The sequence below is a fragment of the Lepisma saccharinum genome, chromosome 15 (genome assembly GCF_977018435.1).
Source record: "Lepisma saccharinum chromosome 15, izLepSacc3.1, whole genome shotgun sequence".
Taxonomy (NCBI): Eukaryota; Metazoa; Arthropoda; class Insecta; order Zygentoma; family Lepismatidae; genus Lepisma; species Lepisma saccharinum.
In genome coordinates this window covers 41,571,174-41,699,108 of record NC_139243.1, presented here as the reverse complement: position 1 = coordinate 41,699,108, position 127,935 = coordinate 41,571,174, and the positions used below count along the sequence as shown (strand labels likewise).

Genomic DNA, 127,935 nt, shown 5'->3' with positions numbered 1-127,935 from the left:
AACTTCGCCCTCTTCGCCATAGGTATCGGATAAGGGTGCGTATAGACTGGTTCACCAGATCCTAACACAATTTTACATTCGTAATGTTTTGCAAGTCCAGGCCTATCCGAGAAAATAAGACGATAACTCAAGAGTAATTAGAACAACCTTTCCTTCTCTTCTTGCCTTAATATTTCGGGTTTATAGGCCTTCATTCTTAAAGTCTCCTCAGAAGCTATGCAATTATCGTCCACTGTATTTTTCTCACAATCTATACTATTGACCACTTTAAGTCCTTTCTCCGTCAAATCAGATTCTGAAGTGTTCTTTGGAATGAGCCCCTCTTCAACAACTTGTCCATTTACAGTAAGATATAATTTATCAGATCCCGCATCTAAATTAGCTTTATATTTTTTAAAAAATGGGTATCCGAAAAGTAACTCAGCCTCTAAATTCCTAATGACATAGACTAAATCTTCAAAGGTAACTCCAGCTATTTGAAAGTGAATCCTTCGACAACCCACAACTCTGGATCTTTCAATTGCGGCAAAGTCTCTCAACTTTACTCCTGGACACTTTTGAAGTCTCAAACCTGGGAGCTTTTCTCTTAATTTTAGCCACATTCGATAACTCATAACGGTACACTCGCCGCCGGTGTCTAAAATACAGTTAATTTTTTATTAGAATAATCAAATTCTTCCAAAGCTGTCAATCGAACAAAGTGCCAGTCACTAGGAGCAGCATCTATTTCTAAAAACAAAACCTCTAAAATTTCTTCTGTAAATAATCTATTCTCGCTCCCATAAACTCCACTATCTTCATGGGTTACCGTTGTGAATGAGAGAGCTTCATTCACAACGGACGAGGGTTTAAACTCATTTTACTACTTGAAGGAACGTCCCATGGGGATGAAGGAACGTCCCATGGGGATGCTCTAACATTAAGCTCACTGGGCGTTGCTTCTCGAAAACGTCAGTCTGAATTCCAAATTCCTTGGTAACAGTATTACTTCTATAAACAGTCCATCCTCTTTGATAAAACGGGTTCTTTCTCCGATTCCAAAATGTTCTCCCTCCTCTCTGAGCGTTTTTGTACCGTGGTTTCCTATTAAAGTGGTCTTTAGTAGAACTATCATTAGGTTCAGACATTCCCTGAGAGCGGGACTGGTCTCTCGAATACTTCAATTGACGGACCCTAGCTTGTTGTGGTCTCCTGTTCTCTACTCTGGGATTGTCTGCTCTCCAGCCCTCCAGTTGTCCCGAGGCTTCATATCTCCCCAAGAAACTAGTGAGTTGGTCGAAGTTTTGTGGATCACGTGTAAGTACCAACTGACGCACTCGCTGTGGTAGTTGACTAATAACCAAATTCAGCCCCTCTGTTTGGTCAACGTTATCAACAAGATTACAATACGAGCCTATGTGTCCCAGCAATATTCTTCAAGTGAGAGGTCACAGCTTCTCGAATACCGTTTGTTTCTCAGAGTCTGCATTTCCCTTTGTTTGGCATCAGCAGAGGCATATTGTTTTCTAAAGGCAGCACAAAAGTGTTCTAAAGCCTTCCACTTCTTCTCATTTGCAACAAACCACGCCTTAGCCTTTCCTACCATAAGAGAGGGCAATAACTTCAATCTAAAAATCATAGGGACATTCATTAGATCCAGGTATGTTATTAGCTCTTTTAAATACCTCTCAGCAGAGACAGTATTAATCTCTCCAGCAAACTTTGAAAGAGCGTTAACATCAGACATGCGAAAAGATTTGTAGGAACTATTCTTATAGGCATTGTCACGAGATATCTCATCCTGTCCCCATCTCTCAGACTTTCCATTATTATGTCTCTTCCTGGGCTTTGTAATTTTCCTAGTTTCAGTTTCCTCAGAACTAGAAACTGCAGAGCAAGAACTTGACGAGTAACGATTTCTTTTCCTCATCTTCCCCTTGGAATCACCTCTCGTTGTTGAACCGTTCATTCCCGGTTGAAATACAGCTTCACCATTTTGAGAAGGTTCTAGAACCCGACAGCCTGCCATTAACATCTGTAGTTGATCGACCTGCCTATCTACAGATGCGACTTTCTCCGTAACTTCTTCAAGTTTCTTTTCTTGCCTTCTCTGATTTAGCTGTAAATTATCAAGTAATTCTGAGGAACCCTGTGTTGCTTCTGGCCTTGCAATTATTTCAACACTCTCTATTCGTCCCCTCAATTTCTCAATTGCATTTTCCATTTCCTTTCCTTTAGCTTCTCTGGATGTTTTCTCCTGTGTCAAGTCTAAGTTTTACTTGTCATAATCCTCCTTTTGTTTTTCTTCCAGCTTTAGAATTAATTCAGCTTCTTGCTGCCTCTCACACGCAATTTCCTTCCTCAGAGTCTCCTTAATTTCTCTACATTCCTTTCGCCCCTCTTCTATTCTAAATAATAATTCTTCCTTATCTTGACTGAGCAGCTTCATCAATTCTCCTCTTTCTTCATTCCTTTTTCTTTCTTGTTCATTTCTTATCCTTTCCTGTTCCTCTTTATCTTCTCTTCTGATTCTTTCTTGTTCATTTCTTATCCTTTCCTGTTCCTCTTTATCTTCTCTTCTGATTATTTCTTGTTCATTTCTTATCCTTTCCTGTTCCTCTTTATCTTCTCTTCTGATTCTTTCTTGTTCATTTCTTATCCTTTCCTGTTCCTCTTTATCTTCTCTTCTGATACTTTCTTGTTCATTTATTATCCTTTCCTGTTCTTCTTTATGTTCTCTTCTGATTCTTCCCTGTTCCTCTTTATCTTAATTTCTTTTTCTATCTTGTTCATTTCTTATCCTTTCCTGTTCCTCTTTATCTTCTTTTCTTATCCTTTCCTGTTCCTCTTTATCTTCTTTTCTTATCTTTTCCTGTTCCTCTTTATCTTCTTTTCTTATCCTTTCCTGTTCCTCTTTATCTTCTTTTCTTCCCATTTCCATTTTCTCCATCAGGGTTTGAAACAACTGTTCCAAACAAGGACTTCCTTTGTTACCCTTCTCTTTACAAATTAGACATTTCAATTCTTCCCCTTATACTGCGATTTTGGCGAAGGATAACCAGCACAACGTAAGTGGAAGCTTCTTTTACAATCGTTGCACTCGACCTCTTCATCATCAGCTTTCCCTTTATCGGAACAGCAACTTAAAGTATCCATTTTTAACTTACGACGATCACTTCTTAAATTACGCTTCTGCATACCCTACTCAAACACATTTATTGAGTCCCGCGTTGCGGCGCCAAAAAGTTTACACCTCCTACGTTCCAAAGATTATTTTCAATGGAACTACTTACGTTTATTCCTCAACGGCAAGCCTGAGACTTATCAGCCTACTATGAAGCCCTCAGGTTGTGGGAAATCAGATAAGGATATGCTTACGTAAACTTTACTAACTCTCGCACACAAAAATATATTTAGAAGTCAGTTAATGTTAATATATTACACTAGAACTCACAATTAAACTTCTTATTACAAACAAAAGTGTATTTAGATCATAATACTTCTTTACTACACAAATTAAAACATTCACATTTCCAAAATCACTTCCATTATTCCAGCAACATCCATAATATCTCTCACCTCACAACCCACAATCAAATGTTTTAAGGTTAGTTCATAACCATAAAAGACTACCCAATTGAACAAAACAAATTACGTCAAATTAGCATTGTCTCGGAGTAGCTGATTGGGGATTTTGGAAAAAGTCTGAGCAAAGTAGAAGCAGTCCATGCCTCTGTTCCGACCCTGAGTAAAAAAATTGCGAATTTCGTTCTCGTTCTCCAGGATCACATCGTCAAAAACCACCACCGAATTTTCGAGACAGCAGTCTAGTGGTATCACTTCAGAAGCAAATATAGTTATGCCTAGTCCCTCGTACAGTTTCGACAGCTGGTGATACTTCGATTGCTCCAAACTTTTGGAGAAAACATACAGGTGCCTGTTCTTCCAGTTTAACCAGTTGGGTGCAAGAAGAAAATTATCAATAAGTAACGTTGTTTTTCCACATCCAGAAGGTCCAACGATGAGGCAGCGAATGTTGTCAGGTAGAAGCTCACCATTTTTCCTATCCTGACGTTCCGATGGAAAATCTGGCAGTCGCCGTACCACATCCCAAGCACCCGTTACACAATCACCTCGTTTGCGTCTATCCAACTTTTTTCCTCGAGTCCCAGCGATTTCACCAACAGTTTGTCACCTTTTCTACGTAATACTTTTTCAATAAGATACGTGTCGGGGTTTTTAGAAAGTTCCTCTTCGTAAAATCTTCTTTTCAGAATTTCCTCGCGATTATCTTTTATTATATACGTGTGACGGTTTCCGGGTAAGACTCGAACTACGGTGAAAAGTTCCGTACTCAAATTTTTAGTGAAGCCTTTTTCAAACGCACCCTTAAATTTACTGATTCTCACCTGATCTCCAATTTTGTATTTCGGTTTCTTGCTTGTAAATTTGTACTTTGGACAATAAACCGTAGAAATTAAACGCTGCTCGTCAGATTTGTTGACGTCAGCTGGTTTCATGTTTATCGTGCGATGCAAACTGTGATTATAGCTGTTAACAAGTTCCGGAAGCATGTCATGCCACTTGTAATTCTCCTGAAGCGTGAATTGTTTCCACATGCGTGTTTTGAGAGTTCGGTTCAAACGTTCCACTACGTTGGCTTTGATGTGACTAAAGGTGGAGTAATGTTGAATATTTTGTTTTTGAATAAATTGCCGAAAGACAGAGTTGTAGAATTCTTTTCCGTTATCCGTTTGAAGAAATCGAGGTCGCCTGTCACTTTCATTGAAAATAGTTTTGAATACTTCCACTACACAGATTCCTGTTTTTGCCTTGAGGGGTAAAGCCCAAGCAAATTTTGAAAATGTGTCTATAACGGTGAGAAGAGGTGTTGAGGTGTTGATTTTATGTAAATTTTTTAAGTTGCCACTGCTCATTTCCACAAGGTCAGCTTGCCACAGGTCGTCTATGCCTTTGGTTACTACCGCCAATCGTTTATAATTTCGTCGTGCAGGTTTGTGCAGCTCGTTCACAATAGCCTGCCTAGACATTGCGCGAGAATAAAAATATAGCTTGCATGGGATTTCTGGCTGCAGACAATGCCGGGTTTTCTATGTACAACTTGTCACCTATTTCTATGTCGATAATTTGAGTGGCATCTTCGGCATAGACAGTCTCGCGAGTTTCGGAGTGGGTGAAATCGACCAACTCCACTCCTCTTATTTTAGGCTCGTCACCGATGTTCGTCACGGTCATGGTTGGGTAGTGGGTTGCGTGAGGCAAAGACCAGTATAAAATCTTGACGAACTGAAGTGTGCCAGCGAGGAAAAATTGGTGATAGGTTTTGCAGGAGTCAACATGTAGAGTTTGGAACCTGGATTGAAGGGCGAGGAAGATTCCCTCTTTGGAATGCTGTACAGTTCGATGACAACAGTGGACTTAAGATTGTCGATGCTGGCGTTCAGGGTGTTTACATTGGTTCGAACCTCGCTCTCCACATCTTCCAATCTACCGTTCACCGATTCCAGATGCTCCTCGATAGCATGAACAACAGTGTCGTAATCGGGCTTGATCTTCACATTGAAAATAAGCCTCTTGAATTTTTCGTTTAACTCATGTAGTTGAGTACTGAAATTGGCTATGACCGATTCCTGGCTTGCCTCGATACTACCAATTTGCTCTTTCACGCTGGCGATAATCTGCTGTAGACTTTCCACGAGTGTCAACTTGGAGTTTTGGGTTGCGAGGTCGTGGACCTGGGTTCTAATTTCCGCAAACAAGCCATGTAGTTCGCTGATGTTCTGGTTTGTAGGCAAGGTTGCAACAGACTCCCGAAGCAATTCAATTTCGGTTTGGATGTTTTTGATGTCGTCGGATTAGAGTATTCGGTTGAGAGCCCTCTTCACGCTTTTCAATTCCTGCGTGGTAGGCAGGGTGGCCACCGTGTTTTGGAGCGACTCCAAAGCTTTTTTCATCGCGTCCAACTCTGAGGCAGCAGCAGCAGCGCGTATGCCTTCTTGTAATTGTGTTATGTCGTCCTGGGTGGGGGTGGATTGTTGCAAAGTTTCCAACTTAGTCTGTATGTCGACTATCAAGTAATGAAAATGCGAAAACTCTGATTCGGTGTTTAGATTTTCCAACTTGGTGATCTGCTGTTGGAGTATCCCTGATGCCAGGCAGTTTGGATTCCAGTGCTTCGTGTACGTTTGCCAGATCATTGTTGATGACAGCAAGAGCATCCTCAATATGGGCTATATGTGCCTTGCAGCTTCCCGAAATCCTCGTAGGTCTCAAGTTGGAGTTTGATGTTGGCCACGCTACGGGGAATAGCATTCAGCTCGCTGGACGAAGGTAGATTGTCAATAAAATCCTCAAGCGTTTGGAGTTTAGTTTTAACTTCGTTGATGGCCGCATGCAAAGCGTCCGTTTGAAGCTCAGCCTTGATGCTTTCCAACGTAGGAATTTCGAACGATTGAAACTGTTCGTGCAATTTGGCAATACTCGCATTCACGCGATCGTAGTCATCTTGAGTTTTTATACTCTGGATAATGTTTTGCAGTTCAGTCTGGATGGTGCTAATTTGGTCTTGCAAGTGTCGCTTCAGCTGTTCCACATCGGAGGTCTGCGTTTGCTGCAGCTTCACAAGTTCGTTTTGGAGCTTGCCTACACTCAATGCCAGGTTATCGAAGTTGTCTATTGACGCGAGGTCGGTGTACTTTTGCAGCAGCGATTTAAGCTCGGCGTAAATTTTGAGTACGGGGTCCAGGCACTGAGACTGTAGGCTAGCTATCTCTGACTGGAGGCTGGAGTTGAGCGTGGACTGCTGGGCCTGCAGGTCGCTTCGCAACCTCTTGACCTTGACGTCAAGCATGAGAAGCTCGTCGCCGTGGTCGTCGAGTTTCGTGTGGCCAAAAATATCGTTAGGCATTGTTACCACTGTGAATATTTATTATAGGGTAGGTGAAAAATTTCTATGAAAAGAGGGATGAGTTTGTCGTAGTCGTACAGGCGATCGCCAGCAGATACATCGTACGTAGTGGTACTGTCCATCCTATCATGCTTGATGCGATAGATGTTCTTGCCAGAGGAAACCTTGACCTCCCCTTTGTTCTCGGGATTCATGTTGAACTTAAGTTTGCCAGAGATGGGGAACTGGTAATAATTCAAGTTGTTGTTTAATACATAGAAAGTTTTGCCCACATCCTCGTCGTACTGGGTCAGAATGCTATTCAAGTGCATAATTAACAGACTGTTAAGTTTAGATAGCATGGAAGGCAGGAGTTCGTTGAAGCTCGACGACGACGTAGGCTGGACGGGCACTTCCATAGCTTGCTTCCTCATGGTTATTTTATATGCTTGTGTTGATAGAAATATTGCCAGCCGTAAGGTTTTTTTTTAAGTGCATTGTATGCATTTCTTACTACTATCTAAACGATAGTGCCCCCAAGGCAACGTGTGGATCCCACAAGACAAAATACATCTTTTATCATCATGCGGATCTAATGCTACTTTCCTAACTTTGTTTGTTGTTATCACATGGTCTACACTTTGAATTCTTTTTTCTCATCGTAGTTGCGGCTGCAATTTTTTCAGACAATCAAGACAGTCTTGAAATGAAAGTTTGTTTTGTACAGTATTTTTACCAACACCTTTAGCTTTCTTCGTGATGCTGCTCTCGGTTCTGAATGTATACATTTTGGAACGCAAACTGGCAAACTCGAGAATCATGTCACCGTTACACTCGTCTTTTAATTTACCTAGAACTTTTTGTTACTAAATGGAATTCCAAATCTGTTCGGTTGATGATAGGAAGAAGTATCATAATAATCAAGCAAGGACGGATTTTTTACATCTTCATATAGTTTGGATGTTTTAATGCTATAAATAAAACTGTCGGTGTCCATGTAAAGTAATGAAATGCTATCGTTGTAGAAAGGATGCATAACATTGTAGTGAAATTGAAACATGTGAAGTTTCGATAAATCTAAAACTGTTGCTCCCCCATAAATTGGTTTTCGGAATTTTATCACTTTTATATCTAGATTGAAAAGTGACAGATTCTCGTTGTAAATTTTTCGTGATTTAAATCTAGGATCAGCCACCCATTTACTGCACTTATTTTCATCTGAAACCAATCTCACGTCCACGTGATTCTCACGTTCTCCATTGTCTTGCCATTAACAGCATTGTTCATCAATTTGAAAAAATCTTTGTCTGAATCGGAAGTGGCAACTGTTCTATGTTGTGTGCTTGTTTCAATGTATATTTTGAGCCACTCGGAATGTTTAAACCTGAATACTCTTCTAATATCCAATATCTTAACACCCATCGCAATGAAAAACTGTAGACTTTTGTAATAGAGAACATATCTTTTTTTCTCCAAAGTTAATAAAAGCTTGCGTTGATTAGAATTAGGTGGACATTTAAGTTCGGGTGCCGGTGGTAAATCGGAAAAAAATATCATGCAAATTGTCTGGAAATTCAATATCCACTTCTGCAAAGAAACCAAATTCACAATCGTCAAAATCAATAATATTTATGGAAGTTGGTTCTATCAATTCGAACCCTCCATGAGGAAGTTTCTGTGCCATAGCATATCCATAGAGATTATTAACGTCGATGTAAAAAATGTAATTCGATGGTTTATTTGCATCATATTTTTCTTCCATGTGCATGTTGTTGGCTTCTGTATGTCTCTGTACACATTTGTACCATCCCACCTTGAATCCCTCTCTCGATGAAAAGTAACATGTCTACATCTGATAATAATTCTAACCTAATTTTGTTTGCAACAACATTGCAGACCACGCTAATCCCGGGAGGCTGAAGAAATGCGCAGGGTCCAACTTGTAAATAGACCTTGACGTTTTCCTGAATGCTTGAAAAACATCCGCAAGTATTGTTACGTCTAATTTCAAGTATGCGTTGTGATAATCTCCGAAAGTTTTACATTCTAGTTTATCCCACATCAGTTGTGCATGTTCGTATTCTTTGTCCGTAATTCCTGCTTTTCTCAGTTGACTGAAGAATTCTTTTTGAGGAGGGAGAGTGTCGTCATTAAATTTAGATTTATTGTTTACATATTCATACGGATAAATCCCTTTACTTCTAATCAGTTTTATATCTATGTTGGGAAAACTAGCTTTCGTAATTTTGAATTGTTCGTCACAGAGTTTACTTGCTAGAGCGTCCAAACTTGCAGAGAGAAATCTGAACGAGTCAAGAAATCTCATCTCTATGGTTTTGTTTGTCCCCGAAATCTTAACTTTCTTACTTATAGAAATTTATCGTTCTTCATTTTGAGCAAGAATATCTATTTTTTGTGTGTCATATCCAAGTTTCCGAATTAAGAGATGAAAATCGTAATTCGATCCATTATGAAAAAATATGGGGAAAAATTTGGGCCTATGAAACGACCGTCTGTGTGCGAATGGTGAAACACTTTACGATTCTCGTTTGTGAAGTATTGATTGCACACTTGACACTCGACAGTTTCATCAAATATTTTTTGTTCCTCTGTTGTCAACAAATTCATCGGTTTGGTTATTTGCAAAAAGCTGCCAATTTTCTCAACCTCCTCTTCCATCTTTTCAAAAAAGTGTTCGATAACATTCGGTCCACGGTATACATATGGTTTATTTATTTCATCTTGTCGTATGACAATGTAACCAAAACTATTTGGTTCATGAAGCTGGTATGTCGTTGTGGAGGAAATTTTTGGATTTGGTTTGCAGGAGGACAGTGGCTTCAGAAATGATTCAAAATGTGCGACGATAATGGCTGGATGTTCAAACAAAGCCTTGTACATTTTGAATTCTTTGACTTCGTTCTTTTTGGGCATCAACATTCGAGCTGGTTTGTTGTCACCGCTATATATTTCATGTTCGACACGTTTTTCAATAGCAATTTGCCGTGCGGTATATATTTGGTGATTGAATTTTCTTCGATCATTAAACGTGGTCAAACACCTTGGACAAACCTCGATGTGATTTGCATACTTCATTGCTTGACTTCTGATTAGTCGTGATAGTGAACGAATAAGGCAGTAATGGTGAATATTGTTGTTTGAAATTATAAGAAGATTAATTATATGAGCATTATTTTCGTTGATATCATTTATCCTGATGGGATGCACAAGATGTGTTTCTGCCGTATAAGAATATACATTAATAGCAATGAGTTTGCCATCAGAATCTCGTGCGCGCGACTCGAACTTTGATATGTCTGACAATGCCACGGGGTATTCAATGCTAGACATTACATTTTCAAACTCTGTCTCGTACTGCTTGTAATGATAAACTTGCTCTGGATTATTTTTCCAATAAACAGGATACAGAGCTGCCAAGATGCACCAAAGAAAGCATTTTGAGTCATTATTTTGAATATTTAACACTGCTTTCTTGCTTTGAATGTTCGGTGGTAGAGGGACGTAACTCGATGCAGAAAAAGGCATGAATTTGTTCACGTAAATGGTTAATGTATGAGGACTACCACATAAAGACCATCCCGACCCCTTAGCCTCGAAAGTGTCATGTTTCATAATCAACTCATTTGACAGATTAGAGTAAAACTCGTCCAAATTTTCAACATCTGCCAAATAAAGAGCCTGGTTTTTGGTACGATGATAAAAAACTTTTGTTGTACCATCGACTTTCTCATATTCGGAACATAAATCAACGTATACTTTTATGGAATTATTTTCAAGATTTCTTTTCAAAGTATTCAGTACAAAAGTTTTCGCTTCACGCAAGAAACTAGGAATGTCACGGCCTGCGTCCGACGTAAATGATAAATCCTGAAGTCGACCATTAAATGCAGAGCTAACAGGTTTATATTTATTATTTAATTTAATTTGTTTTGGAGCAAAAGCTTCAGCTTCAGAATAATCAATTTTTCTTTTCAATGTTCCTTCTCCGGTCCATGGTTTGCAAATTTTCAAATGTCTACTTAGATTTCGAATGCTATTTTCTTTCCACATTGAGCACAAGCTTTAGAAGGTAACAAACGATTTGCTCCGTTACACCTTGTCTTATGTATTGATAAATTATTTTTTGAAATTAGTTTTCCACAAGTGACACACTCGATCTTATCATTCTTACGAGTAAAACAGGTAGGTGATTCCATTTTTTATATGCTTTAAAACATGAACAAACAAACGATAGAAATTTCAGATATGTTATTTATATAAAATTTAATGGGATATCACCAACTTAAAATTCAACCTGATTTTCCCTATGAAAAACTCTATGACCTTACTTGGGTTTTTCCGCCAAATTATATGCTTCTAGTCTCCTATACTTTGGTGGAGCCCGTTCAGGTTTTATCCCCCGCGATGTGGGTTCCTCTGCCGATCCAGCAAAGGTGAGAAATCAGCACTGTGCTCTGACTTATATAGATTTATAGAGCCAATAGAAATCTTGCTTACTTAAACCAATCAGAAAACACCACGTATAAATTATTAGCCAATCAAAATCTCTGTTTTTTAGCTATCATATAAAAAAATGCAAAATATCCCAGTTTCAATTCGATCCATCTGTCTGAATCGAAGAAACCGACAATTTGTATATTCTCATATCACTGTATGCTTGCCCCCTATTAGCACCTCTTTTTGCTGTTGTTGCTCAATTAATTTTCACTAATTGGCAATTTTCTTGTAGAGGTCTAATAGAACAAGATACAGCGGTATGAGAAATATGCAAATTTAAAGATATTTTAGCGAATTACGCCTGCATAAGCTAAGTTCGTATTGCTAGAAGGCCTTCGTCGTTGCAAGTCACCTAACCCATTCACTGGCAAAAAGAGTTAAAAAATGTTGACGTACTGAAAAAAAAATGACTTGTTCCCCTCAAGCATTCATCGAATTCCAACATTTGCACATAGATGGCTCTGTTATTGCAAATGAAATAACTGACTGAATTTTATTGTCCAATTCACTTACCATGAGGTCTACAGTGGAGGTGTGTGAATGGAGTGCTAAAGAAGCTTTGCGAAGGTAAAAAATCAGTATGGTAATAGGAATGTTGGTGAGTTGGAGTTTAAATTTTGTACATGTGCACAGGGGAAACTTTACTTTTTTTATCTGTGAAGGTTCTAAGGTGGGTGAACATGTTGGAAAAGCACTAGTATATACATAGACCAAAGTTACATGGTTCTAGCTCCCATAGGAGTCGAGATACTCAACGTCTTATAAAAATGTCTTAAGACAAATATCTTAATCTTTAAGAAAGTCGACTTCCGGTCTGTCAAGATGTTACTTCCGGTCTGTCAAGATGTTACTTCTGGTCTGTCAAGAAAATTTTCTTAAGACAAATATCTTAAGACGTTTTCTAAGAAATTAATTTTCTTGGCTCCTAATTGAGCTAGGATGATAATTATAGGTTTGTTGGATAGAGTTTGACGAAAACTTTTCGACTAGCAAACAAAATTAATTCCATCCCCTCAAGTTTCGGAAATATATACATTTTTTAATTTTTTAAGAAACTTAATTTGCTGTATTAGTTTTGACCCTAATTCGAAAATTTTAATAGCATTCGATAAAAGTTAGAAGTACTCTACAACCTATTAGACAGATGATGATTAGTGCTTGCTGGTTCCGAGTTATTTTACATTAAAATTTCAAGATGTAATTTCTAAGATGTTTTGTAATTCATAAACTATGGGCTGTAGAAAACAATTCTTGCTTTATCTGCTATTGCTCGACGAGTTCTATAACTGCGAGCCCCCCCCCCCACTGTGGCCCCTCCAAAAGTAGTGGAGGGCATTTAACCAATTCCACGACATACATCGTGAAAAAAAAGGGTTCACACATCATAAAAAAATACATCGTAGCCATTTACGCTGAGGGCCCCCCACCTACTTAAAAAAAAAAAAAATAAGGCCTCCAAATACATCGTAGGCGTTTACGTTGATGGCCCACCACCTACAAAAAGGTCCCAAAATAAGATTGAGCAAAAAAATAGGGCTAGAACATCGTCAAATGCTATAAAATCCATAAAAAAATCATCAAAATATGTCACAACTGAGGTTAAATACTAGGTCCACCTACAAGGGTTGCGTAGAAACAACCATTTTACACTTTGTAGGTTATTTTAACCCGTAAAAGGCTGTAAAAAAGTGAATAGGTTAAGTTATATCACGTAAGATCATGGCATACCTACAAAGAAGAGGCTCCAAAATGAGATTGAGCAAAAAATAGGGCTAGAACATCGTCGAACGCAATAAAATCCATAAAAAAATCATCAAAATATGTCATAACTGAGGTTAAATACTAGGCATACCTACAAGGAGTGCGTAGAAACAATACATTTCCACTACTGTAGTGGAAGTTTCGTAATTTCTACGTACTTCTGTATTCTAGAAGGAGCCTTTGTCAGTATTTTCTTAATGCTAGAAACAAATTCGTTCACATATGTATATTCATCTCTAAGAGCTTGACAAACTCGATGCAAAGCATGAACAATGCAGGTCACATGTTTTAAGTTAGGATACATATTCCTCAGATTAGAAAATGCAGCTAACATGTAATATGCTTCGTCTGTAAGAACTAACCACACTCTATCATATTTTACGCCCTCCAGCCACAATACAAAACATGCATCATTGAAACTTTGCATTACACTTGCATTATCCGTTTTGCCGAGAAAATAAGTTTTTAAAAGTATGGGTTTCACTTGATGTCCATTGAGAGGTGCTACTAAAATGTTCAAAACGTACCTGTTTTGCCCATCTGTGGTTTCATCTAGTATGAAATAGACTGGATGGTCATCTACTATTTGCCTGATCTGCGAGATTTTAGCTTCATAAAGAGGTTGAAGGTAAGATTTCCTTAAGGTGCTCTCATCTGGAACTGACTTCCCAGTATATTTTTGCAAATATGATTTCATGACAGGATTGTTAAGTTTCGAAAGAGGTATTCCACATGCTAAATGTCCTTGCTGTCTCATTGAAAAATTCATTTGTATTTCTGGAACTCGAAGATGCAAGCGCCTCATCAATGAATTGCTGTCGCTTCCCACCTTTACCATCTCATAGTTCTTTATTCCTGACGTGCTTCCCACTTTGTAGATGCTGCACAACCCGAGTGCGTTGGTGTTTGTCATCAACAGCAAAAGAAATATCACACACATCACACCTCAGAACAGATCCATCACTCTGAATGCCGTCACCGCTAAACTGTTTAACAATGTCCTGCAGTTTCCCAACATTTACTTTGTTTTGGCATGGTGAACAAGCAAATCCGATGCATCGATCAGTCGATCACAAACTGCAGTTAAATTGCTCGCTGAGACGGGAGAAGGAAACGAAAACAAAACAGCTTTCCTACAACAATTCGTAAACAATACAGCATAGGACAAAAAGAGCACAACTTCTAGCAATTGTAACGTGTCATTGTTGGCACTGTTTAAAGTGCACGCGCTTACTACATTAACGTCCAAGAACTGAAGAAAGCCGATTCATTTTTGTGCGGTAAACAAGAATCGCGTGCCAAGAAGCCATGCCCCGAATGTGGGTGGGGTTAAACAGCGCGAGAGTTGTATTAAAAAAATGATAAAGATGCAAAAAGAGCGAAAAGGTGCAAAAGGTTCTGAGATTATGAAAAAGGTGGAAACGGTTCTGAGATTGTGAAAAAGGTGCAACCGAAACACCATGAGTAGAGTTCAATACGTGCTTATTTTGGGGATGAGTCACTTTTTTACCCATTTTCACACAAAAAAATTTAAGGTGCAGCACCTAAAATTCCTAGCTCTGTCAATAAGACACACATTAGCACAAATACATTTTATTTTTATCAATGTGCTCAACAAATTATGGATTATACATACATATTTGAACAAATAAAGAATTACAATGAATGATACACAATATACAGAAATGAGAACATACATTGAGCGGAAGAATATCAAGTTTTGCACAATTAGTCTAAATTATTTGTATGTATGTGGAATATCTTCGCCAAAAAAAAGACAACTTTAAATGAAATTACTTATGACAAATTTTTCAACTCTGATGATTTACCACTGATCTTATGACAAAGATGACAGTGAAGAGACAGATCGTTTACTTTTCCTTTGGTGCCAGTTTGAAGGATCCATTGCAGCCTTTTCCGCTGGTTTGTACCAACTGGTTGTTCTCCAGGGCGGCCTTCACAGCTTCCTTCATCTGGGCACGGAGTTCAGTGGTTACTTTGTTCTTGTAGTGAGTCTGGACGAGCGAAGTTTCCATAGCCTTGAACGAGATACCAGACTTCCCTTTCTGCATGGACTTCACGGTGGTGAGTACCATTTCGGACATCTTTGCATTCGGGTCTTGCTTGACGACGTTGCTTTTAGCGTCTGCTTTGGTTCGGCGCTTCTTGGTCTCGCGTACCGAAACAGCTGGGGAGTAAGAACGTCGCTTCTCAGTGTCACAGCTACATTCAGAAAGTTCTGAATCACTCGCTGACGACATGGAATCAGTATAGTCGCCATAGCTTGAGGACTCCTCATAATCTGCAGCGTAAGATCCTTCATCTTCTTCCTCAACGCTGGGCAATACAGGAGCATTGGAAGTTGCTTGCTTTGGAACTGCTTGTGACTTGCCCTTCATTTTGTTTTTGTTTTAACTTTCTTCCTGCCTAACCGCTCTTTCCGTTTTCTCTGTCAAATTTGTGATTTTTATCTATAGAAACATTTTGTAATTGTTGACGGAGCAGCATTGTTAGATTTTACAAGTTACAATGATTTTATGAGAAACAAATGTTTCTTTTTAAATGTAAACAGTAAGACTACATGATTTTTATATACTTAATATGCCTAGAAAGTTTTTAATTTTAATACTAAGATTAAGGTCAGGGCACATCAGATTGAATCACCATTTATATACAATTCATTTAGTTAATTCACGTATGTGCAAATGCAAGTTAGACCAGGAAGATGTTCATCATGTTATTTTTCAATGTCCACTTTATACCAATCAAAGGAACATTTTATTCAAGAATCTAATAAAAAAAAGGGGAATACCACTCCCCACTTTTTATCTTCTTTAATATCGGAACCAGATATAACAATTGTATTTATAATTTTTTTCATGATATTAATATAAGAACTATGTACATTCAAGATTTGTGACTCGTTCTGACAGTGTCGTGTGTGACTAAATTTTTGGGGGCATTTGGTTATTACAGCTAAATAAATAAAAAAAATGAATGAATGAATGAATTAATTTTTTCATTGGTTTTCTTGGTCAGCGTTCTATTTCTTGATCTGATTAGAATGTCTGACATTCAGGGACGGCGTTACAGTGGGGGCTAGGGGGGCTGAAGCCGCCCCAAAACCGGCCTCAGCCTTCCCTGTAGCCCCCCAATGTTTTTGTAGTACAGTAGACGCATTTTGATCGAAAACGTAAAAAGTTTAAGTTTACATTTTCAATTATTAAAATTCCATTGAGGCAAGTACAATGTTCAAGTACATTTTCTAGTGCAGTTAGATCACAAAGTTACTTTTAATACGGTGTGTTAGCCGGACACTGTGGCCGAGTGGTTAGCACATCGCCCTGCGTCCCGGGTTCGAATCCCGCTCGGGATTGGTTGTTTGTAGATGTCCATTCATCAATTTCATCAATTTCATCATTTCATCACTCATCCCCATCTTCGAAAATCAGCCAAGAGGCAGAAAACGCGAAGTAAAATAAACTTAATCAATCAATACGGTGTGTTATAAAATAAAGGGGAGTGGGGGTATATGGAGATATGCCCGGATGGCAGTGGCTACCATTTGATACTACGTAATGGGCCAATCATGAGTGCCAGACAAACTTGCTATGAAATCTGTTACCTACTTCGTAGGTGGACGACGTATTCAGTGGCTGTGAGATTGTTCCTTAATTGTTGGCATATGCAACTAAACGTGTACATTATTGAGCTCCATAAATCGTATTGCTATATTTCTGAATAAATCTAACAGATGTGTAAAATGAATTGTTTTTGGTAGGACAACGTTCAAGATCTAAAGAGCCGTCAATGTTATTTTCTGTTTGTTAATTCCTCATTCGAGTATCGACAATGGTATGAGTATTTTCGATGTTCTCTCATTGTTTTCATCGTTATATCTATCCTTATCGTTGCAAATATTCAAGGGGGGGAAATAGGACGTTAAGAAATCAAAGAGTGAGTACACGAAGTAACTAATTCTTAAATGTTAAGAATCGGAAGTATTAAAATTGGACCTCCCCACCCTGGTTATCTAGCAGCTATACTGTTGCCTTGAAATTAAGGGGTACCGGGTTCGATCCCCGGTGGAGGCACATATCATTAAGTGGCTCGAATTCCACTATCAGCTGTAGGTCTCGTCCCAATTAGCTTCTTTGTATATAGTGGATCTTAATACAAATCCAATCAAGTAAACATTTTTGCATACGATGCAAGAATAAGCACGCTTGGGCAAATTTCATTCTTCGCAGGCCTATGCCTACATGTTAATTGATTATTATTTGTGATGTTAGAAAATAATTTCTGCAGTACCGTCAAAGTGGACAAATTTGATTCCGTGCAGAAGAGTCAATCTTTGAAGCACATCTAATAAAACTATTGATCCCATTCTGATCAATATTCAGAGCATAATATATTCTGAAATAAAATTATAATCTTCAGCAGTCACCTCTCCAACCAAAATGCCCTGTGCAAGAGTTGCAACTAAATATTAGTGTTGCCCACGAGACGAGACTTTGGCCTGTCTCGTCTCGTGGAAATGCTGTGAAATGCTGTCTCGTCTCGAAAATATTCGTTTGTCTCGGGACACATGATCAATCTCGTCTCGTCTCGAATTTTTAAAAGCCTGTCCCATCTCGTCCCGTGGGCAACACTACTAAATATATTCATTGATTTTATGTCAATATATTTGTCTCGTAGTGGAGGTGGATTTGTAGTGAAGATATTTTTGTTCCTCGAGAGTGGTACGTCCTAAGTGGACGATATTTTTCACATCCTCCCCATTTGTAGCCCTAATTTCTGAATTCCAGTCGTTGAACAAGAAAAGTAAGATATTTCATGATGGAAGAGAAAATGGTATCATTAATACAGTTTCTATTAAAGGGTGTTTTCGCTTATTTCATGCCTACTTTATTAAGTTAGTGCCACTTTTCTGAAGCATGAAAAGCAACAATCTATATACGCTTCCTACTGTTGTGATTTGGACAGTTTAGAGTCATGGCACACTATGAGGCAGAATGGAAGCTGAAATAAAAATCTTCAGCAGCTCCTTGCAATGATTGAAACATTCAACATTTCCTTTTACGAACTTTATAAGCTTTGTGTTATTGAAATGTTCATATCCCCATCAATGGTTCCTTGCGACAAATCTTCGAAATCTAATTGGTGACGAGAGGTTGAGTGCTCTATCTGTTCTGTCCTTTGAAGAGCTTGCAAAATCTTTGGATTTAAAAAAGGTTGTGGCTGCTCATAAAAACAGACGTATCTTATCGTAGTTTCTTGCTGTGGCTCATTTTCTCATTTTAGCAACAAGTTAGTCACACTGTTTACATAGAAATAGTGTTACGTGTAGTATCGTAATGTACCTCACAATTTCATTTTGAGTTACACTTCGCTAGTTGACAGGCAGGAAACTTAAAGGAATGTGTTAACTTCAGCACAACTTCAGCACAAAGCATTTGCCAGTATTTGCAGAGAAAAGTGGGGTGAGAGATGAAAGTAGGAGGAGCTTAGTTTGAAAGGATAGAAGTGGAAGCTGAAACGAGACAGTTGGTCGGGGAGTCGAAAGTGGATCGGGTAAGGTGTAAGTTAAACGCCTTCTAAGGTTCTTTACGGTATTTATAAGAATATCCAGCGAGTTGATAATGTAATGAGTGTAGTTTCTATGGTGTATTTTGTACTGTTCACATGAATAATAAGACTCTGATATTATTCCACTCAATAATGGGTTAGGAAAAGAAACAATATAATTATTGCATTTTATTTGACATAAAAGATTTGTGCCTAAAAGTACTTTTGTATATGATGGAACAAAATGCAACATCTTATTCATTTATCTTGAGTTCTGATTGTAGTGCATAAGTTTCATAGTGATTCATAGTGCATAAGTTCAGAAACCAAAATCTGTAACTCATTTTCATTTTTTTTTCGAACCATCACAAAAATACAGAGAAAAAAATGCTGAAACAATCGAGCAATAATTTTCATACATTTGAAATTCTGAGACTTGAGTAAAACATGATTTTTTCTCGAAATCGCAGTCCACTCGCAACCCCTCCTATTTTCACTTCTTCTCTCCTCTTTCCAGTGTTGTTCCTGCGTCACAAGGAATATAGACTGAAATTCCCTTATGATTGTCCCAAAAAAACCTTTCCAACTTTTAAATTCCCTGTCCGATAAAGTCGAAAATTCCCCTTGATTGGAGTTCAAACCTAGGACCTAGGAGCGGCGACCCACCTCTCCAATCGAGTGCGCTCCATATGGTACTTAACTGTACATGATGCTGTCGTCACCAGAGTACGATTGCAGAGATACCTTATGGCAGACAACTCCAATTGTATCAAATGTGCACAGGACGACACCCTAGTACATCGACTGACGATATGTGTGAAAGTAGTGGAACATTGGAAACACCTAGAGAAGTTCCTTGGAATCATATGCCGCCGCTCCCCGAACGACTTCACGGTGAACCATATATTAACTCCAGAGTTTCAGTATTTTCCTCTCACAAGAACACGTGCAGTGCAATTTCTCATAGGACAGTATGTTTATTATGTGCTTGACAACCAACCTCATGTACAAAAACTGTCATTTAAATTATATGCCAGTGAACAATATTATCAAAATGATCAGATAACGTGTAAAGCCTTGTGTGCAAATTTCCTAGATGTGATCCTTTGAAATTCACGCCCAAATGTAAAATCTGTGTAAGTAATAGCTTCTTTCAATAAAGAAAATTTAAAAAGAAAAAAAAGTGGTTTCGCCTCGCCTTGTAATGAAGGGATCCCTGGTTCGATACCTAGTGGAGGCTCATTGCATGCACAGTCGTTCGGGTCCTTCTTTTAATTGTAGGTTTAGTCCCGATTAGCATATCTGTGCATAAAGTAAACTTAATAGATCAATTCAAACTTCACTGTGCTAAATTTTGATTATTCAATATTTGATCCTGTATGTGACAAGAAAATGAAACCAGGAGGTCATGTAAAAAATAAATTAAAATATATATTTAAAAGATATATCAAGATAGAAATGACAGCTCTAATAACTTTAAAATCTTCACTCTCTCACAAATCGTGTTGATTCAAGATAAAAATAATTATAACTTGGAACTCTCATCAATTAGAATTTGAACAACTATTAAGAAGTGGATAAAAAATAACTTCAGATGATATCCGAACTAATAATGTGTATACATCTTGCAAAGCATTAGCTTGTCTTAACATTTTTTTTAGAATAAATCAATTTTCGTCTTCCCCTAGTCACAAGTAATGTCGATGAGATGAATTTTCATAAAAATGTAGTTCAAGGTAAAATTAAACCGGATAAATTGAAACAAGAGAAGATGCTAAACACAAATTGGTTCTATTCTTGTTACGAATTCTCTTGATAAGTTCTGAGATTTCATACGTACATGCTTTTCCAAATTTAGAGCGTTATTGCAAAGGGCATTAATTAGTTCATAACTTACATATATGCTTGCAAAACCATTTGCCATTTCAGTAACTAATTAACACTCACCCTTTACAATGACCATTCACGGTAAATATAAGAGAACATTAATAAAATTATATAATAAGTTTTGGCATTCTTACCAAGACAGTATAAAATGTGCACTCAAGTCATATTCACTCGATAGCGATATACACTCTGTATCATAAAATAATTTATTTACAAAAAATACATGTTTATAAATGGAAAAGTGGAATTCAACAGTACATAATATTTACACAAACTATATGCCCTCGTAATATTAACATTTTACAATGATACAACAAAATAATTAACTTCTAATGAATTCTCTGAAAACACTCAATTCACACCAATACTAACATTTCCGCAATTTATAAGATAATGTAATACATTTATTTTTTTCAATTATAATTAAAAAGAAAAAATACAGTAGAAATTATTTTGGGAAGTACGAAAAACGAAAACTTGAGTTTTCAGTATCTTGAAAATAACTTTCCAAGGAATATAGAATATTTGGAACAGTTGAAATGATGTGCATAGAAAGTGAATTCTGTATATACTACATAATGAAGATATTTTATGTCGCACAGTATATTCCGTTATAGACAGGAGGCATTCGATATTCTACCAATCATTTATAAGAGAGCAAGAAATCAAATAAATGCGACAAACAATTGGATACTTATAAGAGAAAAAATCCTCAGAGTTACAGTTTGTACCTGCCTTCTCAGATGAGGACAGCAGCTTATGACGGTCAGTGAATTTTGAAGCAAAGTTGGAGAATAATGGAATACTTAATGTGTCTCCGAATACCAAATCCTATTGTAGTAATTATCAGATAATTTTATGCAATAAATCCTGTACAGGAGCCCATATTATGATTGTGATGCAGATGGAAACGTTTATGCTTCCTCAACTCCTACAAACAAGTCTTACTTCATTGAGATCATATATTTAAAGGACCACATAGACCATAATAATTGATTTAAAGTTTTGCTTATATTTACAACGTGAGGAGAAGTTCATCATATATTTTTTGAGAGTAATGAGACCTTGTGTGCAACTTTTAATCCCGGCCTTGAATGCATTAACTGCTTGTAACAGTGATTCTGGTTTGAGAAAAAAGGTCCTGTATACGACGAATGTTTCCATATAGAAATGTATCATTTCACAAACGTAAATCATGCGACCAAAATATGTTTAATTTATATTCATCCAAATAAAGATTAGTTCCTACAAAGCCGAGCCTGTTCTTTCTCTTAATAACGTGATTTAATGAACAGAGATATTGTTGGTTAATATAAATACAAATTACGTGTTGCTAAATATTATGGTCTCCATTTGTTGATTCCACTACCATCTTGAGATTCCTTCTGTTGAAGATATGATTCTATTGATCTTGTGTATATTGTAATGGAAAAATTACCCTTGTTTCTCCCTTATTATCTTCAGAAGGATTTTTACTACGTCCGTGTGTCCATTCTTTACAGCGTAATGAAGTGGAGTTCTATTAAAAAGGTCCTTGCTACAAATGGCTTTCTCAACATTGCATCTTCCACCAGCAACACTTTCCATTTCATGCAAGAGAAACTGTAAAACCTCTTTGTTTCCAGTAGAAGCACTTCTGTGAATCACAGTTATATCACCGCGCGTGGTCAGTTGTGATAAAAATTCTGCAATGTCCCCTGCTTCTTCTTTAATTTTAGTAAGAAGAAACTTCAAAAGCTCCAAGCTTCCATTTTCAATTGCCACACTAAGAGTTGGTTTTCCATTCTTAGTAGAAGTTAAGTATTACAAAATGTGTCGCTCTTTTTTTCTTGCAACCTGGATAAGCAGTTCAATGATTTCCAAGTTGCTGTTTCTGATTGCTTTGTAAATAGCGCTTTCAAGATAATCTGCTGGCCCATCCAAGTCCATACGCAGTATCCCTTGTAAACTATATTCTTGAGAAACGTAACGAAGCTCGTCATCTCCTCTGTACCTAATCATAAGATGTTCAGCCATGTCAATCCTTTCCAGAAAAAGAGCTTCATCTAGAAGTTTTATTTCTTCTGTATTACTTAATGATACTGCATGTGATAGTATACTGAAGAAGGTTTGACTTTCTTCTTCTTATATTGTACAAATCAAATCCAAAATTTCTACATCTGCGTACCTGGTTACACAATAAGTAAATTTCATTAGTACGTTTTTTCTATCGATAATGAAAGAGAAAATGCTACCATACATCTTACTAATTATGCTAAGGATTAATATCAGCACTTCAATGTTTATTTTCTTCAAAATATGTTCTAAAGAACTATTCAGCCCTACAATATTCCACCACTCGAGGAAGTCATCTTTGTGTTCTTCATACAACGTTTCCAGTAACAGTTTAGAAACACTTATATTGCCATACCACAGAGATTAATTTAAGGGTGTTTTATCATCACGGTCTCTTCGAAGGACATATTGTAATAGCTTCTTGCCAGTCTTTTTTACTTCGTCAATCAAGAATCCATACAGTATTTTGATCCGTGTAAAGCTGCATAATGGAAAAGTGTTTTTCTTTTATGATCACGTGCACATAGGCAATGGAAAACTCTCCTCCTTATCTCTAATACCTTAACAAACAGAAATTTTAATATGTGTACATTGTCATTTATTACTGAAGAATGGCAAAATCCAACTCAGAATAACACGTGATTTTCTCTTGAGCCTTTTGAACCCTATTGTAGCATTTATTAAAATTAATTCAACGAGATGCTTCTTTCCATGAGTTGCTGCGTCAATAATTAGATTTCTTGTGAATTGTTGTTGAGACATAATGAGTGGTACGGAAATTGATCCTTCCCTCTCTAGAATTTGAATTAGTAATCTAGCAACGTCTTCGTTACCATAGTGGATTGCGGACTGGCCATTAAACGCCATGTGCAAAATGTAATAAACAATGTTAAATTCATACTCCCGCATCTTGCTCAAGAGAAATTCAACTAGATGTACATTTCCACCAATCGCAGCTGAATGCAGAAATGTTAATCCCTCATCATTCGGACAGAAGCATTGACGACAACTTTCACATTCCTTCTCCACTTCCTCAAGAAGAAACTCCACAACTTCCGTTCTCCGCTTTTCAGCTGCACACTGGACACAAGTGTTACCTTCTTCGTTCCTTCGAGTAATGTGACTTTCAATTATTTCTTCATTTTTTGCGTAAAATATCAACATACACTTTCAAAACAGTTATGTCACAAACCGATACAAGGCTATGGAGAAAATAGTCAAGATGTGGATCTGACTCCATTATCATATCGATGTGCGCCTTCAAAAAAAATGACGACAATGTACCATTCTTTATACATTGTATAAATGTTTCGAGAATATATTTATGATGAGCACTACAATCTGAAAAGAAGTCTGATACGTTCCTTCCTCCATCTGTTATTTTCTGCAGTATGAATTCAAGTATTTGAATGCATCCTTTCATGCAGCACCATTCCAATACTGAGGGCTTATATGTTTTTTTTCGATAAGAAATGGAGAAAATTTCCTCCTTCCTTCTCAATCTGTTCTACGAGAATCTTGAATATTTCTAAGAGATTTCCGGAAGCAGCCACAGTCAGAGGGTTCTCTCGATCTGCATCTTCGGATGATATATTGTAGATGAGTGATGTATTGTTTCCCCAGGATTTATGTAGTATAAAACTTACGAAACTTTCAACATTATATGACACTGATATTTCCTCGAGAAGATTCGCAATTTCTTCCTTCATTAGTTCCTTTATCCATTCCAGACATGGCATTCCATTTATTTTATGCCCATATCTGCAACCATCCCCACGATGCCTATCTTTCAAATAATGAAGACAATTTCTTTGTGAATAGTCAGTTTTCATAATGTATGCCAACACGTTGCAACCATGTACCATAATTTTCTGGAACAATATCTCAAAGAAGTTGTTTTCCACCTCCAGATCTCCAACATTAAAAACTGGAAGTTCATCTCTTTCGTCAAAAACATTTGTTTGTTCAGCTCTCATTTCCAAAAGAAGATATTTTACTAACTCGCTACTCGATTGACTCGAAGCATCGTGGAGAGATGTCTTACCCGAAGCATCTTGTTAGCATAAGTAGGCTTTCAAGCTTCCTCCTTTTCCCTTAATTAGTTTAGTGTAGTGTTTGTACAACACAACATGATTTCTCTGCACTGCATAGTGTAAGAGTGATAGTTTATCTGTTTCCCGTGGGAAAATGTACGGAAATGTATCTTCATCTTCTTCTAGTTTTTTCAGCAGAAATCTAACAGAATCCTCTGTGCCACGTTTGGCGGCAAAATGTAAGAGTGTCTCGTGTGACTTAAAAGGTTGTAGAATATACGATACTATAATCCTATGCACTTCAGCCACCTTAATAGAAATCTTCTTCATGTTATAGTATGTACCATATAAAACTGCCAGGAAAACGGTATCACGAAGAGTAGCATCACTTTCTAAGAAACATTCCAAGATAATTATAACAGGCAGCCCTTGTGCCCAAAAAATTATGAAGTCATAAGGTTTCTCTGGGATATATCGCAACCAATTATTTCTGATTGCTTCCTTAATCATCAACTTAATACACACTGTCTGTCTCTGAATACCATTCAACTTAACTGAAAGGTCGGGAAGACAAAGGAAGGTATTCCGTCTTATAAATGCCATGCAATAAAATTGACACTCATATACAAGCATATTTACTACTGTTACATTACCATTTCGTGCAGCAATTTACATCCCGTGAATCCATTCTCATTCTGAGAAGAGTATATTGCATCTAATTAAAAAATATTATTGTAGGAGCGAACGTCTCCAAGCATTATTCGAAGTTGTTTGCACTTTCCTTTCTCACATATATATCTGAATAATGTGCATCTCTCATCTATGTTTAATTTATCAATAACCCCTTTTCTTAGAAAAAGCGAACATATTTCCCAGTTCCCCACCTTATTTATTTATTTATTTATTTATTTATTAACCAGTCGCCTATAACAGAGCGAATGCTCCAATTACAATAGGCATTACAATTTCCTATATACAATATAATTTACATAAATATATAATACATGATACAAACACATAGTAATTATTACACAAAACCTTAGATAAATAGCCTACGAATACAAAAAGTTATACAAATACAAAAGTTACACAAATACAAAAATTACATACATATATTACAAATTTTGAACAGAGGAGAAAACTAAAGGACAGAAGAAACAAAACATAAACAAGTAACAAACTATAAAAGCTTGAGAATAATAAAGAAATTATACGAATACCACTATTTAAATAAGAAACAGGAATAATCAATACAAAGCAAAAGTTCAAATTTGAATTCGTTTATATGTATACAAAATTTGAAAAGCTATAAATTGTATTTGAGACTATAAATATATCACTCTAGAATTGAATCTGTTTTATTTGTATATTATATCTAATATGTTATTTAAACTATATAGAAAGTTTTTAATATTATAAGCAAAATCCAAATCAATTCCATTCGAGACAATATTATTACGATTACTTAATAATCTAATGATTGGAGAATTTTGATGGAATTTTGTGTTTGATTTATTGCAGTCAAATGCTTGTCTTACTCTTAATACCTTATAATTGACATTAAAGTTTATCAACTGTAAAAGATTTTCACACTCAAGTATACCATTGATAAGTTTGTATAGGAATATATGGTCAGCCGTTTCGCGTCTTCGTTGAAGTGTATCACATGAGAATTCATTTAGTAATTTAACATAGGAGATGCGATCTGCATATGAAGATCTCTTGTATTTTTTGTAGTAAATATGTCTTAGAAATTTATTCTGAACTTTTTCAATTTTATTGATATGGCATGAGATGTATGGGTTCCATACCGTACTCCCGTAATCTAATTTTGCTCGTACAAGATTATTAAATAAATATACTAAAGAGTTGATATTAAATAAATCTTTGGAGTTTCTTAAAATAAAGCCAAGTATTTTATAAGAGTCGTTAACCACTTTTTCAATATGAGTATCAAAGATGAGTTTGTTGTTTAACCATATTCCTAAATCCTTGGTAATGCTTTTTCTACTTAAAGAATTAGTGTTAATTATATATTTGTGAGTGTATCTTATATGTCGTCGAGCAAAAAAAGTACAAAGCATTTATTGACATTAAAAGAAAGCTTATTTGTTTGTGACCAAACGTAACAATTATTTAAATCGGATTGGAGAGCTAGACAGTCAGTCTCATGATTTACTCTCTTGTATATTTTTACATCATCGGCAAACAATAAGCACTTGGAGTATTTAATTGTTCGTGGTAAGTCATTAATATATAATAGAAAAAAATAAAGGGCCCAAATTTAAACCCTGTGGTACGCCTGAGTGCACAATAAACGGAAAAGAGGTTACCTGATTATATGTTACAAATTGGGTTCGATTACTTAAATAGGAAGCTACTAGTTTTAATAAGCTAATGGATAAGCCAAAGTATGATAATTTCTGAAGCAAAATTGAGTGGTCTAATTTGTCAAAAGCTTTGACAAAATCAATATATATTACATCTACTTGGGATCCCTCATTAAATGAGTCAAAAACAAATTGGGTTAATGTTGAGTTGAGTTGGTGTTTTAAGTCCACTTTATGCACAGTAAGGCTAATCGGGACTGGACCTACAGTTTAAAGTGGGATCCGAACCACTTGTGCCTCCACCGGGTATCGAACCCGGAACCCTTTGATTACAAGGCAATGACGCTACCACTGCGCCATGGGGGAGGCCAAATTGGGTTAATGTGATCAAGTTAGTTGTAGTACTTCTGTTCGGGTAAAACCCATGTTGCTTTGTAGTTATAAATGGTTTGACATGGTTAAATATTTTTTTATAAATAATTTGTTCAAATATCTTAGACGGAGAGGAAATGAGAGATTAGCAGCCACTTCCGCCGGCATATATCGATGGAGGGCATCTTCTACTAGAATATCACAACCCCTGCTCAGGAGCAACTCTGCTACTTTCACGTATCCATAGGCAGCTGCTAGATGACACGCCGTTCTTCCTAGTTCATCGCATTTGTCAAGTGATGTTCCATTTGCTAATACTTTCTCTATCATCTCTACATTGTTTGAAATTGCAGCGTTATGAATTTTGCTTGTGACTACATCATTATCTACAAACGTCCGTATGCGATAAAAATTACTTTCGTAAAAGCCAGACTTGATTCTTCTTAGTAATTTCTTGCATACTGGCTTGCTTCTCAAGGTATTTGCAATATGTAATGCAAGAAAGTACTCTGCAACTGTCCTGTGAACGAAGCACATTTTCTCTCCTTCTGACTTTTGCAAAAGGCCAATCCTAACAATATCGTTCTGTGTTAGCAATTGCAGTTCCTTCAACTTCTTTCTCAGGCAGCAGTCACACAGGAGTTCGGTATTTGTTAACAGCTCATCAATGCCTACGATGATACTTACATTTCTATGGTCCTCAAACACTAATTTTTTCTATTTTCTCACTAGCGTTAGGGCAATCTCTCTTTATATTCTCGTCCACAAAACGTGAATACATAAGCTGTTCAAAACATTTGTAAAGCATTAAGAGATTGCTGATGCCAATTCTTGCAGACTCACTCATATTGTTAATGCCACTACAATATTTTTTACAATGTTCTTCATATACCTCTGCAAGCAGCTTCACTTGTATAGGAATTCCAATTAAGTTTCCTATCCATTCATGAACTTTCCCACAGATATCCTGTACAATTTTTCGTGCATAGACGTGAATTCGTTCTGATTTCACTTCATCGGAAGAATCACCTAGGGTTCTGATCCAAGTATCTGCTAGGAGCTTCTCTTGTTCCGTTGCTGTCAATGGTTCCAAGCGGTAAACAAGGGATGATGCTTCTTCTTGCAACTCCTCTTTGAAGTAGAGTCTCGTGGTTATTATTACTTGATCAAGAGAGTTTTCTTTCAGATTTCGTAGAATCACTAGTATTTTCTGCGTTTCTTCTTTCGACGCAATATCGTCGTATCCATCCAAGAGCAGAAGAAATTTCCCTGTTTCTTGAATGCAATGTTTAAACAAGACCTTTGACAGCGAGGTCTCCTGTTCCAAGCAAACCTCGCTCAATGACTTGGCGATATCTGATATATTGCTATTTGGATTTATGTGGGGTAGTTTGTTAGCGAACTGGTTCAGGCGTACATTGACAACCCATCGGGAGTTGTTTTTCTTCTTCTCTTCTTCTGTTATATGGAAGAGCAGAGTGGTCTTCCCCATTCCGGGCTCAGCTGCAATTACAGTGACTGGCATATTTTCAGTGTCATTTATATGCATGTTTATATTCTCCCGTGTAAATCCGTGCAGCTCATGAATTGATCCATGAGTCTGAAGCCACCTTAACCGAAAACTTTCATTGTTGTTTGGTTCACATAATAATTTGTGGATGTTTCTCTTCGGAAATTCATGACGCAGTGAATTACATTTGTTGTTAGCTTCCTCTTCACTCACCAGGTGAATATTTTCTCTCCTACTCAGTTCTAAGGAATCTGGCCTGATATTTTGCACCCACTTTTTTTGATTTCTCAAAGGTTTCGTCCGGAATTATTACAACGAACTCACTACCTGTTAACTTACGTAAACACTGTTGTTGCACTATTCTTTTAGACTTGAGCGTTCGAGGAATACATTTCTTTACATGTTCTTTCACGCCACTTATCTGCTTTCCTACACTAACACTTGACTCTGAAACTAGCATACCAACGCTGTCCTATGTTAAAGACGACATGACAGTTTCGTTATATAATTCCTTCAAGGTCATAGGAGTGCCTTGGAAAGTAATATACTTTTTCATGATTGAACTCTGAGTTTCACGAGAGAGACTCATAAAAGTATAATTCTCATCCTTAAAAGAAGTAGTTAATTCTTGCCTTTCTAGTATCTTCAAAAGTGTTTGATGGAGTGAGTCGCTTAAGATCAAAACTAGTCTTGACTGATTACAATTTTCTGAATTTACCATTTTACGCTCAGATTCAGATTTCACATTACTAGAGACGAATTTGCTAACCAAGCATTCCATAAGTGATATATCCTCAGGTAAATTACGGACATTTTCAAACACAATTATTGTTATTGGATTTGTATCCAATGGAAGACTTGGCACAACAGAAGATTTCACTTTTTCATATCTTCAAACTGTAACACAACGGGCTTTGCACAATCACTTTTCAAGTCAATTAATTTGTTGCAGCAAAGTTTTATGGTACTTGTACTAATACACAAAACCCTCGTATCACTTCTTAAAAAATCACTTAGTTCAGTGCATTGAGAAAATTTGATGTTTTTGAGCAACATGGATTTCTTACACGTGTCTGAGAGCTCCTGCATTACAATATCAGCAACGTGACTCTCTGTGAAGTAATTGCTTTGTAGAGTGTCTGACCTAAACCATTCATTCAGGCAACTGTATAATTTGTCTTTTAAAGTTTCCGGATCAATTCCAGTATTTGCCTCCTTCGCTTTCTCCAGCAAAATTCCCTCTAGTTTCTTCTCAGTTGGTTGTTCCACGGCAAACCTGAAGTGCTTAAGAAAATATTCTATGCACTCGTCAGTCGCATCAGGTGTCTTTATTAGGTGTCTTCTGAGGTAGTCATCTGGTTGTAATTCATACACAAAGCGACTCAAATCCAAGAGATCATGTTCTCCATTCACTATCTTAAATCTTAGAGAGTTGTTTCCTGATGATAGCCTTTGAACACTTTCTTCCGTTTGACTGTTGTCGAACTGTAGAGCTGCAGGAGTGTATAAAATGTACCTTTCCACACTTTCTGCACCAAGTTTATGTTCCTTCTTGATATCCAAAAACGATTGGAAATACTTTCGCAGAAGAAAATCACTCTTTTGCTCGAATGTAAGATCATCGAATGTGATTTTTGTACTGGTTTCCCTGTGTTTTACTTGAAGAAACCAACACACGAGTTGTCCTTCATTATGAACCTTGAAGACCAGATCGTCGAATTTTCCAGCAGACTTGTCTTCTGTCGAGAGATTGTACCGAACATTTTCATTCCTCATAGATGACAGCACAAAGGAGGTGACTATTTTCATTTGATATTCCGCGCCTTTGAAAGCTATTTGAGCTCTGTGAAGTGACCGGTCCTTATGGTAGCCCCTTGCCCGGTCTTGGATTAAAATGTGTGAGGCTTCAAGTCTCTTTTCCATTTTCCTTATTCCTGATTCTCCCTTCACATTAGACACTTCCGTACAGTCTTTCACGAGGTCCTTGAGACTCTGAAATGTATAATATGTCATTAGAAATACAAACTCATTCACTATTTTAAATTATTTCAATTTGTTTTTACTACATTTGATCCAATCTATAGACAAATGATGAACATCATGAACCTCAATTGGATTGATTATCAATTGATGAATGGCCACTCACAAACATCCATGCCCAGTCCAGGATTCGAACCTGGGACCCCTGGTGTCATTATATCGTATCAATCCCTAAGATTATATGTTTATTTTATAAAGTCTCTCTGAATGCTTCACGTTGACCAGGGCATTCACTTGTTTTTCTCAGTTGTCTCAGCCTCTGAGGCATGTTTACAATGCACTGTGTCGTGTTATGTAAACCTCCTGAGCCATCCAGGAAACAGGTAGTTTCTTCTGCTTATGGAGTCGGCGGTTTGATAGTGGTAATTAAAAAACACGATTCGGCATAGAGGAAGAGCTCGATGGCCTAGTGATATAGAGGTGAGACAAGCTGAGAGGGGACTGACTTTTGGATTGGAGTTGAGAAGGGAGAAGTGGTTAGGAGAGCAGTAGGGCGCTCTGGTCGACAAACTGAGAAAGCCAACAGAGGACTTCGTATTTGCTATTCATCCTAATTCATCAGATAGACACCCAGCCATGATTCAGATTCAAAGGTTCACAAAAACCAACGAGTGACCATTGTCTTTTCTGCAGTTTAGTTTCTTAATGTATTTGTACCTTTCGCATTGCCAAGCATTAACTCGTCATGCCAATGACGAGTGCTCTCATCAGAGGATGAATGATGAGTAATCAACATCACCCATTGATAAATTGGTTAACCTCTTGGTAAGATCCCACGAACTTTACGGTTCGTTACGTGGTGGATTTGCTGGGGCTTCTCATGCATTTTTTCGGAAATGCGATGAGAAAATAGCTCGTTACGTGGTGGAGAATAGCGGGCCTTTTCATTATCTCAGAAATGAAAAGAAATTGTTAACCAGTTTTAAATTTAAACCCTCCCCAAAATTTTGCTCACCTGTTTAGTTTGTTAGTATGTCCTTGCCATATTTCATTTCGAAAATACATAGGGCTTAAAGGTTCTTTTTTTTAACATTAATGGGGGGAGAAGAATTTATATATGCCATGATAGATGTCGAACTTTCACCTTGCTGATGAACTCGATGAAACATTAGACCAGTTATTAGATATAGCACGAGAGACTACAAATTTTAATTTAGATGTCAGCGGTCCAACTGCAAGTTCAACCCCCAAATTTAAGCGTAGCCCAATATTAACTAGACGCCTTCGGCGACAATTATTAGAACAACAGGAATATGAAAAGCAATTAGAGCAACAAGGTCAGGATATTAGAGATTTAGGCCCAACACAATTTGCAACTATGGCTCAGTCTCAATTTGTTCCCCCAACAATTTTAGAGGGTATCCCATTTCAGGGGATAGCCGGGGAAGATGTAGCAAAATTTTTAGACAAAGTAAATAGTCTTGCCATTTTAAATGGTTGGAACAGCGCCAGAAAGCAGGAATTGTTCCCAGCCCTTTTGGCCGGGCCAGCGTTACGATGGTATCAGGCTTGGAAAGAGGTTCCAGAAAATCAAGACAGTTCTTACGAGAATATACGACAGAAAATTAAAGACGAATTTACAGGGTCCTTGGATCAACTCCAGATCGAGGAACAAATTCGATACAGGTTACAGAAGGAAACTGAGCCAGTTACAAATTATGTTCGGGACAAGCAGTTACTGTTACTTAAAGCAGACCCCAAAATGATCGTTCAACAGCAAATCAAACAGATTATATTAGGATTGCAGGTGGATTACATGAAAGATATCCATCATAAAGAATACGAGTCAGTGCATGGGTTGCTTAAGGATTTAAAAGCTTCAGTTTTTGATGAGGCAGCGCAAGCTGAAAGAGCTGAGGTGAGAAGATCAAAGGGACAGTTTATTCCTTCCTTTGCACAGTGCACCAACACTCTCGCAACAGCAGCAGATTTTATTGCAGAATAACAATCTGGCTACTGCTGAGTCTGCACAATCGCGACCTACTTCAGAGATGGACGCAAGATTCAATGCCTTGCAGAAGGAGGTCGAACAACTAAAATTAGCTAATAATCCTCAGAATAACAAAGCTCAAGTCCAGGCTCAGGAAACTGGTTTGGAAGCAAGATTAGCTAGTCTTACTTTTAGACTGGATAGCAAGGAGGATCAAAAACAGCACCCTGGCACCGACTCATCTAGTCAGAGACAATTTAGAGAACCTTATTATAGAGATAATTATCAGACAGGAAATAATGATAGAGGTTCCTACCGGGGTAATAACAATAGGCGACAGTATAATAGGGAGTATAGGAATGCACGTCCTAATAATAATAATAACAATTCAGATCGCAATAGGCGATATGGCAATTCCCAACAATGGCGAGGACGTGAAAACTTCCGCGGACAGAACTCGCGGGGTTCCTCGTCTTCAGCATGGTGAGGCCAGGAAGATAGGGAAGAGCAACGGAGGAGACCACGCTGCTCTATTTGTAACTATCCCAATCACTCGGCAGCCACTTGTTTTCAAAACAAGGAGGCTTTAAACGAGCAGTAACTGCCCATAGAAGAGACGTATGCGCAGATTTTGTAGGGAAGCAAATTTCAGTCTCTACTTTCCCCTATGAGGAATTAATTTACATTAACACAGTGATAGGGGGACAACGTCAGAGGTTTCTTGTGGATTCCGGGAGCCAAGTATCAGTTACTAGTGATCGAGGTATTCCTTCAACCGCCAAACGTTTTAAAATTCATACTGCCATAAGGGGAGTAGCAAAGGAACAAATTGAAATTAAAGAGATTGTCCTGTTAACATTTGCAATAAACGGCCGCAATTTTACCCACCCTTTTCAGATGATTCCAAATTTTGAACATGGGACAATCTTGGGAAATGATTTTTTAAGAGCTCATAAAGCAAATTTGGATTTTGATCAAAATCGACTCACGTTGAGGAGATTTGGTACTCCTCCGCGGAACCAGTTAAGGACGGAACACAGAAAAACCTTTGACGTATCCATAAAAGTTGCTAGTCTGATCAGGGATTTATAAGTGCCAGAATTTGTAACTTCCAGACAAATTAGAATTAAACCTAGGTCTCATTTGTGTATACCTGTCAAATTGACAAATTCTAGTAATCAGAATTTAACTTATTTAGAACCAGATGGACACAGGCTTATTGGTGCCTCGAGCCATTGTAAATCCGGAGTCATTTTTAATTTGGATTACTAACCGAAATTCTTACAAAATTAAAATTAGGAAAGGGGCACGCTTAGATACCGCAGAGTCATGGCAAAATCCAGTACCAGCTTCGCGTCATATTGCAGATGACGAAGGACCTAACGTTATGGTGACCAAGGAAACTGGCACCATGACAAAAACAGTGCACGACATTACTAAATTTGACATTAATCCAGCATTAGAACCCGATCAGAAGTTGCAACTTACACAATTATTAGAGAGGTATGTAGATGTGTTTTCTTGGTCTGAGCAGGACATTGGTTGTGCCACTAATTACACACATCGTATAAAGTTAAAAGACGATTCTGAATTTCACGTCCCAGCCTACCCTATACCTGTACACCTGCGTTCGGAAATTAATCAGCAAATTGACAACTTGCTAGAAGCAGGGGTCATCAGTCCTAGTACATCACCCTACAATTCCACAGTCTTTCTTGTTAAGAAGAAATCGCATGGTGCAGGATTTTCGTTTACTTAATGCCAGGTCTGTTTTCGATGCAGTTTCAATAGGAAACATTTCAGAAATATTGCATAATATGGCCGGTAAGAGCTACTACTGTAGTGCCGACCTAAAAGAAGGATTCCTTCAGATTCCTCTAGCGGAAGAATCGAAAAAATACACTGCCTTTACTATACCAGCCAGGGGACAATTTGCTATGAATTTTACACCTATGGGACATGTGACATCTCCCGCGGCGATGACCCGGTGTGTCCAGCTCGCTACAGCGGGTATGAATGATAATAATTTTGCCTTTTATATTGATGACATGTTTGTATTTGCGAACACATTTAAGGATATGTTGGTGAATTTAGAAAAAAATGTTCCAATGTTTACGATCTGCCGGATTAAAATTTGCTGTACCTAAATGTTCATTTGGATACTACGAGACAAATGCCTTAGGCCACAATGTGGGCAGATATGGGTATCGTATCAGCGATAGAATACTGTCATCCATTAAGAATTGTAAAATTCCTACCACCACAAAAAAGGTTAAAATGTTTTTAGGTCTTTGCAGCTACGTGACCAAGTACGTCAAAAAGTTTTCGGACATTGCATCACCATTACAAGGTTTAATCCGTAAAGGCAAGACATTTACATGGGGTCCTGAACAACAATCACCATTTGAAAAATTAAAAGAAGCACTAATTACTGCACCTGTTTTGTTACCTTACGATCCAGCGAAGAACACCAAGGTTTTTACCGATGTTTCATCTCATGCTGTCAGTTGCGTATTGATGCAGCCCAATGCAGAAGGAGAGTACTTGCCATGTGCATACTGCAGTAGAACGTTGACGGACACTGAAAAAAGATTGAGTGTCATTGAACAAGAACTAACAGCAATTTTATATGCTTTCAAATCATTTAGATTCTTTCTTGTGGGGCACCATTTCGATTTACATACGGACAATAAAGTAATTACGTATATTAGGACATCCCGTAATTTAAGCTCAAAGCTTCTTCGATGGAGTAACCTTTTGGAGGATTTTTCATTCACTCCTATACATGTCAAAACTACGGAGATCCCCTCAGCAGAGAATGCGGAGAAAATATAGAGGATGGCAACATTGAAGAGGAAATTCCCGAACCCAGAACACTTACATTATTTGATGTAACCACAGATGTCGCGGAACATCAGAGACAGGATTCTTTTTTTGGCCCAATTATTAAAATTTTGGAGGACCCAGACAGGGACGATGGAATACTACCTTTGTCCATCCAAAGGCAGGTTTATCATCATGTGTTGGAAGATGGTTTATTATATAGACAGGAGAAATTAGGAGCCACTACCAGGAAATTGTTATGCATCCCAATGACGTTACGTGATTCTGTGATTGAGACACTCCACGCTTCACCCATAGGAGGCTCTCATCTTGGATTTACCAAATGTTACAATGTTGCATTATCACGAATGTATTTTCCAAATATGAAATTATTTATACAAAGGAAAATTAGGGAATGTATTACATGCCAGCAGAATAAACGCCGTCCAAGTCCACCAGTAGGAGAACTGTGTACCTTTCCCGCACAGAAGCCATTCCAGCGGATTTGCCTAGACTTTTCAGGTCCATATCCTCCTTCGTCCAATCTTCGTCACCGATACATAACTGCCGCAACAGATTTTGGGACGCGGTATTTAATAACCAAACCAGTTGCGGATTGTACGGCCAGTACAGCAGCTGAATTTGTGTATGAGGAAATAGTGTTACGCTTTGGGACGCCACATGATATTTATACCGATCGGGGATCAGCATTCAAATCTTAGCTTTTTCAGGAACTTGGCAATAAATTGGGAATAACCATCAAGTTTTCGCCAGTAGGTTTACATAATTCTATAGGGATTTCCGAACGTAACCACGGCGTACTACAGAGTATAATGAAGTTGTATGTTAATTCAAAACACACTGATTGGGTCCAATATTTACAACCAAGTGTGTTCAGTTATAACACTACAAGGAATCAGAATTTGCGGTATAGCCCATTCTTTTTAGTACATGGATTTCAACCTACTTTGCCCTGGGAGCTTGCATTACACACACCAAGCTGTGAAAATGTGGAGAATGATGTACGGTTCCGAGTATTGGAAAAAGCAAGAACCAATGCTACGGATAACTTGGCGAAGCGACACGTTGAAGAAATAGTATGATCGGAAGAGGAAGCAGATCAAATTTCAACCAGGAGATAAAGTATTAATTTTTGACAGCACCCAGAAAATTGGAACCGCACGGTGCTTTTCGGGTATTTATAAAGACCCAGCCACAGTTATCCGAGAAGAGAATCCTAACACATACCTGGTGGAATTCCAGAACAAGCGAGGAAAGACAATATTTGACTCTATTGCCGTCCAGAGACTCAAAAAATATTATGCGCCAGATGACGGTGAAGGCGAAGAAAAATTGACAGGCCAAGATGAAGATGAAGGTCATCAGGAGGACACCGCGGACTCATGCATGGATAATGGTCACTAAAAATGAAAATTCACATAAGTAACAGGTTTAATATTTTAAATTTCACTCGCGTGACATAATAATAATTTATAATAAAAATGGCACTAATAATATTGAAGGTTAAAAGCAGACTTATTACTTAATAATGTGCCTTTGCCACAAAAAGTTTTTTTTCAGTATTTAAAAATACTAGCTCAGCAAGTACATCACTAGAATTTTATAGTTACACTTCAGAAGAAGGTATATAATTATATTAGCAAAGTTTATTTTAAGCGCCAGTTAATGAGGATATTTATTTTATATGAATATGTAGACGTCGACGTCAGATATTGCGCCCCAATAACAAGTATTTTCCTTCGGATATTGGATCTAGAATAATAATCCTGGAAATCCATTCTGCCATCGCAGAATGATTATGGTTAAACCACAACGGTTTTAGTTTCAAACTTTGCCACAATAATATGCTAAGCATATTTTAGAATGAGTTGAGAGAATTAAAGATTCTTCAAGTTTTAGTGATGTTAGTATTTTAATGCATTTCAAGATTGCATAAATAATAATTATTATTTTATTTCAGGTAATCAGGAGTAAATCAGTCTCAATTTTTCCATTATCTTGTACCTCAGTACGGTTCGATTGATTTTAAGTATTTAAAAATAAAGATAACACCTGAAATTGAATAAGATAAGTTTGCAGTAAAATTTAAAATCAAACAAGTTAAACAGTGCTAAAAAATTTAGAGAATAAATAAATTATATCAAATAAATAAATTAAGCAGATAAATTGAGCCTAGAATCAGAAATAATTAAGTTGAGTTAAAATACCTATTAATTTAAACTAGGCAGGCTTAAAGTACGTGTTAGTTTTGAGGAACTGTTTTTTTTGTTGCCAAAGCAACATGAAAATCATTGCGATTTTACTTATTTTAAACGGATTTTTCCCATACGTAAAAACTTCTAATTTTATTTATCTGTTGAAAAGTCCTTTGACTATCCTCATAATATTATTACAAGTTTATTATTAACAACATTTATTATTAGTATTTTTATAATTTTCATAATTTGTTACTGTAAATGTCAACGCAAGAAATATATTACTTATGACCATGAGTGTACTAATGAATTAGCGTTAGGTGAACTTAAAAATGATTCACCATCCATGGACCAGCTTTACGATGACGTTGCATCAATGGTTGAAGTGGTACCATTGAAAACAATACACCCGCCAATGCCGCCTCTACTGCCCCAATCCGTTATTATTCAGCCCAGTATACAAGAAGAAGTTCACGATTTATCCCGAAATATATTAGTCACCAAAGACGACGTTTTAGATTTGCCTAAGAATATGGTATCCGTTAAAGATAGAGTTCAGAAGTTTGCTGTAAGCAAGGGCCCAAGTTTTGTTCAAAACAGCCGCAAAATTGAGAGTGAATTGATTAGTTCATCCTGTGTCCAGTCAATTGTAAAAGTTAAAGATTTATTTGTAAATCAGTCGACAGCAAAAGTCGAAAAAGTTCCAAGTTTCACTCTAAAAGCAGAAAGTAAGCCAAATTCTCAGGTTTCCGAACCTGTTGTATCCTTTACTGATCATATTTTTACGATTGTTTGCCTAGAATTTCTATTATATTTATTACTTCTTAAATTTTAAGTTATAATGCATTTTTTAGGTCTGATTGTACTTTATGCAAGGGTTTATTAGTCTTTTATTTTGCTAGCACCTTCCCAAGTTTTTGTTATTGTACGATCACGGAAGTGTTCGAGTTTTGTAGTAAGCTGACACAGCGCCTCGATTTTTCTCTCTCTCCATTCCACCTACGACGTCATTTCAAAAGTCCTTGACTTTATTTAGATTCTCGCAGCTCTTACTAAACCTTGTTCGTAATAATTTAAAGTTTTGTCAACATTAACGCGTCACCCAGCGAGTCAGCGAATCAGAGCGCTTCATTTTCTTCCATTGCCCGTTGTAGGTTAACGTCCAAGCGTCGTTGCTCGATGAGATTTTTTCGTCCGCTATTCCGACGGAACCCGAACATACCCGAAGTCGCCGGCACACGGCAGCGAGCCTGCAAGCTCTCTCGCTGTCGCTGTAGAGAAATCTCAGTTACGTCCGGCGACCACAAAATGCAACTTTGCAAAACTTTCAATATCTGATGTCAGCACATTCCTTTTTCTACACGTTGACGCCTTCCAGAGCACGTTAGAAGCTCAGAAAGAATTAGCATGGAAACTACAACGGAAACTTTAGACTCTGCATATTTTTTCGAACCAGTGGCGTTCGCTCATTAAATTTTCATGGGACCAGTTTAGTTAAGGATATAGCCATCAGAATTTGATTTTCACGATAAAATTTCATGTCAACAATGTTAGGGATATTTTGTTCTACATAGATAAATTTTGCCATGAAACGTCGCATTTATGCACTTCAGGTTAACCACGACCAATAAAGTTAACAAAGGAACAACAAGACTAAATTTTTTGAGTTGTTCTCGCAAAATTTTCCCGTTTTTATAAAGATATTTATAATTAGTCAATTTTTTGGGAAATCGACTTGCATTTGATTAGAAGCAGGATAAAGTCAAACGAAATTTTGATAGAAATCAGGGAAATTTTTTACAAAAGGGCAATTTTAGCACTTTATGCACATAGATTAATCAAAATTTTTGAGCAACATGCCCGGGCTAAGCCTCGGTGATTAGCACAGGCATGTGCAGCAAAAGTCGCCACGGCACCGTTAGCCTTTCCAAATTTTAACAGTGTGGTTTACCACAAATGTTATAATTTGTGAATTTATTATTATTATTAATATTTATCATTAGGAAATTTAGTTCAATTATCCAATTTGCACCTTATTTGGCGATGCAGCAATAAATTCATTACTTCTTATTGATTAACTTCATGTTAATTTTAGTACAGTAGGTAATAACTAGTAATTTGTATTTATATTTTAATATGTTGCATAACTATTCTCGATCTATTTTGTTTAGACAAACCTAAGGGATTGACACACCATTCTTATATGAGTCAAGTATATCTTTTCCGCGGCGGGTCTGTCTATAAGACCAAGTGATTTGCAGTATACGGCGGACTCGAGAAGTTTTTGAGTGGTTCAATTTCGTTTGTTTAAGGAAAATTTGGAATTGAGAAAGTTTTTTATTATCCTTATTGTGTTTAAAATTTGAATTTCACTCTTTTAATTCCCTGATGTTATATTTGTTACCGCCTGGAGTTTCAACGAAAGTCAGAAGTAGCATTTACTGAATTTTTTGTTTTACATTGCATAATATTGAACCACGGCAAATTGCATCAGCCTATCATTTGTTAGGAGGCCATTACAGGCTTGCCAAAGCAACCTTTTAGAACACTAATAGCTTGCTTTGCGCAACGCAAATTTTATATATATATATATATTATTTTAGGGTTCACAACATAATAATTTTTTAAAAATTTAAATAGAATTCAGAACATGCTTGCAACACTTACTTTTGTTTATTATTTCTACATTTTGTAATTTGGAAGTGAAATCTATTACTGACAATAAATTATTTCAGTTTATCAGAACACGTAATGGTATTTTAATATCAGGCTCAGGTCCATTTATTGTCATTCAGAATTTGAATAATAATTTGAACACCCACAGATCAATTCAGATTAACGAGGGGCAATCTATATTTTTTAATTATCAGGATTTTTCTCAGATTATTGTGGATCAACAAATTTTACATACAAGAATTTTAGCTTTTGAACAGGTAAAAATGAAGGAAGTTGAATTACCACTTAATATTCCCAAGAATTTATCTGATTTCACTATTCCCCATTGGACTCCGCTTGAACTTGCCTTAAAGCAACTTAATCAATCTATTAGTAAGGGCATTTCATTTCAGGAATTAGTTTTAAACCCTTTGCCCATGTCTATATTAGTTTTTATTATTTGGAATTTATTGCTAACCGCAACACTGGGGTACTATTTTTATAAGCACCGTCAACTTTCAAGACAGGTTCATTCAGAGCAGCACAGTAATAATTTATAATTTAAGGCAACACATCAATCATGGACATTAATATTTTAACTACGGTTGTATATTTTATTTAAATTTTCCTTATTTATTTTCAAAGAGTTATTTAATCAATTTATTTTAATCATATTTTATCTTGATGAGGCAATTTAATTTTAAGAAACGGCAAAAGAATGAGTTTGGTCTTGTGTGCATACCAGAATTAAAAACACCTATCCTACGCAGTTTCCTTTCATTATTATAATTTTCCTCTTATTTTAACCTAACCTGTCTATACGGAACGACGTGGACGAGCAATGCCTACACCAATCATGGGCATTTTTTATGAAGGACCTCCGCAGAAGCAGTCAACTACCATACGGAGAGACTCGTCACCAACAACTTGAGGGAGGCATGCAGACATTTCTACGTAATACTACAAGAGGACTACATTTTTACCGGGAAGACTGTATTCAACCATGAATTTCCCAGTCCAGTGGATTACAGACTATCAACGACACCTAGTGAAGGAACCAGATAACATTTCCCTCCACACCGTTTGCAGTTGGGACAACATTTTTCCCCACCTCCCAAGTTCTACGGGTAATTTATTACACCTTTTACATTGCCCCACACTAAGTCAAGAAGACAAGCAATACAAAGAAGAAAAGACGCAGAGAAAACATATATCCCACAAGCAGCAGTTTTTTTGGTTACAACAATAATTACGGAGTTGTTGTTCAAATTGTGCTACAGTGTTTTCCCACACATACACATGCAAGCTCATACCATGTGTATTTATGTGGATATTTACCATGCATTATGGGAAAGAATACTTTTCCATAGCCCTTCTTTACATGTTCAGTTCCGTACCATGCATGCTAGCCAGTTTTAACATGCATTATAGTTCACATCATACTACAAGGAGGCGACAAGCGCTAGTTGTGTCAATTAACCAGCGCTAGCAACGACTAGTGTATATATATATTTTTTTTTTTTAAGAAGAAATTTTCACAATGGATAACCAAACGAACATGCAAGCAATAGCAAAACATTCCTACAGCACTTTCGAACATTTCAGGAAGTATGCTCTAGTATGCCAATGTTTTATGCATATGTTTCTTCCAAGCAGTTATTTTTTGTTTCACCAACATGGAACATAGTAAGCAACACATTTGTACACAGGACATTTTTCTGATGTTTACAATCAGAGCAGACAGTTGGTGGACACTTGCAAGATTTTTTTTTCTCTTTGTGCAGTTAACACAGGGTTGCTACGCGACTGGAAAACCTGGAAAACAGGGAAAAGTCAGGGAATTTGGTTGGTCAGGGAAAAGTCAGGGAATAGTCAGGGAATTTTGCATATTTTCTGGAATTTACACGCATTTTGGAGTTGCAGGAGAACCAGTTACAAAATGAACTAACGGTTCATGTCCACTTCCGAATTCGGTTCTTGTGATTCCAGTCCCCCCCCCAAAAGATTCAGTTCAGAAACTTGTTCCTCTCGTCATTATGACTTCTATAGTCATTTTCACGTTCAGAAGACACAATGGGATCTTATGGGCAATGCTTTTCTTATGGGAAAATATGAGCGCGCTGTTGTGAAATTTCTCGATTTACAAATTTAGCTTACGTAAAATCGGTACTTGCAGTTTTGCAGGAAATTTTATAGAGAATACGATGGTGAACACAAAGAACTGGTAACTTGCTTACATATTTTTAGATAAATTAAAAACGCAAATTTTCTGTGAAAACAAAATTTTTACATTGTTTTCATTCCTAACGTTGACACATGCCGTAAAATTGAAGCATTCATTATGAAAAAAATTGACACTGTTTTTTAATTGTCATAGGTGATGGTGGTCTCTCAGAATTTATCAATACTTTAAATCATATTTGCATTAAAAAATATTCAAATAAAATATGTGCAGATTTTTTATATTCGTGCAGTAGAAAATGTCGTCGCTGGCCATTTTTTGTTCTATAATTCCAAGTAAAAACTTCCAGCGACAAAGTTGGGGAGAAAATAATGAAATTATTTTCTATAACCACTCAAAGGTTCCCAGAAATATTACTTCCATGCATTTGGAGTTTCTTTTTAACCCTAACCGCGCGCGAAGTAAGGAGACGTTGTCTGGCCATCTTGAGCTGACTCACTGCAGCATTCCAGCTACAGCGCTGTAATTCCGGCTAATCACCACCAAGTTTTCGAGTTGTTATTTTATTTCCATTCAGTAAAAATATTAACTTCATGCAGTTTGTTATAATAGAATTGAAATTACTTAAATTTAATAATTGACAATTATTCTCAATGCTGCTGTTGTGAGCAACATTAGTGCTGTCGCAAATACACGTTGTTTTTGTTTACATTACTGTCGACATTAATACTGAAATGAAGATCACCTTTCAGTTTCCAACGTACACATAAATTCATAGACACCATATTAACCCTTGAAAGGCTTTCTAACACGTGACAAAATATGGGTAACAGGTATATATATATAACACATTACCATATCTCAATGTTATTCTATGAAATACAGAGAAAGGTGAATGAATATTAAATGTGCCTGTGTATTAAATTAAATCTAATGGGAAAATGTAACGTTCAGAGTACAATATTAATATTAATAATTACATATAATTATCATTATATATACAAAATATGTAACACCTTCATTGTGAAGGAAGCTCATCATTTCCCGGCGACATGAGCCAGCGCTGTATTGGCAACACTGTGCGGTTTCTCCATAAGCGCTGTTGTGCCTTCTGAAAGTGAAAACGACTTTAGTCTGTTACGTACAAAATTATGGTTCCTTCGCATTTCAATTCTATATTTATTCACTCTCGGATCTAGGTTCTTGGATCCGTTCATTTTGCGACTCATTCTTGTGAACCTGTTCAAGAACGGAATTTGGAGAGCCCTGAGATTTTTCCTTGGAGAACAAGCTACTCAAGACGAAACCTACGCACCAGCCATCCTCAGAATTTCTTGCGGAGAAAATGTTGCTTTAGCTTTGTGTGTGGTGAGGAAATTTTCTTTCTTCAAGAACACACCCGTTCGGAACCAGTTCTCTTTTGATATGTGAAGCGGAGCAGGTTGGTGTTCGGACAGTTCGTTGGTTTTGGATCTGCAATAAAGCTTGAAGAGCAGAATTTCACGTAACTGGCTGTGGTTGACGTCACACTGGACGGGTGCAGATGCCGAGTAAAAACAAAGGGGTTCACTACTTCGTTCCCCCAGTGAACCCATTCTGTGAATTTGAGTCCTTCGTTTGCGACCCGTTCAGAAGCAACCTGATCAACTAGTTCATTTGCTCGTCGTAGTTTTTACATTGCAGAGATGTGTTACACCTGAGAAATTAGTAATTTTATGCAGTATCAGTGACGTCATTGTTCGAATATGAGCGTGTTTTGTGCATGTAGAATGAATTTATTTTTTAAAACTGGTGCGAAATAGAGGAATTAAACATACACTGGTCACACATCATTGTGAGGTTAGGAATGTTGGTTTCATGCCGATAGTAATTTTACGTATTGATCGCGTGTAGAATGAAATTATGCTGAAAAGTGGTGAAAATGAGCCCAAGTTCCTTTTGTTTTATTATGATTTCATCATGCTACAAATGCAACTTTTACATGGTTCGATTTCGATTTATGTCTGTTAACACATACTGCAGAGTTTTAGCGATTACTTAAGATTTTGTGAATATATGCTTTTGTGGTTAGGTTAGGAATGTCAGGTTTGGTTGTCTTAGAATTAAAATAAAGACCCTGAATGCACTCTGCTAAGGTTCCGATTTATTTCTACATTCATTCCCACTAGTTTACGATACTTACTGTCGCTTGTCAACCGGAGAATACCTTGTCCGTGGGAAGCATGTATGATTGAGTAAGGTCATTTTGAAGTTTTTTTTTTAAACATAAATAACTTTTTTCGAATCCAAATAGTGCTCATTATTTTAAGGAAGGTTCAAATTTCGTGTCACAATGATTGCCAAAATTCTATGATAATTAGTCTTCCTGCTAGGAAAATTTGAAAAAAAAATCATAAAACATTCGGAACTGTTACCTTTTAAAATACATTTTTCGATGTTTTCCGTAATATAAAATTGGTTCCATCATGTGGAAAACTCAAATAATGGAGATATTTGATTCCAAAGTATGGCCCGTGTATATATTTTTTTAGGTGTATGGTTGGTCACCGGCCCCATTCAAGTTCTGAATTTCCGTAATATGTACTATTTTCAATAAATTAAAAAATATCATTAAACTTATTGCATATTTTCTAAAGGTACATGACCTAATTTTCTGTTGTTTCTCATTTGTATTGATATAGGCTAATTAAGGTTGTATACAGGTTACATTGTCAAGCTTTGATATATGCCACATTTTTTATTGATTTTTTTACACCACCTTAATTGTAATGACTTAGTGAAAATGGGGAAGTACAATAGTTATTTATTTTTTCATTGAATATCATTATATTAATCACTTGGTAAATTTTCAGCTAATAACTGTATATTCATATTCATAATAATTAATGTGCCTGCATATTTAATTGAAAAACATGAGGTTCAAAAGCAAAAATCATGACAACAAACATGTCTGGAAAAATTTTATTTCTGGTCTGGAAAACCTGGAAAAGTCAGGGAATTTCATAATCAAAAAATCGTAGCTACCCTGTAACATCAGTATTTACAAAGCTATATATATACAGTGTACATAATAACACAGGCAAGGAAATCGAACGTTATATTTAGGTTTTTGCCTGCGACAGTTATTCAGTGTAAATAATTATGTGCATCGAATATTTCATAATCATACATAGGGATAAGCAAGATACCAATTGAAAGTTCATATATTTGAAGAAGCTTGTTTGGCTTGCAGAGAAGGGAAGATTTGATATAAACAGTGCATACCAATATTTTCCTTTCGTTTGGTCATCAGTGAATTGGCTATACGTTAAGCACGACGTATTATATTTAGGTGTATACAATATAAGAATACAGGTAAGAACATACTATTCATTTGTGAGTGATTTGCGCAAATATCTGTCTCGTTTTCTGAGTTGTTATCTGAAAAGGAATTAGAGCAAGATAAGATTTCAAATAGTTCCACGACTCAATACTTTTCATATACGTATCTACAGGATGAGTGGCAGTGAGATTTCTATAATCAGGCACGTAGCCACTTGGGGAGGGGGGCTGAAGCAGCCACTCGAAATCCTAGAAATATCTAATTTAAATAGTGTATAGCTGTAATTAATTTTACTTCCTTAACAGTAATAAGCATTAGATCGGAAAATAGTTTAGTGTATAACAGAGGAAGCAGGTTATATTTTTTATATTCTACCATTTAATCCAAAGAATAAATGGATCCACGCCTATCAAAATGTATAGTTTTCTTTGTGAGAGGTCACACAATAATGAGTAAAATTTGGCCCTAACTTTTAAAGCCTTTTTCTTTAACGGAATTTGTAGAAGTTAATAACAAAATACAATAACTATGAATTTCAGTACACTGAGTGTGCAAAATGTAAGAATAATAACGGACAACACTCGTGTTGGGTATTCACTCATAGGGTGGATCGAGTAGACTAGCCTTTCCATTTATATAATAATAATAATTATTATTATTAATATTATTATTATAACAATAAATTTGGATTTAAAATTGATTTATTTTAAATAACTTATAATAGTTATTATTGTAAAATGACAATTATAACCGTGATAATAATTATTATTGTCATTATTATTTCTACTAATCAAGTTTTATCAAATATTTCTGGGGAGGCCTGTTCTGATAAGGGATGAGCCCCCCGAAATAAAATCCTGGCTACGGGCCTGTCTAAAATGCAATGCACGTTGCGAGGGGCTGTTACCAAAATTACAATTCTGTGACAGGAGTTAATGGTTCATTTTCGTGGTGGAATCTCTTTACTTTTTCCGAAGTAATGACACTCCGAGGAATGCCAACAATCAAAATTACACACATTTTCCCATATACTTGCCTTTTGCAATCGTATTTCAAATTGCTAAGCCTTCTGTAATTCCTAAATCCTAGTATGAACAGCGGCATAATATTAGGCCCTTAGCAAGGGGTAGGCTGAAGCCTAAGGAGCCATTGAAAGGTTGTTATATATATATATATATATATATATATATATATATATATATATATATATATATATATATATATATATATATATGTATATGACCGAAAAATTTACATTTGACAGATGTAAGGTGAGAAGGAACACACACAAGGTGATACTCGACCTTTGTAGCCATTGAAGATTTTACAGTGACCCCTAAATACTTCCTTTTGTGGGGGGTGTCATTATGTTAAAATAGATGTCACCATTCCACACAGTACGTGACGTATCCTGTTCGACAACGTCACGAAAAGATCAGTCGGATTTTGTAAATTTTACTTAGAATAATATGTAATACATAGTTTACAACGACGTTATTCTTTCAAACACAGCTGAATATTTGTAAATTACTAATTTTATTACTGAAAACTACTACACACTGTATTATTTATTTTTATTATTATTCTTAACCTTCTTCTTTTACTTGTAGACTTATATTCTGATGACACATTCTTGGAATTTTCTGTGTCCTAAAGTAGAAATAATTTTACGTTTTTAAAGATGTTCTTCAGACGCTAAGACATGAAAGAAATATTCTTAAATGTGCTAAACTTTTCCTAATCAGAAATGCAAACTAAGAATATTTAAATATTTTATTGTTTTTAATGAGTTTTTCTTTTTTCATAATTTCAAAATTGGTAGGATGTAAGCAGCCTGTTATTACTATAGGTCTTTTCTATTCTTACGGCGGTCGGTCTTCATGCTGGCAAGGGAAGTGGCGAGCGGGGATTACGCCGCAGATCAACCAAAGAACAGCGGTGGCGCCGAGAGTTACGACGACGACTTCGGTCTACTGGCTGCTGCGTTTCTTATCCCGCTGGATTGGTCGCTTCCCGCTCCCCACTTCCCTTGCCAGTATGTAAGGCGCCCGCCGTAAGAGTAGAAAAGGCCTATACAAACAATGGCATAAGAAAAAAACGAAGAACGCACATAAAATGTCGGTGCTTGGTAGTGCGGGGAGAAGGGCGACAGACCACAATCCTGCCTAGGGCGCCAAAATATCTAGCTACAACGCTGCATAATTTACAGCATATTTAGGCTAAGTAAATTCATAACGTTTAACATCTACCTGAATGACAGTAATCCAATTTTTTTTTTAATTTTCACTACAGTAGACAGGCTCAATAATTTTCATAGGGGCTACAGTTTTTTTAACCGTGAAAGCTTATGTTTATTGAACTCACAAAATTCAAACGATATCTTGCAAATTACATGTAATTTTAACCTTTTATTGTTATTCACATGCAAGCTCCTTCTCCCCTCTTCACAAACACACACGTGTACACATTATTATTATTATTATTATTATTGTTAATATTATTATTACAAAAAGGTAAAGTGCTCCCCTGTGCTATGCCCCGCGTCATGAAGGCGTATAGGTTAGGACCCCACACTTTCTTGATCACGGCCGAAGGTGGGGGTGATGTGATCGGCACCACCCCCCTGGCCGCCTTTACCCCCCCCCCCAGTTTCTCCAGGTACCCACTTTATACGACGCTGGGTGGGCGCGGAGCAGCTTGATTCAGAAAAAGGCCGCTTGATCCCCGCCGGGGATCGAACCCGGGTTTCTCGCATGGTAGTCAGACTGATCTACCACGACATATTAATATTATTATCGTTATTATTGTATTACTGCTTACAACGAGACCCATAACTTTGACGTTTACATCTCTACGTAATGTTATTGTCATGGGCTTAATGCTCCACAAAATAATAAGATAATTAAACGCTTTGCATAAAAATCTACAATAATTACAATAATACCTAGGTACTGTATATGTTACAACATAAAAATATAGGTTACAAAATAATATTAATTTGTAAATACTTTGAGCAAGTGTCTGACTCCTTTTGAGAATGTCGTTATGTGATAAGTGGGGTTATCTGAAAAGGAAATACAGCAAGATAGGATTATGAACAGTTCCGCTCTTCTTATATCCTACAGGTTACGTGCCAGAAAGATGATCTATAATGAAAGGCGTGTTGCGAGAGGCTGTTACCAAAATTGCAATTCTGTGGCTGGATTTAGTGTTTCCTTTTTGTGGTAAGTTACACAAACTCACAGTGTTTATTATATTCTTTCGTGTAACCGTGTTCTTGAAGGACCCGGGACACCTTGTCCTGGTGTCGTAGCGTGGTGTGATAACCACTCCGCCACGCAGGCTGGCAAGGAAGTAGTCGATTGGTTAATAAGTTGTAAATCTGATACAGATGAGTATGCGACTGACTAGCTTTCCTTTCGAATTTTTCAAATAAAGTTTTCCTAAACTAAATATTTCCATAATTGTCACAAAGGAAATTGTGGAAAATTATAAATAACTACCTACGAAATTATATAAGTTATAACTTTTCATAGCCCATTACAAACAAAATTTATGTTTTCCTCTTTTTATGCGTACATAAATGCATAGAAAATCTCCAGAACAGAATATCAACCACTTTGACCCAGAAATAAAAGAGATGAGGAAGCAGAGGAAACACAGCTCCTTGCCGCCCCCAATAGGCGAGAGGTAAAAGGTCAACTGCTAGGGGGATGCTGCCCATTCGTTGTCTGGTACTATAAAGGGGTCATCCTGACGCACTAATGTAATGCTTAGACTTGATTCATTTTGCTGCAAATTTTTCTGCATCGAAGCAACGTACTGGACTGGAGGCCCATTTATTGAAAGGTAAAGTAGATCTGAAAGAGTCGAAACTTCTAAAGTATTTCTCTGGTCGGATAAGGTTACATTCATGGCACTGAAAACCACTTTCGTATTCATCTGTAGATATTGGTATAATTTCGATTGGATTCACAAGGTCAGTGAGTGAGGTGACAATGTGTTTTGGATTTTCTTTGTAGATGCGAAAATATTTAATTAGGAACACCGCATATGCTTTCTCTTACTTTAAAGTTTCCCTTTTCACATAAACGGAAAATTTACATGTCACCTTAACACACACGTTGGCACTCGTCTGAAAGCCATGTATCTGCATTTAATATGACTAGTCCACCAAAGACTCATACTTGGGAACACATTAGGTATGAAAAGTTGAGGTATATAATAGGTGGGTTTCATGTGACGTCAGGATTTCTCACCGCCGCCATCTTTGCGGCCGAGTTGTTTGTCGTCTGCAAGGACGTAGGAAAATGGGATCCATTCTCTTTGCACGTAACGTTCGTTAAACCTGCACCAACTGTACGTTTGTTGTTAGTACAAAATTCGGCAAAACATTGCATACAATTAATGACAATGTTGTGCCATCTGGAAATGGCGGTAATTTTTCGTGTTCAAGCTCTTTGCGCAGTCGACACAAAAAGATATGGAGAAAAGGCGAAGTTTTGTGGTGTAGATCCATATAAAGTAGACGATAACGAAATGACAAGGGGCGTAAACCATTTCTAGTCTGTGGCCTAAACCTTTGGCCAACTCTAGTTCACGTGTGTTTAAATACTTGACCCAGCTACTTGGAATCAATTCGTTTTCGTATTTATTAGTGGTTCGGATTCTGATTGAAATATTTACATCCAGTACAGATTTACTAATATTTTCAAGGCTCTGCCATTACCGTCTCTGTTTCCCTTTAAGGTTTGTTCGAGCGCTGAAACTTAAAATGATGAGTTGCTCAAAAACAGTAATTTCACTTTAACAATTTCGGATATACCGGCCTACGTGGCGGAGTGGTTAGCACAGCGCGCTACGATGCCAGGCATCACGGGTTTGAATCCCAGCCTCAGCATAGGTGTTCTGATAAGTTTTGCTTCTATCAGTTTCAACATATCATCACTCAGCCTCGTCTTCATGATTAGCCAAAACTGGCAGAAAAGCGAAGTAAAATAATCCAAACCATTCAATCAATTTGGGATACTTGAATAGCAGTGTTTTTCCTGACAGTACGCAAAACCTACTACCGGCACATTTTCTCAAGGATCGAATAACAATAGCAGTTTGCTATAACGAACGAAATATAATAAATAATCAAGTACAAACGTACAATTATCAAGATGAATCAAATTTTGAATATTATCATTTTTATCATCAAACTTATCGGAAGTATCAGCATCTTTCTACCAAAAAAAAAAAAAAAAAAGAAACACTATTGCAAGTATGATTAAACTCACCAGTTCGATCCATTTGAACTAAAAGTCACAGAGAAAGGTGGCATATAAACTTACCTGAGAGGAAATGTTCACTGCACACTCTGTAATATTTGCCTTGTTCATTAATGTTGGCACGATTTACTTTCGCCAACCAGACGACGCGGTATATTCTGATCAACAATAATTATCGATTTCCTTGCCGTAAAGTGCACCTTCTGTTCTTTCTCGGAAAATCCGAGGATAAACGCGAGTTTCTGTTAAACAACTGAATACAGCACAGTACCATCGTAAACAAGGTTGAAATCTCCCGCCCGCCCTCTTGAATTCCGTATGTTTACGAGAACCGGCCGCAATCAGAGCTGCTCGATCCCACAATGCAACAGTTTGTGACGTAGGTGAAACACACCTATACGAACGGTTTGCTTTCCTCTAACTCCTGAACTACCGTCCCCATCAGTGCCGGATCTAATTCTTGATCTCATGCGGACAAAGTCACATACAAGGGCCTACAGGGTGACTCAAAAGTCCCTTAACACACCCTGTCTCTCATTATAGAAACAGGGTAGGCTTAGGGGGAACCACATTGGTGTCTTCCAAGCGAACGTCCGCCATATCACAGACTAAAAAATGCTATCTGGCCATATTGAACTCAATTGAAATTTTTTAAATGTGTATGATGGTGATGTGCATAGACGCCGACTTCTTGAGATATTTCGGGGGGGGGGGGGAGCATAATACTTTACATGTAACTTCTGACTGAGAATTTGATTATCATATTCGGTTTATGATACTTATTCCTACAATCCTTTGTAGGAGTTTAAGATCGTCACACATACATATTTACATATTACACAAAGATAAGATAAAATTTTCATCCAGGCGAAGTAGATTTTTGGCACGCTAACTGTCCTCCCTGTCACCCCCCGTCTCAACTTTCTCTGATCTCACTACTTTCCACCTTCGGCCAATAAAAAACATGACCGTGTTGTATATTTAAGGTTTTAACGACGATAAATAATAGCCTTGTTTTTTTCAATTCCTTAATGTCAAAGATCGCTTATATTGTAGGTTTATATCAAAATAACAGTAGTCTCTAAGTTTAAATTGCTACATGATTTTGCAATAACATTTGTCATTGAGAAGTAACTTCAATTAATTTTTGTCTACACAAATGCAAAAAACAAATATCCACACTTATGTAATCAGAAATAAGGATTTGGCTCTACTAAATTGGGACACCTCGGTCTGGCGCCGTCGAGGTCGGTGTCCCGGGCAATCGCTTGGGTCGCCCTGCCCTTAAGCCGCCCACACACACATATGTATACATACTCGTATGTATTGAACGATGGTTAAGCTTTGATATAAATATATAACACTTCAACTTTCTGCCACTTCAATTCAGTATGAAATAGCACACATATGTTTACAGGCACATTAAAAAAATACTAATCCTGATTATATAAAACAGAGGCACATTGAAAACAGAATATTTTCAACTTCTGCGTGACTTTTCCGAAGGGAAACAAAGGTGCCTATTTTGCAATGGACTGGTTCATTCAAGAACATGAAGACTAAAGTATTCCCATGGTCCTTCATTCATAATATGCCGTGCGTTTTCCTTAATTCATTGTCGGTTTTAAAAAGGAAATACTGAAATAGTAAAAGCACAAGCACAAGATAGACACTCACACTAAGTGATAGTCTCACATTATTGATTCTGTTCATTTCAGAGCAGAACCCTGCATCATTTCCCACCTCTTGCGTGCGAAGTTTCTGGGTGTAAAAGTTATGTAATACGTTGAAAGGTATACATTGGGCCCCCTATGGGGGATGGGGGCAAATGAGAACTGGAGGGACCCGGGTCCCCCTGGCCAGATCATGCAGGCATAACTTTTTCCTGATTAAAGATAGGTTGAAGAAACCTTCACCACTGCATATCTTGTGATATGATTTGATTCTAGTCTGACTACCACGCGGGAAACCCGGGGTGGGCGTTCAAAGGTCGGAATTTTTCCGGCTTGTCCCCGCATAAAGCGGTTCCAGGGCACACCCAGCCTCAAATGAAATGGTGCCCGGTCGGTGGGGGGGGGGGGTAAAAGTGGCCGGAACTAGGTGCTGATCATATCACCTCCAAGATGTCCGACATCGAAAATACCCCCACATACCCTAAATGTGTCTTCATGGCATGTTGTATTCGTTTCTGTACCCCTGAGTAACTAGGTTTATTTTTTACATACACGAACCCTCTAATGGCTTACTTGTCTCCGGGCATCCCCGCACTGCAGGGTTTTGCTCCTTGTAGATCCGGCACTGGTCCTCATACAACGTGAATCAATCATTTTCAATGTTTTTCTAGCCATGTAATGTCAACTTCTTGCTTTGCTATAAAAACTGAAGTATTTCGGTTTTGCATACTCAATGATAGTAATTTCAGTACTTGTATAGTGATGTTTAAAGGATGGCCGTTTCTAGAGACACCCAAATGTCAACCTCACTTTTGCGTAGTACACCCATGACTGCATTCTTCAGAGTAACGAGGTTATTGTGTCTGGTTCCGCAGCCAGTGTAATTATCTATGCGGCTTGTATTGTGTCCTGTAGATGCATGTTTGTGATTGTCCTTCGCCAATTTTAAAAAAATCATCGTTCATCCTTATCTTCGCGATTAGCCAAAGTTGGCAGAAGAGCGAAGTAATAAACCAATCAAATACTTGCAGTGCGTCGTAAAGTACAACCTATTCCATTATCAATAAATACTTTGTCAAATATTTAATCAGTCCTTCAAACTTTGACCTCTCACGAGTCGATCGGGAACTATCAAAACTCAGTTTTTTAAGAAGACACAACAAAACATAGCCCTTATCAAGCGTTCGAAAAGCATTAAGGCTCGACTGAACCTTTGGCAGCCGTGAGGGCGAATTTTATCAAAAAATTGAGTGACAGCATCGCTGGAACTGCTGTATTGAAGCTCAAAGATTCCACTTTGAAGAATATTAAGTGTATTTGAACCTAGTTTGAATAAAACTACTTCTTCCGGGATTAGTCTCATTATTTTTGGGACACACCGTGTACATGTTCCTTCGCCTGGGGCCCTTGGCATGGGTGTTATTTGTGAGTGTTCCTTCATCAATTTTATCATCACCCATCTTCATCTTCGCGATTATCCAAAAGTGGAAGAAAAGCCACGCTAAATAACAAATAAAAACTAAAAAACCTTAACCACTACATCTAGATATGTAAAATGTAAGGCAACTAATTTTTACCTTGTGCGCTGCAGCGAAAGACTACAGAAGTTTAAAATACCATCTGCAAAGTTCTTTCGTATATAATGAAACATTGACGTTAAAAAATCATGCACTTTCTTTTCTTTACTCTTTCTCCCTTACAAAAGCTTCTGAGCGCTTCTTCAAAAACTGTGGCTCCACTTTATTTACTATTTGTCCCTTACAAAAGCTTTTCAGCGCTTCTTCAAAAACTGTGGCTCCACTTTCTTTACTCTTTCACCCTTAGAAAAGCTTTTGAACTTCTTCAAAAACCATGGCTCCCCTTTCTTTACTCTTTTTCCCTTACAAAAGCTTTTGAGCGCTTCTTCAAAAACTGTGGCTCCACTTTCTTTACTCTTTCTCTCTTACAAAAGCTTTTGAGCGCTTCTTCAGAAACTGTGGATCCACATTCTTTAGTTTTTCTCCCTTACAAAAGCTTTTGAGCGCTTCTTCAGAAACTGTGGCTCCACTATCTTTACTCTTTCTCCCTTACGAAAGCTCTTGAGCGCTTCTTCAGAAACTGTGGCTCCACTTTATTTACTCTGTCTCCCTTACAAAGGCTATTCAGCGCTTCTTCAGAAACTGTGGCTACACTTTATTTACTCTTTCTCCCTTACAAAGGCTATTCAGCGCTTCTTCAAAAACTGTGACTCCAGGTCCGTGAGGTATTCATAGATAGAATATACCAATTTTCTCCAACTGTGAGTAGCTCCTGTACAATAAAAGAATTTTGTTCCTTTACTGAGAAGGTTACTAAAAGTAAAACTACCGTGCAACAAAAAGGCGAAGTGTGTATTTGGTATCATTCACCTCTATGTTCTAGTCGGTAATGAGCAATATGTTGCAGTTCTGTGATCCTAAAAAGTATACTATTTGGATTCACGTTGAAAGCGAATCCCAGTTAATGAAGAAATTTTGTGAGAAAATAGACAATGATAGATATACAAATGTTTGTCCACGATAATGTGTAATTGAATATGATTTTTTTTTCAATTCCAGAGTTGAGTAGGTGAAGAGTTCCAGCGGACTATTGTTCCTTTGCACATATTCAGGTGTCACGTGACTGGCAGATGAAGAAACCGGATAAACCTTCTAAGGTGAATAGTTGTTCGTTGCATTTTTCTTATTTTACTTCTCCATTCTGTCTCTAGGCTAATCGCGACGATGAAGTGTAACAACGATTAGGTGAAAGTCATGAAAGAGCAGACAAATAAATAATGATGCCCAGACAGAACTCGAACACAGATTCTTCATTGTTCTTGTATCGACTAATGCTAGACGTCTTGCTTTGTATTGAATTCTGACAAATATTTCAGGTGTGAAATTAATAGCACAAAACATATTTATGATATAAATTCATAAATTTAAGTTCCTTTGTAGAAACTTTAGTAAGAATTCTTACAGCGACAGATTAAAATAATATTCAAATTGTACGGAAGGTAATGGGTTCTAATGATACCATTAAAAGTCAACGAGGTTGTTACAAGCCAGAAGTGCCCGTGACTGTAACTGTTGTGTTGTTGTTGTTGTTTTAAGTCCACTGTATGTACGGAAAGGCTAATCCGGAATTGACTTAAAGTTTAAATTGGGATTAGAAGCACTATGGACCTCCACGGGGTATCGAACCCGGGACCAATTGATTACAACCTGTTTTGGACACGAGATCAGTGATAATGTTTGAGTTCAATCCAAGAGATCTGTGAAAATGGAGGTTTTCATTCCTCAGTTAGAAGCACAACCCTCCAAAATAATCACAGAAATGGGGTGTTGAATAGCAAAGTGTATATCTATATTGTTCAAGATTCAGTGCGATTCGCATTTCGCCTTTCATTTGTTTGTTTTACTCCCGTTGGGAGCCTTACTTCGTGAGAACACAGAACTCGGGGAAGATGTGCGCGAAGTGTGTGCAAGATTTTATGAAATCTATATTACCATAACTGAAACATTTTAGTGCAAATATCCATTATTCAAGTGTGTATATATTGTGTATTATAATGAGCGTAAATTATACGCAGTAAATACACTTTGTAAAGAAAAAATAGTATCACTTCTTTATTTTTAGTTTTCAGCATTTGGCTACTGCATTCTCAGAGGTTTTTATTGATTTCACTCTATGATTCATTTTTCTAACAATTAATATCATCTATACAATATATATTTATTATTTTAACCATTGTTAAGTATATGGAGCACTTTGGAAAGCTAATAGGCTAACAAAATTCAAGTAAATATAGCTTGTGGAACGTGTACGCACACAAATAAATTTTGCAAGTTGAAAGGTTGAACAAAGGTTTTGCATATAGTATGATGTGTTATTTTTAATGTTAGTGTGTTGTTGAGTTTCTTTTGAAGTCCACTTATGAACAAAAGGCTAACCGGAACTGGAACTACAGTTTAAATTGGGATCCAAACCAATATGTGCCTCCACTGGGTATCGAACCCATGACCTCTTGATTACAAGGTGACGAATCAAAAATATTTGTAATAAGAATGCTGTGATGCTATTTTTTATTTACAGAGTGTATTATGTGTTGAGTGTTATATCGTGTTGAATCAAACCTACCAATTAAATAATTACGCTCATACTAATTTATTTGTCCCTACAAAACAAAACATACATAGCACGACATATATATATCTTATGTAGGATCACGTGGAGATGCATATTGGAGTAAGCATCCACCAACACTGTTCATACACAAAACAGTGAATAAAGGTTGCTGTCTGATAACTGAAAATCACAGAAATATCCACATTTCAAATTGCATATTTTACTACCAATTATAATAGTAGTTTTTAGTAAACTTTAAACGTAAACATAGTTTGAAAAATTGTGGAGCTGGAAAAATGAAATTTTTACTTTAAGCAATCTTAAGTTGATTATAATTTCCATGCAATATATTCCTTGGAAAACGGTGCAGTGTATTGAGCAGTTTGTATGTCCTCTTATCTCTATAGACATCTTACTCCCAAGGTTTCATTCCCTCCCTTATACTGGGTGGTTATAATTAAACTGACGGTGTTCAGAGTGGTACAGCAAGGCCTGTAATGAGCGTAGGAGTCTGAAACTTCGTAGATATGCTAATGAAGCAATGTGCTCGTGAATTATGCAAAAAAAAAAAAAAAAAAAAGAATTAGTTCCAATTCTCGCCACCAGGTTAAAATATGGCGCTGTAAGCAGTCAGAACGTGAAAATTTCCGTAACTCTGACGTCAGTATGTTATTCCGACGTCAGTGGCATTGCCTAACCGTTGTGTGAGTTCCCTGGTTGTTGTTGGTGACGCTTGTTGATGATTCCTTTTGTGATGTGACTGTTCGTTGAAAATTAAAAAGGTTGAATTTGTTCGTGTAAAACACAATGGCTATTGCGAAAAGATACCGTGCACTGCTAGTGAAGTTGTGTTACCAGAATGGGAGCAATATCAACGCTGCATTACGGGAATGTCGCCGGCAGAAAGGGCTGAGAAGGGGGTCCATGTCAATTAATGGGCTAAAGAACATGATGAAGAAATTCGAGGAAACAGGTGAATTGGGTATCGCACCAGGGAGAGGAAGGCGGCCCATTCTCATGGAAATTATGGACGAAGTAGTTGTAGTTGTAGCTGACCGTGCAGCACATGCCTCAACTTCTGCAACCAGTGCTCGAGCTGTGGCACGTGAATTGTCTCTTCCCTGGTCAACAGTTCGCAAGGTTATGCGGTGCATTTTACACTGGTATCCCTACAAGATTCGTGCTGAGCACCAATTGAAATTCCAAGATATTCCACAACACCGTGAGTTTGCCCATCGGTTTTTGGAACGCATTGAAGTGGATGACATGTGGCCAGGGAAAAATTATCTGGACTGACGAGGCGCATTTTACATGTCGCATTCACATGTTCTGCAGGAACAACCATTGCACTCAGTTTAAGTGACTGTTTGGTGTGGGTTCACTAGCTCCTTCATTATTGGTCCGTTTTTCTTTGAGGAGATGACACCTCAGGGTTTGTTAGGTGTACAGTGACATCTGCATGTTAAAGGGACCTGCTTGTACAACACGTGATCCCAGCTTTGCAAGAACGGATCTGTGACCACACCACCATTTTCATGCATTAATGTTGATAATACCAAAGTATTTTTTTTCCAGAGTTTTACTTGCTTAGTGAAAGACGTTAGCAATTTCCGATTAATCTAAATGTAAAAAAATTGTAACCCTGAACTTCAGATAACCTGACACTGTACACAGAAAAGCTTATTTTCCAGCTCTAAATGCATCAAGACTGAGAAGTTAATTGTCCCAGTTTTCAGGTGGTAGGTTAGGCAATTATACTGATCACTGGAATGAGTTTTCACTACTTCCCCTTTTATTATAGAAAGTTAATATTTTTGTGTTGTTACAAGTTGTCAGCAACTTAAGCACACTTGTCTTATATTTAAGTTATACTTTCATCAAAATGCATATTGCAACTGCATTTAAACAACAACAGCAATAATAATAGGAGAAAATCTGCAAAAACTTTGTTCTCTCACTTCCTTCCGTTGCATTAATGTTGTCTTGTATTCGACTAGTACAGTGCTTTATATTTCAAATTTTAATTTGTTGGTTTGTATCTTGATATGCCAGTTTACTTAATATTTCCTTATTTGTGTCTTTAAGTTAACCACAGCTAGGAAGATTCAACAACAGGAGTTAGAAATGGAGCTCGTACGAAATCGAATGAAGTGTCCATGTTCGTCGTTAAAGGTACAGTTAAAGATCATTTGATTTAAGGACCACTTGAAAATCTGGTTACTGATTATTCCGATTTTGCACAAAAATTTCTAATTTTACAAAAACCACAACTATCGTCATTTTCAGTTCAGTTCAGTTCAAACACGCACACATACCCACGTGCGAGTACGTGTGTAGCCAAGTATATCCCAGTCTCACCGACTTACCTAATCGAATAGGAATTCCGAACTGTAAGCAAACACGATAGAAATAGACATTTACCAATATGTAAACCTTCGTGGAAGCTAAAGGTATAATTATTGACAACGGGCATAAAGAGAACGATTCGTAACCGGCTGTGGAAATAACAATTAAAAATAATAAGAACTGTGCTGTTGAAATTCAGTCCATCAAAATTGCAGTAAGGGACTCTTCTGGCTGATACAAATTACTTCGCGCTTACCTCCGTGGCGGAGTGGTTAGCACAGGAATCCCGAGTTCAAATTCCGGTCTGGGCATGGGTGATCTTTGTGAGTGCCCCTTCATAATAAAAGTGGCAGAAGAGACGGGGAAATAAATCAAATCAATCAATCAATGAACAAATTACATCGCCTCTATGATCTCGCATTACCTATGAAGTAAATTTATCACAAGAAAATGCATTTGCATACATTTGTGTAGATGTGTGTGTGTGTGTGTGTGTGTGTGTGTGTGTGTGTGTATGTGTGCTTGCGCGCGCGCGTGCATGTGTGCGTATGTACGTGTAAGTATGTGGGAGCGCACGGCAACAAAGAAAGCTAAAAGAGCTATTGACAAAGGGTAGTTGTAAAATAATAAGAGGTATTCATCGTGATGGAACTGCAGATTCATAATGGAAAGTCCGAAAGAGTTATCTTTGAGGGTGATCGATGCTTGTTGATTCATACGTAACTTGTACTTAATCACTTACTTAATTTACTTGTTTCGGGAATTTTTTCAGTCTCTTTATTAAGACTAATGAATTTGTGCAGTCATTGTATCACATACACACGTGTGATATAAAGGTGACTAACAAATAAATTGGTGATCGAATTCATACGCGTAAAAACGAGACAGACGTCCCAGAAACACAGTTAAAGTAAAGCATGAGTTAAGTCCAGCTAAAACAACCGAAACAATCTATTTCGGTTTCACATCACAGTATTCGAACTTATTTCAGAGTAAACACGGGAAAGAACGAGTTGAAAAGAAACGATTGGGGAAAGTAAACGTCGCGACCTCCCGTTAAAATATTGACGTTATATTTCCTCAGTTCGCAAGCAAATGATCTAAACATTTTCTTGCTCGCTTCATTTGCAATATCATCGTTTCTCTAAGACCCTAAGATTTAAACTTGCTTTTTAAAATGATTTCTGCACGATTTTTTAAAATTATGATAAATTATACGCAGTGCCGAGCGATGAGTAAAAGCATAGGCGTGCGCAGAACCTATGATTAGGCGGGCGGGGGGGAAAGGGGAGCCTTGATTGAAAGTTTGGTCAGGAAAGAAAAACCTCATTTCATATCACTGTTTTAGTTTTATGGCATTGATGTGTTTGTGTTTGTACATAAACATTTTATTTAAATGCATTACATAATCAATTCATCCGCCTCATAACAAACCAACAGCAAAAATGATATAAATTGTCTCTGAATTGTCTCCTTTTTCTCTGAACCATTGTTCATGCATTCAAGAAAGAACGGTTTAGCTGCAACAGTCTGAAGTACTTAGTTGTTCTTACTTCTATCTCTGGCAATTTACAATGCATTACAAAAAACAATGACAATTTTTAGATCCAAATTTTTGTAAACAGAAAAAGTATTCATTTAGTAGGGCACAAAGAAATTCATGAGGCGCCATGGCATTCCCTTTTACATTTTTTCACTTAGATCGTTCGGCGCCCAAAGCAAACTCCCTATAAAATTTAAAATTGAGGGGGTATCCCCTCTGTATCCCCCTGAAGCTGCTCTTGACCGTCTGGAAGAAACAATGCAAGAAGGACGTGAAAAGTAACACCATCTTGAGTGTCCCTTTGTCATGTTACTCTTAGATTCTGCTAGTCTTGCTTTCTTTTACTTCAGTGTTTGCTCCCTTCCCCGTAGAATTGATTTCCGTGCAGGGAATGTCCCTCTGTCCCCTGTCGTCGCGCCACTGCACCCCCTTCCCCCGTAATTGCTTTTAAAATTCATCGGCATGAAAATACTTCATTTTCTTTAAGAGTATAATATCGTTTGATAACGGCGATAAGATTCCTCTACACTAAATTTCTAGGTGAAAGTATAATAATATAGGGGCATGGACGTCTGAAGGGAGGGGGGTGCAAGAATTGCCACATCTCCCCTTAGAAAACAAATGGCAACCTAAAAGTATATATTTCACACGTATAATTTGATTTCAGTCATAGTAATTTACATTAATGATTGTAATGAGGGTGCAAGAATGCGATAATTGCAAATTCAAGTGGTGTTTCTTGATGGGTAACACTATTATCGGGGTTATATGCCCCATGGGAAAATACCTTCCTTGTCCCTCCGTGGAAAAAAACTGCGGACGTCCGTGATTAGGGGGCCCCTTGCTCTCCCCCCGTGCGCACGCCAATGAGTAAAAATATTTCTGGGCATTAGAAAATTCGAAAGTGTTAAAATCTGGAAATATATTTTGAAATTTTGATGAAGTTATCATAACGATAGACTATAACTCCATTACGAGACATAAGCATATTCTCTGTCTAGGTTAATCATGTCACTTATCAACTAATACTTCACTTTGGCATTCTTTGAAGCATATGCACCATTTTTAAAATTGTATTTACTAGAAATACTATTACTTTAACGATTCTCTGAAAGCCGTAATAAATGTACTCGATATACTGGATTGTATCGCATTGCAAATTATCCACAGAAAATATTGCCAAATGGCCATTTTGAATTTTCATCCACTTTGTTAAGTGAGCTTCAGTCCAACTGAACGGGGCATTAAACGTACCGACATTCTCACTCATTTTTAATTGGAACGTCACTTGCTTACTTCCTGAGTCAATCGTAAAACGAAAAGGATGAATGGTGATTGATTGATTGATTGAGTTGGTGCTTTATGTCCACTTTATGCACAGATAGGCTAATCGGGACTGGACCTATAGTTTAAAGTGGGATCCGAACCACTATGTGCCTCCACCGGGTATCGAACCCGGGCCCCTTGATTACAAGGCGACGACGCTACCACTGAGGATGAACGGTGACAGGGCAAACACAATGCCTGACCAGGGTTCGAACCTGTGGCTCTGGCGTTTCTATGGACCCTAACCACTTCGTCCAAATGGCCGGCACGTAACGACCCCACTAACTTCAACACAACATGAAATTCCCCAAGGAGAAGTTAAATGAACACTCCTGCCATTATACACGTGAACGTCCCCATCATTTTCCACCATTATTGCCTACACTGTCTCCGGAATCTGTAGAGCAAAGCCGCGTGTAACGGTAGAGAAGAGGAGACAGAGAGAGAGTAGAGCAAAGCAGTGTGCGCTGATGCAAACAGCTGGTATCTGCAGCAGTGTTTTCCCATGCATGCACCCACTTTCTATCTCACGCACGCGTTCATTGGCCGTCTTCTCACGGATCACTAATTGCGCAGAGACTTGAATTCGTTCCCATGTTCCGTAGATTCCCGGAAAGAAGTCGGAAGCTTGCACGAGAGTTCCCCGGGTGTGTTTTGTCCCATTACACGTACTGCTGCACACGAGGAGCTCCATTTGGAGAAGCAGGGAAACTGGAATGTGTACCTAATGTAGTCAAAGAGTTGCCTATGAGGTTCGAATAATAAATACGGAGTGTAACTAAGACAATAACGACAATTGCGTCAAGCAAAGGGAACAGCAGTCTTGAATTCGTTGTCGGGAGGCCAAATTCTCTTCTCGGCCTGAGGAACAAATCTCTCGCTATGGTTGCAAACCCACACTGAACCTTTATAAATGTTGGAGATGTTAAGATACTGTGTTTTAATTATAATTCAATACATTCACTCTTGCAGTAAACGACAAATAATATCTTGCCAAACATCTGTCGTCCATTTTAGGTCATTTGTATTAATTACACAATGTAACAAAAAAGTATTTTTTTTCTGGTCCTGGGTAATAATTGTTATTTCCTAATTCCTTGTGTTCCAAAAGTATAGAAAATGGCTATTATTCCTCATAAACTTTGTTTTTGTAGCCAGGACAATGATGTTTTGAGATTTACCCTTTTCCAGTACACGTTTTTTCTCATTACGAATAAAGAAGATAAATAACGTGTCATATTGTACGCTGTAGCAATATACTGGTCTCCCCTATAACTGAAATGGACAGGTCTTGTCATTCTGACAGCAACAGTAGTGAAAATCGTGCAGTTTGAAGCGGTTCATTGTCGTCCTAGCTGCCTAATTAGATACACGTTTACAATGGCATCAAGAGGCTGCAAGTATATGGCAGACGAATTTTGTTATGTCTGGACATTTTATCAAGAAAAGAGGAAATAAGTACTCTGTGAAAGCATCTGCTAAAATGTGTGAAGCATGCAGAGCATATTTCGGCATGTCTGTAGGGGAAGAAGACAAAACCTGGGCACCTCATTTCACCTGCGAGAACTTCAAAAAAACTATGGAAGGTAAGACGGAAAATTAAAATGTAAAATTTTAATAATTTCAATTATATATTAAATATTTAGGGTTTTCTTGAAGAGGCCTAGAATTTTTTGTTTATTGCAAATGTATTTTGAAAAATTACTTTTACTAACACCTTACATGTTTAACATTTAATAAACTGCTATATACTTTATTTTTACCAACATTAATGTTGAAGTGTACATCCTGTTTTGTAAGTTGCTTGTGCACCTAACCAATAGTAGTGCACCTAAGTCAGGTGCAGTTGTGCACCTGATTGACAAAGTTAATAAAAGTATATAATTTTGTGCATATTAAATATATATCTCATATGTGAAATATGTTGTGAAAATACACATTAGTTAATTTTTGTCTTTTGTCTTTTGCAGGATGGTACTGAGGAGAAAAAAGAGCCATGAAGTTCGCTATCCCAAGAATTTGGCGGGAACACACTGACCACTCAAGTAATTGCTACTTTTGCATGGTGGATCCTTCCAAACGTCGGGCTGGAATGAATGCGCAAGCTATTATATATCCGGATATACCTTCGTCCATCGCCCCTGTGCCACATTGCCCTGAGTTTCCCGTGCCCACTCCTCCGGAGAAAAAGCTGCCCTCTTCAGATGAGAGTAGTAAGTCAGAGAGCGAGGAAGACATTGATCTTGATACTTACAATTTTCGAGCCGAGGAGAGAAACCCATACTACCCCAATCAAAAAGATCTTAACGACTTAATAAGATATCTTGGTCTCACCAAGTCCAATGCAGAACTCTTGACGTCCAGGCTTAAGCAGTGGAATTTATTAGATGAAAGTGTGCAAATAACAGACCAGAGGAAGCGTCATCAAAGTTTTTCCAGCTTTTTCATAAGTCAAGATGGACTCTGCTTCTGTCACAATGTCACCGGTATGTTTGAAGCAATTGGAACTAACTTCAGTCCAAATTAGTGGCGCCTCTTTATTGACAGTTCGTCCACAACTCTTAAAGCCGTGCTGCTTCATAATGGAAATACATACCAGTCTCTTCCACTAGCTCACTCAGTCCACCTCAAAGAGGATTACAACAGCATAAAGCAATTGCTAGATACCTTGAAATATGATGAGTATGGATGGGAAGTCATCAGAGACTTCAAAATCATAGGATTTCTAATAGGTCTCCATTGTTTCCTTGTTATCTTTGCCTATGGGACAGCAGACACACCAAAGCGCACTACAACATGAGGTACTGGCCACAGAGGACCGAGTTCTCTGTGGGGAAAAAGCAACGTCAACTGGGAGCCACTGGTAGACCCCCACAAGGTGCTAATGCCTCCACTCCATATTAAATGGGGCCTGATCAAACAATTTGTCAAAGCTTTAGATAAGGAGTCAGCAGCCTTCAAGTACCTTCAAGACTTCTTTCCTAAGCTGTCTGATGCAAAGATCAAAGCCGGTGTCTTCGTCGGCCCACAGATAAAGAAGCTTTTGGCGTGCGAAGAATTTCCCAAGAAGCTCAGTGAGAATGGAAAAGCGGCTTGGAACAGCTTTGTCTTAGTGGATAAGGGCTTTTTGGGCAATCATAAGTCCGAGAGCTATGTGGAACTGGTTGAGACTCTGGTGAAGAACTACGACAAAATGGGTTGCAGGATGTCCCTGAAAATTCATGTCTTCGATGTTCACCTTCATACATTTAAGGATAACATGGGATCATACTCGGAGAAGCAAGGCTAGCGTTTCCATCAAGATATATTGGACTTCGAACGTCGCTACCAAGGCCGGTATAACAAGAACATGATGGGAGACTATATTTGGGGGCTGATTCGTGAAAGTAATGTACAGTATAATCGTAAATCCCGGAAAACTACTATTTTTTAAATCTTTTGCAATAATTTTGTTCACAGCTAGAGTGCAAATATATGTCACTTTTGATGTATATGTGTTTGTCTTTTTCTTTATGTAAATGAAAAACACGAATTCGTATATTTTCTCATTGAAAACAGGTAAAATTCAAAAATAATACTGTCCTGGTCACAAAAACAAAGTTTGAGGGGAATAATAGGCATTTTCTATTGTTTCCAGTCAGGAGCCTTTAGAAAATAAAACTCACTACACAGGAACAAAAATCGTGTTACAGGGTGTTATCTAGTCTGATATCTCTCATCATTTAAGGAGGGGTGGGGGAGAAAGACACTAATGCGCTAGTTCAGGTCATATGCCAATTTGTAAATCCTGCACGATTTAGCATTACATAAAAGAAACTTAACAATATGTTGTTTATACTTGCAAACACCCCCCCCCCACACACACACACCAACACACCCTCCCCCACACACACACAGTTTACATTTATATATAATGTATTTATATAAATACTTGCCTAAACAAAATAATTTTAGTGCAAAGAGGAGGAGACAACCTTTTGGGTCTGGGATAGACACTCCTTGATTGTGCGTGGAAGGGGAATATTATTTCATGAACTGAAATCGAAATATAGGAGAATCCCTGCCAAGACTATACAGCAATAATGCATGTAATTTTCTGTTTAATCTAAGTGTTCGGAATTATGGTTCGATATCAGATTGTGTGTTGAGTATGCTGTGGCGTGCCCGGGAACCATGGCACTCCTGGTTTATGCAGATTTCATTGAGAGAGAGAGAGAGAGAGAGAGAGAGAGAGAGAGAGAGAGAGGAACGCAAGATACGCGAAAATACGTTTTAACATAGAACTGAATGTTATATTGTAATAAGTGCACTCCCGGTCCCCGGAATGACGTATCTTTCATACCCCGGCACGGGGCCAGACGTCATTATGGGTACGGGAAACCAGTCGTGACTTTTACTTACGGTCCAGGTTTTTTTTAGTTCGGTACTGGAACGGTCGTTTATTGTCGTACTAGTGCGAGGCGGGGATAAATACCTTCAAATGTTACACTTTTTGGTTTACCTTAGATATGTAGGCTCGGACAATAATAACACACTAATAGCATTGTACCAGGTACCTGAAAAACATCAAATGATAACACTGACGAACGGTAAAAATATGAATATATTGTATCAACAAAAAAAATATTGGAGTCAACAAACTGTTTACATCTCCTCACTCACAATCTCTCATTGTCTCTCTCATTCATTACTTCTGAGGAATATCACATGTGAATATACATACAAATCATGGATCTAATCAACATACCATTTCCTTTTTGTTTGAACTTTTACGTGAATTTAGGTCATTAGTCTGCCCGCTCCTGTGCTCTTTTAAATCAAATATGCGCCAGCCCTCGTAAAGCAGTTATCTAAAACAATTGGGTCGGCGTATTTAAACCTTTCGTTCGAATGTACGTACGCATCAAGTCGTAAGCACGACATTTACCAAGTTTCTCGGACGGGGGTAATACACATAAGCCTCTCTCGTCCATTGAGAACAAATACACCATTACATAGTGATGCGAAACTTAATCGGCTCCAGCTGCCGGAATACACAAATCAATCATCGGCGCGAGCAAAAATTACAACAAAAACCACTATGCAATAAAGAATGCTACACTCGTACGACCTTTTGCAATATAAAATACGCTTTCCACAAATAAAAAAGACTAATCGGTCAACTATTGACAAGCTAAATGACGCGACGGGGCGGTCGGTTACACAAAAATGGAGCACACTTTGACAATTTACACGAAAAATTAACGTTATGGAATGGAGCTTCTAACTCTGAATGCAGACAATCAAATTATTACATATGTACATGAAATGACCTTTTATATAACATTACTAAAAAATATCAGACAAGGAAGTTAGGTTCGGGGTTCCTGAGTCACTATGCAAATCAGTGAGACTTCGACGTTTACGGTACGGCGTTGATACAAACAATACATGTTTACATGGACATGAACCATCTGAAGAATACTCTACCGGACTCTGCTACATCGTGTGATCGTTCATCTTTCCTGAATTCGGGGGTTTGCACAAGGTTTCTTTGCGGCGAAAATGTTATTCGAGGTCGATCGCGGCGAAAGATGATTGCGGCGATATTGGGCACTTTCACTTTCATGGAACGTCGCGTGTCTCTCTTCTCACAAGCGTCGGCTGTACGTTCTCACGCGTCGGTCCGGAATCTTTCTTGTGTGTCGGGCATCAATCAAACGTCGTCCTGGAATCATCTCTCTCTCTCTTTCTCTCTCTCTCTCTCTCTCTCTCTCTCTGGTAACGGGCTTCTTTTGGACGTCGTACTGGAAACGTCCTTCTGGGCGTCGGGCAATGTTTTGCTTCGCGGCTTTGCGCTTCAGTCGTTGGTCGTCGCGCCGGGTGGCTTCACCGGATGGTGGTGGTGCATTGTTGCAGGCGTCGGGGAAGGCGAGGGACTCCCTTCTCTATCTTTTTAGCCGGCCATCTTTATGGTAGTCCACGCTTGGTAAAAAAAAAAAAAAAACACCGGAAAATGCTTCACAGAATAAAGCGCACTCTGGTAACTCGCTCACGGTACGCAAGAAAAATAAAGTCCACGGAGACGAAACAGTAGTCACGCGAGAGTGTAGCGCGGAGATGATCTCTCTACAAAATGTGGATAAAACTGTGTGGTGGTGAACTCGAAGTCCTGCAGATTTATACCAGATTCAAAATTGTCCGTTGGAAACACGTTAGAGTGGCTTGGCTTTTGTTTCCGAAGAGATGGAAATGACCTCTGGTCCATTGCCTCGAAATGCGGTTACAAGGCGTGTCCTCGGTTCTTGCTAGCTTGGGCTCCAGCTGATTATCCTGATCATCCGTGAAAAGTAGTTTTGGCCTCCCGCGGCGAATTCTCCGTTGGTCCAGACGAAAATAAGTCCATCCTTTCTCCGTGACGACCCATTTTGGTGCAAATATGGCATGTACAGAGTGTCCGAAAAGTCACGCAACCCGGTGTTTACGACCGTATAACGGAATAGCGAAACGGAATGAGAAGAAACGCTTTCTGCCAAGAGAATGCCCTGTATATTGGGAAAATTTAGAGAGACAAACATATGTAAGAACATGCATGTTTTAATAACAAATAAGCAAAGTGTTGCCAAAGGCGGAAAAAAAATATTTGCAAATCGTGTGTATTGATGCACAGAACCCATTGAGGTAAATTATCGCAACATTTCACAATACCAACGAACAATTTGGATGGCCATCTAATGAATTTGACAGAAAAAGAACTTTGACGAAGTTTCAAAAACATTGCAGACGGGAATAAATGGGCTGTTCCAAAAATCGATGTTTTCACAATATTACGCTGGACACTGGCAACACTGTTGGTGTCACGTGTCACCAACAGATGTGTTTCACCTCAGGCTATCACACTAAGGCACTTTTAACGACAAAGGAGAAAGTTGGTTATTCTCGAACATATGCAGTAAATTACATACACCTTGCAACCCTGAAATGTGGGTATCCCTAAATGCATCTCTTACGCGAGAATATGACGATGTTCGGATATATTCATCAACAATAAACACTCTTTTCTGTGTAGAATATGGCATTTTGAAAACACACACACGATGTCAGCATAAGTAGACACAATCTGGAATGCCGTTCGCGACAAACAGCAACCACTTAAGGCACAGAACACATAACAATTGATACATGTTCTTCTGTACCCACATTTCAGGGTTGCAAGGTGTATGTAATTTATTGTATATGTTCGAGAATAACCAACTTTCTCCTTTGTCGTTAAAAGTACCTTAGTGTGATAGCCTGAGGTGAAACACATCTGTTGGTGACACGTGACATCAACAGTGTTGCCAGTGTCCAGCGTAATATTGTGAAAACATCGATTTTTGGAACAGCCCATTTATTCCCGTCTGCAATGTTTTTGAAACTTCGTCAAAGTTATTTTTCTGTCAAATTCATTAGATGGCCATCCAAATTGTTCGTTGGTATTGTGAAATGTTGCGATAATTTACCTCAATGGGTTCTGTGCATCAATACACACGATTTGCAAATATTTTTTTTCCGCCTTTGGCAATACTTTGCTTATTTGTTATTAAAACATGCATGTTCTTACATATGTTTGTCTCTCTAAATTTTCCCAATATACAGGGCATTCTCTTGGCAGAAAGCATTTCTTCTCATTCCGTTTCGCTATTCCGTTATACGGTCGTAAACACCGGGTTGCGTGTCTTTTCGGACACTCCGTACTTTGCCGTATTGACAGTTCGGCTGTCACTCAGAAAAACCCGTCTCCCAACTCCCGATGCCTGGCTCGGATATCAATTTTGTCACATAATAAACCAAACCTCACACTTTACATTTAAACATATGAATCAATAAACAAAAATGATTAATATCGAACTGTGTTTTTTCACATGTCACTGGATACCGTGACAATATGAGGAAGTTATAACCACTCCTACTGCAATATCGCCACTTTCCAAATTCCAGGACAAAATGCAGAAAATAGTGACGATTTTGTGATCATGGATGGCTTTATTCAGGTATTTATTGTTTAAACAAACAAAGAACGAAATGCACACGAGAGCAAAGGACCAGTGAATGATGTGAAAAACTAAAATTGGAACTTAAAAAATTGATTCTTCTTTATCACATATATTTCTTTATATCCCATGTTATGAAAATGATTGATGATGTTTTTCAACATTTTGCAGTCCTTATGTAACTAAATCGAACCGAAATGTATACAAAGTTAAATATAATTTTTAAAAGTGCTCTTTGAGATAACTGTTCTCCAAATGAGGATAATAATCTATGCAAGCGTGGAAAGAAGAAATTAAATATTAAAATAGACAGTTATGGGAAAGATCGTGGATAGGATAAAAAGGGGGGGAGGACTTGTGAGTGGCGATAATACGTATTTAGTATATTTGAATAAAACTCTGCACCGAAGGTTGAAGTCCTGGCATTATCTTCCTTTATGACTGTCCCTTCATAAACAATCTTCATCATGCCGACCTCAGTGGCGGAGTGGTTATCACAGCCTTCTAGAACGCCTGCGGTCACAAGTTCGAATTACGGCAATGGTCTGCGTGTTCTTTATGAGAGTCCCTTCATCAATTTCAATAATTCATCAGTCATCCTCATTTTCGCGATTAGCCAGAAATGGCAGAAAAGCAAAGTAAAATATACCAAATCACTCATCCTCATCGTGACAATTAAAATAAAGACAGGAGGAAACCAATGTAAAAGAAGAAAAATAGGTAAAATAATTGCGTGGGTGAAGTTTCGAAAAGGGAAGAAACGAGAAGAAGAGAAACGCTTCACGGCTAGAAGAAGAGAAACCAGAAACATATATATTCTGTGCATAAGGTTTTCTGAATAGTGCTTCGTTGCACATGAATGTTTCGGACATACGTCCAGGTTACAATTAAATATGTTGTTTGTTAACCCTCCGTTTGTTATCGTCTGTAAGAAGTTAATCTTGACTATGGTTCCAGGCACCAAAGACTCGTTGCCCTGCGCACGAGAGAGATACTGAATTTTGAGTGTGTTCCGAAAAGGTCACCCGCACAGCGTAAGTTGAAAAAAGACAAATTATAGAGAAACAAGGTGATCGGCTTTTATGAAATTCCTGTGTTCACATCGCTTTCTATAAACTCTAACCAACTCAATCACTATGCATTTTCCATGGAACCATGTGTTTCTCTCATACGGGGATTCCTTATTCGTATGAGAGATAACAAAAGTTACCTCAGAAAGCGAAGAGCAATTTAGCAAATCATCGCTTCATATCTTAACAGATGTTTCAATGTTAATTTTTCATTACTTCTTGGTGATATTTTGTCAAAGTATCCTTATTAGGAAAGGAAAACTTTGTGCAGAATGAACAAATAATTTGCTGTTCCATATGTATTGAAAACTTTCCTAACAATACATTAACCCATTAACGCCCAAATTTTTTTTCTCGGATTTTTTTTTTTTTTAAAGTTTGCATTTGGCCACCTGAGTGTGAATGTTATTATGAGAGAACGCAAAATGTCATAGTTTGTTCATATAAGCATTTTATTGGCTGATCCCCATTTGGGGATTATGGGCAATAGCGTGTAAATTAGTAACATATCTCAATTTCCATTTATACAACTAATTCCTGATCTCGTCTTACATTTAACATACATGAATACATAGATATATAACAATGATGTATAACAACATTCAGTGGCAGTGATTAGGGGGGCATGGGGGGCAGTTGCCCCATCAGTTTTTGTCAATATTATCCCCGCACTATTCTAAATATTAACTACCAATGGAAAGTAAACTGCCCCTGTTTGAACCAAATCGTTGCCACTCACTGACAATGATATACAACACAGATGTATTATTATGAACACGCAGTAATGTTGTAATTACAGAATTGTTTATTTGTTCCACACCTTAAAACAATCAACATGCTATGTTTTCGACACCGACTTGCAAACCAACATAGCATTTCTTGCACTCCTTGCAAACATTTTTCTTGCAAACTCCACATTTTCTTTTCCTCTTCAGTCCTTTGTTTGAAGTGTCCCAATAGATCTTTTCGATATTCTGCAGAACACATTTTGCTCCCTTAGGATAAGATGGCCTCCCTTTAATTTTGATGTCAGTTAAAGAGGTCAGCTCGATGATGCTCGAACAATCATCCGACGGAAGGTGAGAAGTGGCATTTTACCCTTAACTAATGAATACAGTACAAGTCTATTGACCACAGCTATGTCAATTGCATTTGTTATCAAAGGAAAATACCATTTCCCCCTCAAACGTTTGTGCGATATTTCCGAATGGATCAATCAAGCAGGATCGACTCCGCCCATATGCTTGTTATATTTAGAAATTGCTTTTGGTTGGGGAATTGCTACATATTTCTTTCATTTTTTCACTTGCGGAAATGAATGCAGTGTCTGATGATTTGACATCATTTTCACTATGTTGTTGCCTTTCCATGTGATAGCAAGGACCTCATTACTAATGTCAAATCTAAAATCATGTGTACCACAAGGTTCTTTCTTCAGTGTTTTGTCTGTATTTTACTGACAACTTACTCATTCAATTCATGCGAACAGTTCCTGTAGCACAAATTCCCAATTGTTTCCGTTGAAATAATGTTCACGTATTCTGGCGGAATTTCTACAATATCTATTGTACGTACCACTATGTTCTTCATCTGAATCACTGCCACTAACACCAAAGTCGGGGTCTTCCAAAAGAGATAAAGCTTGATTCAAGATCAGACACATATGCAGACTCATTGTTGCATCTAACACGATTCAACCGAGAAACACTATTGTTGCATTTGTTGACTTAAAGTGTGATTGCGCAATTATATGGGTATCTCTGGAGCAAGCAAACGAAAACAAGTATCTGTGCAAGTATTGACGTAAGATTGCTTCACCAAGAAAGACGTGAAAGGGAATGGGAGTGCGTGGAGGGGAGGAAAGCGACTGCAGTTACCAGCCTTCGCAACAGCGTGTACTTCTTTGTTCTGCCCACTAGGTTTCTTCCCTCTTCTCGGCCTTGCTCCAAAGATATACGGGACAGAGTATAGATGATTTTATGAGAGTCCATTATGCTTACTGTGGGGAGGAATGTTCATTTTGCTAGGTAGTTCTTTTTTATTGAAATAAAATACCAAACTCTTATTGTTATACTAAAGGGAAATTTACATCCACAGAAAAGTTATTTTTTTACATGGCAATGCCCATGTTCCCCAATTGGGGATCATGACAAATAACGCTGTAGAACAAAATGGCGTCTCATATACATGAAGATCTTGATGAAGGTGAAATATAGAAAGAATAAGCATGCTATGTTAAAAAAATCAAAATCAAAAACTTTACACAACTACATTTAAAAGTAATTTTTAAAATGAGAAAAATTGACTGATGAAAAAATTGCATTTTTGAACATAACTGTATCTATAAATATATTTAAAATTTATATTTTAACTATTTTTTTGTTTTGTCATGCAAGAAAAACCTTCAATGATGTGTCCATGTGTGCAGAAGAAAAAAATTGTAAATATATTATTCTCAGTGAAGCAACATTTGTGTGATCCCCAAATGGGATCATGGCCGTTATTAAGTACAGTATAATCCAGTCATTTGTCAGTTACAAAGAACTTGTAAGCCAAGAAAAGTGTTCATTAACCCTCAGCCAGTAATCAGCACTTCCTTGAGTTTAAAACTCATGATGAGGACTATACGTATATTAAAGTGCATGCAATTGAATTATGAACAAAATAATTTAATTCTTCGCTACTGTTTGAACCCCACTTTCCATTACTGTCACCGAATATACAAAATACAGTATGTGCCTTGTTAATAGTGTGTTTACTATTACATAACTCTTTCTTTCAAGTACGGTCCATCGGAGACAAAGCAAAGGAAAGCAAAAGAAAGATCGGAGATAGATTATGGAAGGAAGAGAAAACGATAGAGAAATAGAGATGTATGTGGACAAGATAGTCAGTAAGATAAAGACTTCAAGAATTGAATGAGTGTGTGTGTGTGAGAGAAAGAGAGAGAGAGAGAGAGAGAGAGGTAACACAAGATGAAAATGAAAGAAAAATAAGGAATCATAAAGGAGTAAAGAGGAAAAGAAGAAAGAGAAAGATGTAAGAAGAAAATCGAAAGTGAACGATGGGCAGGAGTGATGAAATATAACTTGTAAACCTCATTTTTATAAATGCCCACCCTAATTTATCAGTACTGTATACAGCTTCTGCGCACTCGGTCCAAAATTTCTGCCGGAGTCCCTGTGTAGTTGGTAGGGTTAGAGACACCAATCATTACACAATAAAACAGGAATAACCACTACATAATCGTAAGAGTTGTTAATGATTTCAACCAGGCTACTTTGAAAAGCAGGTTCGAACTTGCATACCTAGGTATGTATTGTAATATCATAATAGCAGCTATGGTTATTCGTATTATTGTTGAAATGGAATCATATTTAGTCGCTTGCCTAATCCCAAATCTCACCGCACGTCCCTGAGTTTTACAAGACAAACTACCTCCATTAATGGTAAAATTACAATTATAACAGAATCTCATTCTATGCAGTCAATTAATGCTTTTACAGCTGCTTCACGGCAGAAGGCGACACGTGATTGATGGATTGATTGATTTAGTTTATTTTACTTCGCGTTTTTTGCCTCTAGCTAATTTGCGAAGATGGGGATAAGTGATGAAATGATGAAATTGATGAACGGACATTCACAAACAACCAAGCCCGAGCGGGAATCCAACCCGGGCCCTTTGGCGTCGCAGTGCGATGTGCTAACCACTCGCCCACAGGGTCCGGCAGAAGTCGACACTTGTGAACACCTTTACACAGCTGGAACCGAGAGGAAAGCTTTGTTGCACATCACGGCCGTTAACGGCGTCTACTGCGTAAGATGTGCCTGAAACCACCCATTAAGAACAATGGATATTTCTAAATAAGGCACCACGGAGGATGGCATAAGGTCGATAGGTAGGACGGCATATAACAAAAGAAAAGGGATGGTAAATAATGGAAGGAATATACCGGTGCTGCAAACCCTTTCCTTCGAGTTATTAGCTTGGTGTGAAAAGGTAAGTGAAATCAAGGCAATGAAAGGAAATGGTCAAATATTATTCCCAGGAGGTTAAAACCGCTTCTCATTGTGTGACTACTCAGTTTCCTACTAATTATTCCTAGCTCCTCCTATACATGCTCAACCAATTGTCAACACTCACAATTACTTGTGAAAAGGATGGTTTATTTCTCATACAGCTATTTGCCTTTTAATCATTAAATTATTATTAAAAAAACACGTATTTCCACCTGGTCGTCGTAGTCTGTTTCTTCCTTTTTCTCCTGAAGGGTTTAAAGATACACAAACATTTGTGCAGTAATAATTGCATGTATTAAATACATATTCTTACAGTGATAACAGTTGCTAAATAGGTCGTCAAAGTTTTACAAAAAAAAAAAGAAGAAGCTTGTGCGTCGACTTGATACATTTACATAATTACCGCTATTCGTAAATACTAAAGTGCCACCCCAATAGTGCAGTGGTAGCGTCGTCGCCTTGTATTTAAGGGGCCCCGGGTTCGATGTCCGGTGGAGGCACATATAGCTTCGGATCCCACTTTAAACTGTAGGTCCAGTCCCGATTACCCTTACTGTGCATAAAGTGGACTTAAAACACTTAATCAACCAACCAACCAATCGTAAATACTAAGGTCCCTTGGGGTAATAACGCCAAGTGCTCGTAAAAAGCGCAGTTGGGAAGAAATACGAGAGATGACTATGCAGTACTGTAATTGTAGCTTATGAAAGCAACAAACTGAAATATTGTTTGTGGTGCCAGTATTTAACTATGGTATGCAGAAGACGGTTGATTTCCGGTCAGTTGTAAAATAGCCAAGATAAGTCCGTTGTATGCGAGACTGTAATGTAAATGTCTGTCAATTACATTGCACACATATTATTGTATATTTGATGTATTATCGTTAAATACCAAATGATCGTGAATATGGTCTATAACGGGCTCGTAATTTAACATAATACATGGGGACCTGAGATCAGTATTGTTTTAACATTTTAGATGACAAGAACATACAAAAAACAAAATTTACATACTGCAAGCCCAAATAGATGCATGAAGCTATCGATAGTCTTTGCCGCAATTCTAACAGCATATACTGTATATTCCCATAGAATTAATTATACCGATAGGATTAGTAGAGCATCTTCATCAACTTATACTGGAAACTGCTCAAAACCAACAGGATCAAAAAGAAGAAAAACAATTGAATTCGAATAAATATCGCCTAAGGAAGCTGTGGAATCATGGTACTGTTTATTTTGCTCTGAGGACAAAGTTCTCGATGTTAGAAAGTCTATACTGTACAATGCTTATGTTGATTAAATCTGTATTGAATTAACAAAAATGGACAAAGAAATTGTGCCTCACTGCTCTTGATTTCAAACGTACGCGTACACGATACAGAAAAATAAATTTATGATACGGCGCCCATATTGGAAAATACCGCCCGAAAACTTATCTGTTAGGGATATCTCGCCATTTACTTACGTTCGCTTACTTAATTATCATAATCTCCTATTTACATTATGTTATTTATTCTTTATATACATTTTTATAATCTGCATTTACTTATTTCCCATTTGCTTTAATACATATAATCATCATTCTCATATTCTAATTTCAACAATCAGTTCTTTTTGTTCTTTTTGCGCGCTGCCATCTGTTGTCGCTTCCATGAAGTATCCCATATAGCATTAGTGATTGTGTTCGGCCGACTAGCCATGTGACAAGAAGAGTTACCCTGCTTCGCGGATTATGACATCTTATTGCGTTCTTATTAAGCGCGCACAAATGGAAATTTTTCGCGCACATAAACGCACATATGGAGCACATATGCGGGACGAAGTTTGAGCTCATTATCTGAAAGTCGGGGAGAGGCGTTATCCTGCTCCCCGGATTTTGGCATCTTATTGCGTTCTTATTAAGCGCGCACAAATGGAAATTTTTCGCGCACATAAACGCACATATGGAGCACATATGCGGGACGAAGTTTGAGCTCATTATCTGAAAGTCGGGGAGAGGCGTTACCCTGCTCCCCGGATTTTGGCATCTTATTGCGTTCTTATTAAGCGCGCACAAATGGAATTTTTTCGCGCACATAAACGCACATATGGAGCACATATGCGGGACGAAGTTTGAGCTCATTATCTGAAAGTCGGGGAGAGGCGTTACCCTGCTCCCCGGATTTTGGCATCTTATTGCGTTCTTATTAAGCGCGCACAAATGGAAATTTTTCGCGCACATAAACGCACATATGGAGCACATATGCGGGACGAAGTTTGAGCTCATTATCTGAAAGTCGGGGATAGGCGTTATCCTGCTCCCCGGATTTTGGCATCTTATTGCGTTCTTATTAAGCTCGCACAAATGGAAATTTTTCGCGCACATAAACGCATTAAGAAACACATATGCGGGACGAAGTTTGAGCTCATTATCTGAAAGTCGGGGAGAGGCGTTATCCTGCTCCCCGGATTTTGGCATCTTATTGCGTTCTTATTAAGCTCGCACAAATGGAAATTTTTCGCGCACATAAACGCATTAAGAAACACATATGCGGGACGAAGTTTGAGCTCATTATCTGAAAGTCGGGGAGAGGCGTTATCCTGCTCCCCGGATTTTGGCATCTTATTGCGTTCTTATTAAGCGCGCACAAATGGAAATTTTTCGCGCACATAAACGCACATATGGAGCACATATGCGGGACGAAGTTTGAGCTCATTATCTGAAAGTCGGGGAGAGGCGTTATCATGCTCCCCGGATTTTGGCATCTTATTGCGTTCTTATTAAGCGCGCACAAATGGAAATTTTTCGCGCACATAAACGCACATATGGAGCACATATGCGGGACGAAGTTTGAGCTCATTATCTGAAAGTCGGGGAGAGGCGTTATCCTGCTCCCCGGATTTTGGCATCTTATTGCGTTCTTATTAAGCTCGCACAAATGGAAATTTTTCGCGCACATAAACGCATTAAGAAACACATATGCGGGACGAAGTTTGAGCTCATTATCTGAAAGTCGGGGAGAGGCGTTATCCTGCTCCCCGGATTTTGGCATCTTATTGCGTTCTTATTAAGCGCGCACAAATGGAAATTTTTCGCGCACATAAACGCACATATGGAGCACATATGCGGGACGAAGTTTGAGCTCATTATCTGAAAGTCGGGGAGAGGCGTTATCCTGCTCCCCGGATTTTGGCATCTTATTGCGTTCTTATTAAGCGCGCACAAATGGAAATTTTTCGCGCACATAAACGCACATATGGAGCACATATGCGGGACGAAGTTTGAGCTCATTATCTGAAAGTCGGGGAGAGGCGTTACCCTGCTCCCCGGATTTTGGCATCTTATTGCGTTCTTATTAAGCGCGCACAAATGGAAATTTTTCGCGCACATAAACGCACATATGGAGCACATATGCGGGACGAAGTTTGAGCTCATTATCTGAAAGTCGGGGAGAGGCGTTATCCTGCTCCCCGGATTTTGGCATCTTATTGCGTTCTTATTAAGCGCGCACAAATGGAAATTTTTCGCGCACATAAACGCACATATGGAGCACATATGCGGGACGAAGTTTGAGCTCATTATCTGAAAGTCGGGGAGAGGCGTTATCCTGCTCCCCGGATTTTGGCATCTTATTGCGTTCTTATTAAGCTCGCACAAATGGAAATTTTTCGCGCACATAAACGCATTAAGAAACACATATGCGGGACGAAGTTTGAGCTCATTATCTGAAAGTCGGGGAGAGGCGTTATCCTGCTCCCCGGATTTTGGCATCTTATTGCGTTCTTATTAAGCGCGCACAAATGGAAATTTTTCGCGCACATAAACGCACATATGGAGCACATATGCGGGACGAAGTTTGAGCTCATTATCTGAAAGTCGGGGAGAGGCGTTATCCTGCTCCCCGGATTTTGGCATCTTATTGCGTTCTTATTAAGCGCGCACAAATGGAAATTTTTCGCGCACATAAACGCACATATGGAGCACATATGCGGGACGAAGTTTGAGCTCATTATCTGAAAGTCGGGGAGAGGCGTTACCCTGCTCCCCGGATTTTGGCATCTTATTGCGTTCTTATTAAGCGCGCACAAATGGAAATTTTTCGCGCACATAAACGCATATATGGAGCACATATGGGGGACGAAGTTTGAGCTCATTATCTGAAAGTCGGGGATAGGCGTTATCCTGCTCCCCGGATTTTGGCATGTTATTGCGTTCTTATTAAGCGCGCACAAATGGAAAGTTTTCGCGCACATAAACGCATATATGGAGCACATATGGAGGACGAAGTTTGAGCTCATTATCTGAAAGTCTGGGAGAGGCGTTACCCCAAGGTAACTTCATATATAAGGTAGCGCAATCCGAAAATTGCCGATCATGCACGAGCGCGTGACGTCATGTGGGAGGATCGGTTATGCTCGGTGCCCCTTCGGTTATGTTCGTTCGGGGCTTGGCCGAAGCAAACGGCCGCTATCATTTCTATGCGAGTTTCAGATAGGGAAAGTGTTTCATTACTTTGAGGGGTAAATATTAATTATCATACTTCGGGATGGTATTGAGGTATTCCTTTAATGATTAGTAACATAATTAAAACATGCTACTTTTAAAAGAGGGAAAATTGCACATGCAAACGTATTGTAAAATTTCATGTTTCTGAAACCTGATCGATATATTACAAAGATGGTTGTCCGTGTTCTCATTAGAATTTTAGATTTCATCATTTCAGAAATCGTATTATGATTTTAATAAGAAACGTTGCATGCTAAAGAAGAATTGCATAGTGAAAGAGTTACAAAGAAAGAATTGATTGACAGATTTGGTTTATTTTTTCTTTTCTGTCTTTTTTTAAATATGAAAGGAAAACCCATAAGAGGTAGTCCCCTCCTTCGATCTCTTTCTTTGTTTCCACAAGCCGGCCTCATTGGCGTAGTGGTTAGCAAATCGCACTTCAACGCCAGAGGTTTGGGTTCGAATCCTGGCTTGGGCAAGGATGTTTGTGAGTGTTCATTCATCATTGCATCACTCATCCCTATCTTCGTAAATTAGCCAAAAGTGGCACAAGAAGAGAAGTAAAATGAAGCAAATCAATCAATCAATATTTGTTTTCACATATACTATCACATTTACTAAATTCTTAATTTTCTCATTAAGGACAAATCAATGTCTTACCCGATTGGATTCGAATCCGGGAGCCCTGGCGTCGAAGCGCGATGTGATAAACCACTACGCCAAGGAGATCGACAGAGGCCTCCGAGGTACTACGGGCCTCACAGAACGTCACAGGAGTACTATCGGATTATAAATTATGGATATTAGAGTTTGGATAATAAATATATAAATTATATAATATATAATCACCCGTTCTTTATATATAGAATCTCAAAGAGAGCGATAGTTTGCCAAACTAAAAAATAATCCTATTTTGTTCTCACGATGGTAAAAATAGAAGGCATAATCAAAAATAAATTGGTAACTATAGATTGACACAGAATTGAGTAAGCTGAATTTTGATGTAACTCGTTTTTATGTGGTTCTACTGATTAACTTTTAATTGGAGTCCAAACTTGAATATCCGTAATTTTTAATCCGATAGTAGTCCTGTATAATCTATTTACAACATTTAACACAACGCAGTACAAAAGCCTAATATTTAGTTTTCTGACTGAATAGTTCCTTCTTATTCATTCAGAACGTTGCGATCATTTCGAGGAACATTTCAAATTTTACATAACATCAGAAAGTATTCAAATTATACTGATATACTTAAAATACAATCTTTGCCATTCTCCATAATGTAACTTTATTTTTGAAATTATCAAGTGAAAGAAGCCATATACAATCTAGATAAAATTTTACTCTGCATTTGAAACTTACTCTAAATTCGAAAGAATTCCCAACCTTCTTCATATATTTATTTACTGTACAATAATTTACGTACGGATCAAAGTTCCACATGCAAAAAGTTTTTGGAAAGTTTTATGTGGAGGAAGAATGACGAAATAGTTTGTAAGATAGTAGTTTCAGACTTTGAAAAGGCAATCCCAGTTTATAATTTGCAAATACGTATTTTTAATTTCTCTGGTTCAAATTTGGCTGCAAGTTATCGTTGTCATAGTTCTAAAAAGTATTTTTTCGTATTAAGAACTTTACATACAAACGCGTGCAGAAAACGAGCCAAAGTGTACAAGTATTAATTTAACTAAGTTAACCTACTCGAAATACTTGTAATTCAAGCCTATAGAAATAGATTTATGATCACACGGTAAATGAAACGCTTTGAGAATATCGATGAAAATATCTTAGTTTAATTAAACAATAAAGGAGAAAAGTTACATGAACTCACAATGATTGACCGTGCAACTGTACGAATCATTATTCGTTAAAGGACTTTGTCTGCAGATTTTCCATTTCCATTTCCATGTGTGTCTGAGTTGTATAACCGGAAAATATACTCCAAGGCTGATATGCGACACACATTTGTACATTAACGAAGTAACTTGCATTACACTAATCTTAGCTCTTGCTCTTTTTGACAGAAATGTACTACAAAGAAATAATGTAACATCCATTGGTTTATATTGAGTACAAGGGTACAAAATTATTCACAATATATTTGTGAAATACCAAAATTGAACAAAGTTGCAAAAATTTCAATGATGGGTGTAATATTCACTCATGCAATATTTACCATCGTGCATACAACGCTATGTAACTCGAATTGAAGATGTACTAAGTGAATTTCATTTCGAATAGCGTGAAAGTTAGTAGGCGATCTTCGAAATGCCCATTTTCGACAACGTTTTTCACAATAATGTGAACATACAAATCACAATCAACATCGGTCTGTGTTAAATGAAATTGTTAATAATTATAAATCCGACTTACATAAAATGTACATAAGAAATCAGTTAGGCTCACTACGTACTTCGCACTAGTTGAACACATTTTCAAGATATTGATGACTTTTCTTGTGGTACTGTCGGTTAGGTTACGTTGTAGATTTTGAACTTCTTTATTCAGTTAAAGCAGGTTGATAGAGGATGTTTGTAATCTTTAATTTATTTGCTTCATTATGCAGGCGTGTGTTTCTCCTTTGTAAACGATTGAATATGTTTTCCAACAAAGAAACCATTGCTTGCAGTTTGTGCATATACCTTCGTCTATATATTTTTCTCTTTTCTGGCATCATAGTCTTTAGCCTGTTTAGGGAACGTCTCCTTATTGCATGTCTTTCGTAGCGTACATCTCTGCAAACCTTATCAACACGTCCTACAACCGAATCATATTGTGAAGATAAGTATTTAGGAGAAATACACAATTTCCTCGATTATTTGGTACTAAAGTAATTGGGAGTAATTTTAGCGATGGCACTGCAGTTGGCTTCAGCACGTTCTTTGGTGGAAAATACAGAAATTCTGCTTTTAGATCTCGCACATAGTCTTCTTCACAATAATTGGCACTGCACACTTGCATTTTTTACATTTCGTCTACAAGCATGAATCCACTGTTTACTTACGCAATTATCGACTGGAAATCTATGATATTTTATGCCAGTTCCTTTAGTTTTCTGGTTATAGTTTTCATAGCTTGCTACAGCACAATTAGACATGATTGCACTCTACAAGTACAAAAATACAATAAAAATAAATCGAACGCTACAAAATCAACAACCTGCTTGTTCCGAATTTTGCGACGTGTTAGCAGCTAAATGTACCCCAAACTTACTGCACATAACAACGAGCACCGTCAAACCCGATCCTCCCAGATGACGTAATGCATACGTACTTCACATAGCAACGAGCACCCTCTGGCGTTACCCTGCTCCCCGGATTTTGGCATCTTATTGCGTTCTTATTAAGCGCGCACAAATGGAAAATTTTCGCGCACATAAACGCACATATGGAGCACATATCGTGTCATTCTATAGAATGAAGGGATCTGAACCAGTTAACTGATGGGGTGATGTAAACTAATCATCATTCATCCTCTTGATGAGACCACTCGTCATTGACATGACGAGTTATTGCTTGGCATGCGAAAGGTACAAATTACACAAAAGGAATTAAACTACTGAAAAGACAATGGCAACTCGTTGGATTTTGTGAACCGTTGAACCTGTATCATGGCTGGGTGTAGGATAATTACCTGTCTAACTGAAGTCTCTGAGCTGAATGAAAATAGCGAAGTCCTCTGTATGCTTCTCTCTAATGCTGACCAAAGCGTGCTTCCACTATCGACCTCCTGCCTTGCTGACCTCCTCTCTCTACCAACTCAATTCCCAAAGTCCAGTCACTTCCCAGCTTGTCTCACCTCTATATTCCCTGGCCATCGAGCTCTTCCTCGATGCCGAATCGCCGAATCGTGTTTATTATAATTGCTACCATGCAAACCGCTGACACCAAACCCAGAAGTGTTACCTGTTTCCTGAATGCTCAGGAGGTTTGCATGGCACAACACAATGCATTGTAAACATGCCTAAGAGGCTTGAGACAGCTGAGAAAAACAAGTGAATGCCCTGGTCAACATGAAGCGTTCAGAGAGACTTAATAAAATAAACATACAATCTTAGGGATTGATACGTTCGCGCCTCCTAGGAAAAATTTTCTCCTTTGAAAATTTAAAGTCAAATCGCAAAGCTTGACATGACTCAGGTTCGCCAATTCCATATATTTTCTTAAAAAACCCAAATATACAGAAGAAATACACCATAACTGTCTGTTGTTTACTGCATCCTGAAGGAAAGAAATTTTTCATTCCCTAAACTTTATAATGAATAATACCCTTAATACTAACAAATTCGTATGTTTATACGATGTAAAAAACAATAATATATACTATTATAAGACTAGAAATCACAAAAGTTCATGTCGTTAAGCGAGAAAACTCTTAATGTATCACATGTGCGTGTACGTAATGTGTATTATGTATAATTGCTCATCAACCTGCTCCTAGTCAAGAGTCTGTGATGCCTCGCCACGCGGTAACGACTCTGTGTCTCCCGCGAGGCCAACGGCTGGAGCGTCTTGCAAGATTGAACGGAATTCACAATGTTTGTTTATATTGCCACTCAATATAGACTCTTGAAATAGATAAAAAAAACCTTAAAAAGTGCACAAGTAAGTACACGTAAGTAAGCATGTAAAACATTGTCATATCACACTGTTTTGTCCGTGTGAAAACCTGATCATATCAAAGTGCGTATGTTTTACGAACTACGTAGCCACTGCACTCCTAAAATCGTTGAATATATGAACTTGCACGGCTATGTTGCACATTCCAAGGTAGTATTATACAATATTCAATGCATATAGTGAGTTACACTGAAAACTGTCGCTGGTAAAAACTTAATTATAGCGTTCAATTTTCTCTTCTACATTAAACTGTACACTGTATACATATATATGGCTTGGTGAATACCTTTGTATGACTGCACACAAAAATTAATAATCTTCCAAGTGACAAAACTATGTGCTTGAGTTTAAATATCAAATAAATGTTCTGCGAACAAATGTGTCGCTTTCAATATTCCATGTTGGTGAGAAGAAAGAAAAAAAAATAACAATAATACCTGCATGCGACAAACATATGCATAAAATATTGGCACTAAAGCATGCTTTCTAAAATGTTCGAAAGTGCTATAATTATGTTATTTAATGCTTGCATGTCCGTTTATTATTCAAAGTGCAAAATTCCATCGTAAAAAAAAATTATGCACTAATTGATGCACTGGTCAATTGACACCACTGGTGCTTGTCGCTTCCTTGTAGTATAATGTAAACTTGAATGCATATAAAACTGGTTCTCATGCATGGCACAAAACTGAAAATGAGTATAAGGGCTATGGAAAAGTATTGTTTCCCATAATGCATGTTAAATAACCAAATAGATACACATGATAGGAGCTCGCATGTGTGTGTGTAAAAACACTGTAGCACAATTCTGTAATTATTGTTTGTTACCGGAACTGCTGTTTGTAGAAAGTACGTTTTCTATGCTTCTTCTTCTTTCTGGATTGCTTGTCGTCTTGACTGCATGGGGCAATGTAAAAATGTGGTAAATTACCCGTAGAACTTGGGAGATGGGGAAAAGTTGTTGTTTGAACTGCAAACAGTGTGGAAGGAAATTTTATCCAGCTCCATCACTAGGTGTTGTTAATAATGTGTAGTCCGCTATACTGGGAAATGTATGGTTGATTACATCCTTCCTGTAAAAGGTAGTCTCCGTGTAGTAATAAGTAGAAATGTCTGCATGTCTCCCTCAAATTGGTGGTGACGAGTCTCTTCTTGAAATAGTACTTAAAATATCTGCATGTCTCCCTCGTAGACTGATACTCAGTCTTTCTGCCTGGTAATAATAGACTGCCTGCGGATGTCCGTCATGAAAATGCCCATGGATGGTGTAGGTATTGCTTGTCCATGGCGCTCCGTATAGACAGGTTAGGTTGAATAAAGGGAGAATTATGACAAAGAAAGGAAATTGCAATAGGATGGGTATATATAATTCAAGTATGCATGTACACAAAACCAACTAATTTCCACTGCCTTTTCTTTAAAATTAAATTAAATTGTCTCATCAAAAATAAAATATGATTAAAATAAATTGATAAAATAATTGCCATAACTCTTTGAAAATAAATAAGGAAAAATTTAAATAAAATATCCAACCGTAATTAAAATATTAATGTCCATGATTAATGTGTTGCCTTAACCTATTAATTATTACTGCTCTGCTCTAAATGAATCTGTTTCGCAAGCTGATGATGCTTATAAAAATAATATCCTACGGTTGCGGTTAATAACACATTCCAAATAACAAAAACTAATATAGACATGGGCAAAGGGTTTAAAACTAATTCTTGAAATGAAATGTTCTTACTAATTGATTGATTAAGTTGCTTTAAAGCAAGTTCAAGCGAAGTCCATTGGGGAATAGTGAAATCAGATAAATTCTTGGGAATATTAGGTAATAACTCAATTTCCTGCATTTTGACTTGTTCGAAAGCTAAAATTCTTGTGTGTAAAATTTGTTGATCCACAATAATTTGCGAAAATCCTGATAATTAAAAAATAAAGATTCCCCTTCGTTAAGCTGAATTGATCTGTGCGTGTTCAAATTATTATTCAAATTCTGAATAACAATAAATTGACCTGAACCTGATATTAAAATACCATTGCGTGTCCTAATAAACTGAAATAATTTATTGTCAGTAATAGATTTCACTTCAAAATTACAAAATGTAAAATTAATAAACAAAGGTAAGTGTTGCAAGCATGTTCTAAATTCTGTTGAAATTCAAAAAAATTATTATGGTGTGAACCCATAAAATAAATATATAAAATGTGAGTTGCGCAAAGCAAGCTATTAGAGTGCTAAAAGTTGCTTTGACAAGCCTCTAATGGCCTCCTAATAAACGATAGGCCGGTGCAATTTGCCGTGGTTCATTAATATGCAATGTAAGACAAAAATTTCAGTAAATGCTACTTCTGAGTTTCGTTGAAACTCCAGGTGGTCACAAAATATGGCATTAGGGAATTAAAAAAGGTGATATTCAAATTTGAAACACAATAAAAATAATAAAACTTTCTCAATTTCAAATTTTCTTTAAACAAAAGAAATTTATCCACTCTAAACTTCTTGAGTCCGCCGTATACCTCAAATCACTTGGCCGTGTAAACAGACCCGCCGCGGAAAGGTATACTTGACCCATATAAGAATGGTGTGTCAATTCCTGAGGTATGTCTAAACAAAATAAATAGAGAATAGTTATGCTATATATTACAATATAAATACAAATTAATAGTTATTACCTACTGTACTAACATTAACATGAACTTAATCAGTAAGAAGTAATTAATTTAGTGCTGCATTGTCGAATAAGGTGCAAATTGGGTAAGTGAGCTAAATTTCCTAATAATAAATATTAATAATAATAATAAATTCCCAAATTATAACATTTGTGGTAAACCACACTGTTTAAATTTGGAAAGGCTAACGATGCCGTGGCGACTTTTGCTGCACATGCCTCTGCCAATCACCGAGGCTTAGCCTTGGCATGTTGCTAATAATCTTGATTACTCTAAGTGCATAAAGTGCTAAAATTGCCCTTTTGTAGAAATTTCCCTGATTTTATCAAAATTTTCGTTTATCTTTATCCTGATTTAAACCAAATGTACGTCGATTTCCCTAAAATTTACTTACTATAAATATCTCTATAAAAAACGGGAAAATTTTGCGAGAAAAACGCAAAAAAAAAATTTCGTCTTGTTGTTCCTTTGAAAATTATTGGTCGTGATTAGTCTGAAGTGCATAAATGCGACGTTTTACGGAAAAAATTTATCTATATAAAACAAAATATCCCTAACATTGTTTACATGAACTTCTAATGTAAAAATCAAATTCTAATGGCTATATGCGTAACTAAACTGATTCCCTAAAATTTTACTGAACGAACGCCACTAACGCAAAAAAAAATATGCAAAGCCTGTGGTAAGTGTTTCTGAGCTTCTAGCGTGTTCAAAGTACTCGGGAGAGAGCTTGAGTGCAGAAAAGGAATTTGCTGATACATGACATTCTAAATTGTGCAAGGTTGCATTTGTGGTCGCTGGACGTAACTGAAAATTTCTCTATGGCGACAACGAGAGCTCTGGCAAGTTCGCTGCCGTGCTTGGCGACTTCGGGTACGTTCGGGTGCCGTCGGAGAGGTGGAGGGGAAAAGGTCGCTGCTTCGAGCAGCGGGCATAGGAACGGAGAAAGAAAAGGCAACGCCATGATTCGCTGATACATGGAATGACGCGTAACTGTTTACAAAACTTTAACTTACTACGAACAAAGTGTAGTAACAGCTGCGGGAGTTCGAAATAAAGTCAAGGTCTTTGAAATGACGTAATAAATGGGATGGAAAGAGAGAAAACGTCGTTGTGCTTGCGACAGCGTGTTTACTTGAACACTTCCGTGCCCGTAAAATAACAACAGTTGGGAAGCTGTTAGCAAACTAAATGACTAATAAACCTTACATAAGGTACAATCAAACATAAAAAATGAATTATACTTAAAATTTGAATCGTAATTAATATAAAATTCTAGGTGAACATGAGGTCGTAGAAAATATGGTCAGTAAACGATACAACAGGTTCGGGAACCTGAAAATTTGGCTTACTTTCTGCTTTTAAAGTAACTCTTGAAACTTTCTCGACTTTTACTGGTGACTGATTCGCAAATAACTCTTTAACTTTTACAACTGGCTGAACACAGGGTGAAATAGGCAATTCACTTTCCATTTTGCGACTGTTTTGAACAAAATTAGGACCCTTGCTTACGGCAAATTTCTGAACTCTATCTTTAACGGATAAAATATTCTTCGGCAAATCTATACTGTCGTCTTTAGTGACTAAACTATTTCTGGATACGTCTTGAACTTCTTTTTGTACCCTAGGTTGAATAATAATGGACTGAGGGAGTGGAGGGGGAATTGGCGGGTGACTCGTTTTCAATGGTACCACTTCAACAATTGGTGCAACATCGTCGTAAATCGGATCAATGGACGGTGGATCATTCTTAAGTTTGCTTAACTGTAACTCGTTGGTACACTCATGGTCATAAGTAATAGATTTCTTGCGTTGACATTGAAAATAACAGATTATGAAAATTATAAAAATAATAATAATAAATGTTGTTAATAATAAAATTGTAATTATATTATAAGGATAGTCAAAGGACTTGTTCAACAGATAAATAAAATTAGAAGCTTTTACGTATGGAAGAAATCCGTTTAAAATAACTAAAATCGCAATGATTTTCATGTTGCTTAGGCAATCAAAACAAACAGTTCTTCAACACTAATACGTACTTTAAGCCTGCCTAGTTTAATTAGTAAATATTTTAACTCAACTTAATTATTTTCTGACTCTAGGCTCAAATTATCTGCGTGATTTATTTATTTAATATAATTTATTTATTCTCTAAATTTATTAGCACTGTTTAACTTATGTTATTTTAAATTTTACTGCAAACTTCTCTTATCTACTTTCAGGTGTTATTTCTATTCTTAAATACTTAACATCAATTTAACCATACTAAGGTACAAGGTAAAGGAAAAATTGAGTCTGATTTACTCCTGACTACCTGAAATAAAATAATAATTATTATTTATGCGATCTTTAAATGCATTAAAATACTAACATCACTAAAACTTGAAGAATCTTTAATTCTCTCTACTCATTCTAAAATATGCTTAGCATATTATTGTGGCAAAGCTTTAAACTAAAACCGTTGTGGTTTACTCATTATCATTCTGCGATGGCAGAATGGATTTCCAGGATTATCGGTAGCTATCCAATATCCGAAGGAAAATACTTGTTAGTGGAGCGCAATAAAATCTTGACGTCGACGTCTACATATTCATATAGTATAAATATTCTCATAACTGGCGCTTAAAATTAAACTTTGCTAATATAATCATATACCTTCTTCTGAAGAGTAACTATAAAATTCCAGTGATGTATTCGCTGAGCTAGTATTGTTACATACTGCAAAACTTTTGTGCCTAAAGCACATTATTAAATAATAAGTCTGCTTTTAATTGTTAATATTATTAGTGCTATTTTATTATAACTTATTATTATATCTCGTGAGTGGATTTCAAATATTAGACCTGTTTCACTTTAATAAATACCGTAACTTGGAGCAGAATATTAATATTTATATTTTAAAATTTAAAACAAACTACATTTTAAAGTTTTTAACATTCGAAGCTACAACGTGCTAAGGATAAATATTCAACTGTCAAACGAAACAATGTTTCGGACAGGAAAAAAAAATATAAATATATACTAACAAAAAAATCTCGTTAATATGTGAGAAACGTCCACGCCGTGTAATGCTCTGATAATTCTCTTCTAGTTATTCAAAATAAGTTGGCTGTGCCTAACTTTGCTTAAAGCATATAAGTATATGTATATCTGTGTACGGATTCATTCTCGTCACTACTGCTTACCTGTGAACGGACATCTCTCGTCACTGCAGCCTAATTATACATCTATTACTTCTCAACTAGAACTTTTAATTAATCGGGCGGTTTATACCCTAAATCACGGTACGAACCTTGTACATGCGTGTCGAGGAATATAATTGGCGTTTTGTTTCTTTTCATATTAACATGAATTAAAATTTTCAGGCAAAGTATGCGTAAGTTAAGGTAACGTAAGGCAAGTGACTATCTCGTATAAACTTGACTATCTCCTTAATCTAAGCTCCCTTCATGAGGTGCTAGGAGACTTCAGTCATTAAGAATATAAATGAGTGGTCCTCGGGGCCTTATTCGTTCCCAAAACTATATATGTATAAAAATTTAATATCCTCGTTGCAAAAGTCTTAGCAGTCATAGTTCAAGCATTCTAAATCCTTTACAAGTTACGGTCAGTTTTAAACCAAATTTAAATTAAACTTTTAAGGAATTTCAATTAATAATAATAACAAAACAAAATATTTACTCAAACAAGCATACTCTGTGCCATAACTCGTTAAAATGCACCATAGTGCTGATTGACTCTGACTCGGTGGCACTAATTTATTTTCCTCATTCATAAATAACTTTAAAATCCACTTTTATTCCACGTTGTTAATTAATTAAAAATGTTAAGGGTAAAATCGTTTACTGTTTACTGTAACTTACTGCATCCTCATAACCAACGTTGTAATAATTTTCGTATCCAAAATCATATAAAAAAAATCTAAAATCACTGTCAATGCAAGAAATCTTCAAATCTAAATGCCTATTCCTTATTCCTTATGCAAAATTCTGGATGGTAAAAATTTCCCAGGTGGGAATTTGTCGTAGCCATGGTACCGGGTTCGTGAATGAACCACAGAGCTACCAGGAGCAGATTGATAGGGAATCGTCCACGGACGTCCCTGGGCCGGCCACATTTTTGATGAAATGGGCCTCCCTAAAATCCGACATCGAACCTTCCGCCACGCGGAATGCCGGACGCTCCTGATACCAAAGCGCCAGCCCGACGCGGGTAACCACGATGGAGCTAGGGCGCAGTTCCTCCGCATTCTTACATTTCGCTGATTACCGACCCAGACTCGAAGTCGATAAATTTCATCGCATTCATCCTCATGTTAGACTAAACATCTATCATGGCATATATAAATTCTTCTCCCCCCCATTAATGCAAAAAAAAAAAAAAAAAAAAACTTTAAGCCCTATGTATTTTCAAAAATAATTTTGGCAAGGACATACCAAAAAAACTAAACTAATGAGCAAAATTTTGGGGTGGGATTTGACCATGTGTCAAAATTTGGGGTGGGGTTGAATCCTAAACTGGTTAACAAACTTTTTTCTCATCGCATTTCCGAAAAAATGCATGAGAAGCCCTAGCAAATCCACCACGTGTCAAAATTTGGGGTAGGGTTAATTTAGAACTGATTAACAAACTCTTTTCATTCCTGTAAGAAATGAAAAGGCCCACGTATCTCCACCACGTGTCATTCTATAGAATGAAGGGATCTGAACCAGTTAACTGATGGGGTGATGTAAACTAATCATCATTCATCCTCTTGATGAGACCACTCGTCATTGACATGACGAGTTATTGCTTGGCATGCGAAAGGTACAAATTACACAAAAGGAATTAAACTACTGAAAAGACAATGGCAACTCGTTGGATTTTGTGAACCGTTGAACCTGTATCATGGCTGGGTGTAGGATAATTACCTGTCTAACTGAAGTCTCTGAGCTGAATGAAAATAGCGAAGTCCTCTGTATGCTTCTCTCTAATGCTGACCAAAGCGTGCTTCCACTATCGACCTCCTGCCTTGCTGACCTCCTCTCTCTACCAACTCAATTCCCAAAGTCCAGTCACTTCCCAGCTTGTCTCACCTCTATATTCCCTGGCCATCGAGCTCTTCCTCGATGCCGAATCGCCGAATCGTGTTTATTATAATTGCTACCATGCAAACCGCTGACACCAAACCCAGAAGTGTTACCTGTTTCCTGAATGCTCAGGAGGTTTGCATGGCACAACACAATGCATTGTAAACATGCCTAAGAGGCTTGAGACAGCTGAGAAAAACAAGTGAATGCCCTGGTCAACATGAAGCGTTCAGAGAGACTTAATAAAATAAACATACAATCTTAGGGATTGATACGATATGGCACGCAAAGTCTCGACTGATTCGGCGATGGTCGGGGAAGGGGGTAACGGAGCTGAGTATAACTCACTTGCCAGCCAGGCCTCCGCCTTTATATAAGGTCGGCGATGCTAGCGTAAGTGAGCGGAAAAATATTGAACTACTTATATTAACATTAAATAGTTACAAAAGTTGATTATACATAAAGGTGGATCCGTCTTTACTTGTGACGATCCGAGTTCGTTACAATCTTGAACTAACAATATTTACAATAAACAGTTACAAAAGTTGATCATAGAAGCTAACAAACTTAGAGGTGGATCCGTCTTTACTTGTGACGAACCGGGTCGTTACAGGCTGATAACATAATAATCAATCAAACAATCAGAGATTTTGAGACATTCGTAATATGATAAGCAGGGCTGTTATCTGAATATAAATTAGCACAAGATAAGATTACAAAGAGTTCCACGTCTCAATACTCTTCACATATTTACAGGTTACGTGGTAGATATGACTTGTAATCGAACTCTTGTTGGAAGGTTCTCTTGATCATTTCCAAGTTGCGAGAGAAATTTAACGCTTTCTGGTAAGTTGCGTCAACTCATAGTGTTTATTTTTTCATTAATTAAATCTATTTACTTTCTCTGAAATATGAACACTACGAGGAATTACTTAGTAGGTACAGTCATGTTAGAAAAATCTGTCGCATGGATTTTTTCTAAGTCCAACATCTTACGAAATTATGTTGGTAGCACTGAAACAAGGAAGTGTCCAATCAGAGTGAAGTTCGATGCAGAGGAGCAGGAGGCGTGACTCACTATCTTGTCCACAGGAAGTTCAACAAATGCAGCATTTTCAAACATGAGATAACGTCCCCATTGGTTAAATATTGTTTCAATAACGCGAATCAGCAGAAAGATTGCGCAAAAGCTTGCTTTGTCGCTTTCATTGCCTTTAATCGTTTCAAATTAGTATTAAATTGTCCCAATTATAATTCACGAACTTAATATATGTATTCATGTATGTGTTGGACAATCATATTACTCATTAGAACAATTTTCACATTGTTTTCACTACGTGAGATGACATTTCATTTACATTTAGGAAAAAATAGTGGTTTGGGTGTAATAACAGTTTTCATTAATTAATTTAGAGATGCATTTGTATTTGTTGAGTTAATGATTAGGTAAATTCGTTATTTTTCGCGGGATGAGGGAACGACAGCTGAAAGAAAATACACAAATTTCATTATTGAAGTCAAGAGTTCGTTTTAACATCTCTTTTTGCACACATAGGCTAATCACGACTCGGGATACATTTAAATTGGAATCTGAAACATTATGCGACCTGACTGGAACTCGGAAAAGGACACACTGATTACAAGACGTCGATACATTACCAGTATGGTCTGGCGAACGGCAATAATAATGAGGGGTTGTGGGAGTGGGAGAGGGGGTGACGGAAAGTAGAAAATAAATAGTATTTTGGGGGATATTTAATGTTATATTTATACACATACAAACCTAAGAAAATATTTATTTTGATACATGTGTATGGGAGGGGGGGAAGGGGGAAAAGAGAGGGACAGAAATATATTGGGAGAGATGGGATGAAGAGGTGATTGTAGAAAATGTTTTATTTGACGTTCAATAATAAAAACAATCAAATCAATAATGATTGTCATATAAATACCATATTTCATGTAAATTTGTTTTAGAAATTAGAGCGGGGAGCTGTTTGTTTAAGTTCAGTGCAGGATAACAAGTGGAGACACATAGTGGTTCGTATCTCACTTTAAACTGTAGGTCCAGGCCCGATTAGCCTATCTGTGCATAAAGTGGACTTAGAATTCAGTAGGAAAATATCGTCGATCTAGTATTTTGGATTTTAAATGCGCTGAGACCACTAAAATTACCAATTCTTATAATAAGAAACCTGTCCTCATATTACCATTTTGAAAGAGAGAGAGTTAATTGTATAATCTTTCGTTGTTAGTTTCAAAGAAGACGAATTCAAATAGTAACAATGGGAACGAATAAAGCTTACGAAAAGTTTTTACCACCGTGGGGGATTTGAACCTACGACCATTATAGTGACAACCCACTGCGATAACCATTACCCCAAGAGTTTGTTCCTCTATACGGCAGGATTTTACGTTATGACCTATTCGTTCAATGTGCATTAGAAATAATCCCCACCCGCCTCTTTATAAACAACACACCCAAACGCTCCTTTGTAGCAAATGAAATAAAGGTGGTATGAATGTCACAAAACATTTAAGCAAAATATACTATATTTACGATGCAATCGTTTTACATGGAGAGGCTACAGCTTCGAAAATTGAGGTTGTGACGTGGCTTCTTTTAGTGGTAGGGTAGATATTGGTATGGCAAGGTTCTAGCGTGCACTAGCCAGTATTTTCCGACAAAGAAACTTCAATTTTTTTATAATTGTAAAGTGGTTCGGTAATAGGCTATCAGTATCACACGCCGAAGATTATAGGTTTGACTTCTGTTCTTTTACCCCTGTTATTATTATATAGAGCAACTAAGTATTGTATTTAATTAATAATTAAAAAATAACAATGTTATCTATTTTAAGAAATAACACTCTTTTCTAATGATTGTTCAATGTTATTTTTGAAAATAATTTTTCAGAATATGTTTTTGAATTTTTAATCATTTTAAAAATATTTGCATAAAAATTATCCACGTGTTATATTCGACGAAATGTCATGTACAGCAAGAGTTGTACATTTTTATTTTAGGGACAATTATCAAGAAACAAAACAAATAAATACTATTGACATCATTTTGTGAATAGTATTTATTTTACATTATTTTTTGTTCACCATGCATAGTTGTATTCTTATAAAAGCATGAAAACAATATATTTCTCTACATTTCGCAAAGTAAATAATATACGAATTTTCGTAAGGTTTACAAGATTGCTAACGACTCTTAAGATAAACGTTCAACGAAGGTTAATGAGTGCGAAAATGGGAAATTGTTAAAAATAGCGGCCTAGTTGAGTAAAGATCGAAGGCTACAATCTCTTATAGAACCGGCTATTTTTTCAACTAATTTTTGGTGCGTAATAGATTTAATGTATTGTCGACATTTATAAGAAACAAAATATGAAAACTCTCCTCCTCCGTAGCGGTGCGGTCTAAGACTCTGTGCTTTAGACTCCGACTGCAGCGGGATGCCATGGATTCGAGTCGTCCTGGGTTCTCTACCTGTTATGTGTATAGGACCTGTGGCAACCCACCATCGTGAGGAAATTGGGGAGCTACGAGTGACTGGTATAACCTGGTTTCAGATATCTGCTATAACGGCTGAGGATACGTACAGGGAAATTAATCCCAACTAAATCATTATACCTGGTAAACCGGTATGCAGTGCGGGAAAGGATACGAAGACCTGAGTAGGTGATAACAATGTAACGACTACCCAAAACTGTTCCGTAAACATGAGGAGTATACTCAAAGTGTCTTTGTAAGATAGTACCGGCATTCTGTAGTCAAAGCTGAAGAACTGAAGAAAGTCCTTGTGCGAGAGTTGTGTCCGTCTGTCTGTATGTGCATCAATCTGTTTGTCAATTAAACGAACGAAATTAAGCAACTGAACTACAAACACTTTCGTAGGACAGTATATGATTCACTGATTGATGATCAGAAGCAAAGTAAGATCACGTTTGATTAAAAACTGTTTCCTGTGAATAATTGAAAAAAATGGACAGAAACTATGTAATAATACATGTATATTATTATCTTTTCATTTATTAGCACACACGCACTGTATATATTTTGTCATCTGTTTTCTTTTTGTGATTTTCTTTGTGTAGTAGTAGTTCTTTTTATAGTTTCTTTTATGTTATTTTACTTATGAAGTGTCTTATAATCTTCATGTATAATAATTGTACCTAGGTACTTTGCTACATCTTTTTTTGTTGGGATAGGTGGTATATCAGCATTTGCTGAACCTCGCTCAAGAATAAAGACCATTGAAATTGAAATTGAAAATCTGCACATTAAATTATGTTGACGGACTACCCGTCTCTCTATGCGGGCTTAACAGTTGAAACACAACCAGTGCATGCTTAACAATGCAATATTTACCAATCTATTCTAGATATAGGCATTTTCTGAGTGGTTAGAACTCTTGATTCTTGATATACACCTATTCCTCAGAAACAATTCAAGATGGACTCACAAAATCTGAATCGGCGTTTGTTTCTCTGTCTGTCAATAGTAGTAACACAATCGAAATTCAGCAATCGCTACATATTTATCTTTCGATATGTCAACATACTAAATAAAGTTACGAACATGTAAATTAGTGTACGGAAGGAAACATTAGCAATTATATATTATATTTCAATTATATTTTAGACAATTTCCCGACTGCTCCATATTTGTCTCTTTCCGTCAACATAGACCCATTCGATATTTGTTGAGTACTCGGAAACTACTAGATATACAACGATATTTTTTTGTCCTGAACGACCACTGGGTGTTGTTACACTGGAATATTTGATATCTTGATCAACCTCTCCTTCGACCTAAATAGAGGTCAAACAATTGACAACATTCAGCATTCTAGTGATTTCTCTGACCAAATAAATGTTGGAATATTTTTTTGGTAAAATGTCACTAAAATAATACTTCCAACATAACATTAGTTGATTCTGTTTGGATAATTAGGAAAATAAATAAATGCTAAGACGACAACATTTTGAGTAATAAAATCTTACTGTAATGGTAATTCATTATGGAACAGCCTACCCTTATAAGCAGTACGTGATTAAATCTGCAAAGAATAGACCAAAGGGTATGACAACGAACTGATTAGTACTCATGTGGCAGTTCCAAAGTAAATTCAGATCTAAATATAGTTACGCAACGCTGTGTTTAATTTAGCATCAAATTTCAAGTGCACCTGACTAGCGATTTTCTTTGCTTTTATGGATTTAAAACTTTTCAGTGTTGCGGAAATGTGTGCAGAAGTATTGTAAATAAGTGCAACATAATTTGTGGTACCTCCCCGGTGGCGTAGTTTTAAAGTTGTAGCTTTGGAATTAAGGGGTAAGGGGTACGATACCAGGTAGAGGCGCACAGTGTTTCGGATCCCACTTTAAGCTGTAAGTCCACTCCCGATTAGTCTATCTGTGTATAAAGTGGACTAAAACAAGTCAATAAGCAGCAGAGTTTGAAAGGAAATCCATGAACTAAAAATACTTCAATTTAAATTTGTAGCCTAAAGAAGAATGTCATGTGAATTCAACAGTGAAATTTTTCATTGTCATATTTCCAATATACCTTAAGACAACACACATTAATCTTAACATGGGCAGCAGTTACCTTTATCATAGAAAGGCGAAGAAATAGATAACATCTGTTTCTGAATATGGTAAACGTTTTGAGTAGCTTTCTTAAGAAACTTACTGTTTTACTGATGGTGGTGTGTTTAATTCTTTTCACGAAATCAAACGTTATTAAACAGTTTCTGAATTCTTTCAATCTTGAATACAAAGAAGCAAGGAATCCCCTATATTATAGATACACATATTGATATGAGTGATCATGAACCGCTCCTCTGCGCTTTGCACCATGCCATGGGCGTATAGAGGTGTGAAGTTAGAGCCAAAAACTTTCTTGATCACGACCAAAGGTGGAAGTGATGTGATCAACACCAGGCGCCTGACCACTTTATTCGAAGCTGGATGGACTCCGGAGCTGCTTGAACATGTGGAAAAGATCCCGGTTTTCTCCGCTGGGAATCGGACGCCGGTCTCTCGCATGGTAGTCAGACGCCATAACGACTGAGCTACCGTGGCTCTTAAAACCTTTAGATGAATGAATGGATAATTGTGTTCCAATATCTACTCATATTTATGATTCGTGGCTATCTTATTTTGCTTAATACATTGACACTAACCCTTCAATATCCAATTACGGGAAACCAATAACATCGCACACCTCTCCTCTCATGAGAAAGGCTAATTCGTTGAAGTTGTAAGGTCGTTAACGCAAATTGTTTCATCATTTCGTATTGATTCCAAAGCAAACGATAGTACGAGTATATTGACATTAACATGCTGGCCGATCTCCGTAGCGGAGTGGTTAGTACAGCGCATGAGGAAGCCAAGGATCCCAGGTCTGAACATGAGTGATGTGTGTGAGTATTTCTTCACCAAGTTCATCATATCATCACTCATCCTCATCTTCGAGATAACCCAAAAGTGGCAGAAAAGCGAGGCAATACAAACGAAATCAACCAATTAATCATTCAATCTATTAACATGTGGTTATGAAATTACTTCAATTTTAAACCTACATTCTCAGAAATTTTTATTTTGTTTCATTTTCGGAAGCATATCTTAATTTTCACGTGTAATACAAGTTATACAGAGCATTATTCAATACAATTACCCTCTTACTCTTCATTTACAGAAAATATAGGTGTGGTGAAAACTAAGTTATTAGTATCGTATTGCTTACAAGGGAATTACAGAATCAATGTACACCCCTTAAAAGAAGTGTTTAATCTACCAAAAAATTCAAAATCCAACTGCAGTAGTGTTATTGGTGCTATTATAAACTCACTTATAGCGTACAAATGAAGAGCTCATATGATCAAACAGCCCGATTTGCCTACACTTAAAACTATGTCAAGATGCCCATATTCCCCAATTCTTCAAGTGTGATATGCTCTTAATCCCAAGAATTTTGAATTCTAGTGTAGAAAAGAAGAACCCTCAATAGACAGATTTGCCTACACTTAAAACAATATCAAGAGGGGCATATACCCCAATCGGCCATGTGTGTACATATTTAAATCTAAAGAATTTTGAGCCCTAGTGTAGAAACGAAGAACCCCCCTCAGATTGATTTGCCCACACTTACAAAAGCTGCACCTGCCAGATTGTTGTCCATAAACTTGTCAAAAATATGCCCCTCTTGATATTGTTTTGGATACACTTGAAATTAAGCCAAGATGCTCATAAGAGCTACACACACACACACACACATACACACACACACACACACAAAGTATAAAAAGCATACTGCTGAACCCAACTGATATTTTTTATTAAGTATAGAGTTTTGATTTGAACCCCAAGAAATTTTATATAAATACCAAAGCCAAAAATATTAACACACATACACATACAAAATATACAAAGCACACTGCTGAACCCAACTGATATTTTTTATTAAGCATAGAATTTTGATTTGGACCCCAAGAAATTTTATATAATAAACAACAACAAAAATGCCGAATCAAAAATATTGTAATCAATGCAATAAAAATATATCCAGCCCCAATTGGGTTAAGCACCAAAATAATTGTAATCCAGATAAAAGCAGAATACTCACAAAAATATGCCCCAAATGCCATAGAGAATATAGCATGCAATACTTCACATATAAACATACAGATACTTCTTCTGCACAGTCATCAATATTGCCAAACAAAATTGATTGTTAATATTTGTGTGATTGCCCTGTATAACTTAGATTGCAAGGCCAAATTTTGTAATTTTCTGAGCTCTTCACTATTTTTCTCCCCTTTGCAATAGGGTATATCATGTATGTGTTTCCGGCATAATCATACTGCATTTCTACAAGAAATTAAAAATTTACATTAAAACAGGACATTAGATACAAAAATATCTCGTTTCTGTCAGAAATTACATCAAAATTGTCTGCAAAACTTATGTTTCTTTTGAAATCATTAGGGAAGCAGATGTTGTTGCATCCTATAGTTAGGAATGAAAGATTTGGATATGATGTGAGAATTCTGCTTATGTTGTCATGATCTGGTTTGTATGGAAAATGAACCCATTTAACAGCATCTGGGTTCTTGGATAGACCTGTGTAATTTGTCTGTTCCAGAACAAACTCATCATGATCCAGAATGTAATTAAAAGTTAAAAATTTGCCAGTTGTTCCCCACAGTTTAGTTTTTATACACGATTTTGTAAAATTTGGAAACAGGTGTGTGAGAATAACAGTGCAAAAATAATTGTCAACAATTTCACACCCAACCCAATATCCAGAATAACAATTATAGAGCCACAGATCCTCAAGTGTTATTTTACCTAAATCTAAATATTGTATGTGTGTTCCTCTAGATCCGATACTCTCTATTGTTGCAACACCATTCTTCCCAATATTATTAAACTCATCAACAAAATAGCTAAGCTCCTCAGATTTAACAAACTTGCTCATCTACAAAAAATAAGAGTTAAGCATAAATGCAAAAAGTATTGTGATTTCCACTGAATTCAAGATATACCCTAATAAAAATATATCTTATACCCTTGGATATGATAATTTTACGGCTCTTGCCCGGGTGAATAGTTTCACCTACAAATACACGGTTGTTGAAATACTCAACACCAATATAGTGAATTGTTGGGTTTTGAATGCAAATTTTGACATAATTTGTTTTAAAATATTTTCTGTCTGTTCTTCTTATTATTCTTGTCCCATATCCCGTTAGTGGCTTATCAGATTTTAATTTAATTCCTCTCCTATTATACAACTCAAAATGTGTTTTGGGATCTCTGCTGGGCATCTTACTTACTTACTTAGTCGATCCTCTTCTACCTTGCGGTGTTGAGGTTTCCCAGAGGGTCTTCCATCGGATTCTGTCTCGGGCCAGCTCCTTTGCTCTCCTCCACTCTCCTCCTCTAGCCTCTACAGCTGCCTTCACATCTTCTTCCCATGTTCTTCTGGGTTTCCCGCGTGGTCTTGCTCCTTGCATCTTTGCATTCAAGGCTTGTTTAGCTATTCTGGAGTCTTCCATTCTTTGTATGTGCCCAAACCATCGTAACTGGTTCTGTTCGATTCTCTCAAGCACTGGTAATACGCCCAGGCTAGCTCTAATGGTCTGATTCCTAATTTTGTCTCTTCTTGTTTTCCCTTCTATTTTGCGGAGAAATCTCATTTCTGAAGCCTGTATTTTACTCCTATATTTATTTGTCAATGTCCAGGTTTCACTACCATAAAGTAATGTAGGTAAATATATCACTTTATACACACGGATTTTCATATTTTTGGTCACTAATGGATTATTTAGGAAATTTCTCTTTAGCGCATTAAAGAGTCTCCCTGAGGCTTGGGATCGAGCTATAATTTCACCATCTATTCTACCATCTTGCTGCACTATAACCCCGAGGTATTTAAAATCTGTAGTCTGTTCTAATGTCGTTCCATTATTCAAAGCAATCTGATGTATATTTGGCTGTCGTGCCATCATCATGGTCTGAGTCTTTTTATCATTTATCTTCATACCCCTCTTTTTTAACTCTTTTTCCCAGATTCTCACGTTCTTTTGTAAATTACTTTCGGAATCTCCCAATATCAATATGTCATCGGCGAAGGCACAATGGTTTATATATATTGGTTTTAAAAACCTATACCCCAGCTTGAATTTCTGTACCTTCCCATTGCATGATTTAATAACATCATCCATTAAGGTGATAAAGAGGAGTGGGCTAAGGATACATCCTTGTTTAAGTCCTACTATAGTCTCAAATTCTTGAGACTCTGCATTGCAGGTGCGGACATAGTTTCTACATTTCTTATACAGACTCTGCGTTGCTGTAATTAATTGATTGCTAACCTTTCTTTGTTTTAGTATTTTCCATATTTCATCCCTCGGAATGGTTTCGAAGGCTTTCTCTAGATCTATGAAAGCCATATGTGCCTCTTTTCCATATCTCATCAGTTTTTCACTGATCTGTCTGATGGTAAATATGAGGTCTTGTGTGCTTCTTCCTGGTCGGAATCCGCACTGTGCCTCGTCTAGCTGTGGCTCTACCACTTTCCTTATTCTATCTTCTAGTATCCTCGCATATACTTTCCCCGGCACACTCAATAGCGATATCCCACGATGGTTTTTGCAGTCTCTATTATCTCCTTTTTTAAATATTGGCACAATGACACTACACTCCCATTCAGCTGGTATCTTCTTTGCTTTCCAAATTAGATTAATAATCTTGAGTAGTATGTCTTGACCACTTTTGCCCATGAATTTAAGCATCTCAGGTGCTATCTGGTCATGTCCTGCCGCTTTGCCTAGTTTCATTTTCTTTAGTGCTCTTTTTAGCTCCTCCATAGTTATTTCTTCTTCAGTTTCTCCCTCCTCTTGGTGTTGCTGTTTTTCTTCCTCAGTCTGTTCTTTCTCCTTTTCTCCAATTTCCATATTTCCTCCAAGCAGTTCTTGGAAATATTCTTTCCACCGCTCCATAATGTCATTTTCACTTCGGAGGAGGTTACCACTTTTGTCTTTTATGAACTTAAGAGGACATTGCTTCTCTGTTCGCATCGATTTTAATACTTTGTAGAACAGCTTTTGGTTATTTTGTAGGTTTCCTTCCATTGCTTCTCCAAATTTTTCCCATGACTGTTGTTTTGCATCTTTCACTATATTCTTCACTACTAATCTTTGATGTTTATAAGCTTCATAGTCACTTAAATGTTGTCCCATATCCCGTTAGTGGCTTATCAGATTTCAATTTAATTCCTCTCCTATTATACAACTCAAAATGTGTTTTGGGATCTCTGCTGGGCATCTACAATTGAAAAATTGTTAATGTTGTCACATCCAATCTCATATTCAATATCTTCCTGACCATCTATTATCAAAAAATTAGATTCGGATGGGTAAATTGTAACTCTCATTACTTCCCCAAGTTCAATATTAAAATATGACAGAGTATATTTCTTGAAGAAGTAATTGTTTTTTGTGATAATCATAACATATGTCTCTTCTGTGTTTTTATTCCTAACAAAACCTCTTCCAATGCCACGTATTTCAGATAAAAATCTAATGGGGCGATCCTCATAAGAATAAACAATAGCTTGGGTTAATGGTTCCATGCTACAAAAGAATCAAAAATAAACTCCAAATCTATACATCAATCCCAAAAATACCTCATTCTTGTATCTTGTATTGATAGCTCTTAAAGTGATTTTATTTTTCAAATCATACAGATTATATCCTATGGTGATGTATTTCAAGTTTGGATAATATTTTAGGTTAGTGTATATAGTTTTGTAACCACCAACAAGATCAAAATGCATCCATTCTGTACTGTAGTCCATAAGCAAATCGGGGGAAGCCTTGCAGAATAATCTTAGAACTTGGCCATTGTCGATTGTGTTGAAACAAATATCAACTCTGTGATAATAAATTTTATTGTTTGTTTTTGTGACAAAATACCCTATTAAATTTGGAATGTATGACCCAGCCTCAAACTCAAATACATCGACATTGCTGCATATGTCATCTGGGGATGAGTTTGTGTTAATTATGTAACAATGTATGTATTTTGATTCTGATATTTCTGCAATTTTTTTAAATTCAAAAAATTGCACCATGCCAAGCTCCAGGTATTGTATCCTGGAAACATTTTGGGTGAGTATTTTAATTTGCTCATCACACTTGACAGATAGGATAGGAAAATTGCACAGAGACGTGCTAACAATATTTTTTTTGCTAACAATTTCAAGTTCCTTGAGTGGGAATATGTTGTTTCTAAGATCAGCATTGATTCAGTAGTACAGCATTGCTGTGGAACATGTTAAGTCCTTGGATTCTGTCACACCCATTCTAATACAATTAATATCACAAGTACCATTACAAGGCACACACCGCATAAAATCATAATTCCAAGCGATGGCATGGAGTAATTATTTTTCCACAATTCCATATCATTCAAAAAAATTATACTGCAATTGGAGCTTCAGCAGTTCGGGACTGTGCAATATATTGTCTACAAATGTAGGAAAAATAATATTGTACGGGTTGCAAACAAAACTCCCAAAGCTTATGTATTTCAGGTTTCTTAAATTTGAAACAGAATCCAAACTGTCTGGAAGTTCATAAAAGTGAAGCCATTCTACAAGCGGGTCTATCTCAGCTTCTGCATGATATATTTGAGCAAGAGGTGATGTGTTTATAATATTTGTTGGATTGTAATATGTTATTCCATAATTTGACCTATACTGGTGATACCTGGGAATGGATATAATTTTTGAATTTTGGCTGAATGAAAATATATCAATGTTCTGTGTGAAGTCTTTCAATTCTCTAAATTGATCCAATCTTGTGCTTATAATTGTTGCCCTTACAAGTTTTGCATATTTTATTTTATTTACAATCTGTGCAAACATCTTAAACCTAATAGGACCTAGCTCCATTATATCATAGGTTAAAACATCCAATGCGAGCAGGGATTCAATATTGTTTTTAGCAATAAATATGCTCTCTTCTATATCCATCATGTCCATAATTGATAAGGAGACACAAATTTACAACTATTGTAATTGATTGAAGCAATGCGGTGAAACTTGATATTGCATTGATTACATATTTGTTCTGATCAAAGGCATGAGCTATGGCACATCCAGATTGAATGGCTGCGTATATTAAGTATAAGCCAAGAAAAACAATCATCTGTAAGAAAATGCACTGCATTAAACACAGACACCATATGTTCCATAATCCTCTGCTGTAATGCCGAGACTCATGGCCTCATGGTTGATGTGATACTCATTCATCATGTACAAATATAATTCATTTACACCTAGATCCTTCAAATCTTTACAGAAATCTGGAATATTACAAATATCTTCTGGTGAGCACAAGCTGTGATACACAGTGACATATTTTAAATTTGGAAATTTCTCTATGATGATTTTCCTATCCTCATCTGTGGGGATACTATCAAAATGGATCCATGTGACTGTTTCTGTGTTTGGGATCATGTCATAATATGGGGAGAGAAGAAAAGTGTGACCCATATTTGTTACACATTGCAGGAATTTCTCACCGTACAAATTTAATCTGTATGCATTTTGATATTGTTTCACAATGGGCCTCCCATATTTCAGTGAGAGCTTCTTTCTCAATTCTGGCCTGAGCTGAGACCTGACTTTCTCAATATCAACTTTGTCGTCAAAATAGAGATCAAATTTTTTTATGAATGGGTGGATCCTCCATTGCTTGAAAAGGCAAAACATACAAATTAAAAACTAAAAAATTGAACTATGTTAACATATGTTGAAATATATATTCCCCTCCCGATCTGTTATAATATCTGCACTATTAAATCTAAACCAACCCCTATTATTTATATGAAGTTGGGGTATGTAGAAAAATACAAAAAAATTTATTGTACAATTCAGCAAATGCCTCATGAATGTAAAATTCAACAATTCTTCTTATGCTGCATGTTTTAATAAGTTACTCATGTACATGCTTAGTGTGTAGAATTATATGCTATTAACATAGAACATAACATGTTAACATATGTTGAAATATATATTCCCCTCCCCATCTGTTATAATATCTGCACTATTAAATCTAAACCAACCCCTATTATTTATATGAAGTTGGGGTATGTAGAAAAATACAAAAAATTTATTGTACAATTCAGCAAATGCCTCATGAATGTAAAATTCAACAATTCTTCTTATGCTGCATGTTTTAATAAGTTACTCATGTACATGCTTAGTGTGTAGAATTATATGCTATTAACATAGAAATACCTATTGCATGCAAAGTAATGTATTGATAATTTTTTTTTAGATATGGCGCCCCCACCTGATTATAATTCATTTTATGGACCATATGTCTACACGGGCCCATTGTCCGAGTATAAAGAATCTTTTATTGTATTTAATGAGGAAGGGCAACCATTTATAGTTGATTCCATTCAAAATTCCAAAAACACTATTCACAGCAAGAATAAGATTCTAGGTCTTGACCATGGTGTTACACCCCTATCACATCAGTGTGTAGAGATTCTGCTTGAACACAACATGAGTTTTGTGGGCAAGCAAAATTTGGATTTTGTTTGTGAGGGATTATACTTGGATGTTGATTGCAGAGACATGTTGAGCACCAAGCTTGTATATTTCTCTAAACCAGATTCGCTCAGGAATATTGCTGAGGAGATTAAAAAATTGAACACTGTTGTGAAAATTCTCATAGTGCATCTGAAAAATAAATTTATTGATGATCACACAACCCTGGAGGATCTGGAATTTATATCAAACCTAAATCTGGTGTGCATATATAATCTGTCTGCAAAACAAGATGTTATGGATGGGTTTAAGAAAATGTTTAGGGGTGATCACTTGTACTGGGACAGATCTGATTACAAACGCAATTATTCCTCACCAGACAAGCAATTTGTATATGCATACTCATATGATTATCTGGACACTATTGGGGGATCCAAAACTGAAAGTGCAAAGGTCAAGTGGCTTTTACAAGATACAGATTTTTCAGAAAGCAGGCAATTCAAAAGGGTGTTTAAAAACCTGTACATTGTTCAGTTTGTTGGGGGGAATAATAGGAAAATACATGTGAGCCTTAGGGATCAGTTGAGACTCATGCTCCATTATAAGATAATACATCCAATTTTGTATAACATCTATAATATCAACGAGCCTGTAGTTCAATTTTTTAGTTTTTAATTTGTATGTTTTGCCTTTTCAAGCAATGGAGGATCCACCCATTCATAAAAAAATTTGATCTCTATTTTGACGACAAAGTTGATATTGAGAAAGTCAGGTCTCAGCTCAGGCCAGAATTGAGAAAGAAGCTCTCACTGAAATATGGGAGGCCCATTGTGAAACAATATCAAAATGCATACAGATTAAATTTGTACGGTGAGAAATTCCTGCAATGTGTAACAAATATGGGTCACACTTTTCTTCTCTCCCCATATTATGACATGATCCCAAACACAGAAACAGTCACATGGATCCATTTTGATAGTATCCCCACAGATGAGGATAGGAAAATCATCATAGAGAAATTTCCAAATTTAAAATATGTCACTGTGTATCACAGCTTGTGCTCACCAGAAGATATTTGTAATATTCCAGATTTCTGTAAAGATTTGAAGGATCTAGGTGTAAATGAATTATATTTGTACATGATGAATGAGTATCACATCAACCATGAGGCCATGAGTCTCGGCATTACAGCAGAGGATTATGGAACATATGGTGTCTGTGTTTAATGCAGTGCATTTTCTTACAGATGATTGTTTTTCTTGGCTTATACTTAATATACGCAGCCATTCAATCTGGATGTGCCATAGCTCATGCCTTTGATCAGAACAAATATGTAATCAATGCAATATCAAGTTTCACCGCATTGCTTCAATCAATTACAATAGTTGTAAATTTGTGTCTCCTTATCAATTATGGACATGATGGATATAGAAGAGAGCATATTTATTGCTAAAAACAATATTGAATCCCTGCTCGCATTGGATGTTTTAACCTATGATATAATGGAGCTAGGTCCTATTAGGTTTAAGATGTTTGCACAGATTGTAAATAAAATAAAATATGCAAAACTTGTAAGGGCAACAATTATAAGCACAAGATTGGATCAATTTAGAGAATTGAAAGACTTCACACAGAACATTGATATATTTTCATTCAGCCAAAATTCAAAAATTATATCCATTCCCAGGTATCACCAGTATAGGTCAAATTATGGAATAACATATTACAATCCAACAAATATTATAAACACATCACCTCTTGCTCAAATATAGGGTGATCGAAAAGTCCCCGAACCCAAACTTCAATTTATTTTTTTCGCCGGTCGTTATTATGATAATGTTAAAATTTCTGTGGAAGCTGGTTTGCGAGGGTCTTGGCTGTACACGACACAAGAGATGGCGCTGGGGAGTGGCGCTAGCAGTCGTGGCGAGGAAATGAACTACGATCAGTGCTGGTAACAAAATAATCAGGTAAACCAAACCAACAGTTAACCTAAACTGTGACCCCACAAGAAAAAATCGGGTGAGTTTAAATCAGGTGATCTTGCCGGCCAAAGCCCTGATGAAATCAGGCAGTCATCCAAAAATTCACGCAGAAATGCCATGGTGGCATTGGACGTATGGCATGTTGCCCCTTCTTGTTGTAACCACACATCTCGTTCATCGGCGTCCAAAAGCGCGATAAACTGCTGTATAATGTCCTGGTACACAATAGAGTGCACTCGGTTTTCGAAAAAAATCCTCCTCCACCGACAAACTCATCCTTGCAACTGGCGTGATTATTTTGTTACCAGCACTGCTCGTAGTTCATTTCCTCGCCACGACTGCTAGCGCCACTCCCCAGCGCCATCTCTTGCATCGTGTACAGCCAAGAAGCTGAGATAGACCCGCTTGTAGAATGGCTTCACTTTTATGAACTTCCAGACAGTTTGGATTCTGTTTCAAATTTAAGAAACCTGAAATACATAAGCTTTGGGAGTTTTGTTTGCAACCCGTACAATATTATTTTTCCTACATTTGTAGACAATATATTGCACAGTCCCGAACTGCTGAAGCTCCAATTGCAGTATAATTTTTTTGAATGATATGGAATTGTGGAAAAATAATTACTCCATGCCATCGCTTGGAATTATGATTTTATGCGGTGCGTGCCTTGTAATGGTACTTGTGATATTAATTGTATTAGAATGGGTGTGACAGAATCCAAGGACTTAACATGTTCCACAGCAATGCTGTACTACTGAATCAATGCTGATCTTAGAAACAACATATTCCCACTCAAGGAACTTGAAATTGTTAGCAAAAAAAAATATTGTTAGCACGTCTCTGTGCAATTTTCCTATCCTATCTGTCAAGTGTGATGAGCAAATTAAAATACTCACCCAAAATGTTTCCAGGATACAATACCTGGAGCTTGGCATGGTGCAATTTTTTGAATTTAAAAAAATTGCAGAAATATCAGAATCAAAATACATACATTGTTACATAATTAACACAAACTCATCCCCAGATGACATATGCAGCAATGTCGATGTATTTGAGTTTGAGGTTGGGTCATACATTCCAAATTTAATAGGGTATTTTGTCACAAAAACAAACAATAAAATTTATTATCACAGAGTTGATATTTGTTTCAACCCAATCGACAATGGCCAAGTTCTAAGATTATTCTGCAAGGCTTCCCCCGATTTGCGTATGGACTACAGTACAGAATGGATGCATTTTGATCTTGTTGGTTGTTACAAAACTATATACACTAACCTAAAATATTATCCAAACTTGAAATACATCACCATAGGATATAATCTGTATGATTTGAAAAATAAAATCACTTTAAGAGCTATCAATACAAGATACAAGAATGAGGTATTTTTGGGATTGATGTATAGATTTGGAGTTTATTTTTGATTCTTTTGTAGCATGGATCCATTAACCCAAGCTACTGCTCGCCAAGAACAAACTTAATTCAAATGGCTCTCATCGAAGACAGAACATCCAACTTGATTCCGAAATATCGTTGCACAGGAATAACAGATTTGTGAATATGAAGAAAGACACATTCATAAATCCCTTATACCTGTGAAACGACATTTCCAAATGAAGCTTGCTGAATATTCATTCATTGAACTTGCAATTCGTAAGTGGTACTCAGATTTTAAGGAAAGTGACTACAACTAAAAGAAAAAGTTTACAGGAACCTTTAGCAGAGGTTTGTGTGTTTGATGCAAGGCATTTTTCTTACATGGGCTTTCTAGTGGTAAACAGTGCACAATACGTGTCTCCAAGACAGAGCAAAGAAAACAAAATTTTTAAGTTCACCTTTCCGTCCGAACAAATTTTGTGCACCTGGATTCCATTGAACGTGAGTGATGTACGTATGATTCAAATCAAGCACATCATTTATCCGAGCTCTGTATACGTATTGCCCACACACGCAGGCATATAGAGGACTGTTCGTTTGAATAAAGAGGGAACGAGATGGAGAGAGTTTAATTAAAATACTTTGAAAATGGTTAACATAAGGAAGAAAATATTAAATACGTACAATGACAATTGGATAGAGGAATCGTAAAATAAGGAAGATGATAAACACGAAAGAGTACGAATTTCAGAAATTTGAAAATATATTATTATTTGTCTTGAGTTCATACAAAAGCAAATCAAAGATAATAAACCAAAACGATATTTAGACAAGTTACGGAAGCTTGCGCGCTTGATTCGTGGACAATCTACATTGCTCCCTCGAGGGCCTCGCTTGGCGATACGGCAAACAGCTCTTCAATGTATCGCTCTGTATATTTTCTGACATACCTAGTGGTCTTGTTCTTATTCTCTTCCATCTATACAAAATATTTCTTTTCAAAGAGGAAATATGTCAAAAATAATCATCAGGGTAAGAATAGTGCGTTTTTTTACATTTCCTTACTTACCTATAGTTACATGTCATGATATTGTTTTCTACGTATTTTATATGGCTTTTCAGATTTTATTAAAGTAAATGCGATTTTCATTTATTTCTAGATCTTGGATAGAAATTTGAACAGTGTGAAATATGACTCTACAGCATTTTACGACCTTATCTGAGTGCGTAATTCGAAGTAAATAGCATCTCATTATTCAGCAGATGAAAGTTCACCTACAAATCACTACATCTCGTGGTCAACGTTGGAAGGTCGCAAGGTAAATGCAGTTATTTCGTCAACCAAAAATGACAAGATTCCACACTAGAAAATGTGAATCGGGTGCAGAAGAAAGTTGAGTGGTGCGAAAGCATCACTTCGCACCCACTTGCGCCATTCCTGCTAATGCTTTACTTTTTAGTACAAAAAGGCAACTTACTATTTCTGTGGCATTCATAACAGTGTAGGTAGAACATACCCATATTAACATTAACGTATCAAAAATCCATCTGGTAAATAACGTCGTGAATCCAAACCAAATCCCTTTGTCGAAAAAATGATGAATATTTGTTATTGTTTGTTCAGTACTACATCAAGTCGACTCTATCATATCGTCACAATTAGCATAATAGAGCTAAATATCGTTGACAATTAATTAATTAATTACAAAAATATTATATACATCAGATATTTTAGTTATTATTATGATAATTATCATTAGTAATATTTATTATTATTACTGCTATTTAACAGTTCTACATAATATGATTTGCTTGAAATTCTCATTAGGCAACTTAGTAAGAAAACGTTCCAGTTCTTTACAATTTATTTTTCTTTCGTATCTCTCTCACTCTCTCTCTTAACCCTGGTAAAACTCGACCTCTGTATAGCAGTAACGGACTGGAGCAGAATTTTGCATTTTTATCAACCCGGCGGAATATTTCCATTTTCGTTCAAAATTTGTTAGTCTTTGCTCTTGGGGTTTTGTAGTGGAAAGAAGCAGACTTCGGAATCTATCTTTGCAAACATAGCCTGCCTGTAATGATTATTCATTTAGGGACATTTTTGTTACGTTTCTCCATTAGACATTCGGTGTCGAAGTAATGCCTTTTTACTGCAGGTAACGATGTATATTTTTAAGTCTGCCATACAACCAACAGTTTTAAAATATGAATATGCGTTTCAAAATATTTTATGTCTCGCATACAATTCAGTAGAGGATACGGTACGTTCTGGGACAAGGCCTCTTTTACCTTTCCAAATACGTAGTTAATTTTTCTATGAAATTTTTCAGGATTTTCGGACCCTAAAATCTCAAAACAGGCATGCTTCTAGTTGTGGTCTAGACAAAGATTCCATGTTTTAGAAAACCTCGAGGTGTTTTGACCCACTTTTCACGATCTTGTTAGAAAACGAACATTTCAATTGCCGCCATTCGACACATCCCCTAAACATGCCTGCACGGCATGATGCTATATGCACGTACATTCTATTATTATTATTAACATAGTTATTAGTGTTTTTATTACCATTATTTATGGAAAATTAGTTCACAAAAATATGCTTTGCGAGCGGAGCAAGTAAGGACATTTTTAAATCTATTTTTGCAAAATGGTAAAGATCATTATTTTAATAAGGACAAATATTTTCATTGTAATATGTAGAAGTTGTGGACAAAATGATCTAGAAAATTGTAACTATATATTTTTCATTTTCTAGTGACTCATAGAAACATAGAAGGCACGAGCGTAGCGAACAAAAGCAAATTTCCAAATTCTAGGTTAACATTGATAATTTTAGACAGAATTTTGGTGTAAATTTTGAATTCCACGGGTAAAATTTACCATTTTTTTCTCTCCCTGCGTATGTCCTTGGGGGGAGGGGGAGTGCCAGTATCTGTAATAGCGGATAAAAATCAGTTAACATTCATACACAATTCTATTTCGAGCATAATTTAATATCTCCGCCGGATATCACATGGCCTAAAAACTTAACTTCCTTTCTAGCAAGAGAGCATTTCTCTAATTTGACGGTTAATCCTCCTTTTTCTAATTTACTCAATACCAAATCTATTCTTCTTATATGGGAATACCAATCTTTACTGTGGATACACATGTCATCTACATATATGGCTAACCAATCCTTAGTTTCTATCCCAAATATCTTGTTCAATGTAGTCATAAATGCTGAAACAGTTGAGTTTAAATCATATGGTAATCTTCTGAATTGAAACAATCTTGAGCCATATCTAAATGCTGTATACTTTCTTGACTTCTTCTCTATCTCAACTTGAAAATATCCCAGGATCAAATCAAAATAGGTAAAGTATCTGCTTCCTGCAAATGAGTGTAGCATCTCGTCTATTTTATCCACTTGGTTTCTTGGAAGTAACACGTATTTGTTTAGTTCTCTCAGGTCCACGACTGGTCTAACTCCTCCATTGGGTTTGACAACTACATGCATAGGGCTCACATGTATCTTATCCTATCTTCTATAATTTCCAATCTTAACCATTTCTGAAGTTCTTCCTCTATGGCTTTTCTTTTCGCAAAAGGTATCGGATACTGTTTAGATACGATAGGTTTTTCTGTATCTACTTCTATTTCGTAGGAATACTCTCTTGTGAGTACTGGCTTTTGGCTAAACAAATTCCTATGCACTAACAACACTTCTTGTATTTCCTTCCTCTCTTCTCTGGAGATATCATTGCACTCATAAACTTATTCTTTATTTCTTCAACAGATGCAATGTATTCATCATCTTCTTTATTCATTTCAGTTTCAATTTCTTCACATATATCATTTGACACTGCTTTCATCTGTCCGTACATTAAACTGAGGTCGCCAATGCATTCTTCTCTCTCCATTTTGCTGTTAACAGTTTCCACAGGAACATCAAGTCTTTCTTCTTCCAATGTCTCTAGATTCAATCTTCTATCTTTGATATAAATATAACCATCACACTTTTCCACAAATGGTATTCCTAATATCATATCACTTCTTAAACCTTTCAGTACGAGGAATCTAACAGGAAAATTTAACCCTTGAAGGTTCATCATTACGCCAACGGTTCCTTGTATTTTATATTCTTCTTTCCCTGCTACCATGACCAATCTAATTTTATCCCTTTCTGATGCATTTAGACGAGCTTGTGGATATTTTATTTTATCCTCTTTCAGCAATCGTAGCTCATCACTTCTACCACACTACCACAATCTATAAGACACTTTACTTCTAGATCTATAATTTTTGCAATTACATAAAATGTTCTCCATGGCTTTAAATCATTGAAATTGGGCTCTTCTATTAAATATAAACCAAGACTTTCTCTTTCCTTATTTACATCTCAATTTACAATTTCTTCCATCCTTGTCTTTTCATCTGTTTTTGCTCTCACACCTGGGAGATGCTGTAAGATCCTTACATGTTTGACCCTCTATTCTCTTCTGCATTCCTTGAGTCTTCTGCTCTAATTCCCTCTTAGAATCTTCTTCCGTCACTACAATAATTTCTGGTTAATTCTATAGCTGCATCTCTTTCTACATCCGGAGGTACGTTTCTTCTTTCCATTTTTATCCTTTTCCTCCATTTTCAATTATTCTTTCTGTCTTCGCTGTCTGATTTCTGATTCTCAAGCCGCAAAGGTTAATACAACCACGTAACATGTTACCCAAATGTGTATTTTATGTAGGTTATAATTTATATTTGGCGATTTGTCATTATTCGTAAATAAAAGTTCTATTAATCATTTATAAACATTGCAGTTGATTTGAAATTACATGAAAACGAAAAAAGTAGACATTTACACACATGCAGGTCAAAATAAAGTCTTCTGGAGGAAACGTAACAACATTTCTCCAGATATTTCGGCCTGTGTATTAGAGCACCCACCATCGTGAGAAAATTGGGGAGTTAGGAATGAGTAGCATAACCCGGTCATGGAGACGTACTACAAGCCACTGGATATTGTTATTATTATTATCATAATAATAATAATAATAATAATAATAATAATAATCACAATTCTGGATACATCCCTTAATAAAAAAAATCCAGAGAGTAATCGGTCTTTCACATGACACTACTCAGTTCTTCGTCTTTTTCCAGATATAATAATGTCGTCGAGGGAAGAAAGTCTGTGGAAGGAACTCGAATGTCCTGCCTGTCTGGAAATCGTGAAACCTCCAATTTTTATGTGCAATAATGCCCACAATATTTGCAAAAGTTGTAACGAGAAGGCAGGACAGTGTCCATTATGTCGTGGTACGTTGACCAACACTAGGAACATCGCCCTCGAAGCTGTTGTGAAGAACATCCCTCTGCCATGTTCACACAAGGACTTTGGTTGCACTTGCACCATGCTTCTAGATCAACTGGCTGAACACAAAGCCTCATGTATCTTCAGACCCATCAGTTGTTGGTTTAAAGAGTGTGAGGCTGTTTTTCAGAGAGAGGCATATTTCGACCACATGCAAAGCAATCATGCAACACATTCAATTGAATTACAACTTCTTGAATCCAACAGTATGGCAAGTAGTTGGGAACTAGTAAACACAGATGTATATTTCATTTTGGAAAGTGGTGTCTACACCTTCTTTTACTATCAACGCAGGAACCCTACCTACTTATCATGTTGTATCCAGTTTATTTCAGGAGATGTAGGTGCTGATATGTTTGAGTATAAGCTCGACATAAGAAAGGGAAATAAGAATCTGTATTCTTTTTCCGGTAAAATGGATGATATAACTGTCAGCGATAATGAACTTCAAGATGAAGGAAGTTTTCTGCTTGTTCCTGGAGAGATCGAAGGAGACAGCGATGTAACTATCATCATCAAGAAGAAAGATAATTGAAATGTATCATATGTATGTGTGCGTAGAATATCTAGAATTGTGAAACACGAATAAAACATACTGCTGCAATAGTCAAGAAAGGAGGATAATCGGATAGAGTATGTTTCTAACATGGCGTCCATTTTTGAGGTTAGCTATCTTTGATTAAATATAAATGTGGGCATGTGACACAAGCATGGTTGAAACTTTCACCTTGCACCACCTGAAGCGTTCAACTTATACAAAATTAAGTGTACCAACGTGTTAAAAAAAGTGTTGAATCCAGGTGGAAAAGTTAAATACGATGTTGGTCAAATAACCTAATCGGTTTCTCCTTTCTCTGTTTCGTGTATCGGAATGTTTTGCTCGTGTTTCATCCCCCTTGTTTGCTTTAAGTTGGTGTTCACACACGTATGGACCACCCTGTCTACAGGGAAAGTCTAAGAATTTAATAGTGTTTGATTAAATTATAATTTGGACCATTTGACAACGTAGTCATGGGGTGAGTTGAGGGGTTTGTGTTTTTAACACATATTATGTTCTGCTGTAGGATACACAGCTGCTAATCGGTGGCCATTCGAAAATTCGGCAAATGCTTAGCGGATTCGTATGTGATTGAAATGGATATACGTACGTTAAAAATGTATACTTATAATAGGAAAATATGCAAAATTATTAAATAGTTAATACGTAGTAATGTGAGAATTATTAACCAATGTTATAACATTTACATGGCAGAGAGAGAGAGATTTCCAACATATTACTTAACGGATTGACAGTGTAATAAGTACACATTTTGTTGACTTCAAGTTACCATTAGAAATGCTGGTTATATGTGTGTTGTTGAGCTGTTATGCTTTTTTCTTAAGAAAGAGCTGGAATATTCAGGAAGTGTGAGGTGTACATAGTTGCATATGTAGTAATTTCTTCATTAATTTTAAGTTGCTAGTTGCGTTTCTCGTTTCTAGTATTTCCTCAACTGTATTTTTTCTGTTCAGCGCTGTAAAAAACAAATAAATGTAATCAAATGATACAAGAAATAGAAAAAATATCAGAAAATATGAAGGAATTTCAAAATATAAAAATATCAGGAAATCTAATGGAAAATAATGTAATTGATAAAAGAGTCACATTTGAATGACTAGAATGTGCTCTTGTCTGCAGGTAACAATTATTTCAAATTATAAATTCTAATAACTGGAACTATCATAACTTTCTTTAACACTGGTATATTTTACCGTGCTACTAAAGTTTGACAACACTTTACACATATGCTCGAAGTTGATATTCTTGGTCCAGTTCAGGGACTACGTTCGCGCAGCCGTTATTTGAAATTTATCCAATTTTTATTACATTTCATATTTCAGTGGAGCACAAAAGTTATCCACGGGACCATTGACGTGAGTGTTTTCAGAGACGTAATGTTTTATAATACTATTTTTAAAATATATTTTCACATATTTTTAAGTACGTATTTCTAAAACCTGATATAAATATTTGAAGTGGGTGTGTGCAGACCACCATGAAATATAATATATGAAACACATATAACATATATTATGATATTTCACCTCTTTTCCTTAATCCTTTCGCTTTCGTAGCACACAGGCGTACATTTTTGGCAAAATGAAGTAGAAACAAGCTGGTTATATGCCACTCAAAATAAGCGAATATGTTTTAATATTTGGTATTCGCTGTACCTCCATTTATTTTATACAAAAGTTACAAATGTGTAAATGAATGTTGAACAATTTTGCGCAGTTCACTCTGCATTTATTGCACAATCTATATACACACATGATATTGAAAACTCGTTCCTCAATATGTAGACGCGATCATACCGAAACGTTGTCTCATCACGCACGAGAATAGAAACCGCAGACAAAAAAAATCAAATTTTGCAATCAGCTAAACAGGAGGAAAAGCAAAATGTGCAAATAAAGAAAGCCCAGACTTGAGATCGAGAAGGATACCAGGGAAAGAGACCTGTAACCAGGCAGAGATTCAGACAAGTCTTATCGCATAAGAGAGAAAAGACTATTGATATTTCTTGTAAACAGCATTTGGAAGCTTTATGCAAACTAAAATAGTTTTATTTTGTCACGTATTCAGACTTACTAATGAACTGTTGCTAAATCTTTATTTATAATTACAAAGTTAATCTTCGAATGTCAGAATAGTTGTATACCCTAAATACTACTTTTGAGTTTAAGAAAGATGGCATAGGAACGAATGTCATTAAAAAATGTTGTTTCTTTTATAACCTCTAAAAAACAGCGAAACATGCTAAAGTATGTTATACGTGTTTCGTATATTATATTTTATGACGAAACGAGACAGACTTCATTGCATGCAAGACAGAACCAAGGTACACATTTATAATCTGATGTGTGAGTAAATCTAGAAGAAGGAAGACCTGATTGCATACGAGACGACAACGGGACGAAACAGAGAACGAAGACAATGTCAAGTTTTTCCGATATCGTTGCATTCCATGTGGTGTGGGGGCAATGTCGTCGCCTTAAAATTAAGGAGTTCGAGTTCGATACTTGGTTTTATTACTCGGTGAGAGCACATATATGTGAATAAAGGTTGTCTTGCCAATATGAAATAGTAGTGTCAAAATAGGGCATCTGAAGTACATGTCAAATTCACTATCACAAATCTTACGTTTTAGCTTTGTTTCCAGAGTCAGAATAATTCTAGCCAAAATTCTGATTCAAAACGACTCCCAGCTTTGTACCAGCCGGTACGAGTTTCTGACATCGACTTTCACTCCCTATCTAAAGGGAAAGAAAATCTCACTACCCTATGGAAAATGACGTTCATAAACTCTATAGACTTAACATGCAATATACCTGATTGAAGGCTACCTCCCCCAGTTTTAAGACCGGGCCATCCTTTTTATGACATATTAAAACCTCACACTTTTAATCGAAAATGCAATCAATTTTAATTGTGAAGGCATGTAGAAAATACCCAATCTTTTTTTTTTTTTTTTTCGATCAGTCGACCTTTGCTTTGTATGCCGGAAATTACATAGCATACCTCGGAAACCGGAAATTCCCCATTTCCTTGTGCCGTGCGACCGCTTTGAAAATGAATGCTTTATACAAAGTTCCTTCTCGTGCTAGTGAAAAACATATTATTTATATGTTCTTCTTCAAGAAACATACAGGCAATTTGAATCCAGGCTAGTACACGGGTATTTTATTGTCTCATTCTTTATCACATCGTCCCATTTAACCTCTCTTCTTTATGATTGAAAATCTGTTATTTTTATATTTTAGTAAAACATTTAAAATCCTCTTAGTTATATTATGTTAGATAATATAAGAATAATAATAATAAGATAATATGGAAACAGACAAGACTATGGCTCACTGACGCCACTTTTCTGTTCATATACCAGAGCTTCACTCTAGTCTGTCAGTTCACGGCAAATGGGGAAAGAAGTCGATACTAGATAGGATTCTGGAGAAACTGAATTTTTACACATTAATTTTGAACCATATTTTGATGTTACAATGATAAAATATTATACAGGGTGCTCGGAAATTCTCCTACAAACTCCTAGGGCAAGTAGAGGGGACTGAGTAGACAATATTTGGAATAGGAACCCATGTCCGGAAACGTACAGTTTCCGTGCTACAACCATGATAATGTGTCGGATGTGCCTGTTTTGGTATGACCGGGTAGGCAATACATGACGTCAGAGGATCACCTGATGACCTAAAATGTAATCATTTATTACAACCATGTCAAATGAGGTGTTACGTAGGTTACAGAAGTGAATGACGTGTGACTCAGTCCGTAATACAAACAAATTCAGTTGATAACAATGCCAAGGGAACAAAAAAGAAAGTACTATTCATTGATCAACACCTGTGTCGACAGTGGAACGCAACAATTTGTTTCTGTCTTCTGCACTGGATGCGTCGCATAAGGGTTTTAGTCTGCCCAGACATGGCTGTTTTGAAAATTGAGAACAGACTCCTTAGTGAATTTACATTCATCTGCGAACGTCATTCACTTCTGTACCTTACGTAACACCTCATTTGACATGGTTGTAATAATTTATAACTTTAGGTCATCAGCAGATCTTCTGACGTCATGTACTGCCTACCAGGTTGCATACCAACAAAGGCACATCCGACAGATTGTCATGGTTGTAGCACGGAAACGGTACGTTTCCGGACATGGATTCCTATTCCAAATATTGTCTACTCAGTCCCCTCTACTAGCCCCAGAACTTTGTAAGGGGAATTTCCGAGCACCCTGTATATTTGATGCATATTTCAGAACATTGAATCAGAATATGAAGGTTGATAAATCTTGTTGTCACAAATTTACATGCATATATTTTTTTGACAATCTCAAAAGAACGTATGTACGTAATTATCGCATATTTAACTGATCAATATATTTGTTATTTTTGGACCTGTAATGATGAAGGTGATGCTATTGTTCTTGCAAAAAATACGTAGTGCAGAATTGAAAGATAAACTTTATATGTGCAAGAAACCTTTATGTTCAGACCTCGGGATTCGAACTAGATTTGCAATGCAATAAGAAATAAGGAAACCGTGTTAAAAGTTACACCAGGTGATGCGTACGTGTCTGTATCGGAAAACAATTGTTACAGTAAACTGCGCGATAAGGAGGAGATATGAATCATTGTATTGTATGTGCATATCTGTCATTTCTATTAATATCGCACGTTTGGGAAAATTCACTTGTTTTGACAGGAAAATAAGAAATGATAAGAAAAGAAAAGCGAAATTGTTTTGTACTTTGAAATGGTCACAAAATTACTCATTAGAAGAAATAAAGTCGGTTGCCGTTATCCGACAAGGAATTGCTATTTAAGGCCATTCATTTTTGTGACACGCACACTGTACTTTCGGTAAAGTAAAAATGCTTCATACGAGATTATAAATAATCCTGGCTTCATGTGTTTGTTTACTGCGAAAAAATTCTGATAAGGACTTGCTTCACTTTAAGGCACGGTCAATCTTGTGATTAATTATTCGATGTGTAATTTACTTTCCTGACACATCACTCAAGTAATGTGTGACACGCACAGAAAAACAAGATAAATGGAGCAATTGTACAGCTGATATTTTAAGAAATACTGCGTAGGAAAAATACGAATGTATTAGGTGATCCATTGTCTCCACATTTTCATTCTTTTCTGGAACGTTTGTGGTGGATAGCTTTCGATCTCACTTGTTCTTGCCAAGTTGATTTTAACTTTTGAGTCTTTGGAATACATCATCTTTACTAACAATACATTGCTTCACTGTTTGCTGAAAGTGATTGATTGATTGAGCTGGTGTTTTAAGTCGACTTTATGCACAGTAAAGCTAATCTGGACTGGACCTACAGTTTCAAGTGGGATCCGAACCACTATGTGGTAGCTTTCACCGGGTATTGAACTCGGAATTCCTTCATTACGAGACGACAACGCTTCCACTGTGCCATCGGGGAGGTTCTGTTTGTTCAAATGTTTGGTAATTGTTCAAGTGAATATATGTTGAAATTCAAATTATTACAACGTTGAATGAAGGTGACATGATTGCGTCAGTTCTTAATTTTACCTAACTATTTCAACAACTACGACTTGTCGCCTTTTCTTTGACTCATATGAGGTGTTGTGGTAGATATACCAAAAGCAGCGATGATCTGTTCGTCTATATCACATACGAATTTTAGAACGTCCGAACGACCTTAAAACGTTGTCGACATTATAAAAGAATCCATTTAAACGTTAAAATCTATAGAACGCTCTACTGATTAACCTATCAATGGATAGTAGTAGTTATAGTAGTGGGTTACGTAAAAAACACCATAGCTCTCTATTTCCGCTTTTTTTCATGTCAGCATCCAGCATAACAGAATCACTGGCACGCAAGACACATTCTTTAGAGACAAGTTAAATGATTACATCACACACCCTACAGCGACTGGCAAAAGCCTTAATCTGTAATCGATTAACATGCCGACTGCCCAACTTCACATATCAGACTTAGTTCACAACTTTAAGGTCATTTCTATTTTAACAATTCTTCAGGCAGCTAATGGCACGGGCCTTATCTCGGATCTTTAGAATTGCAAGGGACACAATACTTTCTCAGTATTGGAGGTGGGAAAGAGATGCCAATTAACACTTTCAGTGATGGTACTGTTCTCCCAACTCAGCTATCTCGTTCTCTGTAAGCATCAAGAGTTTTACCTAACTCTTCGAAGAAGGTGTCAAGCAGGCTCATGGATAAATTAGTCTCGATCCCTTACGCCAGGGGAGGTATAGGGAAGAACGTGTGAAAGGCGAGAGTAGATATAAGCCTTCATGATAAAACACATCCCAAACAACTCTAATACCAATTACAATATGTAGCTATCGTATTGATACACACTGAGATGTACGGTATCATTGTCACAGCTGATAAGGATCATGCCGAGAGATATTTTATTAATATATTATTTTTACCTACAATCAAATATAATTCGTGTGTCACTGATGTCCTAATGGTGCGCACTGTATTGGGGGTTCGAGCGAGCTGGGGCCGTGATCTCCTCACAATTTCCGGCCGACCACGCACCGCAGAGGCTTGTTGGGCACATCGTCGAATGATGAGACCCATACCAGCTTTGCTGACGAATAAACCCTCTTGTTTGCACCGTTTCACTATTGCTGAGTGACTATAATGGGCGGCGGAAAGTCCATAAATGAACCCCTGTCAGAAAGCTGTCACTTTTACCTTCATCGTTCCACGGATTCTGCTTAACTGATAGTGTTATCTAGTACAGGCCCCCAGTGTAGCCAGCTCTGTATCGGGACATAAGAGCAGTTTAATCATTACCTTCTCTATCTGAAAGCCTACTGGCTTGTTCCCGTCACATGACTAAGCGTCATCAATTGGAGGCGAGATAGCCGCTATGTTTGATTTGATTCTTCGGAATCAATGTTGAACCTTTTTAGTGAATATGGGATTGTAATGCAAATTTAAGAACTGTAATTGAGTTTACATGACGTGTAAATATGCTTAAATGTGCAAGAGGTCTGGTGTATAAGTGTTGTGTACTCAATTGCAGAGGCAATTATGATGAAAAAGGTAAGAGTAACGTTCACATTTCTTCAAGATGTTGTTGAAAATGAGAAATGTTTAGGGCAACTCCATGCCATTCGGTCCCTACGAAAAGATACAAGTTAAGTAACAGAGGTTTTATAATCATAAATAAATAAGAGTAATAGTTCATGATGTAAACATTTCATGTGTCCGGAATAGGCATGCAATATACTCTTAAATGTGTTCATGTTTTATCTCTTGTCAACATTTTTTTTAACATTTACCCTGAATTACAAACGTTGGTTGGTGTTAAGATGCGTTGTTGCTTATGATTGCAAATTAATTTCAAGATTTAGTCAACGTTTAAAATATACGTTCTTGTCTACAAGCAGTTTGTTAGTGTAACTTTTATGCAAGCATGCGATAACATATTCATACTATTTGCACAAATTTTCGGTTTTGAAATATGCTTAATGAAAGAAAGCTATACTACAGGGCAAAGTTGATACATACATTCTTATTTTAGCTCGCTTTATGCTTATTTAGGCTAATCGGAGGTTAATGGAAGATATGTTGTGCATTCAAATACGAGTAAGCGATGTGTAACAAGAACTCCGATGAAATATTCGTGTGTAAAATTATCTAAGAATATATTACTTATGTTTCAAACACAAATGTTTTCACACAGAAAGCATTTTGTTACCTAGCTATGTTAATATGAACTACAAATGTATTAAATTTAATAAAACTGTTTCATATGAACTGCTTTTTATTTTTTGTATTTGTGAAGCTTCGATGTTCGTAACTTTGATTAATAAATCAGTGATAATGTTTATTGCTTCATAATTTTTTAACATTCTTCACGATTTTATTAAAGACAGTGTGAAGAAATATTCCAAATGTTTATTTCCTAGTGAACGCTAAGATCGAAATATTTTATCTGCTTTTTCTTTTCAATGAAAATGTTGGAAACTCTAGTTATTGTCACAGATCTTACTAACTACAATGAAAAGATTCAATTTGTTTATTATCTTTCGTTCAATATGTCAATAGGGTCGAAATTACAATGTGACAAATGATTTACGTTTAGTCTTCATACACAGAAATACAACATTGCCCTTGTACCAATAACTTTCGCTTTTGCTGCAAGGATATAGAAATTAGGTTTTTGTATTGAGATGTAAAGCTACACAGAATATCTGCATTATCTGGTTGATTAATTTGGTAAAGTTAAAGACAATTTAATTCATTAGGTAACTTGGAAAGTTTACGGTCAGCCTAACATGCGGGGTTTTGATTTAATCAATTGATTTTTACATACAACAGTTCATACAAAAGGGGTTACGAGTTTTACTGTAGGTGACAAATATTCCCAATAATATTTTTCAAATATATACAATGTTTAAATTTTTCCGCCAGGAAGCTTCTAACGGTTTTCAACCCGTTCTTTGTGCTATGCTAGGAATTTTTGTGGTGGCCATAGTGACTTCCTGAATGAAAATTTTGGTATAAATATTCAATATTCTACTTTTCTCTTCTAACTATATTCGTCGGGAAGGTAAATATCAAAATTTAACTTCATAAAAGAAATAAATATTGCTTAATTCTCTATGATAAAAATACGACAAGGGGTTTACAGCGTTTAGACGATCGCCTCCAGATGATGATGTCTTGACTGAGCGCTGTGGCCTGAACCTCAAGATGGTCTTGGTTTAATGCGTCGTTCGCGATGACCAGTAAAATTAGACTATTTTTATCGTTGACAACCTTCTGTATCACAGCGTAAAACTAATGTTTTTCTGTACTTCGAACGTCAAATCAGTCTCTTTTCAGCTGTATCTGGAATCTCAAATGACTGTTTTTGAAAACCCTTGAGGTTCAGAATGAGAGAAATAACATTTTTTGGGGAAATGTGTTCGGTCATTCACCCGAGAATTGCACTACGGAGTGCAACTTCCTCAATTGATGTTACGCAATAGATATCTTGATTCACAGGTCTCCCCGAGGACTGGACAACAAGGCTTGACCTCTTTACTCCGTGGGCATGCGATTATTCACCCGAGTATTGCGCTGGCTAGCGGACCAGTGAACCAAAGTGATAAAGGAAGTCTTAAGAGGGTGTGCTGTATGATATTTGCTGTGTGTGTGTGTATATATATATAGGCGAGCCGTCACTCACTGCATCTGATGCCTGTCACCCAGCCTCTAATTGCCAGTGTTACCTAGCACCTCTCTGTTATTATGTTAGCGCCGTACGCCCTTGTTGTCTTGTCACCTGCTTCTCTGTTAAGTTTTGTCCACCAGCCATTGACCGAATTTGTAAATGCTATGGCGTGTATCCACAGCGAGGTGTGCATAGACTTCTATAACCGATCTTCTTCCTGAGCTACTATGACAGATCTTTAGGTTTCTGTTGAACTATGGCTTGCCAGATGCTGATAAAAAATCATATTTTGAAAATCACAGGGAGGAGGATCCAAGATCCCGAAGATCTGGTGGCAATAACAGAAGAGCTGGAAGAGAGCTTGGATGGTTACTCTAATAAGAGTGGTAGAAGAAATGAAATGACCTGAAATTAACAATGAAATAATATTTTAATAGAGAAAATAATAATATCAAATGCAGCGTATTTTTTCGGGTGTAATGAAATAAATAAATTGTAAATTTTTTCCTTGCGTTGGCAAAAAAAGCTTGACCTGGAGCAGTAGAATCTGAATTAGCCAATATTGAGTGTGTGTGTGTGAGTGTGTGTGTGTGAGTGTGTGTGTGTGTGTGTGTGACCAACCCCTCAATAATCGAAGTATAAATAGCAGCTTGCTTCGCGGTTTTTCTCGCACTTTCGCTATATTGGCGAAAAAACACAAACGCACAGCTGGAAGATGACCTATAATAAACAGGAACATCATACCTATGAATGTTTTTGGTTTTAAAAAACAGCAAATTCACCAACCGGTGAAAATATGAACAGTGAAGGCTTCATCCAACATGAATCTGATTAAAAACATGCTTCTCAAACTTCACGGCCTCCTCGTGTTGCACCTGAATGGGATATGGCACCAGACCGATGAGAAAACCGGGAAAGTTATATGTGTTCAACAACAATGCAAGCTTTTATACACTGCCTGTAAGAGGAAAGCTTTAGGTCGCATTCACACCTTTCAATGTGGCAATAATGCATGTAGGCCAAAGGCTGATTCGAATCAAACACTCTGCTGTGGAACCAAACGTGATATACCAAGTCGCAGCAGGATAATGCCTCTATGCGGAAATGGTAATTGAATATAATAAAGAACTCTCTCCCTTCATCGTACTGCGAATAGTCTATTCTCTCGCCCATCTCGGATAATTATTGATATATTTAGAAACACCCGACGCAAGAATAACAACAGCGACGAGCTTCTCATGCTGGACGTTCGACTCAAGAATCTACGCTCTGCAGACCACTCTCAACCCCAGTATTCAATCCGAGATAGACAGCCTCCAATCCCAATTCCTGGACCCCATACTCAAAATTGACGCCGAACTTAAATCGCTTCTGCAAAAGTACACAGACGTGGCTCCAGAAACTGGCGCCAACTCCATTGATAAGCTTCAGAACCTGGCGCAGTGCATAGCATAGGCAAGCTAAAAAACGAGCTTCATAAACTGAAGCAAACAAAAACCAACAAAGTGGAACAACTAAAGCAGTAATTGCAAGACCAAACGAGCACCATCCAGACCAAACTGCAAACTATCATCTATAGCATCAACACTCAAGAAGACTACGATCGAGTGAACAACAGCATCGCCAACTTATGCGAACAGTTTCAGTCCATCAACATTTCTGGAGAGCATCAAAACAGAGCTTCAAAACTGACGCTTTGCACACAGCCATCACCGAAGCTGAAAACAAGCTGCAGAGGTTGGAAAGCTTCATAGAAAATCTACCTTTGTCCAGCGAACTGAATGGTATTGCCCGTAGCGTAGCTAACCTCAAACTCCAACTCATGAGGACTTTGGGAAACTACAAGGTAGTACCATAGACCACATTAAAAATACTCTCACCGTCATCAAAAATGATTTGGCGAACGTTCAAGATGCGCAAGAATCCAGGCTGCTGGGAATCCGAGACATTCCGGCCAGCGTTCAACAACAGATCGCTTAACTGGAAAGTCTGAACACCGAATCAGAACATATAGAACAAGCTGAAAACGCTGCACCAATCCACACCCACCCAAGACGACATAACGCAGCTACAAGAAAGTATACGCGCCACTGCAGATGCTCCGATTTGGACGCGGTGAAGAAAGCTCTGACGACGCTCCTAAATACGGTGGCCACCTTGTCTATCTTGCAGGAACGGAAGGCTGTGAAGAACCTTGATCCGAATACTGAAATCCAAGGACGTCAAAAACATCCAAACTGAAATCGAGGCGCTTTGAGACATCGTTGCCACTCTATCTACCAACCAGGACATCAACAAACTACACAAGCTGTTTGCCGAAATCAGGACCCAGGTGCAAGACCTCAGGACCAAGAGCTCCAAGTTGACGCTCGTGGAAAGCATCCAGCAGATTATCGCGAACGTAATACTTCAAATTGGGAGCATCGAGAGGGTCACGAATCAGCCTTGGCAGCCTTCAGCAGCCAGCTTCGCGTTCTGAAAGAGCAATTCAAGCAATTTTACTTCGACGTGAAGATCAAGCCCACCTACGATGACGTTGTCAGAACGATTGGCAAACACCGTGCGAAGCAGTTTGGAAGAAATGCATTGCGAGGTTCGAACCAAGGTGACCACCTTTAATCTGAAGTCATTACAATCTGAAGTCGACGGTCGTGATGGAACTGAACAGTGTTCCAAACCGAGAATTAACCTCACCCTTCAATCCGATGGCTAAACGTGTACATGTTGAATTCGGCTAATGCCTACCACCAAATTTTTCCTCAACTGCAAACTTCAGTTTGTCAAAATTTTTTATTGGTCGTTGTCTCATGCGACGCACTACCCGACCATGACGGTGACGAACACTCGAGACGAACCTGAAGTAGCAGACGTGAAGTTAGTCGATTTCACTCATCCCGTAAGTCGCGAGACAGCTTATGCCGAGGACGCGTCACAAATCATAAACATCGAAGTGGACGACAAGCTGTTTATAGAAAACCCTACATTGTCACTGGCCAGAAAACCCATATGTAGACGTGTTTTTGTTTTCGAGCCATGTATAGGCAGCCTATCG

The 127,935-nt window shown here is 37.1% G+C and overlaps 2 protein-coding genes across 3 annotated transcripts; one reads left to right on the top strand and one right to left on the bottom strand.

The window, feature by feature from the left end:
- The first annotated feature begins 55,611 nt into the window (after positions 1-55,611).
- Positions 55,612-117,557, top strand: LOC145999463 (E3 ubiquitin-protein ligase sina-like). 2 transcript variants are annotated; one of them, XM_083136426.1, is made up of 3 exons: positions 55,612-55,708; positions 110,940-111,098; positions 114,925-117,557. In XM_083136426.1, the coding sequence occupies exon 3, from the start codon at positions 114,933-114,935 to the stop codon at positions 115,668-115,670; it is 738 nt and encodes a 245-aa protein (XP_082992552.1). In that variant the 5' UTR covers positions 55,612-55,708; positions 110,940-111,098; positions 114,925-114,932; the 3' UTR covers positions 115,671-117,557. The 2 variants fall into 2 exon arrangements, with proteins under 2 accessions (XP_082992552.1, XP_082992551.1); XM_083136425.1 differs by lacking the exon at positions 55,612-55,708 and adding an exon at positions 93,104-93,180.
- On the bottom strand, positions 101,189-101,551 carry LOC145999218 (uncharacterized). Its single transcript, XM_083136152.1, has one exon. It carries the CDS (start codon positions 101,549-101,551, stop codon positions 101,189-101,191), a length of 363 nt encoding a protein of 120 aa, XP_082992278.1.
- Positions 117,558-127,935: the final 10,378 nt, after the last annotated feature.

What these genes read in the sequence shown, in the direction of transcription:
- LOC145999218 (XM_083136152.1), bottom strand. Translation starts at nt 101,551, where the DNA reads ATGAGATTTCTCCGCAAAATAGAAGGGAAAACAAGAAGAGACAAAATT.
- LOC145999463 (XM_083136426.1), top strand. Translation starts at nt 114,933, where the DNA reads ATGTCGTCGAGGGAAGAAAGTCTGTGGAAGGAACTCGAATGTCCTGCC.